General features: G+C 39.6%; 1 protein-coding gene across 1 annotated transcript; it reads right to left on the bottom strand.

The window, feature by feature from the left end:
• Positions 1-4,607: 4,607 nt before the first annotated feature.
• On the bottom strand, positions 4,608-83,351 carry plxnb1a (plexin b1a). Its single transcript, XM_085343974.1, has 39 exons — positions 83,071-83,351; positions 44,355-44,423; positions 42,835-43,699; positions 42,278-42,517; positions 40,857-41,039; positions 37,154-37,282; positions 35,174-35,274; positions 34,909-35,041; positions 34,580-34,736; positions 34,131-34,239; positions 33,495-33,603; positions 32,434-33,129; positions 31,013-31,111; positions 30,712-30,834; positions 30,262-30,355; positions 29,956-30,125; positions 27,625-27,776; positions 27,435-27,540; positions 22,024-22,160; positions 21,768-21,941; positions 20,871-21,105; positions 20,521-20,763; positions 19,472-19,648; positions 19,202-19,350; positions 19,001-19,101; positions 18,698-18,915; positions 18,237-18,415; positions 18,076-18,142; positions 16,912-17,058; positions 15,797-15,971; positions 14,291-14,394; positions 14,085-14,169; positions 13,552-13,724; positions 9,705-9,865; positions 8,510-8,657; positions 7,557-7,621; positions 6,961-7,036; positions 6,660-6,734; positions 4,608-4,712 (listed from the first exon to the last, which is right to left on the bottom strand). Exons 2-39 carry the CDS (start codon positions 44,378-44,380, stop codon positions 4,608-4,610), a joined length of 6,486 nt encoding a protein of 2,161 aa, XP_085200100.1. The 5' UTR covers positions 44,381-44,423; positions 83,071-83,351.
• Positions 83,352-143,701: the final 60,350 nt, after the last annotated feature.

The following is a 143,701-nucleotide window of genomic DNA, read 5'->3' on the forward strand; positions in this document are numbered from 1 at the left end:
ACACATGTTCGACCAGTTCTGGTCCAAAACAACAAACTCCATCTGCACTGCTTTCCAGCTCAGGCCACCAAACGCTCAGCAGACCATGGAGACCATGTAGAGATTCACAGGTTCAGAATGTAGGATTAAACACAGGCCTTAACCTACTGAGTACTTTTACAAATATAGGCTGTTATACTGATCTCTTGAAAAATATTCCAAGCCTGTTTGGACTGTAGAACAAACAAAGCTCAAGCCAGGGCTTCTTTAAAGTTCTCACTAGGCTGTTTTGTTGCACAGCGTCGGAGCGAGCAGGTGTCCATTCTTGTTTTCCAGCCCATCCTCTCATGTCCTGGTATTACTCTCTAATGTTGGTCCAATCTTAATCCTAAAAGCTTGTGCTGGCTGTTACCATTCTCCAGTTGCACTCAGCTGTAATAACACACTTCCCACAGGAGCAATCGGTGTGTGTGTGTGTGTGTGTGTGTGTGTGTGTGTGTGTGGAGAAATCAAAATAGCACCTGCACAAATTTAGATCATTGGGTTAGTAAGGGATAAATAAATAGATAATGCAACAAACTTCTTCCTTAAAGTATACATGCTAACTCATGCGTTTGATCCCCCCGCCCACTACAGACTGAACTGTGACCTGCACTGTTTTTTGCTATGACCACAGTCAGCCAGCCTGTCTTTGGTTTACAACTTGAAACATATACACAGAACGCACACATTAAATATCTTCAGGGGTGACTACGTTTCATCGCCCGCCTGCCTCAAGAAAACACATACAAACACCACACTGACTGGCAGCTTATATAGAAATACTTCATATTTTTACTGATAATCTGAGCAGTCATACTTATTGCTGTTATCTCTGTGTGGAGCATGGTGTGGCATTACCAGCTGCATGTGACAGGTGCTCATACTCTTACATTTACAGACGTCTAAATATGGAGTCTCTATCCTGGATTACTGATGACAGGAAGCAGTTAATATACGAGCTGACACTCAGCTACTGCACTAATCGCTATCAAGAACCAGGGACTTGTCACAGTGCTGATGGGATGCTGTTTAAAAACAAACAAAAAACAAAAAACGTGTCCTGCCAATAACACTGGAAATGAAATACATTCTGTATATTGTTGAGTCTATGATAATACTGTGTTTGATACACTCAGCTTCCCAACAAAGGCCTGTGGCTGCCACCTGTTTAACATTTAGACAGAAAAAGTGACCGATCGAACTAATAGCAGTGACAATAACTGGACTGGATCTGTGAGCTGGATCCATCCAGGTTTTAACGCTCTCGTTCTAGAAATAGATCATCTTGCAATGGAAATGGGACTGTGACATGTTGGCTGAGACCTGACTATTTTTTGCTACAATACTGCATGAGTACTAGGGACGGACCCAAGTGTTTACCACAAACTTGGTGAAGACAGTGTGTGGGACTAAAAGTGGAGCTTAACACTACTAAAACCTGCTGTTTCACCAACAGCCAGTCAGTCCCTGCAGCCTGCTCCATATTAAAATGCCTAACTGGAGTTTACACGTCATAATTGCCAATTAATGTCTTTGTAACAAGTGCATTTCTCTCTATATTTTTCTGTAGCTCATTTCTCTGTATGTTGAGGCTTAGAGGTGTTTGGGGTAGGCCGTTTCATGTAAAAATGCACCAACAGGCGTCTGCAGCATGTATTGCTGACGTTACTTTCACCAAATCAATCTGATAAACTGAACCTGTTGATTGTATTTGTGTTGTTAGTGCCTTTTTTGAGCATTTTATTGGAATTGTCTGATAAATGACAATCCAAGAAGTCAGTGAAATTCTAGTATTTTATTTGTCATGTTAACTAACACTAAACAGCAGATAAAAACTCGTTAACTTCAGCTGTTCTTCAGTAAATATGGCAACTTTTGGTTCCAGAAAAATCAGCATACCTAATGAAGAGTATGTGTTTTAGTGTGATAACCATCTTTTGTCATAGTAAAAAATAAAGAAAAAGAAAAGTGTACCTAGTTAGTTGCCCGAGTTACATTTTCCCATTTTTTACCAGTGGCTATATATATATATATATTGTGCTGGCTCACTAGCGTCTGGATAGACGGAGGTGTTCAGTTACAGTGTTTTAATGAGGAGAGAATCACATATATTAAAAAATTTTGAAATGTTTTAGGATCCTTACCTCAAATTATATAAAGGCACTTTGAAGTGAAAATGAACTAGACATGAATTAAACTGAACTGTACAAGTGAACCATATTTGCTCCTGAAAACACATCAAGATCCTCCTTCTTTCAAAAGAAGTCAAAATTAACTCATGTTCCAAAAAATATTTACACACAAATTTAATAATGCAAAAAATGAAACTTCTGTTAACATCTGGACCTGTTTATTGCATCACATTAAACTGTTGTTAGGTTCATCCTATCAGTTGGTTAGAGAACGCTAAAGTCATGATTACTTAGGAAAAGTATGTACAGAACAAACATCAGAACTGAGCTTTGCTTACACAAGCAACACCAATGCGCATGGTAAAAAAAAAAATCCTGTTTGTTTGCTTTTTTAAATTTACAAGATAACTGCCTTGAAACATTTAAAATGGGTCCAAAATGTTCAAAAATAATCAGCATCTGAGAACAACTGGATTTGAGTTTGAAGTTTGAAACTCCTCAAATCCAACTCGATGTACAAAAAAAAAAAACCCAAAACAAAAAACATCTGAAATTGATGGGAATAAATGTTTCATAGATCTGTAAGGAAAAATCCAACAACATATGCAATAAAATAAATAAACAATAAATTAAACTGGGAAAATAAAAGGATTCTCGCATGAGGCGTGGCAGAGCAACAGGCACCTTTGTTAGGCAATTACAATGTGTGATTATAAGTCTCAGAGATGAGCTTTTCCCCCCTTTTTGTAAAGGAAAAAAAAATTACACATACACTGACACTGCTTCATCAGCGTAACAAGATTCAGCGAAAACATATTTTTCCTGAAACAATGAATTTAAGCAGTGGTCATGTGACCACAGAGAAGAGAAAACAGGTCTTTCTGAAAATATATATAAAGTAGAGCCCGACCAATTTATCAACGGGCTGATGTCATTAGCCAATATTAGCTATTCACAGATCTGTTGGTGTCAGGATTTATAATGGCCAATATATGGAAATTAAAAAGTAAGTAAAACAGAGACGGGAGAAACACCTTTCTACTATTTTATGTGGTGACAGTGTATCGATTGGTGACACGAGGGCACTCTGTAAGGGTTGGCAACGTGTTTGGAACGGCAGACGCAACAATCAGCTGATCTATGCAGGATGGGCCAGAGTGAGAAAGAATACATAAATAATTTTATTTAATTGTGTACTTTAGACAGTGACCCTAGAAAACTTGTGTTAGATTCAACCTGACTTTAAAGGGAAAATGATTTCATCATAGTTTAGTGTACAAATCAAGTATTCATTGAGTTTATTCCACATTTTATTTGTTTTGCTTCTCTAGAACAACCTATGAGACACCTTTAAAATCAAAAGTAAATGTCCCCAGTATTTGACATTTCTAAAAGTGTTCCTCGGTTCTTTTGTGCATTTTATTTTTAATATTTTTGCTAGTTAAGTTCGGGTTTGATCTCGTATGAATTTTGTCTGCATGTAGTTTAACTTGTGTAGAAGATTTGACTTTCGGACGGATTGTTCTTAAGTCAGCTACAAATGTCTTTGTCAAACTGCTTTGCGTCTGCAAATAAAAGCAAAGATTGCAAAATGCAACAAAATTTGTGAAACTTTACTTAAAAAAGAAAATTCCCCAAGCTGTAGGTTATCTTTAAAAAAAAAAGCAGATTGAGAGCTTTTATAAAACATTAGTCTTGGCTTTAAACTAAATTAGGCAGCAGCTACAAATTATAGTAAAAGAACTGGTAATGACGAGTTTAAAAAATGAAATATACCCAGGGAAACCATCCAATAACAGCTAACTGAACATGACAACAGAGTAAGACTTGGAAGCAGATTCAATACGTGATAACTTAGACCACTGACAGTGTCATTATCAATTTGTAAGACTTTGAGAAAACATGGTAGAAAACTCCAAAGCTGTTGGTGTTTAAGGTCAAATCCTCCTTTTCCCTTTTGTCACTTTATTTTGTCCTCCAGCACACTTAGATTTTCTTTTTTTCTCCAACAAATCTACATTTAAACTCGGGGCAGGAATGTTCTGTGCAGTAACTCTGAAAAATGTCCATCAAGAAAGAGAACCCCCCCCAAAATGATCTCTTTTGTTTTGTTATTAATTTCCCTTTAGGTGACTTAAACATCAGAAATCCAAGGTTCAGAAGAAATTCTTTTGTTTTGATGTGCATTTTCTCAGTTTTTTTCCCCCTCCTCAGCGATGTGGCGCTCTTTTTGCTCCCAAAATGAGACAAAAGAGGAGTGTAATTGTGCACACCGATTCAGCACAGGAAACACACCTCACTAACAATTAGTCTGTCAAAATGACAGCAGAATCACAGTATGGGACCAAATAGTCCCTTTTCTCAGGGAAAAAAACGTTTTCTTTTTTTTTTGTTTTTTCCAAGGAGATGTCAAAGAAAGTTTCTTTCCACAAATGTCTATCCCAGCCGTGGAAATCATAGGTCTGTAACCTTGTTTTCAACGGCAGCTGCTATCTGTTGGAGCCTGTATCCAAGCTGCATCTTCTGAGCCGTGCAGTCCTCTTCCAGAGCTGTGATAATCTGATAGAAGGCAAAAAGAGTTCAATTAAAATTCTTACTTAACATATTAAAGTTAGAGCAATGAGCTATCTTCCTTGAAATGATTTCACTCCTATAGAAGCTTCTCACGCTTTGGTTGCTAGTAGATTGCTGCAGTCAAGTGTAGTTGAAGACCCCAACTTAAGGATATTCCTGGGTGCACATTTGCAGACAAGATGGCATCTTCCATGCAAACTACAGGCAACTTTGGAAATCTACTAGAATCAAAACAGTTCCAAGAAAGTTTGAATCAACTGGTTGGGAATACACGTTTTCCTTTCAGTGGTTGCCAGATCATTGTGGACTTGTCCCTAAAGCTGTGCGATTTTTGGCCCATTTTGAGCCGATTTTTCAGTCGTGCGACCGTTTTGGTGATCGACCTGATTTTGGCCTTCATCGTGCATCGTGTAGTATATGTGGGGTAACGAGAAGCGATTAACACCTCACGACCAGCTCCTGATCATCAATCGCTTGGTCGGGAGGATTTCAAACCTCCCGTCACCGCAGCTGCTCACACTGCGCACGCGCAAACACATAAACGTCGGTGAAAAAGACGGAGTAGCACGGCAGTGCAGTGTGTGATCTGGACACAAGCGATGGAGGCACTTGTAGAACTTTGGAAAGCTCATCCGAGCCTTTTCGATGTGGCATCACAAAATCATCACGACCACAACAACCGTGAAAATAGTTGGATTTACATTGCTGCTCAATCACAGCTGCCTGATCAATGTTTTTCATTAGCAATTTAGCAAAGTTGATGGTGGTGTGCGTGTCTGTGTGAGTGAAAGACAGAGAGGGAGAGCGAGCGACAGATTTTCTGTTATAACCTTCATTTTTATGGACGCACAGTTTGAGCACTCGGGTTGCATCAGAGCATCGGGCCGTATAGTGTGAGACCCTGCATCGTGACCTACGAACTTCTAACCCCTGCAAGTCAATCGTACAGTTTGAGCAGAAGCTGAATAACGCGACTGAAAAAAATCGTACAGTGTCTGCCCAGCTTAAGCCTCTATGACTGGAGCCTTGAGCGTACAGTGTGACACATCTAAAATGGCAGACAAGTTAACAGCACATTGCTGCAAAATCTCAGTGAAAGTCTGAGGAAACAGCCATCTGCGCTGACCTTAGTAAACACTTTTCCTGGTGAGTTTATGGGCTCAGTTACTAATTTTGAGCAATGCCATATGAAACCTTAAGTCTGCGTTGTGCACTGTGATCATCCTATGTGTCAGGAAAGGAGGACTACATATATATATCAATCTATCCATTCACTTCCGCTTATCCTTCTCAGGGTCGCAGGGGGCGCTGGAGCCTATCCCAGCTGTCATAGGGCGAGAGGCGGGGTACACCCTGGACAGGTTGCCAGTCTGTCGCAGGGCTAACACACAGGGACAGACAATCATTTGCGCTCACATTCACTCCCACATTCACACCTATGGGTAATTTGGATTAATTAATTAACCTATCCCCACAAACTCCACTTTGTGGGGACTATATATATATAAAAAACAAAAACCAGATGACATGACAGATCCTAGTGGTGAACCTGAAATATTGATTTCTGTCTGGAAATAGATTGCAATACAGAGCGTAAACCCTGCCCACTTCATATTGGCGAATGGGATGTGAGATTCAAATTATAACAAGAACTACAAAAAGCAAATACTGTTTCTGTTGAGTATTTAATGCTGTTTTGTATGAGACAACTGTGGACTTCAGAGATCGGACATCCAAATATTTCAGGGAATTCAATCAGTTTGTCAATCAATAACTTGAGCTACACTCCTGACAGTTCATACATATGCACATAGCCAGCTCTTTAAATAATGATTACATGAAATCCCTGTCAGCTCACAACTAGTAAATCTCTCCCCTGACAGCATACTATGCAATGCAAGCATCATGTTTGCGTAATTTTGTGATACTCACCTGATCGTAGTATTTGTTGATGTACTTGTAAAGTTCATGTAAAGCCACGAGGCAGTTGACCTCAGCAGCGTAATTCTGTTCAGGGAGAGTAAAAAATAGAGAGGCGAAGAAACGTCAGCGGTGGAAAGCTGTTAAAAACTGCATCGGTTGCTATTCATATTTTATTTCAAACTCCACATCCAGCTTGTCATTCTCCCAGCTAAATGGAATCTTCCAGGTCCTAAAAGTATTTATGTGTTCAGCCATTGTGTAAAAAAAAGGTTACTTTGACTAAATGGGAAAACAAGAGTAGGTAACGTACACGGGAGAGTTCTGCTAGGGCCGAGTTCATCTCCTGGTCACTGGCAGAGATGGTCTGACGGATGTCTGCGTAGTACCTGGAGGTACAGGGAATCACAGATTTTTACATTAAATCCACAGAAATTTGAACCCAAATGCAAGAGAGATGTTTACCCCTAAGAGCTCGCCACTCTCTCCACTGATTACTGTCAGTTCATTTTTGACTTGTTTAATTTTAAATAAGAAAATATGACAAATTATGAGTCTCTGGTGTATCAGTGGGGAAAACATGTAGAGAAAGATGAAGTGATCATTTTTAAATGCAGATCAGGCTAATAAGGCTTCGAAAACAAGCACATGTGTTACCTAAAATCTTGTCTAGCAACACTTATTTCAGCAGGGCGACATGCCGAGCTTAATGTGCAGAAGGTAGTAGTAAGTGTAGCAGTCTGCTCTCAGACCATCCATGCATGGAGCCTCGCGGGCTTAGTCTACCCTCTGTCTGGCACTGACAGATCGTCCTGTGCCTCACTCTCTCCTTCCACCCCTCCCTCCTCTCTCTTCCAGAGTGTTTTTTATGCCTGGGGTCAGTGGGACGACCGGCTGCCATATTCTTACCTCTCCACCATCTGCTTGTAGCGGGGGATGTCTCTGGCATACAGCAACTTGTTGATAGGAGAGTCCTGAGTAAGGAAGACAGATGTCACATAAGAGTAACGAGGCATGTAAAACAAGGAGTAATAATGTGCACAAATAATTTTGTTGATGTCAACATGCACTGAGTACAAAACAAGGCTGCAGGGCTCATTAGACTCACATTCCTATTACGCACGAGATGATGTGTAATATCTGATCCTTGCTACATATTATGTGTTAAGTCTTAAGTAGACAAAACCCAGCCCAGACTATTAGATTTGGTTATGTACTGAGGAAAACTATACGATGCTCTTTTATGTTTAATTAGAGTCGGCTGTGAATTAATCAGGTGTGAAACCCTCTGACCTTCACAGTTTGAAAGTGTGGGATTGTATATTGCAGGATTAAGACACAGGATCTTTGGATCTTAGAAAAAAGTATTTTTTACATCTCTAAAGATTTTGAAATGTCCACATTGAGACAGTCTAAGAAAATGCTCCACAGAAAAAGGCGCCCAACAAACAGCACACTAATAACAAGGTGTGTTATCGTCTCTGAGGTAAAAAGAGACCCTGGTTAACTTCTAAGTAATGAAAGGCCTCTCTCACATCTACTATGGGTAGACACTGAAGTGCTATGAAGACAAAAAGTGTGCACAGCAATGCTGCAAGGAGGGTCACAGCAGATGCAATTGCTTCATTCTCTGGAATCTAATTTTGGGACCATCTTAAAATGAAACGTACATAATTAACACAGGGCTCACAAACACAGAAGGACATAAGTTAAAATCTAATTCAAATTCTTTTTTCTTTTTAAAAAAAAGGGACAGTGCATATTAATCTACAAATCAATGTTAATGTGTCAGAATTAGCCAAAAGGCTATTTTTCTTCCCTCTGTAAGTGTCTCATATTTGTCCTTTACAAATGAAGCTCACCCGTCCCAGTTTATGGTCAGCTATGGTGCAAGAATCCATAAAGGTCTGAGCTATGACAGACAGCACAGCATCCACGTGGTCTGATGTCTGCACATCAAAGATGAACTGCGGGTTCTTCAGGATATTGATCCAGAACCGCAGTGGCAAGCTGTTTGGTAAAGCAAGAAAACATTTACACATTTAAGCAGTGATTGTAATGTAAAAGTACAGTTATACATCAGATTTTAAAAAATGCTTCTAATCCCCTCTTATGCAGAAAAAAAGTGCAGGTTCTTTACTGGTGCTTCCATCCCTTTTGTTTGATTCTAACACACTCTGGTGTCCTGGGCCTTTTGGTTTCGTGTATCTGGAATGTGGTGAAAACGCAAAGCTCACGTGATGTCTAAACGAACTGCTCTGAGGAGGTTTGGTTACGACATGAATCAATGAAGAGCGCCATAACATTTATATGACTGACTAGATAAGCTTTAAAGAAAGAGCACATATAAATAATCACCTCATCCTTGAGTAATCGCATTAACAAGCTTGCACAAAAATACACTTAAAGCCTTTTCAGAGAGTTTAAAATATGAGAAACATGGTAAACACACAGGAATGGTTGTTATCACCAATAAGACAAACATACAAGACACTTCTTTTTGTGTCCTTTGTATATTTATTTGTCATTATTCACAATATGTAAGGTCCACGGTCTGTGAAATCATCACCACTTTTCTGGTGAGCTCTTTACAAGTACATAGAAAACAAATAAGATGCAGCCAAGTGCAGGTGGACCCACTGTCAGTAGCCTAAGTGACAATGGGTTTCCCCGGAAGACCCACATAGCAGTGATGTATACAAAGGTGACAAAATCTAATCTAAGATGTCATATGTTCCTCGTGTATCAACCAAATGCTTCAAAGTAACAAGCAGTTTAATAAGTCTCTGGCAAGGTTCATGAGCCCTGGCAAACCCTGGCAAATCTCTGCTGTTTCCACAAGATCTGCAAGTAAAGTCCTAGTACAGTAACACCATAAAACCAGCTGTTGTCCATATGTTCTGTGTGGGGTGCTTCTTCAATCTCTCGATGGATGAAATTCCCCTCGAAGCATATCTATGCTGTGTTTCATATGTCTCACGGCCCATGACCCATTCCTGGCTTCCAACTCTGCCTCTCAACATCCAAACCCAATATAAGCGTCTTTCACCCAGTTACCTGTTGGTTTTCCAGATGTGGATGGTCTCCGGGTCCATGATGTTGTGCTGCTGAGCCTGCTCATCCAACAGGTCGAAAAAGTATTTGACAGCTAGAGGTACAGGACGGCTGGTGCTGAGGATGGCGGTGAATAAATCATCCACAAACTTCTGCAGAGTGCCCTGAGACAGAGCAGAGAAAGTGACAGAGATAAATAAACCATGAAACAAAGAGGGGATGCTCTCTTTGAAGGGGCACTCCACAGATTATGCACATGAAGCTAAGTTAAGGTACATGTGTCATCTAACACAGCGGTCCCCAACCCCCGGGCCTCGGACCGGTACCGGTCCGTGAGTCGTTTGGTACCGGGCCGCGAGAGTTGAGGCTCAGGTGTGAAATGTATGGTTTTCAGGGTTTTTATCGGTTTTCAGCGTTATTTTGTTAGCGTTTTTAGCGTTAACTCGGTTTTCCTGGGTCCTTTCACATGTGTTATGAATAAATCTTCTTTTTTTCGGTACCGGTACTAGTTTTATACTGTTGTATTTATCCGCGACACCTTAAAGGTCGGTCCGTGAAAATATTGTCGGGCATATACCGGTCCATGGCGCATAAAAGGTTGGGGACCGCTGATCTAACAGTTACAGTGGGGCAAAAAAGTATTTAGTCAGCCACCGATTGTGCAAGTTCCCCCACCTAAAATGATGACAGAGGTCAGTAATTTGCACCAGAGGTACACTTCAACTGTGAGAGACAGAATGTGAAAAAAAAATCCATGAATTCACATGGTAGGATTTGTAAAGAATTTATTCGTAAATCAGGGTGGAAAATAAGTATTTGGTCACCTCAAACAAGGAAAATCTCTGGCTCTCACAGACCTGTAACGTCTTCTGTAAGAAGCTTTTCTGTCCCCCACTCGTTACCTGTATGAATGGCACCTGTTTGAACTCATCATCTGTATAAAAGACACCTGTCCACAGCCTCAAACAGTCAGACTCCAAACTCCGCCATGGCCAAGACCAAAGAGCTTTCAAAGGACACCAGGAAAAGTATTGTAGACCTGCACCAGACTGGGAAGAGTGAATCTACAATAGGCAAGCAGCTTGGTGTGAAGAAATCAACTGTGGGAGCAATCATCAGAAAATGGAAGACATACAAGACCACTGATAATCTCCCTCGATCTGGGGCTCCACGCAAGATCTCATCCCGTGGGGTCAAAATGATCATGAGAACGGTGAGCAAAGATCCCAGAACCACACGGGGGGACCTGGTGAATGACCTGCAGAGAGCTGGGACCAAAGTAACAAAGGTCACCATCAGTAACACACTACAACGGCAGGGAATCAAATCCCGCAGTGCCAGACGTGTTCCGCTGCTGAAGCCAGTGCATGTCCAGGCCCGTCTGAAGTTTGCCAGAGAGCACATGGATGATACAGCAGAGGATTGGGAGAATGTCATGTGGTCAGATGAAACCAAAGTAGAACTTTTTGGTATAAACTCAACTCGTCGTGTTTGGAGGAAGAAGAATACTGAGTTGCATCCCAAGAACACCATACCTACTGTGAAGCATGGGGGTGGAAACATCATGCTATGGGGCTGTTTTTCTGCCAAGGGGACAGGACGACTGATCCGTGTTAACGACAGAATGAATGGGGCCATGTATCGTGAGATTTTGAGCCAAAACCTCCTTCCATCAGTGAGAACTTTGAAGATGAAACGAGGCTGGGTCTTCCAACATGACAATGATCCAAAACACACCGCCCGGGCAACAAAGGAGTGGCTCCGTAAGAAGCATTTGAAAGTCCTGGAGTGGCCTAGCCAGTCTCCAGACCTCAACCCCATAGAAAATCTGTGGCGGGAGTTGAAAGTCCGTGTTGCTCGGCGACAGCCCCAAAACATCACTGCTCTCGAGAAGATCTGCATGGAGGAATGGGCCAAAATACCAGCTACTGTGTGTGCAAACCTGGTAAAGACCTATAGTAAACGTTTGACCTCTGTTATTGCCAACAAAGGTTATGTTACAAAGTATTGAGTTGTATTTTTGTTATTGACCAAATACTTATTTTCCACCCTGATTTACGAATAAATTCTTTACAAATCCTACCATGTGGATTCATGGATTTTTTTTTCCACATTCTGTCTCTCACAGTTGAAGTGTACCTCTGGTGCAAATTACTGACCTCTGTCATCATTTTAGGTGGGGGAACTTGCACAATCGGTGGCTGACTAAATACTTTTTTGCCCCACTGTATGTAGCATTTCCTGAGGCTCTGAACAAGCCCGCGTCTATTTTTTCCCATCCCAATGTCACAGGAGGTTTTCTCAATTTGGATTTAACTCTTTACCCCTTGAAAGCCCAGAGGACTGACCCTTAAGGCACCTGTCTGAACTGAGCGGTTTCTGTCATATTTAATGAATAAGATTCTATATTAATGGTCCATGGGATAATGAACCATGGTGTTTGGTGCAAAAATAAGAAATATGCAAGGCGTTCAATTGATGGAAGTTTCTATTTAATGAAATATGGGGGTTTTTTCACAAAAAAAAAAAAAAAAAAGCTACATGCTGTAAACCAGTGAGTTTGATGATGTCACAGGGGCTCTGACCATATTCAGGTTATATTTAATAGTGAAACAGTGAATTGTAGGAAATACAGGATCCCAAGTTTCTTGAGCCTTAAATCTAAAACTGAAAGTGCATCATTTTGACCTCTAATGTACAGAATTTGACAAATAGATTTTTATTTTTGTTTGTTTGGGGACTTTTTAAAGTCTCCCATCATGGATGGGCCAATTTAAATTCTTGAAACAATTCTGCAAGTAAGCAGCACAGGCATACATTGCAACTTATGAAATATACAGTTCGTTTATTTTGTCTGGTCATCTTATCCTCACTTAATCATCTATTTTCTTAAACCTTTAATTAGCTCAGGGTCACCAGGAGATCACATGGAGTGAGAGGCGTCAGTCATAAACCCGCGGTGACAGTATCACAGTGATAAGGAAAAAAGAAATCCTTTCTTCTTCCTCTTGTTTTTTGATGCATCAGTGTAGCAGCTCCTCACATGCACATTCAAGGTGTGCAGAGGTCCAAAGCTGGATGCTATTTGTGTAAAAGGGGTGGTTATATGCCAGAGCCGCTGACATGAAACTATGGAAACATGTTCAATTAAATATTAATGTAATAGTAACGGCAAAAACAAGCCAAATATTTATTTGACATTTGTGCATCTTAAATCCACTGTGTTCCCAGTTTATTCATTGTTCATCATTACTACATAACGTCTTGGGTCAACATACATTATAAAGATAAATATTTCATGAGCTCTAAATAATTTAGACTCACGCTGGTTCCTAACTGACAAAGGTTTCTTTGTGAAAACGTGAGCTCAAAATAGCACCACGTCATAGTCACAAAGGCCACCGTGTTCACATACTCAGTGTTGGCTGGCTCATAAGGAAAATATGGAACATGAGCAAATATGTTTTTCAATTATGTAATCTCTAAATGAAAAAACTTGGATTTGTTGGATTGGACCGAGTGTAGCAGGGTTTTGTGGCATCTCTGTTGTGAACATGTATGTCATGTCTCTGCACATCACACCTTCTTGCTGCTGACTCATTTCATATTTGTATATCAACTGTGGAGAATCCACAACAAAACCACTACATTTGGTGTTCCCAGCTGTTTACTCTGCTGCCTGGAGGCAACACAAACCTGAATAACACTCAGTAACACGTTTTGTTTATGAAAAATAAAAAAGAGGTATAAGTACCATCTGATGTCTGTTCAATTTAAATATACAAAACCTATTAAGATATTAGTGAGTGACCACCACCTTGTTTGTCCCCATTCAGACCATGTGTTTTACCTTCATGGAGAGCAGGCGTGTGAGGTAGATCTCGGGGATCGCTTTGGCTCGCTCCCCACCCTTCTCTCTCACACTACCTCTCCTGTGCTTGGGCAGCTCAGACTCCTCGCTGGCTTTTACCAGATGCCACAGTCTCACGCCTCCTTCTTCCCCATCATCCAGCATAGGGGTCTCTGGTAGGAGGGGACAAACAGTTGGATGGGTAGGTGAGAAACAGGTCACTACATTTGAGCTGTTTGTCTTTGTTTCAAGTGTTTGTACGCAGTGAACAACTGATGTTTTTGTTCATTATTACAGCTTTTATTCCCCCCACAAACTCATCTTCACACCTAAGTCACGGCCACTGTAAAATAGGATATGCATAAACAGTCAAACAGCGCCCTCCTCTGGTTATTTAGACTGAGTTCATCTGCTCAGATAAAACGTCTGAATGAAGGTCGCCAACCATTGCCATTAGATGCAGTTGTCTACATACAGACAGCAACGTATAACCATAATACCAACACAGGGGTAACAGATAATAATGAACTTACTCTCTCCTGGCATGTAATCGTGGCTGTCGTGAAGGTGATGTTTGTTGTTTCTGGGAACAAGGGCCACCGTCGCTCCGTCGGGGACCTGATTACACAGTCACATGACAACATTCACAATGTGATTAAAACTGCTTCCAAAACTTTAATGAGTTGAGGTGTGTGTGTGTGTGTGTGTGTATCAGTGTTTGTGTGATGTCAGCACTCACCTTGTAGTGCTGCAGTGTATTAAGGCGCTTCCATGAACCTTGCACTACTGATGTCAGGTCTTCATCTGATAGGATTAGGTGACCTGCAACACCTGCACGCCACTCTGAAGGGAGAAATGTTCAGGTAACCTTGAGCTTGTGCTAATAGCTGCAGAATTAAGACAGTAAACTTTGAGGATTGATAAAAACGAAAACCCTCAGGGACCACAGATGTTATTTCCTGGGTTGAATCTGGTAGACCAGCTGGCAGCTTTGCTTGTTTAAAGGTGCACTGTGTAAAATGTCACAACTACACACCAGTGGACTGCAGAATGCAGTCAGCTGAATTTGGCTTTCTTACCCCTCACCAATTCAAATGCATGATCCTACCTACAGTGACTGTAATCTGTCACTGACTGCAGGCAGTGACAGATTACAGATGAACAGCAGACAAACATCTCTGGCCGCCAGTCTCCTGTTTCCCTCAACTGTCAATGTGTCCATGTCTATTTACTCTGGCGCAGGCTGTAAAATTTAAACAGATACGAGTTGATGAGCGAGTGACATTCACCTCTCACTGATGACAGAGATACTGAGAAGTTGCTGAGGGTACCCTGAACGTGTCTGTCAAATGGATCTAACACTGCTGACTTGAGTGTGTGAGAATGACTCAAACTGTTTATCAGATGGAAAGTGTGATTTTCGGGCCACTCGAGCTTAACATTAGCTGGTATAATATTATCCTATAACCAGCTATTGATGCTATTTAGTCGGGTGTCGCAGCTGTTCGGAGACGGGAGGGTCAAATGTCTAATCTGCTGACAATATCAGGAATAAATTAGCATGTTGTTGCACATTTCTGTGTGTTAGAGCCCTGACGTCTGCTCAGGTGATGACATTTTATTAAGATGCCTGTGGCGTTGTCTCTTTCCTTCGGCTTTTCACTCATTTCTCTGATGATAAAACAGGTACGATCCTTCATAGCTTGAGTCCAAAGGTACAAACATTAATGAAAGTGTTTTGACTTCTATGGCACATTAATACCTGCAAGTTCTCTTTTCCTCCACCTTTGATGTACTACGTATGTGGCTGGTCACACGCATGAAATGTGCTCGTTGCAGTGGCGATTTCCATCTCGGCCATTGTATTCAAGATGGAAGAGCAATACGGCAGCTTCCACTCCTATTCATTTTTATGGATTAATTCTAGGTTCATCACAATGTATGAATTTGTTGGAAGATGTAATTATACACTAGTTTCTATTCTATTTCAGATTTAGAAGTGATATCTTTTCAGCAGATGCGTTTTCACCTTTTACTTTTTCAAACCAGAACCGAGTGTTGTTTAGATGACTGGTGAGGTTGTTTAATGTTTAAATACTGACTCAATGACAGTTGTTTTGTTTTCTCTTATGCACTTCACACAAAAAAAAACAAAACGTCTGCATCTCTATAATTAAAATCCTCACATAAGAGAAGACTGAAACACAAGAAAGAGTTATGCTGTTGTGAAATGAATCTGACTCACCAAGATGTAACGAGTCGATGTGCGGCCGCTGAGAAAAAGATGTTCCCTTCCAGGTTTGTTCCAGAAGTTTCTCTTTTACTTGTGTGATGGTGTCGCAGTCCAGCACCTTAGCGGGAACCGTCTGCGCTGTGGTGCCGCCGCTGGCAGCTGCAGCTGGCATCACCACATTTAGAGTCTGGACACATGTACACAAATGCTGGTTATGGATAAAACACACTGTAACACTGTAGGACACTGTAGGACACACGGCACTTTGGAGGAGTGTTTGAGTGTTCACTTGTGTGCAACCATCCACACTGGTTTGACTTTAAATTGTTTAAGCTTAAATCTTAACAGTTTGACGTTTACATTAATTTTAGTCATGTTTTATTTTAAAGATGTCAAAGTTATGTGAAAAGCACACCCCATTACTCAGTAGCTTGTATAACCACCTTTAGCAACAATAACATAAAATGTCATCAGTTTAAGCATTAAGACACTTTGTCCCACTCTCACATCAGGTCTTTGAGGTTAGTGAACATTTTTCCATGCACCGCTCTCTCTTAAGGCCCCATCACAACTTCAATCAGGTTGATGTCTGGACTTCAACTAGGCTACTGCAACATCTTGATTCTTGTCTTTTTCATCCAATCTGTAGCTGATTTGCTGCTGCGTTTGGGAGCATTGTCCTGTCACATGACCCAATTTGATGTTCTTCTGGCAGGAATTCCAAATAAGCCACACTTATTCATCCTTTTTCTAACTGTACTGTCATCAACTTTAAACTGAGGAGCTCTTGAATTTTGTTCAAGCTTGTCTGACCATTCTTTCCTGATACACCCACTCCTGGTAAGACTGTTGTATTGTTTTTATGCAACCCTGAATGCTCCAGACCAAAGTGACAAAAATCTGCTTTTATAAAGGTTCTCACGTCTTGATGACAAATTAATCATCAACACGTTGATGTGTAGGCATTTGATTAAATCTCTTAATTCCTGTGGAAACAGTAAGGACGTACTTAGCTTATTAGCTTATTCAGTTAAATATCAGCATATGATAATAAACCAAACAGGAAAACATGGGTTTCTCCTTCCAACATTAACAATGCTGCAATCAAAGGATGTGTGAGTTCTAACCAGTGTGCGGTACTCCACGTCCTCTCGCAGGAGTCGGTTGTCGTTAAGTGTGTACTTGGCTTTTCCAGTCACAGCGTCCACAGGTCCCTTATCCACCTGGTGCTTTATTGCTCTGAACAGCATGTAGAAAGATTCCCCTGCTGATTCCTGGCCAGGCATGAAGAATTCATTCATTAAAGTGGTATTCCACTTCTGATCAGTCACACTGTCTTACTGGTGAGCGACATTTGATCTCCACTGACTTTCTGTGAAATGTGCTTTAAATACAGCGCATCTGTTCCTCCTATAATGAAGTGTTTCAATGTTATAATTCAACAACTGACAGCAAATTCATGCAGCGCTGCAGTTAGCACTCCTTCCTGCTTATTTGTAACATTTATTGGAGTATCTAATCATATGAAGATGAGAGTTTTTAGCATCAAGCACTTGTGTGTTCCCATGGTATTATTGGTACTATTTAACGACACTGCTTGTTGAGGAACTGTCAGGCCTCAAACTAGAGATTTAGATGGACTTGTCTTCTTGCTTAGTTTAACACCGGAGCCTCCCATTGCTCTTTAAAAAAGAAATTAAAGCCAGTTTTAATACTTTAATACTGTGAAGAAAATAGTACACACCATCGTGTGATTTTTTTTTTATTAGTTTATTTTAATCAAATTTTTTGCTTTATTTCTTAGAACAAGAATTATCTTGTCTTTTTTCAGAATCATTTGAACATAAAAGGTTTTCTGATAAAACCCTAACACTGTCTTTTAGAGGAAGAGGAAGGGTAAACTCTACCAACTATACCCCTTAAAGGGTTAAAAAAATTAAGTAAATCAAATTGAATTAATTTTTTTTTTTTTTTACAAAAAATATAAACTAATGAATGTTTCTGATCATCTTATTGCTAAGACTGTGCTGTGCGTTTCAAAGGGAAGAAATTTTAGCAGTTCTGTACCAAAGTTGTTAAAAATGACCTTGAAAGCACAATTTTAGCAGATTTCCCCCCTTTTCAGGCTCTTAAAACATTTTCCTGACATAAAAACTTCACAGTAAAGAGACAGTAAAAATATTCTTTTTTATAACTTCAAATAACACTATAGTAGTAACTGATGTTCGTCATGTTTCACTGACCGCCAGTGTCTAACCAGCTAATGTCTGGTCAACCTTAAAACAACTTACCCTCAGAAACGTGAAGAGACAAATGGACATCCAGTTTGTCAGCAGCTTCTCAACAACTGATTCAGTTCTGGGGAGGAAAAAAATGAGACACATGTAAATGATCCGTGGATGAAAAACATCTCCTACTCGCCAACTAGGACAGGTTAAAAAAACGGCATCACCTCCTCAGCATCAGTTTGGGGTTCTTGGCCACATACTGTTCCACTAGGTCATTGAGCAACGTCTTCAGGATGTCTGTGAAGTACTCGAGTTTACCGTGCAGAGCTACAGTCAGCAGAGAGGCCACGTAGGCCCGGTCCCTGGGGGAGAAGGTCCGCTGCACCTCAAGAGTGTGAATAAACTAGAAAAACAAAAAAGGTGAGAATATGGAGTTAATTAATCTGTGTGTGAAAAATCCCCCTCGTTTCTGTCGAGACCAGGTAAACCTTGGCAGAATAGCTCTGTATCTCTAGTATGGGAACTCCCCATCCTTCTATTGCATGCACATAAGGCTGACATTGGAGAGTAGTAGCAGCAAAATAGAACCAACAATTCTGTGGGTTGCAAAGGGGCTTGCTTTGCAAATGTAGGCAGCATAAATAAATAAACACAGATTTAATAAAAAGCAGCTGTGGAGGCTTACCTTAGTGAGAAAAAGTTTACTGTTCAGCAGATTGGACAACTGAATCAGCCCTTGCTCAACCGTCTGCCTTCGACTCTCTGGGACATCCAGATCTCGTCTCAGTGGGGACTCCTGGTGCCCCGGGAAGAAAATACGCTCAGCATACGTTCGGTAATCCAGGAAGGGAATCCCAGAGCCCACCAAATCACTGGACATGTCCATCATCTCTGTCATCAAGTCTAAAAAAAAGAATAAAGGTCTTGGTTTAGTCTAACTTTAAGGACATGTATTCTCTAAAAGTCCCGAAGAAAAAGAGGAAGTTACCTGTGAACTCCTTCTTACAGCGGTCTCTGACACTGGTCTCCAGGTTCTCCAGCTGGATCTGGACTTTCTTATAGTCCCTCATGGCCTGTTTGCTCTTTCTCCTGACCCACAAGCCATGATGAAAAGGCAATATTACAGCCAAAACCAACCAATATGTTGATCAAAGGAGAAACTGATGCTCAGTGAATTGAACATGTTTACCTGTATATGAGCACTATGATGAGCACAATGAGAGCCACTATGGATGCTCCAACACCGACTCCCACCTGAGCCTCTAGAGGAAATGTAGACTGTGTCTGGCTGTCGTACTCTACTCTGCCCAGAGAAAAGTTCAGATTTCCCATTTTCACCTGAAAAGCAGGTGAAAAAGAACAAGTTTAACACTACAGCAAGAAATCCTAAGTATTTACTATATGAACTAGAGAGGGTTCACTGAACTCAAATTCACAGTTCTTTGCATCATGTACTCACCGTAAACTCAGGCAGACTGTCCACGCCATCCTGCTTCTTCCTACCTTTCACCGAGGGCTGCTGAGCCGGTGGCTCGCAGTACAAGTGGCTGTGTGTCAGGGTCTTCACCGAACACAGGCCGTCACCTATCCAAGCCTCCACCTCGCGCTTGGACATGGCTCGATCTAGATGTTCTCCCTTGATTAAAAAAAAACAGAGTACGGCTTTTCTAAAGCAGCTCTGACAAAACACAACAGCATTTCATGTGTTTAGTCAGAAGAAACCCAGCCTCTGCAGAAAGAATGTAATTTTGCTCTTCTTCCACTCAGCTGCAGCATTCAATAAAATGTTATTATCATTTATATTTTATAGAAGGACATTCATATGATTTATTTCTCAATATGTTCTTTGAAACCTGAACCAGTAAGTGGGAAGACTTACTGAGGATAGGAGGTGGTCCTATGCAGACTTCTTAAAGCCTTTTATGTTATTTAAAGATGTAGTTGCATATTGTGCCCACAAGGAGGCAATGTATGCATACAGCATTTGGTCTGAGTGTGCCTTGAGAATGACTCCACATGAAATAGGAAACACATTATCTGCATTACTTTGTCAATCACGATGATCGTTTTTATGACTATTTTGATAGTGTGCAATTATTAAATGTGGGATTTATATGGGTTTTATCCAATTTCCTTTCCATATTAGGAGCATTCATACAGCTCTTATCATGCCTGCAGCGCAGTGTACTTTACTGCAGTGCAGAGAGGTTGCTTCTCTCAGGTAGGGACCTTACTAAAGAAACTGACTGTTAAAACTTACCACACTGCTGAAAGTAGTACAGAAACAGGAAATGACAGACCTGTCACCAGAGAGTTTTGTCCATCTAACCACAACAACTACTTCTTCCATAAAGTGGCATGTTGTTGCGTTTTCTATTCATTGTTAGCGTTTTATTTTATTTTTTCAGACTGACTTCAACAACACTGTGAGACTGTTTGTTTAACACAGTCTTGAGCAGAAACAAAGTGGTGCCAGTTTATTTCGAGCTCGAGGTTCCCATAACTCACCTCGACAGAGATGATGCTGCCGGGTTTGTGATGGTACGGCTTGCTGGGATCATTCCGGTTCAGCTTGTAGAGCGTGGGGTTGAGCTCATACCTAAAGGCTTCCTTACCCACGGTGTTGAAGTCAAAATGAAGGCTGTCCAACAGGAAGTGAACTTTGACCCTTGCATTAATGGCCTCCGGGCCCACGGCTGGGGTCGGGCACAAGATGAGGGAGGAGCTGTTCACCGTGCAGCGAGACTCGTACTGGAAGAGAGCACGGGGGAAGTGAAAAAGAAGATAATCCTTGGATGCGTATTTTAAACAAAATCAGTGCAGTAAATAATCATTTCTGTACAATCCCATGAAGACACCTGTTTGACATGGCAGAGCGTCCCCTCAGGGCAGTCCGCCTCTGGAACAATCCTCCTCCATCTCTTCAGCGGACCCTGGTGATCCTGTCCTCGGTTCAGGCTTCCTTCTTTCTTCTTAACCACACTTCTCCGCCTCCTGGGAGGGAGAGTATCACGAGGACTGAGGGTAACCCTCATTTTTGGCTCCTGGACCACATCCAGGTTCTGACCAGAAACTGTGATGATTCTGCCTCCACTGTGGGGGAAAGCAGTAGGAAAGAAAATGAGTTCAGTGGATTTGTGTTAATTTAATATGTCTGTCGTCACTTTTACAATACTGCAATATTTAATACCGAATTGCTTAATACCTTACACATGCACTGATACAAGTGTAATTTGGGGGGCTAACCCAGCCTGTGTTGAGCCCATTCCAGCTGTCATTGGGTGAGAGGAGAGCACACGCCGGCCACACTGACCGTCCATTACAGGGTTAACACAGAGTTACAGTCCTCTACTCACAATCATATTCACCTAAAGCCAGTTTAGAATCACCAAAATCCCTAAGATGTGGGAGGAGAGCCCATGCAGGCAAAGGGAGCACATGCAAACTCCACACAGAAAGGCCCCGGCCGGCCAGCAGATTGCTGTGAGGTGACTGTATTAATCTTGGATTGGGGTTTGTTTTATAAACCGTGTGTGTCCCTTTTCTATAGCTTTCTATAGGTTTGTTTCAATATGGAAAAACTTATGTTTCTCTTTAGACTCTGAAACTAAAGTTTTTAAGCTCATCAAATAGATAATATGGGTGATGATCCATTTTATTGGTGATTTAATAAAAATGGATTTTATAATATTAAAAGCATTTTACTTGACTTCATTAATGGACTAGATGTATACAGTTATATTCCACTAAAGCACCTGAGAAAGCTTTTGGACGGAGCAGCCTTGGTGATGTTTGGGTTGGGGGTGTAATGATACACCGAGCCCTTCAGGTGGCGCTCTGCACCACCAAACCGCACAGTGATGCCGTGTTCTCCCGTCCTGTTGCTGCCTCGGGTCAGACAGCTGATGTGATCCTTCTGGATGTCGCGCCTGAGAAGAGGAACGTCTTTTAGATTTTAACCCACAAATCAAATCCTGCAGCATGAACAGGATTTATTCTGGAAGTGCTTACACATCACACGGTATTCCTCCAATTAAGACGCTGACTTCGTTCAGGTGTCCTGTCCTCAGTGCTTGGCCTGTGATGGTGAGAGAGGAGCCACCTGCTTTGGGCCCTCTGTGGGGGAAGATGCTGCTTAGCACGGGATTCTGGAGAGAGAAGAGAGATCAAGCATGAGACGCAAAGAATAAAAGTGTAATCGATAACTCAATACTAAGATGAAGATTTATAGGGAAGATAAAAAGAAAGGCCAGGGCATTCTGGGAAACACTGGTAGTGTGCCTGATGGCCGTTGAAGGTAGCAATTCATTTGCTTGTCATTTGCAAAGATGGTAGACTTAATTAAGTCTACCATCAGGGCTTCAGTCCTTCTTCTGCTATGTAAATAAGTAGATGCGCTCCTACTGTATTGTATTGCAGTGCCTTTCTTGCATTTCAAACACACTTTGAGGCCTTATTAAGAAAATCCATGTGGGAGCTGAGGTTTCCGTAATTGGCCAGATTTCTGTTGTGAGAAAGCTTCTCTCACAAACAGCAGCAGTTGTGGACGACTCTTCCTAATGCCACACTCGAGTGCTGACACATTGCAGCCTCATCACTTTCTCCAGAGGCGTTTTAAAAAATACCAGGGGACCCCCCCCGCTCCCGCCCATCTCGGTCAGGTCTGGGTCCATCTGCTTTGGTCCACACCCCAGGGCGATTAGCGTGTTCTTGCATGTGCAACTGGAGCAAACTCAGGGGGAATCACAGCAGAGTTCAAACTAAATAACTGCTGCCTGTGATCTGGGTGTGAAAATGCCCCTGAGATGGCCTGGTTTTGTTTGGTTTTTTGAAATGCTTGTTTAATTTCTTGTAAATTGCTGCACTGTGCTGCAGCAGTTTCTGCAGATAAGAAGGGTGTTTATGGACACATAAACATTTAACATCACGTATGAATATAACCCAGTTTTCCTCATAAGTGATCTTGGCAGCTAGATTTCACAACAAAGAAAAGCAATGTCTTATCTGATTCTCACATATGCAGACCGTGTGTGTGTGTGTGTGTGTGTGTGTGTGTGTGTGTGTGTGTGTGTGTGTGTGTGTGTGTGTGTGTGTGCGCGCGCGCGCATGAGTGCGTGTATCTGTGCGTGTCTGATAAGAGAGACAGAAAATGAACTAGTCTGCTTAGCATTTCACCGTGCGTAACGCCTGAGTAACCCGACTTGTTTGAATTGAAGAACGTGCTGAACTGCTATACCGTTACATCATTACATCAGTACAGGGAGTGCAGAATTATTAGGCAAGTTGTATTTTTGAGGAATAATTTTATTATTGAACAACAACCATGTTCTCAATGAACCCAAAAAACTCATTAATATCAAAGCTGAATGTTTTTGGAAGTAGTTTTTAGTTTGTTTTTAGTTTTAGCTATTTTAGGGGGATATCTGTGTGTGCAGGTGACTATTACTGTGCATAATTATTAGGCAACTTAACAAAAAACAAATATATACCCATTTCAATTATTTATTTTTACCAGTGAAACCAATATAACATCTCCACATTCACAAATATACATTTCTGACATTCAAAAACAAAACAAAAACAAATCAACGACCAATATAGCCACCTTTCTTTGCAAGGACACTCAAAAGCCTGCCATCCATGGATTCTGTCAGTGTTTTGATCTGTTCACCATCAACATTGCGTGCAGCAGCAACCACAGCCTCCCAGACACTGTTCAGAGAGGTGTACTGTTTTCCCTCCTGGTAAATCTCACATTTGATGATGGACCACAGGTTCTCAATGGGGTTCAGATCAGGTGAACAAGGTGGCCATGTCATTAGTTTTTCTTCTTTTATACCCTTTCTTGCCAGCCACGCTGTGGAGTACTTGGACGCATGTGATGGAGCATTGTCCTGCATGAAAATCATGTTTTTCTTGAAGGATGCAGACTTCTTCCTGTACCACTGCTTGAAGAAGGTGTCTTCCAGAAACTGGCAGTAGGACTGGGAGTTGAGCTTGACTCCATCCTCAACCCGAAAAGGCCCCGCAAGCTCATCTTTGATGATACCAGCCCAAACCAGTACTCCACCTCCACCTTGCTGGCGTCTGAGTCGGACTGGAGCTCTCTGCCCTTTACCAATCCAGCCACGGGCCCATCCATCTGGCCCATCAAGACTCACTCTCATTTCATCAGTCCATAAAACCGTAGAAAAATCAGTCTTGAGATATTTCTTGGCCCAGTCTTGACGTTTCAGCTTGTGTGTCTTGTTCAGTGGTGGTCGTCTTTCAGCCTTTCTTACCTTGGCCATGTCTCTGAGTATTGCACACCTTGTGCTTTTGGGCACTCCAGTGATGTTGCAGCTCTGAAATATGGCCAAACTGGTGGCAAGTGGCATCTTGGCAGCTGCACGCTTGACTTTTCTCAGTTCACGGGCAGTTATTTTGCGCCTTGGTTTTTCCACACGCTTCTTGCGACCCTGTTGACTATTTTGAATGAAACGCTTGATTGTTCGATGATCACGCTTCAGAAGCTTTGCAATTTTGAGACTGCTGCATCCCTCTGCAAGATATCTCACTATTTTTGACTTTTCTGTGCCCGTCAAGTCCTTCTTTTGACCCATTTTGCCAAAGGAAAGGAAGTTGCCTAATAATTATGCACACCTGATATAGGGTGTTGATGTCATTAGACCACACCCCTTCTCATTACAGAGATGCACATCACCTAATATGCTTAATTGGTAGTAGGCTTTCGAGCCTATACAGCTTGGAGTAAGACAACATGCATGAAGAGGATGATGTGGACAAAATACTCATTTGCCTAATAATTCTGCACTCCCTGTATGTAGTTACAGCTCTACTGCTATGAATAGAACTGTTACTGCTGTAAACTTCATTTTGATTATAACAGTTCAGCCAGAAAGCTCACATTTAACTGACAGATTAATGGTGCTTATGTTGGCCTAGGACACGCACAGGAAAAAGATTTTTGATCTCAAGATGTTAAAATAGAAAAGAACAGAATTTAGGTGTCTAGCTTCTGAGCCAATCAGAGGACCATGCAAAAGAAAGACATTAGTGAGCGATGCATAAATATTCCCCCTTCCACTGAGGCTGAGGTGGATGCTGAAGGTGATGAAGGGGTTGAAAGAGCAGGTACTGCAGGCATGTCAGAGAGAAAATCTGTAGATAGAAACAGACTGCAAGTGTGTGAGGAAGTGCAGCTGGAAGTGCCTGCCTGAGCTATCTATAAGGGCTTCACACTGTTGTTCATATACATTGACATCATGAGAATATGTAGATGTAACAGTGTTTATGTGGTATTATTCCACTTGCCACAAATGTCAGTGTAATGGGGAAACAGCGCCCCCCCTCTCGGGGTGGCTGGTTAGGTGAGGCTGGCTGCAGTAATCGCTGCCAGTCTGCCGTAGCCATACGAGAGGTGAGTTGTATTGTTCCGCACACGATATAGCTAAGTAGTACAGACACATAAAACATGTTTGATTAGCTGATGGGCACCGAGTGTAATAAGTGCTTAGTGGACACATGTCCAACACCAATTTTATGTACTTTTCATTTGTTTATTAATGTGTGAAACTATATGCTAAAGCGGAATGCTAATGAGATGTTCTGCCGTAGTGTGCTGTGCAGAGTGGTGTGTGGCGAGCCAGTGCACTGATAATACACCGTTGTTTCCATTCAGGTACATCACTTGTTGTTGCTGTTATTTTATTGTATATTAGAAATTGTAATATGGCTGCAGTAATCGCTGCCAGTCTGCCGTAGCCATACGAGAGTGTGCTGTGCGGAGTGGTGTGTGGCGAGCCTGTGCACTGATAATACACCGTTGTTTCCATTCAGGAAATAAAGTGGCAACGATCGATCAGAGACTCCTTGTCTTCTTAAAAACACAACACAACGCAGAATCAAGGAGTCTGTTTGGGCCGAACTGTTGCAGCGGTATGAAGCAGAAACCGGTTACACAGACACATAAGTACAATATGTCAGGAAGGTGTACCTGCTGACTGATACAGTGCTTGAGCCACTATAAACCCAACAGTGGTTCTCAGGAAACAACTCCTTTTACTTTGAATCTTTAGGTCCTTTGTTACGTTTGTTACTTTGTTATGTTCCCATTTGAAGTTTAAACTTTTGAAATGTTTCATTTTATTTACATTTTTAGTGCATTATTTCTTTCTTTTTGACCCATTCGTGGTAGCTGGGTAATATGAATTTGGAGCTCTCTGAAGAGTGAACAGGCTTCTTTCTGAACAGTTTGGGGTTGACTCAACACTGTACGAGTAAGTCTAAATAACCGAAATGGACACAAATCAAGATAAATGATAAGAGAAAAAATGTTCAATTCATTAAATACAGAACAAACAGGCTGCTGACTGAGCCAACCTCAGCCTCTTAATTGTGGACCTCATCCTTTGTCATTCTCGACACATATCTTGCAAGGCCTTTCTCCTAAAATCTCTCTTTAGCATTGCTGTTTCTTGAACATGTGTGCATACACACAACCTAATGTATTATTATATTTTGTTTTGCTTTGTTCTCCTTTCGTCCCTCTTTTGCAAATGCTGGATTTTGGACTAAACAATTCAATTACCGTAGTTTTCGGGTCATATGCCGCTACTTTTTTCCCACGCTGTGAACACTGCGGCTTATACTGATGTGCGGCTAATGCATATTTTGTTTCTTGCGGCCAAAAACATTTTGCCTGGTAACAGTAGACCAATAAAATTTCTAAGTAGTATATATACGGTATATATTTTTACTGGTTGTTAAGAGACGTTGTAATGTTGTTTGTGCACTGTTCCGTAAAAAAAACATAAGCAACGTAATTTGTGTGTTACTGATACGTACGTATACTTAAAGGTAGCCGTGTAACAGGCGCTGTTCGAAGAAAAAAAAAGCATTTGCAGTATGTGTTTTTGTATGTTACCTTAACATTTATGTTACCATGTTTATGTTACCTTACGGATTCAATTAAACGTTAAAAATCCTCACGTGTAATACCTCTGTGTAAATATCTTATATTACAATTGAAACGCATACGGCTTAAAATCCGGTGCGGCCTGTTCAAGTACAAAATTGATTTTCTTTCTAAAATTAGAGCATGCGGCTTTTAATCAGGTGCGCTCTGTAGTCCGGGATTTACGGTAAATGTTATTTATACAGCACCTAATCACACCAACAGTCGCCTCAAGGTGCTTTACGTTGTAAGGTAGAACCTACAATAATACATACAGAGAAAAAAAACAACTATAATATGACCCCCTATGAGCAAGCACAGCGGGAAGGAAAAACTCCCTTTCAAAAGGAAGAAACCTGCCGCGTCCGGTTGGGATGAAAGAAGGAAGACAGGAAAAACAGATTTGTACACACACATACTTCATTTTACAGTTTAATGTAAACACACTGATGGCTGCTTAATTTACCTGGAAATGGAAACACTGAGCTGACAGCCCGACTCCTCCTCCCATCACTTTGACTGAGGCCTGCTCACTCTTCTCCCCTCCACTGCTTGTAGTTTCACATACTATCCTACACAACAGAGTCACAGAACTGTCACAAAGGGAGTATGGTACATAAAAGAACGGTGTACACACAGGTGTGCCCCTGACTTGCCTTGAGGAGACTTCATATCTGCTGTGGATCACATTGCAAGGAACACCTGCCACTGTGACTGAGCCCTGGATGTCTTCGGCTCTCTGACCAAGGTTGGAGCCTGAAATGGTCACCACTGTCCCTCCCTCGACGGGACCGGATACTGGGTCCAGCTGTAACACAAGAGCAAACTGAATATTGTGCATGATCAAAACTGATATGTCTCAGTGGCCAAGTTAGGAGGATAGAAATGAGGGACCAGCGGGGACATAAGGATGTACTCATGGTATGATTGACCCATATGTACTGGTTCCTCAGCTGGAGTTACTATCATTTACTTCTACATCTGATTAGCTCACAGTGAATCCCTGAGCATAGAAAAAGAACTAATGTCACCATAAAGCAAAACAGAGTGACATTGTAATGAATTAAAACTTCTTCCTTTTTTTATCTCCTTGTAGTCTTTTGTTATTTCCTGAAGCAAGAATTGTTGCTGGGGGTGGCAGGGCAAAGATAGGGGAAACACGCTCTAAACTTTACCAGTATGCCAGCATGAACTGTGTGAACAGCAGAAGGTGAGCATGCACATATTCGCATGAGCAACATAACAACAACAATAAAAGTGGGGCTCATCAGACTGTTGGATATATGTGGGGGGTTTTAACGTCAGTTGTTATCTTGTATATTATTTTGAATGTAAATGGAAGAAATGAAATGATGAGGGTTTGGAGTCCGCTTTAATGCACAGGTGTTGTGAGCAAGCACCTCTCAACATACTGTGAGGAACGTAGATATTTGCCTTTAATGGCATAAAATGATAAGATTATGACACAGTAAATTTGTTTCTCTAGGCATCTGCTGAAGGTGGACATTATCTGTGTGCTCACCTTAAATCTGATTTCAACTTTGATTGTATGATAAAAAATCAAAACATATGAGACACATGTTATTATTCCCCCTCAGCAAATCACAATTTTTCAGTAGTGGAGAGGTCTGCATTTCCGTGTGATCCTGGGAGCCATTGTTTCTGGGGCATTAGCCACTCTTATGGTCTCCCACTGGCAAAACGAGCGATTCGGAAAACACAAATGAAGAGGAAGATTTGCAGCTCAACCACCTTGCCCGGAAGCAAGAAAATGGGAACCTTTCCTGGAACCCAGCTTGGGAAGGGGAACTTGAAGGCAAGTGTCTGCTGATCAGGCCTGTGTCCATAGGGCTTAATCAGGCATGCTTGAAAATATAACATAGATCATGCACCTTCCACATCAGGTGGAGGTTCATATATAAGTCATATTTCATGGTGATGAAATATAGGTAATGACTGAAAGAGTGCGGTCATGAATACAAGCAGATAAAATGAGATCAAATGGGCTAAGCCTCAGAGGTAGGGTGAGGAGTTGGAGTAGAGCCATTGCTCCTCCATATCGAAAGCAGCCAGTTTGGGTGGTTTCAGCATCTGGTTTGCATGCCAATGGTCTGGTTCTTCTACAGCGCTTTTCTACTCTACCCGAGCACTCAAAGCTCTTTATATAACTAATTCATTCATCCAATCACTTTTTCTAAGCTGTTAAGTGCTTATTCAGTGGTTACTCTTTTGTGATACACAGTCATATTTACATTATTTGTAAAGTACGAATGATTTGCTTTGGTACCTGGTCAAATTTAAGCTCTCCTCTGTCTGCAGCAAACTCGCAGGCAGCAGCTTCTCCCCCCTCGCTCACATGCATGCGCAAGTGCTGTGCTCAGTCACCTAGTGCCTGAGCTCAGATCATACCAAAATTAGGGGGAATTTATGACTGTGCACTATTTGTTTTGAATATTGTGTGTAGTTTTTGTTTTATACAGTTGTCAATAAGGCATCTAACTATGAAACAAATTACACTCCAAAAGACTCCGGGCTTCTGAAAAAATGACCCAGGCTTAAGCCCAGTAAGCCACCCCCCCGCGCTCCGCCGATGGTTGACTCCAAATCTCCGAACACTATGTCGATCTGAGAAAGCAAGACCAAGACAGCGAGACAAAGACAAGACCAAGACCAAAGTCCGTCGAGACCAAGACAAGACCAAGACCACGTAAAAGTGGTCTCGAGACATCCAACTCCATAGAACAGTTCATTCTAAGATCCCCCAGGAAGAACTGGAAAGTGTGGCTGGAAGCCTGGTTAGCCTGCTGCCATCACAATCCAGCTTCAGATAAGTAGAAAACAATGAATTTACATTGTCAGTTATGTTAGTTTTATGTTAAATGAGAGTTAACAATGCCCCATGTGTGACGAAAAACTTTTTGGTTTTCCTTTCAGCCCTACTTAATGAAAGTGAGTAAAGTGTTGGAAAGAAGGTAGAAATATCTTACAAAGTGGATGACTGGTGCTGGGCAGGTGTGCTTGATCTCATCGGTGCAGGAGTCTTGGTACACACAGTGAGAACTGCTGGCCCCACCACACCAAACGCAGCCATACTTGGGGTCAGCTGTGCGACACCGGCTGCAGTCTGACCGCCCCACCGAACAATTGAACAGAGTCACTGAAGCAAGAGAGGGTATAAAGTAAACAGAGAGCACTATAGTAGTAAATATGAAATGAATGCACTATACACAAAACTATTGTACTCTAAACAACAGTTGTCTATAGTGCAACTATGCACAGCTATGCAAACCCACCATACAGATCCTCAGCGCTGTCAATGAGGAAGTTGTTTTTTCTCCTCACATTGATTGTGGTTGGGTACTCCTCCAGCGAGACCGAGTACACATACTGAAACAAGACGAGCAGTCAAAAAGAATAATGTGTACAAGGTCGTGTGATGCAAACCATGTGTACAGCTGTTACAGCGTACGTCCAGTTATCTGGTTGAGAGCTAATGAAGCTCACTGATGCAAAAACAGGCTTCGTTCAGCACATGTCCCTCGTTTATTGGTGTAACATAGGACTAGTTGTAATGTTGGCTGTGCTAAACAGGTTATCATTAATAAATAAGTATTTATAAATCATCATTTAAAGGCAGCTTTTTATTGAAACTGGTGTACAAACACACACAGGACGTTTACTCAGTTACACTGAGACAGACAATCAGAGTAGTTATCAGTCTTTCAGACTTGCAGTAATCTGACCTGATGCGGTTGGCAGGTGATAAAGAAGACTGATGGCTTTGCAGTATCCGGCTGCACTGAGGCATCCACTACCACTGACTTATTCTCAATGTCCAGTACACACTCGTAGTTTAAATCTTCATCCTGAATGTACAGAGTGGACCCACAAATACATTCCAAAATAAACACATTATTAACTTATGTGTCCTGGTATCAACACAAAAGAGTTTCTAAAAGTGTTTTTGACTGACAAAGTGAAACAAATCTCAATTTTAAAATATGTAACAGAGAATATATGTTGAGATTTAAGGATGAGACAAACCTGAAACAGGTTTAGGTATTGTCCCACCAGAGTGATCTTCCGCTCAACATTGACAGGGAGAAGAGGAGAATCCTGAACTTTCTCGACACACGGGCATTCCTGAGGACACGGCAAAATCATTTACACATACAGACAATACAGCCATTTATAGACCTGCACATGCATCCTGCCCTCAACGTTTAATGTTACGCAGGCACCTGCTCATTTCTTTTTTCTTTCACTGAACATCTATAAGAACTACAATCTTCAGGGTTAATAAAATCCTAATTAATTCTCCAGCTCTGGACATTTTTGTTTGTTTGTTTATTTTTTAAAGTTCATATTTTTACTCTGATTTGGACAAATTTGATATAGGCAATGGGTGAAAGGTAGTTTGGGACAAGCCACATTCTACTTCCATCCACCAAACTAAGAACAACCCCACTAAACTGTCCATTTAAAAAATAAGATGGTGCCCTTACTATAGATAATGATGTATATTATGGATAAGAATTCTTCTGTTCATCTTTGAAATACAAGCTGTCAAAGAAAAGTAAATCCCATAAAAAACGTTGCTGTCCTAGAAAAAATGCAAACAAAATATAAAACTAAGAGAAACAAAAAGACGATAACCAACACAAAGACATGTCCCACAATGTAGCATAAGATGTATGAGTAAAGCACAGGGACGGACGCTTAGCTTGTAGCACTGTAATATCATGCTAGTGCTCAACAAGTTAACAGCTATGATATGATGATAGACAATCCACTGAACCTCAAAAAAATTCCAGTAATGTCAGTCATTGCTGGTTTGGCACCTTTTGCAAACCACCTAGAGTAAAGCTTTAAACCTAAACTTGGGGTGGCTGTAGCTCAGGCGGTAGAGCAGGTCACCTACTAACTGGAAGGTTGGTAGTTCGATCCTAGTCTGTTAGGAAGAACTTAGAAAAAAGTGCTTGTGCGAATGGGTGAATGCACAAGTTGCGTACTCAAGATAGAGTAGAAAAGCACTATATAAGAACTATTTGCTTACCTAGCCTTATTAAAGGGTATTTTTTGTAGATGCAATTTGAGTTTTTTGTTTTTTGTATTTATTTATTTACACACACACACACACACACACACACACACACACACACACCTTTCTAACCAAGCTAGCTACAGTTGGCTGACAGCTCTTTCTTCAAAATCTCCTTTTGGTAGTAAAAATGCTAATATTGAGGCTTTAATAGACAGAAATCAGTGAGTACGAGCAACTTAAGCTGTCTGTTCAGCTAAGCAAACTGCCAGATACATGTAGCTTCACAGTGCATGGCACTGATTTTTTTTACCTGTCAACAGGAGACAAATAAGCCTATTCCCCTAAATGTATATTTAGGGGATTTAAGTGGTTCCTCTTGGTGACTTGTGACAGTAGTTCTTTTTCTGGCTTTGGCACTCACCAGAAAATAAGAGTCAATTGTAGAATCAGATTGGGAGTTCTCTCCAGAATCAAAGCTGAGGTCAATATCTGTTTCAGGTGATTGTGTCAATACAAATGTCGGAATGACAGATGAACTTGTTGAGACCACCTCACTCTCTGGGTTCGTCGACCTGTTCAGCCACAGTGGTGAGTCATTCTCTTGAGTTTTGGAATCTCTTGGGTCTGATAAAAGGGTTACTTCGCTGGAAGCGCTCATGCTCATTTCAGAGGAAGATCCACCAGATGGTTCAAAAGAATGAGAGTCTGTTTGGTGACTAGTGCTGCTGGGTAATGGAGTGACTGTGTGTCTTTGTGTGATATTTAAGCTATCAGTGAGCTGATCCTTTGAAAAACCTCTGGTAGGTTCATCAGTACCCTTTGTTGTTCTTCCCACATCGAAGAAGCCAATGGTGGTGACCTCAGTGTGCTCCGTAGAGGTCCTGACAGAGGGAGAAGTTGTAGGGAGGCCAATAGGTGTGATGGATTCAGCATTGGGGGTTGTTGGTGGCATTACTTTGATTGTAGTGGTGGGGACAGCTGTAGTGGTGGGAGCAGATGTCTTTGTGGGTGGTGGCTGTGTTGTTGCAGTAGTTGTTGTTGTAGCAGTCGGGACAGTAGGAGGTGGAGGGGTCAGTTTTCTGCTGGGTGTTGGTGTGGTGGGGGTTGGAGGTTTGAACTTGACGATGAGGAAACACAAGTGAATAAGCAAAGGGGGGAGGGGGAGGGGAAGGGAAAAGAAGCATGGGGAAGACAAATTAGGATAAAACAGAAGGTGAAAGCAAAAAAACATTAAGGAGTAACTTATGAGTAACATAAAAACATTCATGGTAAACCAAAAAATAGAACAGGGACAGTAAATAAAAAAATAAACAGAACTACAACAAACAACAGAAAATGCATGCAAAAATTGGTATGTGTGGTGCGAAAAGCAGTATGATAAATGCTCATAAAACAAACAACACTCTTAGGCTATCCGTTTCCCCTTATAGAATCTATATGCACAGCACAGTTAAAAGCCCTCTCTGTGTCGTGCAGACTCACATTTTGGTTGTAGATAGTCACTCCTTCGGTGCAGACATGTTTATGTGTGCAGACATGCTGGTGGATACACCAGTTACACCCCCAACGACTGCTGATACACCCTTGGCATCTGGGAGAGAACACAGCAATGTTAAAAAAACATGATCGCAATCTCTGAAAGGGCTGTTATGACAACAATCAGACTCTTTCACACAACCCAACGCTACATTATACTTACTATACAAACAAAGAAAATAATCATTGTAACTGAAACATATAAAAATTATTATGAATTTTTCCAAGCAATTCCTATGGAAATATCGGGTTAGGGCTATTTCTGTGACCGTGCAGACTTCACTGAAAAATTTCTGTTACAATGCACCAACTAAACAAGTGGCCCAGGTGGTGGACTTCAAAGAAGTATACCAGGAATAGCTACTTAGCCATAGTGTGTCCAGTTGTCCATGTCCGTATCCACAACAGGGTTAATTAAGCCAAAGTGCTAACAATTGAGACTCAGACACCTAATGTGCAAACAGGCATTCTTACTGCAGTAACAAGCTGAAAACACCTTACTAGCATCTAATGCATTTCGCCAAATTAGATTTAATAATGTGAGTGTGTGTACGCATGTGTCTTGGTTAGAGAGGTACTCACGGCCTGCGTCCAGACAGCTGCTGCACCAAGCTGCAGTTGTAGAAGGTGAATTCTGTCTCTGCTACCGTGACATTTATGAAGCGCAGCGATAAGGTAACCATTACAAACTCTGCAACAAGTAAGCCAGGACACGTTAGCTTCAAGTTGACTGATCAATAAATCAAAAATGTGCACGGAGTAACTACATACAAATTCTTTGAAATTCTCAGTGAGCGACTGGAGGACACTATTTGAGGGCAGCCTCAACTTTGCTTTTACAAAGAGAATAGTAAGTAAAACCTGAATATATGTCATGTATCTTTGTCATCTGACACTAGCTATTGTTTGCACTTTAGAAGGAAGTAGCTTTCACATTGCCACTTAGAAACAAATACATGCAAGTTGTGAATCAGTCCAAAAACACTCCAGCCACTATTTACAACAGTTACATGAGTGGATGCAACACCCACCATCTCCATGGCTAATGGGGGGCAGACTGCTGGCATCAGGGGTGGAACATATCACACCAGCAGTAGTGAGCAAAGCCGGTGTTTCTGTATACTGGAAGAAGCAAGAATAGGCCTCGCCTTGTTTTAGACTGGGTAGGCCTTCTACTGACACTGTAATCTACATAGGAAAGGACAGTATGAAGAAAGAAAGGAGGAAAAGAGACAAAGAGGGCATTTCATTAAAGTAAATGGTTACTTTTTAACTCTACCCACTGAGGGTTTAATTCAAGAACTGGAAACAACAACGTAATCTTGTGCTTCGATCTGCTGCCCCTTTCCCCCTGTATTACATCAGTTTCCTCTCCACGGCTGATATTGTAGAGGCTGAGGTGTTGGATACTGAGACACTGCTGTGTCTGGTTGAAACTCCACAACCAGTGACCCTGCTCAGATCCTCGCTGGCACTCCCACCGCTGACCACAGCTGAATAATGTTACATGTAAGAAAATCGAATAAGATCAGAAAAGAGAATCATGGCCACAGTAAAGATGCATTTACATCTCCCTATATCGTAAAGGAAAATTAATATGATAATAATAATAATACATTTCTTACCGTCCCTCCAGGACACACCAGCCACAATAGGGGTCTCTGGCAGACAGACAGGACTGACAGTCTAAGTGATCCCCACATTCTGCCACTGGACGTTTCTCTACCTGAAATGAAGAAAGAAAGAAGAAGTAAGGCTAAACTAGTGAGGTGATTAAAGTAGATAACAATGGCACTAATGTCCTATGAATCCTATGAAGTCTTTAAAGTGAACCAATCTTTTTTTATATATAAAATCTTCAGCTTCAAATAAAGCAAAAATTGTTCATATGTGAACATGGATAATCATGAGTAAGTCAATAATCTTGTGGTAAAATGTGAATGCTTTTTATAGGCATATGGCTTTACAAAGATTTTAACTTGCATCAGAGTCCCTGGGAACTCATCAAACTGGCAACCACAATGTAATAACTTGGACTTGATAATTGGTTTATTGCATTACTGTGGCAAATACTGAAGAGGTTGTCTTTGGTTTTTAATGTGATAATTGCTTTGCTTTAGTGAAAATGGAAATAAAGACAAATTATGGCAAAATGACATAAAAACAATTCTTAAATATTTAGTTAGCTATACATGTAATCTTTAGCTAGCTAGTTTGAATGTTATACTCAATATTTGTTTCAGCTTGTAATGACAGTTTTATTGTGTTTATATTTCCTTTTTATTCACATCAGACTACTAAAGATGGCTAAGTTGCTCATTACAAAATAAATCTGCCATACTTACCGACACGTACGAAGCGAGATATTTAATCTCTAGCTCTCTAATCTTAGCTTCACATTTAACTATGTTTGTCTCAGTAACTATAATAACAGTGTTATGGCCCTTTGTGTGTCCTGTTTCTTCAAGCCAGACCAATATGAGTCAGTAGCTAGCTCGGCTGACTAGCTAACAAATATTTACACTGGCTGCTCGCCTACAAACATCTACTGGACATTTAATTGAGTTCAATCCACTTTCAGTTTTATTTATATAGCAACAAATCACAACAACAGCTGCCTCAAAGCACTTTATATTGTAAGTTAATGACCCTACAATAATACAGCTAAACTTAATCTAACTAGAAATTCAAGCACTAAAGATAGGTAACAAAAAGTAATACTATTTATTGACGCAAGGCTGATGCTGTACTGTGTGTTTTTATTTATGTACTTTTTTAACTTAATGCAGAAAAAGAAGCTTGGATTTAGGAATGCTAATGCTATCTTTGTCACACATTACTATGAAAAAGAAACTTTAGGAAGTAGGAGCTCTCCTATTTACATATTGTCTTTTATCCCTTTTATTGTTGGCATTGGTTAACCACATAATTTTTTTTCTAACTACCATAAACTGAACTTCACTTTTCGCATGCAAATATACCAGCAGTCTCTTGACAAATGCAATGTATATGAGGAAACTGGAACTGCCTCACATGTGTATGCTAAATGTAACTTCTGCTGCGCTACATTCAGGTGCTCCGTGGTGTCGGACTGACACAATCAATTTTGTGTATAGACTTGCAGTTTCCCCAAGTCCATTTATCAGCATCTATAGCTACCCACACACACTCTGTAGGGAGTGTGCCAACACAATGGAGGCCACTTTCTCTGATCAATACCATTGTTAAAAGCGACTTTACACCTCCTGCAGACTGTTGTACAACTCACAGTGGGGTTAGTGACTTTTGACCTCAACAGCCAGCTGGCCTCAGTGTTTTCTTTTACTCTTTGGCTTATATTCTGTTATCCTCTTTTATTAGTGAGAGAGAAACAGCTTGAGGAAGACGCAAAGCCTGAAAAACTCTGACAAACAATAAATAGTGTTGACGATGGATTACAATCCATGTTCAGTCTTGTGTATGGAGACATCTGGTTGAGTGGTTGAATGGGGATACTCAGTCAAAAAAAAACAAAAAAACAAACCCTGCAGCTGTTGAATATTTGGACTTAAAATATGGGAAACCTAAAACTATCCTAAAGTGTTTATAATTCATTGTAAACTTACCGTGGTTTTGGTCATGATGTAGATATGTCCTCCATTCTGATCCAACAAAAGGTCACTGTTAATGGGAGAGTTGGGGTGGATCGTTGTGTTCTCGTATACCTCCACAGTGCCATCTCGGCCAAGATAAACCTGGACGTTTATAGCAGAAAAGCACAAGACATAGAATTCGTGGTATACATGACGTAGCAAATATCAGTCCAACTCAATTTGAATTTCCAGGACAGAAAGGATGAGCGTGATCTATTCCCCTCACTGCAGGACTAAACTGAGACAGGCAAAAAAATAAAAGACAAACGAATACCTTCTTCAGCGTACAACTCAAACACAAATCAAATCAGACTTGCAAAGGAGCGCAGTAGAAGTGGGCATGAATGTGATTATCACACAGTCAAATCTAATATGAAGTACAGGAAGACACCTCTGGCTTAAGCAATTCCCAGGCATTCAAACTCTCATGTTACTTCATGTTAATGAGATCACTGTGGACAGAATGGAGAATCAGTTATCCCATTAAGAGGATGCACTCAACACATAATGGCATGGGAAGCTGCTTTGTAATGCTCTGTGACTTTGGAACATTAAAGAGATGTGTCCATCATAGAAACTTTTTTTAAGCTGAAAATGGCAGGCCATCTCCTGGAAACAGCTAGCTATGAGCAACAACCTGACTCTAGCCTACTGCTCCTTAACAGTAAATCAATGTTCCTCCATTATTTGTCATTTTACTATTGCTGGGATTAAAAAAACCCACTTCCAGGATAGCGACCAACACCATCCCGTTTTGACTTTTATTTTGAAACTTCTGACATAAACCAATTCAGGAACACCACTGCTCTTCCACTTGCTCATTCAAAACAAGGAAGTTAACCATCAAGACGTCCAGGTGACTTGTATCTCCACCACGCTAATGCTTCTTTAAGGTATTAAGTGGCAATCATCAGGCCTGAAAAACAAAGCCAATACTTAATTGCCCAGAGCAGCATCTAATGCGCACTGAAGGCTGTCTCTGAAAGCAAGTCAATCTCCAAAGAGCTCCATGTCAAAATATCCAACATCCATCTTTAAAGTGTCTATACCTAATTTTCCCCCTTCTGACACCAATAAGGGAGATGTTTTTTCGTAATCACTCACCCATTTGTTAATACTTAAAATTAGGGCTGTGTAGCCAACACCTGTCTGATGGGACTCACTTATCTCAGCTATTTCGTTCACTGAACTGGACCTTTTGACCGTGTTTGTGGTGGATCGTTATTAATGGAATTATCTGACAAATATCACGGCCCTCTGTGTGATGCAACCTTTCCAAGATGCTTTGGCTCCACTTTAGTGAAATTCTAGTCTTTTAGCACCAATTAATAGGTGTCTGTGTCTGTCTATTGCAGTAGACAGCTGTAGTCAGCCCTCAAAAATATGTTCACTTGTGGCTCTAAAAACCAAGCCAGCAAAGAAATCACAGACACTGTTTCTTAAAAATGTCATTATTCATTCAGAATTATACATCCACTAGCCCATCGTCTTCATAAGATAGTTTGTACAGTGAGTCCTTTCCTAATTCTGCGACAAGTTTTCATACCCTGAGACTGTTATTTACTCATTCAGCAACACAATCCTTATAAATTGTCTGAAAGGAGAGACTATAAGCCAAATTAAGCACCAACTGTCAGCAGAATTTAAAGAATTCTGAATCTACAGTCATGAAAAAAAATGTACCCACTCTTCACACACCTATAACTTAATAACAAATAATCTAGTCTTAAAATTAAATGAACAACCCCAAAGAAGCCTTAGGTGAGAGGTGAAATCTATTCAAGAAATTGATACAAGTCCATTGACCTTTTTTACACGCTCCTTAGACAATCTGTTTGGACAACAACACGTATTATTATTTTTAAAAAGTGTTGTTTGACAACCTAAGCACACCTTTACTCCTTCTGTAGGAAATAAGAGGGTAAGTAGCAGGCAGGTGCTCCTAATCAAATGCACATTAATGAATCATTAGCAAGTGTGAGCATCTCTATAAAAGCAGAGGTTTCAGCAGTTTGCCTGTCTGAAGAATTTATGTGTGTGGGTAACACACTGCTAAGGAGAAAAGACATTGACGATGATCTTAGAGAAGCAATTGTTGCTCCCATCAATGTGGGAAGGGTCATAAGGTCCTTTACAGACAAGGTCAGATTGTTCATTGCTCAGGCAAACTGCAAGGAGCCAGAGAGCTTCATCTCAGACTATACAGGTAAATGTTGAAGTTCTTAACAGCATAATTAAAAAACTGAACAAATATGGCTTATTTGGAAGAATTGCCGCAACAAAGCCTCTTCTCTCTAAAAAGAACACGATAGCACGGCGTAGATTAGATTTGCAAAGTTGCAAATTTTATAAACAGAATAAATATAATTACAACCTGCGTGGATGAAAAGTACTGTACTTCCTGCACTCGAGTTCCTACATGTTCAGTGTGGTTTTTGTACCAGTTAAACAAGGAAGCAGTAAGATGGTCGTTGTTATGTTTTCCATTTTATGCTTCCATCCATAATGCTCGCGTAAGCCAAACAACCTCCAGCTCTAGCTCCACAGTTAATGTACCAATGTAAGAGCAGTATCGATTGTTTTATTGAAACCTTGGTGTGAAAACAAATATGCGCAGTTAGGCAAATGCAGAAATGGTCTTTTAATTCCAACAAAGCAACGCAGGTAAAGCCTGCTGACTACAACCACAAAAATCAAGTCAGTTACACCAATTACAGACCATCAACATATTACTGCAGTATTACATTTAAAGTGGGTCACCAGTTGTCAACCTCTTTCCTCTGAAACACAAACACGCGCTCAAATGGAGTCCCATATCTGGATGCTGTGGAATTTGTCCTGCTGTGATACGCTAATCCTGTTACAATAGCTTTTTTCAGATGACTACGTTGAGTGCAGCTTTGATCTGCTACCTAAAAGTACTAAGTCTGGCTCTGTGTCTCACTCTCTCTAGTTGACACAAGAACACACACACACAAACAGAGCAAAACAGGTTGTGTCTACAATCCTCTTATCTTGATCCCTTCATGTAACTATCACATCTATGCAGATGTTGTTCAGAAGGTAGAAGCGTTCTCTTTTCTTGTTTTGTTTTGTACAGAAGAGCTGAAAACATCACTTAGACTTTGATAAAAAGTCTAAGTGATGTTAGAAATCTACTCTGGACGAAACTTTCCAACAAAAACCCCCCCAAAATAAGACCCTGTCTCCAACATGTTGCAGTGTGCAGAAGAAAAAGCAAACCCGTTAAGCGTGGGATCACAAAGGTATGCTAGCCTGTGTTTGTTGGAACACTGTGAATGCTGGAATGATAGGAATCTTCCAGGCCGGAGTCACACAGTGATGTAGAAGTATATGGGAACTGGCGTGGACTTGGATTAAATATCTTTGAAATTGGATTTGTGTGTTTCAGGGTGTTTTATGTGGTGTAAGGTGTGTTTTGCTGAGATGTGAATCATAGACAAGTTAGAGCACAAAGGCAGGCCTGCGTGGACACAGATCCAGTTAATCCCTGACACTTATGTGAGCGCGATGAATGAAAAATTAGACCACCGGGTTAATAAGAAACTGGTAGAAATATTTCCATGAGTCAGGGGTTTCTCCCTGCCTCCCACTCTGCGCACCAGGGGAGGCTCTCCAAGGTCACACAGAAACAAAAACTAAAAGTCTGAGCTACCTTATGAAGGGTCCCTTTGGAGTCTCCCAGGAATGCGATGCTATGTCCATCCCTGACACTGACTGCCACGGCGGTGAGACGGGCAGATGAGGTGTGCCATGCAGGTTTAGCTTTCAGCGGTTCCCTGTTTGCCATTGGACTTGGGGTGTGGTCGGAGCCGCAGGGATATGCCTTCAGGGTATTCTAAAACATGTGACGGGATAGAGAGTTTGTCTTGCTGGTTCATCTTCAAATAAACACAACAGAGACTTTTATTGCTACAATTTCAAGCTACATTTAAATTTTTATATCACATTTCAAATACAGCTATTATTTTTCCCTTGTTGTTTTAAGTCATGCCAAACATCTAAAGCTTTAGAGCAAATAAGTTTATATTCCCACTGTTGCCTCAGAGCCTCTGAATCCTCTTAATACATCGTAAGAGGATTGCACCATAGATTAAAGCAGACTCATTCAGAGACATGGTCTCTCCTTTCCTTTGGCTTTGCAAAGCAACCACTCCAAATTCCGCTTTTCCACTAAGTCTCCAAGCTCTGCTTCTAGATAATTGGCCCTGGAGGAGGAGGAGGAGGAGGAGTGGGTAGAATGAGAGATCTTTTTTTAGTTTGCTCAGTTTGTTTATTAAGAAAATAATGATAACGTTTCATCATTGCTAGGAGGGGAACTTCATGATTTAATACAACTTTATCTTCCCCATTCATCTATTTCCTTACTTTCATTTCCTCCTCTTTTGCACTATATTCCACAGGCTTTCTCTTCACGTCTCTGTTTCTTCCCCTCTCTCCCTCTCTATTTTCTTCTGCCCGTGGCTTTCAAAAGAAGACTCGTCCTTCCTTGTCAGAGCTCATTAAGCAGTTTCACATATGATTCAGGGGTAGTTTGGTTTATTGATCCCTAACGATCCCATTAAATGCTTCTGTGGGCTGGCAGGACCTGAGCAGTTTGCAGGGCAGTGGAGAGGGTCTCTGAATGGCTGCAGCTGGGCAGAGCTACTCCTGGGGCTTTAGAGACCTTAGGGTTTTTTTTAACAAGGACCTCATTACTTCACTTTCATCCATCCATTATATGTAGTCACTACTTCTTCTTGTTACTACACTTAATCTTACCAGTCCTGTCATTCTTCGTTACATGGTTGTATCTGTTTTGGCTTCCGCTGAACACTTACATCAAATTAGTCGATATAGCTGAGGTATGGGTCGACATCAGGGAATAAGTCCTTATGATAGAGAGTTTTAATGTATCTACTGTGAGGCTTTCCTGCTATAACTAGCACAAAGCATTAAGGATGTTCTCTCTCAGCAATCTGAAAGGTTCACATGAGCATGCAAAGGCTCAAAAAAAATATTTGTTTTCACGGGAAAGATCGACATCAAAAGCAGGTCAGCGCTTAATCCCCAAAACATTTACTCCTGTATTCTTACCACGGGCAGGTTGGCACAGCTGGACTTGACCTCATATTCTATGTAGGCCTCTCCTGTTCCCTCCCCCCGCCCATCTTTGGTGTAGCAGAGGTCACGGGTTGAGTTGATGTATCTGTCCAGCTCGTGTAGAGAGAAAATGCACAGAGCTGACTCATGTGAGGGATTGTCGTTTGTGGGGCTGGTGCTGGTGGAAAAGACTCCTAGCAGATCCTCACCCTGCAGACCCGGCCCGTGTCCCACCTGTTCCAACAAAGGCACAGAAAAAGGGTCAGCGTAACCCTGATGAACACTTATTCTTCAGCATACTTGTCACACTTACATGTTTCAGATCATCAAAATAATTGTAATATTAGACAAAGTTAACTGAAGGAAATACAAAGCACAATTTTAAATGTTGATTCTAGTTATTTAAGGGAAATAAATGGGGGCCACCAAAAATATTGGGGTGGCAATTCTATCACTAATAAATAAAATGGTTAAAATAAAATGGTTGTGATGCAATGTGAAGAACCAACAAGATATCAGGCAAAAGTGTTCATAATGTTTTGACTCAATACCTGGGCTGCCTGGAGCAGATTGTAACTCCTAGGTGAATGGGACTGTGATAGGCAGACAAGAGGAATTTCCACATACGAATAGTAGGAAGTGTCTTCCATGCACACTCTGGCGACATATGTCCGGTAGTCCCTTGATGGTGACTTGATGTCACGGCGGTAAAATAAGAAGTACACGTACGTGCCCCGTGTGAACGCTGTCACAAAATGATGATCATACTCCGAAAGACGCCCAGCCACAGCTAGTTTAGCTGTCTCTTCATAGGAAAAGATGGGTTTTAATGAAAGGTGGCGTGTGGAGATGGGTGGGTGGCTGGCGGTATAGCCCCGACCAACATACATCACAGTTCTATCTCCACCACTTGGCCGCACTACCAAACCAACTGTTGACACTGATGGATCATTGGCTGCAACATACTGGGTATCCACAGGCCTCTCGGTAGAGAACAAAACCTCTCTGACTGACCTCAGGCTACGTTTCTGGCAGGTGCCCTGGTGCACACTGCCACATGTGATCAACTCCAATGCTTTAGGATCCACCAGCAGTAATTTGTTGTGATTACTGGTTCTTCTGGCTTGGGGACAATTTGTGTCAGTGACTGGGGGCAGGCATTCTTTGCTGTCGATTACAGGTCCAGTGCTCTCTTCTTGCTCCAACCGCAGTCCATCTAAGCCATCCAGTTGGAAAAGGTGGTCCCTGGCCCCCACGTACACAGTCCCCGCAGAGGGGTCGGGGTGGAGCACCAGGTGCTGGAACTCAGTGTCATTACGGGAAAAACGGGGGTAGGAATGACCATAGACAGTGGCAAAAATGGTGAGGATGAACAGTAAGACCAGGGTGGAGTTCCCATGTAGCATGGCAAACACTCTGAGGATGGGAAAAAAGGGTTAAAGGCTTGCACTAGCGTATATTTAAGATTGAACATCAGCATTTAATAAGGCTAAAAGCTGCTTCCATATAGCTAAGGAAAGTGCAACTTAAGAGTTTTATAGAGCTTAGGTTTAACATCAGAAATATTACGTGTTGAAAACCTCTTAAGAATTTAAGCTAGCAAGAAAATGCTCTTTTTTCTAACTAATGCTGATTATTCCAAGCATGCACACAGTTTAACTAAATGCCTTCAAGTAATATCCTGTACCTTTCTTATGACAGTTGCCGAACATGACCAAAGCCAACACCAAACGGACCCACTAGCAGGTATTATGTCTGAAACAGGATATTCCTCTTTGCCACACTAACAGAAATGGGCTCTGTATTATTATGTGTCATTCCCCCTATTTATACCATTACCTGTATACATTAATATAAAGCTAGAACAGCAAATGAACTATTTATTTATCTTTGAGTGATATCTGCCCAACTGAAATTTGTATGAACAAATTGATTTGGGTCCACTGGGTGCAGACAGGTTATTAACATCTGACAGCACATTTTTGGTTTTAGCCTTTTTAAAATGGTGCTTTGTTCAGAAAAATGGGATCTCACCATTTATGTTCTCTGTTCAGCTGAAGAAATTCTTCACCTTATCATCCAGAATTGTATCCCCATCCTTTCATCTGTCTGGACAGCAGCAACACATGGGATATCCAATCTGCACACAAAGCAGGAAAAGAATGGCAAATTCATGACATACAGAAGCAAGATTTAAGGTGACTCTTATTCCCCCTCTTGAAAATGTCATAGCACCAGCGTGTAAGATTACTTGCATAGCGTTTAACTCTGTCGCTGTGCAGAGTGCATTTAATGGAATCGAAACGCCAGCAGCCACAGTATCCCTTACCATTGGAAACATTCAAAACAACTCCTATCATTTCCCATTTCCACAGCCATCACTCAACACCTCTGAGGAAAGTGGTGTATGGACACTGAGAGCTTTCACATTACAGATAAAACTCCTTCAATTATTGAACAGGTTCCCCAGACCTTTCACTGACCCTGGAAAGGGTCATATAGAATTAAACAACTCCTCTGTACAATAGTGCCTCTTTCCACCTTTTTTTTTTTTTATCCTAAAGGGAGAGTTTATGTTCATGATAGCTACTATAAACACATCTAGTCTTAACAAAACATCAATCATTTGAAGCCTCGTAACAAAAAAAAAAATTTAAACACTAAAAATGTATAGATTCTAATACACAAGTATAAGCCCTAAACCAGGGATATGAAGAATACTGAAACTGAGCACTGGCAAGTATTACTTCTGGCCAAACACACAGCATAATGACAGACTCTGAAAAATACGAGTATGATATTAAAAAAAATGCAATTTTGTGCAGCATTACCTTGAAGTGCAAATAGATTTCTAAGAGACTAGACATGCAGTGCCATCTCACCTAACTGTCTACCCCCTGGGGCTGCAATCAGGACAAAGACAAGGGAGGTGGGAGGGGAGGGGAATCTCTGGGAATGGGTGTGGATCTGTGCGCATCTCTGCATAACCAGAGGCCATCCAGGAGCAGGTGCGTGTGTGTGGTAAGTGAGTGAGTGTGTCTCAAGGCCTCCTCTTTACTTATTCATGAGCAGAATAAGAAGTATTATAAGGAATAACCTCCACGCCCACTGTCAAAGGATTTGCGTCCGGTTTATGATGCACTATACACTAATACTATACACTGTGTGTGTGAAGCCAACGAGTACACTCTATTAAACAGGGCTCAAAATCGTACAGACATGGGAGGAATAGTCTTCATGAAATATGCATATAAAACAAACAAATTCTCATGTTTTATTGATTCACACTGCCTACAGCCCTCACATCCATGTTGTTTTCAATCAGGTAAGCAGCAATCCTAAAAGTAAAAGGCAATGTGACCAATGGGCGACGTCAGGAGTCCAACAGTTTTTGGCTACTGAATGAATGGTTCTCAAATAGAACTGTCCAGTATGACCAGTGTCACTGTTTGGTGTTCATGCATGTGATGGATTTTCTCAAACATCTGAAACAGAAACTACAAGAAACTGTGGATCATTTTCCCAAATCATCTGTGTTGTCATAACCTCACACACATCTTGCAAAATGAAATACCGCACTTGAAACTATGATCGCGTCCACTGAAACAACACGCATTGCTATCATATGCTTACATAAACACTGACGTGATGCATTCAAAACACTTCCATCAAAAGTGTTCATGTATGTTTTGGCTTCGTGAGACCATGTTACAAATGGAAGCGCATTTCCTTTTTTAATTTAATGGTGAAGTGTAATGTTTTTTTTTGTCCTGAAATAACATTAACAACACTACATGTATACTACTCAAGAAAAAGAAAATTGAAAGGAACACTTTTAAATCAGAATATACAGGGTGGGCCATTTATATGGATACACCGTAATAAAATGGGAATGGTTGGTGATATTGAAGTCCTGTTTGTGGCACATTAGTATATGTGAGGGGCCAAACTCCTCAAGATGGGTGGTGACCATGGTGGCCATTTAGAAGTCAGCCGTTTTTTGTTTTTTTGGGGTTTTTTTTTTCTTTCTTCTTCTCTGTTTGGTTGTGTTGTTTTATGCTATTTTTGATAAACGAATAAAAATTGTATATCAAAAAAAAAAAAAAAAAAAAAAAAAAAAGAAGTCAGCCATCTTGGATACAACTTTTTCAATAGGAAGAGGGCCATGTGACACATCAAACTTATTGGTAATGTCACAAGAAAAACAATGGTGGGCTTGGTTTCAACTTAACTTTATTCTTTCATGAGTTATTTACAAGTTTCTCTTTGTTCACAGCCATTGACATGTCGAAGAGGTTAACACGTAAGGAGCGGATCGAAATTGTGTTGATATCTGGTGATACCGGGTCATTGCAGCAGATTTCAATGCAAAACACCCTACGGGACCACCCATCTCCCATGCTACAGTTAACAAACTGCTTGCTAAGTTTCGTGAAACTGGTTCAGTGTTGGATTTGCCAAAATGTGGACGCAAGAAAACTGTCACTAATGAAGAAACATCAGTGGGTGTCCTAGCTTCATTCAGCAAGAGCCCACAGCGTAGCACTCACCGCATGTCACTGGAGAGTGGCATTAGTCGAACATCTCTTCGGTAAATATATTAGCTACTCACAAATGGCACCCTTACAAACTCCAGCTACTGCAGCACAGAATTTGCAGAATGGGCAAAACAAAAATTGGAACAGGACCCTCAGTTCACGCAGAATATTTTGTTCAGTGATGAGGCAAACTTTTATGTGAATGGTGAAGAAAAACAAACAAAACCACCGCTATTGGTCTGACATTAACCCACATTGGATGGATCCCTCCAAGACTGTTGGAACAACAAAAGTGATGGTTTGGTGTGGTATATGGGGTACAACGATAGTGGGTCCATTCTTCATGGAAACCTCAAGGTCATTGGACATTTGAAATTGCTACACGATGATGTGTTTCCCTCTTTATGCACTGAAGCTGGCACATTCCAGCAAGATGGTGCACCACCACATTATGGGTGCCAGGTCCGAGCATTCCTAGATGAACAGTTACCTGGAAAGTGGATTGGTCGTCGTGGGTCCATTGAATGGCCCCCAAGGTCTCCCAATCTGACACCCTTAGACTTTTATCTTTGTGGTCATCTGAAGGCAATTGTCTATGGTTTGAAGATACGAGATGTGCAGCACCTGAAACTACGGATACTGGATGCCTGTGCTGGCATTTCTCCTGCAGTGTTATCAGTGTGTGAAGAGTGGGAGAAGAGGGTTGCATTGACAATCCAACACAATGGGCAGCACATTGAACACATTTTATAAGTGGTCAGAAACTTGTAAATAACTCATGAAAGAATAAAGTTATGTTGAAACCAAGCACACCATTGTTTTTCTTGTGACATTACCAATAAGTCTGATGTGTCACATGGCCCTCTTCCTATTGAAAAAATAAAAGTTGTATCCAAGATGGCCGACTTCTAAATGGCCACCATGGTCACCACCCATCTTGAGGAGTTTACCCCCTCACATATACTAATGTGCCACAAACAGGACTTCAATATCACCAACCATTCCCATTTTATTACGGTGTATCCATATAAATGGCCCACCCTGTAGATTTAAGTCAGCTAAACTTGTGAGATACTGATCTGGTCAGGTAAGTAGCAGAGGGGGTTGTTTCAGCTGCTTTGGTGTTATTGAAATTAACAAGAAATGCACTAGAGGGGCAACAATGAGACAATCCCCAAAACAGAAATGCTTTTACACATGGATGCCTCTGATATTTTATTGACTGTTTTCTCACTACCAGCAGCATGAGGCAATACCTGGACCCTACAGAGGTTGCACAGGTAGTCCAACTCCTCCAGGATGGCACATCAATAAACATGTCATTGCCATAAGGTTTGCTATGTCTCAGTGTCAAAAGCATGGAGGAGATTCCAGGAGACATGCAGTTACTCTAGGAGAGCTGGACAGGGTTGTAGAAGATCTTTAACGCATCAACAAGAATGGTATCTGGTCCTTTGTGCAAGGAGGAACAGGATGAGCACTGCCAAGGATGTAAAAATGACCTCCAGCAGGACACTGAGGGTGGCCTGAGACCCCGACCTCCTCTAGTGGGTGCTGTGCTCAGTGTGAACGGCTATGCCTGGCTTCATGAGCATGAACTTAATACATGCTCAATGGTCGCATAAAGCATAAGTCATAAAGAGTCATAGCACAGTAATAAAGTTGACTTTAAGACTTCTCCTTATAACTTCATAGGTAAGGTTTGCCAACATTGGCTAACACTAGCTGTCTTTTGCTATTGCCTGTACTAAATCAGCTATAACATAAAAAATTACTTTGAGGAAGCTTCGAAATTTAGTTTTTTGGGGGGGTTTATATTTGTTTACGTATGAATGGGATTTCATCTGTAAGAGAACGGTTGTTGTCACTGAAAGTCTCGCATTAGGATCATAGAAACACTGCGGTGCTCAGACTAAAAGGGGTTTGTTTTTATTTTACAGGTTAACGTAATAATGAAGCTAGCTACTATAATTCAGTGGATCCAGTAAAGTACAGTGTACCATACTGTGAAATATATTCTGGTCTAGTTGTGATACAGCATGCTGCATTTGATTGCACTTGGATGGAACTATGCCAGCCGTTTCCCAGAACAATTTTTTTTCTTAAGAGGGACAATAAAGACTAATTTAATCTACTCCAATCTAAAACTAACTTAAAACAATTACTGTGTCAGGGCTAATAACTTGTTAAGCTGGATATTTTAGGCCTATCCAGCCTCTGTAATGGAGAGCCTGGGAACTATTCTACACAAATTCTCACTGCCACTCTTAACAGGCGTCCTCACCTGCTCTTTGACCGGACAACATGACGAGGTCAACATATTTATAGCCAACTGTGACCCCATTGCCATGGGAACTTCCTCTTGCTAGTCATCAGTGATGTCTTCCTACAAGCTACCATGAGATCAGACTGAATGACTGTGGTGTGGGGCAGAGTAGAGAGGGATGGGAAGGAACAGAGACGTGAGAAATAGAGTCGTAGTCAATGTAAAAGTCAAAGAGGGGAAGTCCGATCTGGGATATTTCTGTCAGTGTATAAGACCTTTTAAAGATAAGCAACATTTTCGCTTCATCCATCAATGAAATGAGCAATCATTAAATTTGGATTGCTTCTTCTAAAAAAATCATTTAACTCCATGTCTTTTACTTCATCCAACAACTTTCATTTCATAACTTTTAAACGTTTCCTGTCCTTGAGCTCTGCTTTATTCACGACATCTGGTCTGTAGAAGTGCTTGGTAGTCAAACAAATACCAGTGACACCCTTTAGAGCTGCAAAGGGGCGGCCTCTCTCATGCCTTTCATCAACAATCTCCAGTGTTCATCAGTTGTGTCTGGTATGCAGCATATTCAGCCATGGGACGCAGTCCAGCAACCTATAAATAACCTCTTGTTGGCCCATTTCAGCTGAAAAGGGGAGGGGAAAGGGTCGTCATATAGAAACTATGAAGTAAACTGTGACATGTAAACAAAGCAAAAGCAAAAGTTTATCTGGGATTTTCTCACAAATGTTGTATTTTCATGTTTCTTTTTGGATGATTGGCTACTAAAGAGATGATAATTAGTTTAACCCAATAAACTGTAAGAGAAATGGTGATTTACTGTACTGTGTTTGTGCTACCCAGCATATTTAATGACCTCTATAAATGTCTCAGAATGCGGTCTCATCTGTGAACTTTCACCCTACCCATTCCTGTCGCTCTCTCTCTGTCCATGTTTATTAATCACTGCGAGAGTCTGCTGTGCAAGATCATTTCTAAAGCTCCTAATGAGCCGCGACAGCCCACTGACCACCAAAGACCCCATAAAATATGTGAGTTCAACAGCGCAGAGACAGTGGGGGGACACTGGGCCCGGAGCCATGGAGCACTGCCTTGCATTGTTATGTAGTGGTGGGTTGGCTGGCGTCTCGCCCCAGGCCCCGGGCTCTGCAACAGTAGCATCTGTGGATCCCTTCCAGAGAATACAGTAGAGGAAGTGGCAAAGGATCTGTTAGAGATCAGCAGGGCTTTCAGTGGCCACACGCAAATAGGATGCAAGTGAGAATATACAGAACAGGAACATGTATTTATCAGGAAATGCTTGAAATCGATTTATGACAAAAAAACTGCAGAGAGCTTTGTGAGACTGACTCACTACAAACAAAGTCTATGAGAACACTTGCAGTGTTTGTGAGGTTTCTAATGATGGTGGAGAAGAACTGAATTTTTTCAGTTGCAGACATCCAGATAAAGATAAACAACAAACAGCAAATTCAGCAGCATCCTGATCAGAAGCAGAGAGTAGCTGGAAGTAGCTTCAGTTCTTTGACAATGTGTGTGGTAGCGTACACTAGTTTCCCTGACCCAGGGGTGGCCAACTCCAGGCCTTGAGAGCCGGTGTCCTGCAGGTTTTAAATATCACCCTTATTAGTTCATTACCAGGCCTCTGGTGAACTTCAAGAAATGTTGAGGAGGTAATTTAGCCATTTAAATCAGCTGTGATGGATCAAGGACACATCTAAAACCTGCAGGACACTGGCTCTCGAGGTCTAGAGTAGGACACCCCTGCCCTGATATAAAGGTAGAAGCAACAACAAGAAGAAGAAAAGAACAAGGGTAAATTAATAATTTTAAAAAATCTGCATCAACAGAGGTGTTCAAGTGTGAAATATCTGTAATGAGAATTAGCACTCACTGACTTTCTCAGTCTAAAAAGAGTGGGTTCCTATTACCAGGTGGATGACTTGAAGTATCTCAGGATCACGTTCACCAGTAGGGGAAGAGTTGAGCAGAAAGTCTCCACACAGTTGTGGTCAAGTGCAATCTGAGAATGAATGTATGACTGTGGACATAATGTTCTACAGTCCTACGCTCACCAATGACCATGAACAGGGGGTAGATCACAGATACAATCAGGGGACATTAGTTATCTTACGAGGGTATCTGCGCTCAGACTTAGAGACAGGTTCTCCGGACAGGAGCTCAGCTATTCAGTCGAGATGGTTGAAGGATCTCATTGAAATGCTTTCTGGACCCAGGACGGAAGAAGGGAGGTCTGGTCATTTTTGCTTAGATTCCTGCCCCCACAACATGGATGCAGATGTGAAAATACCCATGAGTCAACATTAAACTATTCATTTGCAGCAAGTTCTGGATCGTGTTTTGGTTGTGTGAGTGCTTGGAAGCATGATGCTCATATTTTCATACAAATGATGATTAGATTGTCAAAGAAGAGAACAAAGATTTGACAGCTGGAGTCTTCCAATCAACCATCAACATGAACAACAGCGGAGCATATCCCTGATAGACAAGATGCCATTGTCTAGTGTTGTGTGTCCTGCAAGCATAGCATACTAGAACTACTGGAACAACAGTGTGGTTGCTGGTTGTGTCTCTCCACTTAGATAGTTAGATCAGTATGTTTAGATCACTAATATTATGAGATGCAGATGCACACATGCTTGGCCTTTTTCCATATCCGTTGCCCTCTTTAGGGTCAATGGCCATTTCTCCCCCCGCAGTTCACATGCAGACACAGAGGGTCTCTCTCTCTGTCCCTCCGGTGTGCTGAAGGAGCTCTCTGTCTGCTGCAGCAGGGAATAGTGTCCCTTTCACAGCTCTCTGACCAAGTGGCTACAGTTAACGGACACGGGATAAAAGCCACTTCCCTTAAAAAGAGAGTCTACCCACACATGCACTTACTTAGCCCGTTTTATGACAGGATCCTTTCACCCTGGAGGCAGTAGTGCTCTGCCCGGAAGAAGCAGGTGTTGAGCCTAGCTGCTTGGTCCAGCGTGTCCCCCTCAACCTGAGATGCATTGTAAGCGCCACTGGCTTTCATCTGCCAAATCTAATACTAATTATCTCCTGCTACCTCTGCACCAGTGTGCTAACAAAACTGGTCTATGAGTAAAAAAGACTATTCATGTCAATATAGCAGGTTGATGCCACTATGAAAGAAAGAAAATCAAATTTTATCTTTATTTTATCAGATCACCAAAGTGTTAAAAAAAACAATTAAACTTGCATTAACAGAAGATATAACAACACATCACAGTAAAAAATAAAGCAATGCAGGCTGAATTCTATTTACTGGTTCACACTGTGTAAGATTAAAACAGCAAAATATAAGAGCCATTAACACTACAGCAGCTTTTCCTGCTACAAAATGTTAACATGTCTTTTGTGCATGAGGCAATACTGAAATAAAAATACCTTTAAATAGTATACATCATTAAAAAAACAATTACTTGGTGCAGTAAATTAAAGTATAAAAGCACAACTCAGCATTAGAAGTTTAAAAGTTCAACAACCTGCATTTGCTGCTGAACTGGTAGCAGATATTTAGGAAAGGAAAAATGTTGTTTAATATAATCCAACATGGATTTTGTTTTCTTTTAACATGAGACACAAAAAGATAAAGGCTCATTTAAAGATGTGTCATTAGTTAATTGAGATGAATTATATTGTATTGACATCAGCACCTACGATTCAGTGGCAGTCAAGCTCTGATATTTTAGCCAGCTAAGCCTTCATTAGAGATTCATATGCATCAGGTAGCTGCTATTTATCTTAACGGTCTTTACTTGCCAATTTGCTGTGCTACCTAGTGTTAAACTGAGAGCCACAGCTTAAGCAGCATCCAGCTATTTAATTCACTCACTCATGAGAGACAGGATGCTTTAAAAAAAAAAACATGCATGACGTAGCAAAAAAATATATTCCTGTTTTGGTTTGTACAGCCAACATAAGCTAGATTGTTAGCTGGATATTTTTGTTGCTAAGAGTAGTCCTAGCAGAAAAAATGAATGTGTTAAGGACAATCCAATGCCTTTAAATATGACATTAATTAAATGCATTAAAAAAGCCAACTCATTCACCTAATGACACAGTCACACACACAGAAAAAAAAAAAAAAGCATGGCAATCACTTTTTCCTGTCAACGATTGATTGAGAATAGTTGTGGCGACCACTTTTGATTGGTGGGAGGCAACCTGCCTCCAAACTATCCCTCTCAGACTGACTACAATCACTCTTAGACTGTTGGAGGTTTGTAAACACCTGTCTTCTAATACATAAGGTTCAAGGTTCAAGGTTCTTTATTTGTCACATGCATAGTTATACAAGTATAACACACAGTGAAATGTAGCCTGACACGCTCCTCGACATGTGCAAAAATGGGGGGGGGGGGGGGGGGGGGGGGGGGTGTAGAGGAAGAACATTATATATATATATACACACATATAGTATATACACTGGGTGAATGTGCAGTAGTAGCAGCAAGCAGGTGAATTCTGTGCATTAATATGAATAGACATCTGACTATTTTACAGGATAGACAATATAAACATATTTAAAATTAAAGGAATTGAAATGTACATTGTGCCTTGGTTTAGAGTGTCTGGAAGAGTCCTGTCTCAGTCAATTATAGATGATGTGAGCGGGCGGGTGTGTGTGTTTAGGGCACGGATGGCTTGGGGATAGAAGCTCCTCTTGAGTCTCTCTGTCCTTGCCCGGAAGATGCGGAACCTTCTACCAGATTGCAGAAGTTGGAACAGTTTGTTGCCTGGATGGGACGGGTCCTTCAGTATCTGCGCTGCTCTAGTCTGGCGTCTCCTGGTGTAGGTGTCCTGAAGCGGGGGGAGAGCAATCCTGCAGCAGCGTTCTGCTGTACGGATCACTCTCTGGAGAGCTTTTTGGTCCTTCACACAGCTGTTCCCAAACCACGATGTCATGTTCTGTGTGAGGATGCTCTCCACAGCGCCTGTATAGAAAATCCTGAGGATCTTTGGAGAGACCCTGAACTTCCTCAGTTGTCGTAGGTGATACAGGCGCTGCCTAGCCTTTTTGGTCTGGACCTGAATGTGGGCAGCCCATGTCAGGTCTGAGGAGATGTGGACACCATAATACTTGAAGGACTGCACCCTCTCCACTGGAGCTCCATTGATGATGATGGGCTTGTAGTCTCTGTGCTGACCCCTTCTGAAGTCCACCACCAGCTCCTTGGTCTTGCTGACGTTCAGCTGGAGGTGGTTGTCCTGGCACCACGATGCCAGATTCTTCACTTGATGAATGTGGGCCGCCTCATCGTTGTTGGAGATGGCACCCAACACCACTGTGTCGTCAGCAAACTTCACAATGGTGTTGGAGCCATGGGTGGCCACACAGTCTGAAGTGTAGAGGGAGTAGAGCAGTGGCGAGAGGACACATCCCTGAGGTGCTCCTGTGTTGATGGTGATGCTGTTGGAGAAGCACCTGCCCACCCTCACCACCTGAGTTCTGCCAGTGAGGAAGTCCAACACCCATGCACACAGACGGCTGTTAAGTCCCAGATCCCTCAGCTTTGTGAACAGTCTGCAGGGCACTATTGTGTTAAACGCTGAACTGTAATCAACAAACAGCATTCGCACATAGTTACCCTGTTTCTTGTCCACGTGGCTGAGAGTGGTGTGTAGGACGTGGGCGATGGCATCCTCTGTGGATCTGTTGGATCTGTAGGCGAACTGCAGCGGATCTGTGGTGTCTGGGATGGAGGAGGAGATGATGTTCTTCAGCAGCCTCTCAAACACCTTCATTACTACCGAGGTCAGTGCAACTGGCCGGTAATCGTTCAGGGATGAGGGTTTGCTGTTCTTGGGCACAGGGATGATGGTGGATCTTTTGAAGCATGTGGGGACCACAGACTTCGCCAGGGACTCGTTGAAGATGTAAGTGAACACACCTGCTAGCTGGTCAGCACAGCAGCGCAGCAGACGGCCGGTGATGCCGTCTGGCCCCGCCGCTTTCCTTGTGTTCACTCTCCTCAGTGCCGCTCGGACGTCATGCTCCGCGATGCTGGTCACCGGTCTCTCGCTGATGACGTCACTGTCCTCGGTAGTCAGGCGGTAGATAGCATTAGCCGCCTGGCTAACCTCGAAACAGGCGTAGAACCGATTCAGCTCGTTGGTGAATGCAGAGTCGGCGTTGATCGGCGCAGTGTCCCTGGCTTTGTAGTCCGTAATGGTGCGTAGTCCGTGCCACATACTCCGTGTGTCGCCCTGGTGGAAGCGGGACTCCACACGTTCCCGGTACCGGCGTTTGGCATCTCTCACTGCGCGCCGCACGCCGTATGAGGCCGCTTTGTAGGCGCTCATATCGCCAGTGGCGAGACCCGCGTTGTAGGAGGCGGTCCTGGCGTTTACTGCAGTGCGGATCGATCTGTCCATCCACGGTTTCTGGTTTGGGAATGTGGTGACTCTCGCAGTGGGGATAATCTCCTCCGCTAGCATATTGACGAAGCATACTGCTACTTCCGTAAACTCGTTGATGTCGACTGCGCATGCTCTGAACATGTCCCAGTCTACGTCGTTGAGTGCGTCCTGTAGCGTAGCTTCTGATTGGGCAGTCCACCGTTTTACCTCCCTCTTGGTCACGTCTTCCCTCCGTATGCTTTGTTTATACTGGGGAATGAGGAAGATGGCGTTGTGGTCAGACTTCCCAAAAGCCGGGTGTGAGACAGCTTTGTAGCCCTGCTTGTATGGCGTGTAGCAGTGGTCCAAAATTCGATCCCCTCTCGTTGGACATGAGACATGCTGGTAAAAGTTTGGCATGACTTGTCTGAGGTTCGCTTTGTTAAAGTCTCCTGCTACAATGAGGGCTGCGCCCGGGTCCTTGTTTTGAAGCGAGCTCAGCACATCATGTAATTCGGACAAAGCCATACCTGTGTCCGCTTGGGGTGGGATGTAGACCGCCGTGGCGATGACTGAGGTGAACTCACGGGGCAGATAGAAAGGGCGGCACTTAATGCTCAGGAACTCCAGATGTGGCGAGCAGCCGCTGGAGAGAGTAGAAATGCTCCTGGCATCACACCACTTTCTGTTTATCATGAAACACACTCCCCCACCTTTGGTTTTGTTCGACTCTGCCGTTCTGTCCGCGCGGAGCACAAAGAATGAATCCGACGGAGTTACGGCCTGGTCCGGCACGGTGGGGGTCAGCCATGTCTCCGTGAAGCACAGAATGTTGCAGTCCCTCATGTCACGTTGGAAGGTGACCCTTGCTCTTAGGTCATCGAGCTTGTTCTCCATGGATTGTACATTGGCCAGTAGGATACTGGGCAGTGGTGCGCGATGCGCCTGCTGTCTCAGTCTGTTCCTAATACCAGCGCGTTTTCCCCGGCGCTTCTTTGTTCTGTGCCTTTGTTGTTCTCCGCGCCGCATAGAATCTCAATAAATAAATACAGAATAAATACAGATGATTGTCGACAGGTTGCAATCAATCTCAGTCACTCTGTGCCAGTGAGTCCATGTCATCTGCAATGGAGAACCAATGTTGTCAAGCACCTTTATCATTTTACAGTTAAATTGTAACAATGCAAAGCAGCTATGTTTTTGTGCAAAATTCTGGACTCTGAGGGCAATTAGATTTTTTACGATTTATCACAACTATTCACCACATTTTAGTTTTAATTTAAATGCCAACTTGACCCCATTCAGTCACAAACTCATGGCACAGTGATGCCGTCTTCTTGTCTTTTGGAAGTCATTTTAAAGATGCCAAGCATAGATGTAATGCAGCAATTACAAATGTTTGGGTTGCTTTTATTAGCATACATTTTGTTAGTAATGACATGTAAAAGGTCTTTTGACTGACAGTTGTGGTGGTGGTAGCAATCATGATGATAATATTTGTTTAAATATTGATTTCACCATGCCCATGATGAAATAAATTTGACTTTTCTCATGAGGAAAATATAAGAGAGGAAACTGACAGCGCCTCAAATATCTCCTGAATCGCAAGAAAGAGAAAATGAGTCTATCAGTTATTTTTAACACTTTGATGTATCATTGATCTTCATCTATTTTTTATACCCTGCTCATTGGAAATTCTTATAAATAGTTCTAGTGTCACACACTGTGCAAAAGGTTTACATGTCAGCTTCTGACGAGAGAGAGTGACATTTCCATTGTACGGTGCAACTGGTTCCTCTGTGCATAACACAAAGTCTTTGACCTTTTGACGTAGACTAGGTGGGAGAGAGGGGCAACTTATGCTGTCAGAGACATATGACAGACTGGAACCGATGGTGCTGCAATTCTTCAATTCAACATTCAACAGGCAGAAGGATCAAAGAACAGTCAAAAGGAAGCAGGGGGTGGACGGGCTCAGCGAGAGGGAGGGAGAGAAAGAGAGACAGGACAGAGAGTGATTGACAATTGCAGCTGAGACTCAATTTTAACTTTAATCGGGGAGGAGCAAACGGCTGTGGGACCTAACTGGCTCTGGAGGGCAGTAAAATATGGCTTCTTAATAACTATGTCTGCTATAAATCTCAAAGTGGATATTTGATTATAGTTTTTGATGAAATACACAGCCTCCACAATCCCGTCTATCTCAAGAGGTACACTTTGAACTAAAACTGAAACTGGACCATATAGTTAAATGAAGATAATAATAGTGAGAAGTGTGTGCTTTCATTGTCCCGTGTGTGAGAGAGAGTGTGTTAAGTGGCCCGTGGTCAGATCCTTAGAAGGAGCTTCTGCTGAAAGGGCTGTACCACAACAGCATGGAAAGCAGCCAACAAATGCTGCCACAATTACAGACCTCAAGTCTCTGGCCTCCATAGGAGAGTAAGTCAGTCAGCCTTACCGGGAATGACAACATGAGAAAAAAAATCAGGAAAGGATGATAAAACAAAAACTGCCCTAAAGCCCATCTTCAGTTAGACCTGTCATCTGCAGCTTATATATAACGAAGGACAGATATTATTAAGTGGTATTACATTTTTGTTTAGCTTTCCAAGTACTGAACTAGTCCTTAAAACTCAAGACAATCTAAAGTGAATACCAGAACTCAAGCAGTGTATGAAACTGCTGAAACGGGCTAACGAAATGACGTTGCGTTCCAGATTGAGTCAGAAGCTGGAATTTTCAACTGTAAGGCCACCTAAACTCGGATTTCCAACTAACAATAACAATCCAAGACTACTTCTTAGAGTAGGATGTAAACGTAAACAGTAGTCTAAGGAGCTTGGAAAGAAAAGCGTCTGAACTTCTTTAAGTTGCTTGAAGTCGTTTCACCTCTCATCCCAGAAGCTTCTTCAGTTCAGTTCTCATCCTTCTCAGATGAGAGGTGAAACGTCTTCAAGCAACTTAAAGAAGTCCAGATGCTTTTCTTTCCAAGCTCCTTAGACTACGATGACCTGGATGACTGAGAATCTTCACAGACATATAACATAAACAGTAGTTAAACTTTAAGGATTTAAATCTGTCTAACAATGTTATGTATCTGTGACTCTGACCAGGCTCTACCAATCAATGTGCCACAGCTTTTAAGTGACAAATGCATGAATGGCTCTACCTTGCTCAGAAGCAAAACAAGTCCTGTGTTTTTCATGCTTTTCCAACTTTCCAACTAGAACACACTGACTGACATCATGGCTGACGTCACTCCCGAGTTCCAAGGTATGAATTTTGAGTCAGCTGGAACATTGCACTATTATTGTAGGATGTTTTGTATTATTGGGACTTGCCCCTTGCAAGGAGGAAGTGTTTCTGTACGGGCCACTTCAGGCTGGCTCTGAAAGTACATTAAAGCCCATACACTCCATTGTTAAAATGCATAACCTGATAGCTTTAAAAAGCATTTCTACAGTATGGTACAAAGCACAGTTTGAGCCTCTATTAATATTTTTCTCATTCATAACAACTGCAAAGTGTATGCAAATTTTCATAACGCATCTTTTTGAACACTGTTCAGGCTGAAAAGTTAGTAAAAAGTTTTTGGTGGACAGATGTGCTGAGAGGAGCAGCTGTAGACAGTCACAGTCAACTAGGCCTGTTTTAATACATTTTAATACAATTATCTAACAAATAATATGACATGTGAGGTACAGCCAAGTCAAGAAGTTACTAGAAATTTGCTCATCGTAATGTATTTTTTGTGAAGTGTGCCATTTATTGTTATTAGAAAGTACACCATATGGACAAAGTACCAGACTAACCACAAATATGAAGCTCCCAGCACATAGGTTTTGAGCTGATGTTAACCCCAGAAAAAGTTTGGAACTCCAGTTACAGAGTGTAACTTTGATGTATTGTGTGCATACTGCTGCAATGGTTCATTGAACACTTTGGAATTCTTTGAGGAAAGGGCAGAATTTTCAGAGACTGGCTTATTGGAACGGTAAAGTACCATTAAAGTACCACACTGGAATTCAGTGAGCTTTTTAGAACAACCCATCCTTTCACCAATGTTTGTCTAAGTAGCATGATTTTTAATGCCTGTAGTAATGGCAACACCTGAATTCAAAGATGCGTATGGCCCAATATGGTTGTCTAAAAAGTGTATGTATGTAACGCAGTTTATGCCCTGCTAACTTTTTCACCCATGTGTGGTCATTCTTAAAAATGTAATTAAATGAAAAATCTAAAAAAAATTAAATATGAAAAAATAAACACACAAACACCCAAAACCTAACACTGAGGCTTCAAAATTCAAAATCCAGAACTGAGTAGATCTGTTATACAGTCTCAGGGTACAGTAGATGTCTCTAAAGCTTAAAGAGTAACAAGACCTTTGCTAGGCTGAGCTGCTACTCCTTAATGACGAGAGAAAGAAGAATTGATTCTATAGCAGAGTTGCATTAATATTTTATAATAAACACACAGGCTCTATTCCATTTGTTTCATAAGGTTTTATCATACTAAAGACTGAAAATTATGGCAAAAACTGACCCAAAAGGCCATTTGCATTCTGTCAACAAACAGACAAAGGAAGTTTAAATAGCATCCCTGTGCCAGCTGAGGGTCTCATTTCAGACCGGCCATATGCTCGGATGAAGCATCACGTCATCAAGGACACACTAGTACGCTCATTGTGTGGCAGAATTCTAAGGAGGCAGCAATGGGACGTGCATGTGTATTCATTTGTTTGCGGATGGCCTGCATACATTACCACCTACAACTTGTACAACCACATCGCTACTCAAAGTTGCGCGCACACACACACACACACACACACACACACACACACAACTGCCTCTTCTTTCATGGCACTCAATAGCCTGAGAAAAAGTCCTTTGTCGTCCTTCGTTGTCGTGACGACGTGCCTGGATCCAGTGAATAGAGAGTGGAGGTCCAGCTCTCCCAGTCTGTGGGCATTTTAATCAGCTTGTCACACTGTCTGTGGACTAAGAACACTTGAGCTCTCCTCTGCCCTTCTTTAAGCCAGAGTTGCTTCTTATTAGTTTTTTTTTTTTTCTACCATTATTTTATGATTCAGAGGCTCTGGTCAACATCAGCCCTGATTTTCAGCTGGATTATTGAATTACAGAGCTGACAATGACAGAAGAAAGTGCCACATGTAACCACGAGACCAATAACCGTTAATATGCCTGGCCTGAAACCAGAAAATCTGCTCTGCTTTGTGCCAAACCTTCAGTTTAATAAGCTTTATGGTTATGAAACACGCAGTGTGTCTTCTCAGATGCGACCCAGAAGAAGCTGAAAGTAACCCTCTCCTATTCCCAGAGGAACTTATTGCTGGATGTTTGAGTTTGAAAGAAAGACCCATGAACATGATCTGTTTTATTCATGCAGCTCATGACCCCTAGCCAACCCTTGACTCATAACATGCTAAGTGGAGCCAGTCCTGCATCCCCTCCTGTCTCACCCATCTCAATATATACTCACGCCTGTGTCTTTCCCTCTCTCTCTCCCTCTCTCTCTCACCATAGCCCCCCCGCCACCAATGCTGGTATCTCAGGCGCCTATCTGAATGCCGCACATTTTCTGAATGCTTGGTGAGGGATTCTTTGCTGCTGTTGTCCTGCACCATTAAATCATTATATCAGTTCTTAAAAACAACAGAAATCATTTCCAGAGGTTAGACAGGCCCATTTTAAACTTTACTTGAAAACATGGTCAAACCAGTTGGAAATATGAAACTACTGGCAGACTGATAAATGAGCTGGGTCACTTCTGCTTTCACACTGACTCTTCTGTATGTTTGCACAAATCAAATATCAGCAAGAGAATAGGCTACTTTAAGCTACTTGTGTTAGCCCTCACGCAAAGGATTCTGATGAAGGATGTCAAATTATGGTGACTATAAACATTCCTCCATTAATTTCTCCCAGCCTTGGGAAGACGAGGAAAAACTTGTTTGGATTGGTTGCTGCTACTTGGTTGTTAGGAACCACCTGACATGTCATTGCCTGTCCCTAATAAGTCACTAGAAAGTCAGTAACCTTGCATGCATGCAAAGGCAGTCTACTTTCATGTAAGATGTGTTTCATCTGCAGCCAGGGCACCCATGCTGACATAATCCCCCTGAAGCCTCTAAAAGGGACTAGTGACAGGCGTTCCTAATTCACATTTCATTCTGGATCATGCTCTACAGTCCAGCAGGGGTTTTTTTGTCCATTACTGGTGGGCACTTCCTGGTCCTGGTGAGGTCTTTACAGAAGGTAGAAATGGTTGGTTAAACAGCTTTAATATCAAAACGTTGTCATGAACACTAACAAAAGATAGTTGGGCAATTATCCAAGTAGAAACAAAATCTATGTAATTGATTGAGCAATGTTGACCAAGTAAGGCGTAACTAGGTATTGGTGGTTACGAGTGGAGTAAAGGTCTTACTCAGCAAACCCTGACGTCATGCCACATTGAAGGTCATTATTGACATTGATGAAAAAGAACATTCAATTCAATTCAATTCAATTTTATTTATATAGCGCCAAATCACAACATAAGTCACCTCAAGGCGCTTCATAGATACAGAGAAAAACCCAACAATCATATGACCCCCTATGAGCAAGCACTTTGGCAACAGTGGGAAGGAAAAACTCCCTTTTAACAGGAAGAAACCTCCGGCAGAACCAGGCTCAGGGAGGGGCGGCCATCTGCTGCGACCGGTTGGGGTGAGAGAAGGAAGACAAGATAAAAGACATGCTGTGGAAGAGAGACAGAGGTTAATAACAGATATGATTCAATGCAGAGAGGTCTGTTAATACATAGTGAGCGAGAAAGGTGACTGGAAAGGAAAAACTCAATGCATCATGGGAATCCCCCGGCAGCCTATGTCTATTGCAGCATAACTAAGGGAGGATTCAGGGTCACCTGGTCCAGCCCTAACTATATGCTTTAGCAAAAAGGAAAGTTTTAAGCCTAATCTTGAAAGTAGAGATAGTGTCTGTCTCCTGAATCCAAACTGGAAGCTGGTTCCACAGAAGAGGGGCCTGAAAACTGAAGGCTCTCCCTCCCATTCTACTTTTAAATACTCTAGGAACAACAAGTAGGCCTGCATGATAAAGCAAATATTTTTTTTAAATGGAGCATTAAAAAAAACAGATGCACATTATAAAATATTACACCAGTATGCTTTGTCAGAACAACTGGTCTAATATTCTCATTTAAGCTCTATTTTTTTCTTTGCACTTGAAACACCTATTCTTTCAAAGAAATACCTATTAAATATGTATGTGTATGTATGTATGCTATGTAAAAACCATCAGATTACCAGATTACTGTGGAGTTAACTGACTTTGCAAAGCTTGTAGCAGGATTTAGCAACTGCTGTAGAAAATGCCCACTGGTGAGGAACAATTGAAAGAGTACATTTAATGAGGGAGCTAAATACTGAAGACTTCAGTCATAATATTTTGACAGTTTACCATTTCCTGTTGGTTCCTTTATGTTCAAAAACGTCTTCGGCTCATTTAGCTTCAAAAGTGGTATTGGAGTGTAGACAGGTGGAAGGAACATCCTTGCCTTCTGTCAACAAGCCGTGTGAAGGACAGCTTCATTAGAAAGAAAATGGACGCCCCACACCCCCGCACCACCAATTCGTGGACACGCCTATGCCACCCCCACCCCCACCCCCCAGCTTCCTGGGATAGGGCGAGGGAACAATCTGAGCAGGTCTTTTAGAGTGGGAGGTCTTCAATTGTCAAATGCTTAATAGACTGTGCTCTCTCCATCTTCCTCAGGAATATGCAAATACACACACACACACACACACACACACACACACACACACACACACACACACACACACACACTGAGAGTGTCCATACTTGCAGACATTACCCTGCTATCTAAATAGGTGGCAGAAAATCAAAGATGATTGATGAGTGGAGTCTGGTTGTGTTGAAGCTCTAAGGTGTGTGATTGTGATCTGGGGACAAAGGAATTATTGCCAAAGGTTAAGCATATGACGAAACTCTCAGGAAGGCAAGAGGAGGCTCCTAGATATCATTAATCACACAAGAACTGCTGTTTATATTCAAATGTCATCTATTTCAGTCAATAACCAACAGTGTCACTGACATTTTGTGGTAATCAGCTGCAGTAACATCGACTGTGGTAAAGTCCAGCCCTCGAGCCCTGGTTTAGAGTGTGATCCAATCAATGCTTTCTTTAACATGTGTTAAAGCATAATTGAATATGTAGGGAGCCACAAAGACAATGTGCTCCATAATGAGATGGCCAAACCACAACCACCTCCGACTGGGTCGTCAAGAGGGTACGTGGCTGCAAATCAGTGAATCCAAACAAATGCCAACCAACCTACTCCAGGAAGCATTCAGAGGTCTTTGTTCAAGAAGGGGCGCGGGCAAGGACCCAACACTAATATGGCTAATGGCTTAAGGAACCCCACTGCTTCTTTAATTGAAGCTGGCTCTCTGACATCGAGTGGGGTACAGAGAGGAGAGGGTGAGATAAGAAAGAGCAAAGGCGAGACCCAGAGAGAGACTGGAGAAGGTTAGGATAAGATTTAACTCAAATCTTGAAACAGCAAGGAGGGTGTGTGTGTTTGTGTGTGTGAGTGTGCGCACACGCATATTTGGGCCTTGCAGGTCTGTGTGTGTGGTGGGGAGTCTGCATAGGGACTGTGTAGCCAATCAGGATTTCCCCAGAGGTCTTAGGACACCTGGGATCATCAATGATTGATCAAACTAGATGCTTTAACCAAGGGAGAGATGGGTTTGGAAAGGGGGGGGGGGGGAGTGAAGAGGCAAGAAATACAAAGAAAGCTGTTTTATGTGTGAGTGCCTATATGTGTGATAATAAAAGAGAAAGAGAGAGAGCAAATTCTAACAAGACAAAAGACAGAAAAGACCAGAAAAAAACAACCAAAGTGGGCAAAAAGAAAAAAAAAAAACCCCCAGAACAAAAGAGGATAAAGGAAAGCCAGATTCAGTTCATTGTATGTGAATCTAAGAGAGGCCGCTGTGGAAGCAAACATCCCCATCAAAGCCAAACCGCTGCAGCCCCAAAGAGATCCCGCTGCCTGCCCACATGGTTTTGGCTGGGCTCAGACCAGTGAAAGGAAAACAGAATCTTAGACTGATCTGTATGGGCTAGAAGATAATGCTAGGTACACACACACACACACACACACACACACACACACACACACACACACACACACACAGAGAGAGAGAGGGAGTAACTTATATAGATATAAACTACATCATTGGACAGGTCAGACTAGACCAACAACAAAAACTGAATGTCTTTTACTTTCACCAGCTTTAAAAAAGGCCCCAGCGGTAGAAAGTAGGTTAAGTCCATTTACACAAATAGAGTACTACGTTTCGATTTCAAAGGCTACCATGCAAAATCTGCTATAATAAGGCTAAAGTTGTTTTCCTTTGTGCCCATTGTCATGTTCAGATGTCTATGGGTAATGAGCAACTCCCAACAACTACTCTAAAACTGCAAAACAAGAGGGTTCTTTCTATAATAAAGTTGGCATTGTTTTTATATATTTCAAGTTGATTAATACATTTGTTCAAAATAAAACTAAATTAAGTAACATTATTTGACCTTTCTTAGCTTTTAATGAGTGAAACTAGATATTTATTTCTAATATTTTACATTTTGAATGTAAAGTACATATAAAATGTATTTAAATTTTTTATTTTGCACTAGTTCAACATAAACACTACCAGTCACACGTTTTAGAACACCCCAGTTTTTCCATTTTTTATTGCCAATTATGCAGTTTAATGTCTCATTGCACTCTGAAATGAAAGCATAGTACAAAGAAGCATTTGGAGTTTAAAAAGAAATCATCAAATCAATTTATAGATCAAAATTTATCCTAAAACCTTTGATACAGCCAACTTTGACAGATATAACAGATATTGTAGGTTGCTTAGCTTTCACTCTTCTGTCCAGTTCATCCCAAACCAGCATGGTGGGGTTTAAGTCTGGAGACTGTGCTGCCACTCCATGTTTTCAAGCTTACAGTCTTGTTCTTTTTTCCTCACGTAGTTCTGACATAGTTTGGACTTGTGTTTTTGGTCATTATCTTGCTGTAGAGGATAAACTCCTGACCAACTACGCGCATACCAGAGGGTATTGCATAGTGCTGCAGAATGCTGTGGTAGCAGTTTTGGTTCAGGGCGCCTCTCACTCTGTGCAAGTCACTGACCCTGGATGTAGTAAAACAGCCCCACACTTCCTCCTCCACGTTTGACAGTTGATGCCACACACTGTGGAACCATCCTTTCGCCTACTCAGCGACCTACAAAGATCCTATATGATGGACCAAAGATTTCAAATTTTGATTCATCAATCCATAAAACCTTCTTCCAGTCTTCTGTAGTCCAGTGATGGTGTTTCATGGCCCAGGCAAGCCTCTTTGTCTTATTCTGATGTCTTAGCGATGGCTTTCTTGCTGCAACTCGTCCTGTCAAACCTGCAGCTTGAAGACTTCTCTTCTCTTCACAGTTGAAATGGAGACTTGCTTACTGTGACCACTACAAAGCTGGGAGAGCAAAGGAAATGTCTACCAATGCTACACTTGGTCAATTGTAGTCAGCATTAGTGTTTATTTGTTATTTCGGCATATGTATATGCCAGTTTTCACTGACATATACATATACTGGCTGGCACAGTGATGCATCAGTATCAAGAATCCAGTGATGTGTACTCGAGTCAAAGGCTCCCCTTCATGTAGATGGAGCATTTTTAAATATGCTTTATTTGATGAAGCCGTTTAAAGGATCTTGAGTACCTCAAACCACTGCTAAAGACCCCTGCATAGCAGCTTACATTGGCTACTTGGCTGCTCTGCTTGGTACTATGTTCAAACTAGACATGTGACTCAAATATCTATTAAAATCCAAATGCAGATAGTCTTGTACTCTTGAGTTCAGTGAAATGTATATAGTATTTGAGTCTGATTACACAAAACTAAGAGTAAAACTGGGGCTGAATGTATTATTGGATAAAGTCCTGCAAACTGAACCTTTAACACATTAGGTGGTTTAAGTACAGAAAAGGGAAGTAGAAAAAAGTGCACACATTTTTTTTTAATACATTGAATCTAGAAGGGTGGTGTGTTTTTATTTAGAAGACAGATTATGGGACTGTTGTTGTTGAGCTCCATGTGTATTGTAATCGTCATTGTTTGGAAACGTAGGGCACGGCTGAGCAGTGAAACCTGCTTCTCTCGGCGGCTGGCTTTCGAGTAAAGCAGATTGGCTCCGAGGGTTGCCTGGCATTGTTGCTGAATGTCTGAATAAAGACTCAAATCCACTCCCTGTGTCAGCACTGCTGCTAAGAAATGCATTATTAATGAGAATAGTCTGACTGATGCTTGGGATTAATTACAGTAGCTAGGAAAGGACCCCCCCCCCCCCCCCCTTTTCCCTTTTTTTGTCAGAACAATGAACCCAGCAATATTTTTTGTCTTTTCATTCAAGATGAAAATTAAACAGTGCAAGTGGTTTACAAGAGTCTTGATAGTGAAAACATTACCGTGTGGTTAGATAATTTGCACTCCACACTCTAAAGCATGCCATACGCCTCGTATTTTTCTACACTTTGCAGAGCAACAGTTGCACTGGCTGCGTTTTTGTCACCTGCTTGGTCACATGGTCAAGAGCTAAAAAGCTGAGAGCCTTTTCCCTTTAGACCACTTGTAACCTCTTCTGTTAATAGGCTCCCTGATAATGCAGCTGGGTGAGACATCACAATAGCACAGCCAACATGTGTTTAAGCTCTTTTAGTGAGACTTTGCTTTTATAAGTGCTTTATGAATCATTTCATTTAAGGCAATAAATGCTCCAAATGAACGACATGAGGCAATAAATCATTCTCATATCAGTCCGAGTTCCTCTTTGGAATTTTTACAGTTATTTGAGGTAGGTTAGATCACTACCTTTATATCCTGCACTTTTATTTGGCTCCCTATGTCCAGATTATTTCTCCCTCTGAAATGAAAATAACAACAACAAAAAAAAAGAAAAGAAAAAGAAACAACAACACAAAAATAGGACTATACTTATATAACTAAAATAAAATAATATATATAAGTTTATAACTAAAGGTAATTGCAGCTGTCACACTTTATAATCATTTATTGTAATCAAATAAAACGCCTTTTTCTTTTTTACTCTTAGCTCTGTGTGATCTCACAGAGAGCAGATATTAACATTGTTATCTCGAGCCCGCAGCTGTTGGTGTGAGCACAAAGGCACCACCTACCTGCTGGTCAAATCTTTCGGTTGAGAGCAGCAGTCAATCAGAAGAAGCCTAGTTTAAAGGGAGAGGGAAGGAAGGTAAAATTCCTTGTTTGAGCCAAAGCAATTCTCATCCATCAATCCATTTTCTACCACTTATCCAGGTTCAGGTCGTAGTATATCTAAACAGACAAGCAAACTTCCCTATTCCTGTCCACCTCTTGCAGCTCATCCGGGGTAACGCTGAGATTTTTCCAAGCCGGCCAAGAAATATAAAGCCTGCCCCGGGCCCCAAAACACCTCGACTAGGAGGCGTTTCAGCAGCCATCCTAGTAAGACGGTCGAACCACCTCAACCGGCTCTACTCTGAGTCCCTCTCAAATGACCAAGCTCCTCACCCTACCTCTAAGGGAGAACCCAGCCAGCCTTCAAAGGAAACTCATTTCTGACGCTTGTATCGGTGACCTCATTCTTTGGGTCACTACCCAGATCTTGTGACCATAGGTGATAGGGAAGTATAACACTGGTAAATTGATAGCTTTGCTTTTACACTGTGTACAATTGAATGTCATTACATTCCAAGAAAAATCAAAAACTACCAATAAGCGTGATGCACGTCTGTCGTGTCACGCCAAAAAGTTCCACTGTTTGCTGAAAAACTAGTAAAATTAGTAAAAACAACTAAAAATGCACTGTTCATGATGGCAAACAATAACACAGCTGATTATTTAAAATTATCAATACCAAAATCACTTTCATGGCATTCTACACTATAAGCAGTGTGTATCAAAGCACAGCTCCAAGCTGGCATCAACAATTCCTCCACTTTCTCTTTAAGCTTTTCATTTTGTGCCCAGCTGTTATACAGAGGTGTAAAGCAGTGGTGTTTTTAAGGTATTTTTGAAAACAAGAAGAATACAGAATAGTGCCAGCCTCAGCCTGCAAGTGAGAGTGCTGCTGCTACCTTAAAACCACAATTCTCGAGCCACATTTGTCTGGCTGTCATACAGCTGACATGACTGGGGTACAATTTTTCTCACTAATCTTGCAAAAATGAAGGTCCTGACAATAGCTGATGACTGGGTGATCACCATGTGAATGTGGCAGCTCCTCCATCCTCCTCATTCATCATCTCAACACACAGGCAAAAATGCTCATTCGTGCTCACTACGGGTTGTTGTTGGTTTCAATTAGCGGAGCCAACATCTGACACCGGGACACTGGAGTCTCTATTGATTGGCTGAAGCTTTAGAAGTGCATGTGTCAAGGGCAACTGGGGTCAAACTGTGGACCCCCAGGATAAGAAAAGATTCAAAGAATGACAGAAGGGAGGGACAGAGGGAGGAGAGAGAGGCAGGCAGACATGGCCTGTATAGATATGGCTCTGTAAGAAGAGGGGGTAGAGGAAGATCCATTTAAATGGAACACAAAGCCAGAAGGCCAAGGTGTGTATGCGTATGTGTGTGTGTGTGTGTGTGTGGTCGTGATGCTGATGGGATAAGGATAATCTGGTCTGTAAAAAGCAGTTCAATATTCAAGGCAAAAAGATTTTTATAAATGCATACTAAATGTTAAAAAAAAAAATCAGCTTTGGTTAGTCAAGGGTTAAAGTTAGTTTAGGATTGGGAATGACTGTAGCCAGTGCAAACGTGTGCAAGTGTGTGCGTGTGTGTGGATGTGGATGTGTGAGTGTATGAGTTAGAGTCTGGTGGGGTGGGGGGGGACCTTCAGCAGCTGGACAAACAGACTTGGTCTGACTACTGTTCAACTAATGGAGACCACATACACACACAGGCTCAATAACAACAACTTGTGGGCCGTTTCTCATAATGCCAGCACCCTCTTTTATGTGAAAGCTTGATCTTAGAATAATAAGCAGGTTGCATAGCCTGTGGGCTGAGCCTGTTGGGAGGTATCATTGGTGTAAACTCAGAACAATAAAAGGGGGCAAGGACCCCACCTGGAGATAGATGCCGTGTAGCAGCTACCTTCTGTCTACAACCATGTAGTCAAGCTCCATATATTAAATATCGCTGTGTCAATGAACTTGGGAAAAACAGCTAGCCTGATGTCATCCAAAGGGAAGGTGCAAAGGTAGGTGAGGTGCAAAAATAAGGGTGCTGGTATGTTTCTGTCAACTCCAGTATGTACATCTACTGTTACACCGACATGTAACTTTGCTGCAGTATTTTCTTTTATGTATTATATTATGTCTGTTATGTTGTATTTGTTATGTTATGTTTCTGCCTGTAATAAATTCAAATTGTTTTATGTCAATACTTTGGTACATTGTTGTGTTGCTGTGTACTTAAACCTCCAACACACAGACATGAGATTCAAAAGCAGCTTCCTTTTTCCAAGACTCATACTGTACACGATGGACACAGTCACCCGCTGGTATTCTGAACCCTCAACATTAATGTTTTACCACCATGTTAGTTTTTTGGAACTACAAGTTACTATATTTGGGAAAGAGGCTGGAGTTATCAGGTAATGCTAGCGACCTTGGTTAGCAGGCAACATTTAAGTTGCAAATTCATTCACGTTAAATAACTTGGCCAAGAAAAAGAAAAGAAAAAAACCCACTATGTGCAGGTGAAGCTCTTTTTTTTTTTTTTTTAAATCTCTAAGGTTAGCCTATCCTCTTATCTTTCAAATAATAACTTTTTGCTTTAGTGACTCCCTTGTTTAGAGTTACTAAGTTATGTGAATCCTCAGATATCACAAACACACCTATTAATTGTTAAATTAATTGACTATTTTTATATAAAAAGAAGTCTTCTTAAACTATTACCTATTCTCATTCTATATTTTCCGGTGTGGTAAGAATCTTTATATAAAAATGCGTCACTACTTCAATCTACTGCTGAACATGAAATTCATTTTTCTGAAGTGAAAACAGTCCCACAATAGAGACACTTGCTTTCGGTTGAATTGCTGTGCAAAAATCTTTATATCAGTTTCACTTCCTTCGCACCAACAGCCTGTGAATCGTACAACAAAACAGATTTACTCGTTCATGTTGGGAAAATAAGTCATTTTCTTACACTGTGCTATTTTCCAAATACCTAGTTTGCTGTGACCAACAGAGCAGGTGAGCCCGGAGTGTGACAGAACTACAGAGGTGCACATCAAGCTGTCAAACATTCAGGTGTCTATAAAGATCCAGTTACTGTGTTTGGATCATTTCCTCCTGTTCACTTACTGTGTGGTCGACTATGCTGTAACCACTATGAAAATCTATACTCCCCGACTACACCCAGACACACTGTGCTCACTTTGGTTAGCCTCCCCACTGCCACATCACTTGTTCTGTTACATACATATTAAGTAAACATAGCCGAGAGCATCCATATACTTGTTTCCTGCAACAGGAAATTACACTTCCACACTCCATGCCAATAAATAAATAAATAACCCAATGTATATTTTATCCATTATACATACAAGAGTTATTGTTGATCACCATCTATTAATGAACCATGACTCAAGAACCCACTGAGATCTTAACCGTGCAGAAGTGACTGATAGGAAAATAACACTGATACTGTTTTATCCTGCTACAAATAATTTATTTTTTGGTACTTAAATTGTGTATGACTGCTATATGATTAATGCACTTATCATCCTCTTTTCTTCTGTGCAAGAAGAGAAGAAAACATAATTCTGACAAACATCAAAACAATTCACAAACTTCCCAAACAAAGTCTGCGGCTAGGCTATGGTTACGGTTAGAGTTGGCTTAGACCTCAAAGGGTTTACTATCACAAGACAAGAAAAAAAATAATCATGCAAAATCAGCCAATGCAAGTTGGAAAGTTTGGGGCTTTTGATCACGTAAATGAAGCAAATTATAAAGTTTGCTTTGGCAGGCATTATTCACTATGCTGTGACGTGTCGTGGAGCAAATTATGACTCAACTAAAGCTTAATCACAAGTGCTTGCCACAGCAGGTAGCTCCATGTATTTGATTTGGCGGTTTTTAATGCCAGATGCCCTTCCTGACACAACCCCAAAGAGATCTGTGTTTCCTTCTGATATCAAACCAGGGTTCTTTTACTTTTTAGGTGAATGTGTAAACCACTACACCTTGCAGCCACTGTTAACCAGAAATGTATAACAGCAGCCACATGTCAAATTTAATTCAGTTTTATTTATATAGTGCTAAATAACCTACATGCGATTTATATAGTAAAGACCCTACAATCAGCTGACCCCCTTTGAATCCTTGCTTATAGGAGGACATCTGATTATTAGGGTTTTCTCAGACAGTGGAAAGGAAGAACTCCCTTTTAACAGGAAGAAACCTCGGGCAGAAACAGGCACAGCGAGGGGCAGCCATCTGCTGCGGCCGGTTGGGGGTGAGGAGAGGGACAAATGTTAACTAAGTGAAGCAGTATAGCAGTAGGAGCTTTACTCCCTAAGCAGACCATTTCTCACTTTACTTTATAGTCCTTGCGTGACATATGGGCCCTTCCTTTTAGGGCCTATATTTTCTAAAACCTGCACAAAGGGGTTCAGGAGTTTAGTTTCTTTAGTTCTTTTTCAAACATAAAATAAAATTGGTAAAAAAAAATGTATTATGACTTTTTTAATTCAGTGATTCTAAAAACCAGCTGCGTTTTTAAAGTGAAACGTAGCATCTACCATAGCAGGGGGGAAAGGAGACAAAAATCTCAGCCAATTCAAAATGGATTTGACTATAGGATTATTACAGTGCATAACTTCAGCACTGACCTAGACATGAACATACACAAATCAAGGAAAAAATACAATTTCCACTAGGGTTCTAGCTTCCTTATATCAACAGCCTTGGCTTTATGTTAATAAGAAGGCATGTTTTGATTATGGCTGACTGCCAACTGGATCATAGAAATGCGGCAGACTAGTGGACTGCCACGGTCGAACCGGTCAAACAAACCATCTAAATGATTTCCTCCTCTTTCTGCTGCAGCTGCTGCATTTGGAGTAAGCACACACCAAATCCCAGTTTTTCTCTGCTACACTCCGCCCACAAGGCCAAGATCCTTTACTAAATTATACCATTCTGCTCGTCTCCTCATCTAATATAACATTGAGTGAGCAGCCACTCAAACGCTCGGAACAGTCTGGCAGAAAAGCATCTATCTGTCAGTTCCCATGAGCTAGAGAACAGGGTAATTTAAAGCCACTTTTCAGGTTCAATACCAGCCTTCCAGAGAAATCTCACATAGAATGAGATCAGCATTTCCTGCTGAGTTACTGTTTAAGCATAATTGGAAGGCCAGCATTTATTGCACAACTAAATAAAACATACAACCAACGCAAAGAAACTAAGTTAATTGATTGTAGAACATAGCTTTCTGAATTTACTCGTCAGACAGATTAAAAAATTCTAGCCAGAATTTGCAGATTAGCTGTCAGGTCAGTTGTGCATGTAACTGTTGAATCCGTGCTGCACAGGAAATCAAGTAACTTCTGTACAAAAAAGCAATGGCAATCACAGAAGTAGGCTACCCAGATGTTTGCATTCATTAGAAAAGCAGAAGTAAAGCCAATTACTTCCAACAGACTATTGAGAAAAAAATATAACTTGGAAAACAATATATTCAACAGGGTTCAAGTCCTGCATTGTTTGGTTTATGAAGGATGGGACTGTGAGGTACATCAACACGATAATACCAAGACAACTAGCTATGGTTGCTAACCTAATGTTTGCAGGAACATTATTGCAAGTTTTAAGTTATTTCAAACCACAGACCGCAGCCCTTCCATATCCTTGACTTTTCTGACATCCTGTTAGCATACATGTAATCTGGAAGGCTCATTGTCACATGCGACTGTCCAAACATCAATCAAAACTTTCATGTGGTTTGTGATTTGTTTTTAAATTAGCAAAGGCCAGCTTTATCTTCCCTACGCTCCGTTTGAAGTGGACTTCATGCTGATCGTTCCTTGAGGTTTTATGGTTTACTCTTCAACTTTTTATAACTTTCCCCCAGTTTCTCATTAATCAGGAGGAAGCATAAGAGGATTTTAGTTTTATCCACCATGAAAAGTGCCAAGTGAGCTGATTTGAAAGCGAAAGAATAATCGAGAGCAGCAAATGTAAATATTATCCAATTAAGGAAGCAGTTAAGTAGCGAGTTGCATTTTCAGTAGGGTCTAAACTAAATTCAACTTTTTCAAATCCAAAGAGCTATTGCTCAAATAACCTCATTAATACCAGTGACTGTTTAACACGGACAAAGTAAATGGCAGCAGTATGGTTTACTGATGATCAATAGCCTTGGACAGTTACAGCTCTGCCCTCATCCCCTCTCTTGAGTAGCCTAAGGGGATTGAATCCATCTACTGTCTGTTGACATCTAGACTGACACTCTAAAAATCCCTTTCACTGCTGATAAACCTGAGGATTAGACAAACAGCCGAGTAACAGCGGACCCCTGCAGACAATGAAGAAAGCAAAGCTGACTAAGCCTCTGGACCTTACTTTTCAAATATACAAACAAGTAATCCATTAGCTCAACTGACAGCAGAGTGAAGCAGCTGAGTTGGGTGTGTTTGATCAGCCAATTCTCACAATGTTATCTTGACATTTGTGCAAATTATATTGATCATTCATTGACCACTGGTGATTTTCAATTGTTACTAGCAGTCATTAATTCAAGCCTGATCTTGAGAACTAACTGTGAAACACTGATAACACCCATGGCATTAAATGGCAGTTGCCAGTATACCAAAGAGCTCAAGCAGCTTAGGCATGTCTTATAAAAAAGGAATGCTCCACCTGTGAGTCAGCCACATCACTAGCATAACTCTACTGGGTCCAAAGGCAACTGCCCAGATGCCTAGGGCTGGATTTCAGGGACAACAGTTTAGTGGGAAGAGGGTTTATGTTTCCAGCTTTGCAGCAACTGGACATACATGTAACTGTCTAAAAGTTTAGGCAGCATGGACTCAAATATGTACACAACTCTCTTTAGTGCCACCAAGGACTAGGCTCAGCAATCAGTCAGACCCCTGATTACCATCAGCAGATCCAACGTCATCAGTGATGTCTCAGACACAAGCCTCTACAAAGAACTGGAAAAGAGCGGAAAGTCAAATCTGAAATCCAATAAAAATGGTTGCATTATGTACAGCAAACAGATGCTGTTTGAACAGTCCCTAAAATGGCATTTGAGGGGGATGCAGATCGAGTTCTTACAGCAGAGTCATTTCAACCTTCAACGCAGAATATAAATTATGCTTATTAGTGACATTTCTTCTGAAGGCTTCTGGGTTTTGACATGAACAAGATCAAGATGTCATTTCCTTTTAGCTGTTGTAATTAATTAACCCAATTCAGCAAGAGTGCCTTATATGTATTGTAACTCTGTAGTGAAGAGGGAGAGTTAGGGGCCTAAAGCAGTAATACAGAATGGGGCAGCTGGGGGTTTAGGGTTTTGTCTAGAGCATGAGCTGCAGCCAGAGCTGAGGCTCTCCAGGGAGCTTGGTAAAGGGACCAGGGATGTGGCTGAGGCAGGGCACTGGTGGATAGTGGCACATGCACAACTGTCCTACGGCTGAGGGCTGCTTCAGAACAATAAAAGCCACACCCTCTGGGTTTAATAAGGCATGCCTTCTTCGGACCTATTGTAAGAAGATTACCTTTTCAAAAAGGATTACATGAATGAGGATTAATGTTGACCTTATTGTTGTATTAGCTAGGGATTCTATGCTATTCCGGATATTGAATTTTTTTTAATCCAAATTTTGATACTTCATTCTGAACATCGTCTTCTCAGACGAAGCTGCCCGGCAGAAAGGGAGAGCAATATTAAAGTTACAATTCAGCCACGGTACACAAACACCTACAGGCCAAAATTACGGAAATATCAACCCCCCCAAGAAAACATCAGTATAATATTCAAGCTTTCCAGCTTCATGTGCAAGTGTGATAAGCAATCCAAAGAACAAAGGGAGAAGATGAATAATTTAGTTATGGAAAATAAAAAACCCAATTAAAAGTTGATAAGAAAAAAGAAAAAAAGGGCGGACAGCAAGATAAAAACTACTAATGTGTTCATAAAATATCAGCTAGGAAAGAGCTGCTAACACAACAAAGAGAACAAGAGGCACTCCTTTATCCGCCAGCATTATTCTGCGATGAGGTAAGTAGCTTGCTCAATGGAAAGTTTTGTAAAATAAACATTATTAGTAATAGAAGTTACTGTCACATCTACACTCATTGTGAGATTATTTTATTTGTATAAAAAATGCCGTTTCCTGTCCATGAACAAAAAGGTAAGTGTGGTAAATATTCTTAACACCTGGGCAGTAACACATCTTCAATCAAATTAAGGGGCAACCACATAGGACGCATTATGCTTTCTTCTAAACTCAAATGGAATACCAGGTATTGTACACCACACTGCAGAAACATTTTTAGGACACTGTCAGTCAAGCACTACAAAACAAGAAGTCTGCCTTTGAAATTTCTCTAAATTATTCTAGAATATTACTACTTTTCTTTGTGGAGTTCCTCAGAACAAAAGTACAATGAAATTGTACTTTTTGAGTCAATCTAATTCAAATTTCTACAAACCTGTCAGATTTCCCACTAAAAAAAATATCTTTCCTACAATTTCCAAGGGGCATGTTCTAAATCATAGGAGATAAATTGTTAGATAAGGTGTTGTAGACAATGAGTAACGAGCTTTCCACTTCCTAACACCGCCAAGAAAAGAAACCTTATCTGTGGATTGGTGGTTATCTGGGCACCCCCATCCATCTGCTTAGTTAACTGATTCTACCAAGAAGAGTTCAGGCTGAATTATATTGCACCCTTCCAGCGGAACCAAAGATATGAATCAAGATTCAGTATGTGACACGTGTGTGTGTGTGTGTGTGCGTGCGTGCGTGCGTGCGTGCGTGCGTGCGTGCGTGTGTTCGCGCGCTTTTCTTGACAAACGCCCTGCGCCTCTATTGTAAATCCTGTATGGTCAATAGGATGGGGGAATTGAAAGGGGGTTTCCATTTAAGTACAGTGAATGAAAGCTTGCTCCTAATGAAAAGGAGTATTTATTAGGCTGCCAATCTGACTGTCAGCCAACTCCCGCGAGGGCTTACTGAGGCCTAAGATCCAATCTAGCCAGGAGATAGCAAGCGTATCTGAAGCAGGGTCAACCAAATGTGAGTTGTCTTAACTAAGCTTGGAAAACCGATAAAAGAAGCAGCTTGGAGTTAGAGAAGAGAAGAAAATACAGGCCGAGAGCTTGAACAATGCCTTTTAGTTTCCTTTATCTTCCTAGGGATGCCTGTGGCCACAGTGGTGCCCCAGCAAGTGTTCTCTGCAGATTCTCCACTCCCACACCCTACTACCACAAACACACACACACACTCAGAAGAATGTACCATAAGGGACCACCAGCTGTTGCAGTGACCGATATGGGGAACGCCCTAATACTTCTATCATCAGAATCTGGTGTGCACATTGTCCCCCTCTCAAACACTGATGCACCTACTTGGATAGGCTGTTTGCCCTCTCATTTCTTTCCATGCCAGTTCATGTTTCTGATTATGATTAAGCAAACAAGTGCCTTGAAATCACCTAACAACTTAACAACACAGTTACTCATTAACAAGCGCTCATCAAAACTCAGCAAGGGATCACATCCTTTCCTGTTTTTATGATTAGCAACCGATGCCTGTGTTACTAAAAATGCTGCTAAAAATATATCTCACATCCTACTACGGTATGTGACACCCGAGAAGGTTATGGATGAGACGGCCTGCTGGGGAGGCTTCTGATTTCAAAAGGAAAAAGCACTCCGTTTACTGTTCCCACTCATTTCCACTTTTCTCACTGTTTAAAGGCAAACTACTTAACCTACAGTGCAGTCAACACTTGATACCTATAAATCAAAAAGCCCTGTCCTTGCTGCATGCGTGCTGAGCAGTCCTGCTTCTGTGACTCACAGAAAGGGCTAGAAAGCGGTGGTTTGAGCAGCATCACTTTTTCAATGACCAGCTGCAGCTGAAGTGGCCTTCGACCCATTCCTCTCCGTGTGTCTGAGAGGTTTGGGCTCCGGAAGAAACCTAAATGCTAGCTGTATGCCACATATAATGAGCATAATGAGCCACAGTTTGATTTCAAAAGCTCTCCATGTAGAAATGGCAGCCGCCCTGCGATACTGTTTTGGGTGTGACCCAGAAGATTTCTTGCTGTATGGAGTCTGAAGCCTAACAAAATTTAACAAAAGGTTGTAAGTGATAAACAGAACTAAATTAATGTGTGTTAGTTGAAAGCATATAAATCCTTACATGTTATTTTAACCATTCTGGCTTTCTATTATCATTCACTTTTTACTATAATTTTTAAACTCCCATATTTTTGAATGTCCACTGTATGTATTTCTTTTTTTTTACTTTTGGATCTCTCTGTGTGTGTAATAGATAGACAATAGATTCACTATCTATAGATTCAGCCTTCCAGATAGATTCACTATCTATTGTCAGTCATACATCAGAAACACTTGAAACAGTAAAGTAAAATAGACTAATATTTAAAGCTAACAAAAAACATGAGCTAATGTTGATTCCAACTTTTAAGTTAGTTCAGAAAATTACAATACATTAAACAGACTGAATACACAACTTATTACTACTGTGGACCTTGATAAAGACAAGAAAGATGTCGCTAAAAATGAAGACAATATATGAATATATGCAAGTTCTCATTAGCTAATTCAAGCTAAAATGTTTGCTAGGTTATACTAGCTACAGCTCAAGGCAGTACAGCAGTATACGGATCATGGATGCACTGACTGTTAAAGTTTGGCTACCAGTATTTAGAAAAACCTATGAACAACAACGCCATTTTCTTTTGGTTGTTTTTATTCCACTTTTAGTGTTAGGTAAAACCAAAATCCATCCATCCATCCATCTTCATCCGCTTTATCCGAGGCCGGGTCGCGGGGGCAGCAGCCTAAGCAGAGAAGCCCAGACCTCCCTCTCCCCAGCCACCTCCTCCAGCTTATCCGGGGGAACACCAAGGCGTTCCCAGGCCAGCCGAGAGATATAATCTCTCCAGTGTGTCCTGGGTCTGCCCCGGGGCCTCCTCCCAGTGGGACATGCCCGGAACACCTCACCCAGGAGGCGCCCAGGAGGCATCCTTGTCAGATGCCCGAACCACCTCAGCTGGCTCCTTTCCATGCGGAGGAGCAGCAGCTCTACTCTGAGCCCCTCCCGGATGGCCGAACTTCTCACCCTATCTCTAAGGGAGAGGCCAGCCACCGTTCAGAGGAAGCTTATTTCTGCCGCTTGTATCTGCGATCTCGTTCTTTCGGTCTCTACCCACAGCTCGTGGCCATAGGTGAGGGTAGGGACGTAGATTGACCGGTAAATTGAGAGCTTCGCTTTTACACTCAGCTCCCTCTTCACCACGACGGACCGGTGCAGCGTCCGCATCACTGCAGCCGCAGCCCCAATCCGTCTGTCAATCTCCGGCTCCCTTCTCCCATCACTCGCGAACAAGACCCCGAGATACTTGAACTCCTCCACTTGGGGCAGGAACTCATCCCCGACCCGGAGTGGGCACTCCACCCTTTTCCGGCTGAGAACCATGGCCTCAAATTTGGAGGTGCTGATCCTCATTCCCGCTGCTTCACACTCGGCTGCGAACCGTTCCAGTGCGAGCTGGAGGCCTTCACCCGATGAAGCCAACAGAACATCATCCGCAAAAAGCAGAGATGAGATTCTGAGGCCACCAAAGCGAAAGCCCTCCGCCACTTGGCTGCGACCAGGACGAAAACCGCATTGTTCCTCCTGTATCCGAGGTTCGACTAGCGGACGAACTCTCCTTTCCAGCACCCTGGCATAGACTTTCCCAGGGAGGCTGAGGAGTGTGATCCCCTTGTAGTTGGAACACACCCTCCGGTCTCCCTTCTTAAAGATGGGGACCACCACCCCAGTCTGCCAGTCCAGGGGTACTGCCCCTGATCTCCACGCAACATTGTAGAGGCGTGTCAACCAGGACAGCCCTACAACATCCAGAGCTTTCAGGAACTCGGGGCGGACCTCATGAACACCAGGGGCTCTGCCACCAAGGGGTTGTTTAACTGCCTCAGTGACCTCGCCCCCGGAAATTGGTGGGTCATTCCCCTCATCCCCAGACTCTGCTTCCTCCTCGGAAGACATGTCAGTGGGATTCAGGAGGTCCTCGAAGTATTCCTTCCACCGCCTGACAATTTTCTCAGTCAACGTCAGCAGCGCTCCGCCAGCACTATACACAGTGCAGGTAAAGCACCGCTTTCCCCTCCTGAGACGCCTGACGGTTTGCCAGAATCTCTTCGAGGCAGTCCGAAAGTCTTTTTCCATAGCCTCTCCGAACTCCTCCCACACCGAGTTTTAGCTTCAGCCACTGCCCGAGCCGCATTCCGCTTGGCCTGTCGATACCTGTCGGCTGACTCCAGAGTCCCACAGGCTAACCAAGCCCGATAGGACTCCTTCTTCAGCCTGGTGGCTCCCTTCACCTCTGGTGTCCACCATTTGGTTTGGGGATTACCAACCACCTTGCGGCCGCAGCTCAATGCAGCAGCTTCGGCAATGGAGATGCTGAACATGGTCCATTCGGACTCAATGTCCCCAGTCTCCCTCGGAATGCTGTTGAAGCTCTGCTGGAGGTGTGCGCTGAAGATCTCGCGGACTGGGGCCTCTGCTAGACGTTCCCAGCACACCCTCACTACGCGTTTAGGTGTACCGGGTCTGTCCAGCGTCCTCCCCCGCCACCTGACCCAACTCACCACCAGGTGGTGATCAGTTGACAGCTCAGCCCCTCTCTTTACCCGAGTGTCCAGAACATATGGTCGCAGGTCTGGTGATACAATTACAAAATCGATCTTGATCATCGACCTGCGGCCTAGAGCGTCCTGGTGCCACGTGCACTTATGGACACTCTTATGTTCAAACAAGGTGTTCGCTATGGCCAAACTGTGATTTGCACAGAAGTCCAATAACAAAACACCGCTTGGGTTCAGATCAGGGAGGCCATTCCTCCCAAGCACGCTCCTCCAGGTCTCGCTGTCGTTACCCACGTGAGCATTGAAGTCTCCCAGCAGGACAACAGAGTCTCCAGGTGGAGCACCTTCCAGCACCCCCCCCCCCCCCCGGGACTCTAAGAAGGCTGGGTACTCTGAACTGCCAATCGGCGCATAAGCACAGATGACAGTCAGGAACCGTTCCCCGACCCTAAGGCGCAGGGAACAAACCTTGTCATCCACTGGGAAAAACCCCAACATACCGGCAGCAAGCCGAGGGGATATTAAAATACCCACCCCAGCTCGCCGCCTCTCACCAGGGGCAAGTCCAGACTGAGACTGAGACAGAGTCCAGCCCCTCTCCAGGAGACTGGTTCCAAACCAAAATGATTCATTAAAACTCTACCAATTTACTTACAGACTAATGTTATCAGGTGATATTAGGTATATGATGATTTACCAATATCATCATTTTTAATAGCCAATAAATAAAGATTTTAAAAGCAAAGAAGAGACAGGGAAAATCATCATTCAGCCATGATATGAGTATTGATGCTGCATAGTTTGTCCACCAGAAGTTACTCTGCAACTCCCTAATAAGGACAACAGTTAGTTGGAATGCCACACATGCATAAACAAGTGAATAAATAACACATTTTAGATTTTAAAACAAAATGCTAAGGAAATTAGCTTAAAAATAAACTATCGGTTGATATATTGATAAGTGTCCAAATATCGATATTGTCCTCAAATGTCTATAGCAGTTTGGCTCTAATATTCATTACAAAAAGAAACAGATTTACAATCTTTCAGGTCTTCAACACCTTATTTTGTGACACTGTGACAAAAACCTTAGCCACCATAATTGGTAATATATTGTTTGCCAATAGGCAATCCAATCAGTGTGTCTGATATCACGCAAAAATGTTGATACCAACAAATACTGGCAACCATAAGCTATATTGGTATATTTCTTCAAAGAACATTTACATTTGTTTTATTCTATTTATATGGTCCCAATTCACAACAGTAATCACATCAAGGCACTTTATATTGTAAGATAAAAACCCTCAAAGAAACAAAGTTTTATATTCCCTTTTACAAACTTTTCATTCAAGCATCTCTACAGTCAGCTTACATCGCACAACTGACAAACTGGCTTTAAATCTATGAACAGTGTTAAAGCAATAAAAAGCACTTTCTTTCATCCCCCACAGTCCATCGTGGGTAATGCGATATCGTGCTTTGGAACAGACCATCAGCAAGCAGATGGCCAGCTATTCCAAAAGTGTCTGGATGACAGGACCTACATAAGCAAGGTTCAAGACCGGGCTATGCAGCCATTAAAAATGCATATGAATTGTCCTATCAAAACATTTGACCCCTTTAAAAAAATGGGAAGAAAACCTGCTTTCCATCACTGACCTCTCACGATACTTAGAGGAGAGTTTTTCTGGAGGCTCTGATTTGATTTAATCAATCTCTAAGCTGTTTCTCATGTTGCTGGATTAAATCTGACAGCTGTTTTAAAACAGGAGAACCAGCTGTTGAGCTAAAGTCAAGCTTCCCTTTTTTAGCCATTTCAACCAAACCATGCATTCACCCCGCACTCAAGAACATCAATCTATGAGAGAAACGTCTTTGTCTTAGGGTGAGCTTCCTCATTGTCTAAAGGCTGGTGAGATGTTTCTCGTCACCACACGCGACATAAACAACATCCACAATCATTACCCAACAGTGAGAGCGAGCCCATGTTCACGCCTCTAAACGCCAGTGAACTCCGTCCAAGTTCAGTGAACACAAAGTGCATGATTTCTGTTTTCTAAACGAGGCAGTAAAGAGGCAGCCGCGTATGTCCAGGAGAATGTTAGCAGGTGAGCAAGGCGTTTGACATGGGCTCGCACAGCTCATGGACATTCCTACATCAGCTGACAAAGAGAGTGCGCACGGTGGCCCCGCTCTATGTCCATTGTAAAGCAGTCTGGTCTGAGTGTGCTGGGTAAGCTGGCACGGAGACTGTGCGTTACGCTGACAAATTCTGTTATATCCAAACAAACTGTGAGCACAATATTGCAAAATTACAAAGCAGGCCCACCTTCCATGTCAAACAAGTATCTAATATGAATTAAACTTACATTACATTATGCGCATTATGCCACCAAGCAGGTTTCTGTCTTTAACAAAGAAAAACTGAATGAGAATAACAGGCTATTATTCTTAATTTTACAAGAGGTTCTTTTGCCACAACTCCTGCTTGTTTTTTGTTGTTGTTTTTTTAATCAATTTTAATCAAGGACGGCCTTGAACTTACCTGTTAGGTGTAAAGCTGGTGAATCAGCCGTCCATAGTGCTGACTGCAGTGAAACGGAGACTCACATCCACGCTAACAAGCAGAAAGTATCTGATGGGGTTAACCTCTACTTCGCGATTCAGACGGGGAGGAAAAAAGAGAAAGAAAGGATTTCTCAGCGCAGTTTAGAAAAAAACAACTGAACGTAGAAAGAAAGTCCCAGTCCTGTCCGGTGGGTTTTGTGGGTGTGGGTGGGTGTTCCCCTCAGAACCAGGAGCGGTCTGTTGTTTGGCCGCAGGACGGGGACCTCTACTCAGCTGAGCGGGTTCAACAGCTTTGCGTGAGGCTGAGTGAGCGTCAATCTCCGAGTCTGTACCCCGAGACCGGATGATAGTCTAGCCTACAAAATAAAAGCCTCGACTGTAGTATTAGTAGAAAATATCTCTACTTCTGTCGAAATTTAACAAATCCCTCAATTAGTTGTCAGAAGAGTCCATCAAGTCAATTCATTTGAATTCAGTTTTATTTATACAGCACCAAATCACAACAACTGTCGCCTCAAGGCGTTTTATATTCTAAGGTAGAAACTACAATGATACATACAGAGAAAAACCCCATCATATGACCCTCTTAAGGCCTGGAGCCTAACTAATAATAATTGCTGTTATTATAAGAAGTAATAGTTGTCAGTAAAAGGTGTGTAAGTCTTGAGGATCACAGATATTTGTATTTACATTCACCATGGTGAATGCTTTCTGCAGTCGGCTGTGAATAACATAATGTTATTCGTTCGTGGAATATGGAAATGGAATATGGAAATGATTCAAAAGTGCCCTAGTAAGTTCAATTAACATTATCCAAAACTCTTGCTCTCTCTCACGCGCGCGCGCGCGCGCGCGCGCACACACACACACACACACACACACACACACACACACACACACACTTTATCTTGCTTATTTTCTCTGTCTCCATCTTAACTTCATCCATACTTCCGTGTTCTATATCAAGGCTCTATAACATGAGAGGATTATTTTGAAAATCCACATCAGACGTATTGCTCTTCTCCTGCGGCTTGACAGCAGGGTGTAAGTTCATGGAGCGTGGTGACAGATTTCACGCAGAAGCACGGATGTAATTCAAACCTGCTCAGACCACATACAGAGAGAAAAGTTTATATTCTCTGACAGTTCCACATTATCTGGATTCCCTGTGCTTATTAGTTTAGATAACAGTATGTGACCATACAAGGGTTCACTAAGGTGCAGCTGATCATGATGAAGAAAGCTGTCGTCACGGATCTTTGAGGAAGTTTTGTGGTTGTTTTTGTTTGTTTAAATCTCCAGTGAAGTCTAGTTTGGAAGTCCTTCAGAATGAAAATGAAGTGACGTCAAAAGCCGGGACTCTCCTCCTTGTCTGCACCAACCACAACGATGCGTGACTGCCCTCTGCTGGCAGAGGGTCAGCTTTACTTCCCAAGTGTGACGTGTGCCTGAATGTTTCTGGTGCTGAGATATTTTCATAAAAGAACAAATTCCATTCTGAACATTTTTTTTATTGACACGTCTTAAAAAAAAGCAGTAAAAGTGTGAGGTCAAATCTGGAGCTGTCCTACGGAAGCGTAGAGCTGCCACCCAGGCAAAAGAAAAATACAAGTGTATCACGTTATAACGTGAAAGGTTTATTGTTCTAACAAGATACTTTTCCTGTTTGTACAATATACTATCATGTTTGTACAATATACTTTTCACGTTTGAACAACATAATATCACGTTATTACAATATACATAATTATCACGTTCGTACAATATAGGATCACGTTCGTACAATATAATATTTATATTGTACGAACACTGCTGGAGGGGGTGATTTTTGGACATTTCATTGCATTTTGCATCAGGAGGCATTATGCTGCAAGTCCTTAAAAATGGATCACGTCATGGAGGTGGTTGTCCGAACTGTTAATTTCATCCGAGCCAGAGGTCTCAATCATCGTCAGTTTGACAGCCTTCTCAGTGACTGTAACATTACCCATGGTCTGCCAGACCACACTGAGGTAAGGTGGTTAAGCAGAGGTGCTGTGCGCTTCTTTGATCTACGTGGGGAAATCGGACAATTTATGGAGAAAAAAGGAAAACCTGTTAAGGAATTACAGTTCCCACTTTGGCTGCAGGACCTTGCATTTATGGTTGATATTACAGAGCACTTGAATAATCTGAACAGAATGTTGCAGGGACGCAAAAAAATTGTAACACAGTATTATGACAGCATACATGCATTCAAGTTAAAGCTCACGTTATGGGAGACGCAGATAGCAAGCGGAGACCCTGCTCCGAGATGTGTGCGCAGCAAGTGTTAATCCTGACGTGAAACAGTACAAAGACAAGATTTCAGGGTTGCTGAGTGAATTTGAGAAACGATTTCAGGTCTTTAGCGAACTCGAGACAGAATTCGCAGTTTTTCGCTCACCATTCACAGTCAGAGCTTCTGATGTGCCTGTTGACATGCAACTTGAAATCATTGATTTGCAGTGTGATGTAGAATTGAAGGACAAATTTGCCTCTGTGGGCTTGGACACATTTTACAAGTATCTCCTACCACGCTATCCTAAATTGACAGCACTGGCTGCAAAAATGTTGTCCATGTTTGGGACTACCTACCTTTGTGAGCAAGTTTTCTCACTCATGACCATTAATAAAATAAAGCTACGCTCAAAGCTCACACATAAGCACTTAAATGAGATTCTGAAACTGGCTGCTACTCAGGATACGATGCCTGATATTGATGCACTAGTGCAGGCTAAAAGATGCCAAGTTTCAGGGGCAAATGCTGAGCAAGACTAAATTCTATGGAATGCTGTTTTGAACGTTGCACTATAAAATAAACAAATGTGAATATTTGCTCTAGTAATTGCTGTGAAAGTCAGTGGTAGTCAGAAACAGATTTACAAGAGAAGACTATTGTTAAGTAAAATATTATGTCTTATGCATGCCACATATGTTATCTATGTGAGTTTTTTATTTTTTTTTTACATTTTATGCATTAAAAAGGAAGGGGCCAAATTTACTTCATCAAATGTCTGTTTAAAACAGCTACCACTTAAGATTTCAAGTGTGTGGCCTCAATTTATGTGTTCAGAATTGCTTCCTAGATGTGGAAAATGTATTTTAAATTCATTCATTTCTAAATTTAGATGTGTTTGATGTATTTTAACATGCAGGGCAGTGTTTTTAAGTTCCACAAAACTGTTTGTTGACTAAATGTTTTAAAACCTTGTACAATCACTGTGATCAGATTTTTATGTATAATGCACTTAAATAAATGTTAAACTAAAAAACTCACTCACTCACTCACCCCTCCCTCCTGGCTCACAGCTTCTTCTTCTTCTTGGTTGGCAACCAATGTTAAGGCGCATTACCGCCCCCTGGCGCACAGCTCAGTGGACATTTAGATGAGAAAATATACATTTAACACATTTAAGGAAAATACTAATAAAATAAAAATAAACAAAATAAATGTTTATTAACCAATTTTTATAGGAAATTGCTTAATTTTAGAAATGTTTTTGCTCTATAAAATAGTTGGATTTTTTTTTTTAGAATCATTCATCTTAGCAGTAGGATTTACATGAAAAGAGAAACAAATTAAGTTTGAGTGAAAATGTACATTTTTTTTGCACTCTCTGGTCAACTGACTCAGTGAATCAAATGACTCAAAAAACCTGATTCACTTTGGTGAGTGACTCATTAAAACTCGATTCAGTAAAAAGAATCAAATTTACCATCACTAATTTTCACTGCAGACTGGCCCACCAGGTATTAAAGCCATAAAGCCTTTGAATGAAAACAAACGCTGTTGTGACAGTGATGTACACTGTCTTTTTGGTATATGTATGATTTCTATAAATTTTACGTCAGATAAAAACTTTGTTCGCAAGATTCAGATAATTATTTAATAAAAGCTAGATATTTTAAATGAGAATAAGAAAGAAAAGTATTTCTTTGTGCCCCCCTTTCCCTGTTAATACCCTACCTGGCCCCCCTGGCAAAACTTTGCTAGATCCGCCCCTGCACAGTTACCAGCTGTCAGCTACATAGAAAAGGATCCTGGTGTTATTTGTCTCTCAGAAACAGTTCATAACTTCCCTTCAACTCATTCATGTCACCTAAAAGGTAAACCTGTTTCTCCATCACCTGTTCAGCTCTGATGATTCAGTAAGGACATCTCCTGGTTTCATCTTCATGTTTCCCTCTCACCAGATATACAAACCATCATGAGCAGCAGCTTTTACAGCTGTGGCTCCAGCAAACATCAGCTGATACTAGAAATTAATATTAAATAAATTCTAACAACAGCTGATCAAGCTTAAAGGTGCTGCTGTTGTTTACCGCGACATCCGCTGGTTTCCTCTTTCTGGCGCGAAGTGGGCGATAAACAAACAAGAGAGAAAAGCCGATCAGCTGATCATTGATCAGTTTCATGATTGAAGTAGAAACAGGAGAGGGAGGGGGAGCGGATGAGAGAAGAAGAGGCAGCTGTGCAGCAAAGACAGAATAACTCCAGCTTTGTGTCTTTTTCATTGTAGCTGAAGTCCAGGACAAACTGCGTCTCTTCTCAGCTCAATACAAAACGCATAATATTTTCTCTGAATACGAGACCATTCCATTTTTTAAGGAGCCATTGGCAACTCTACTAACTAACCTTATGAATAAAATAAAGTTCACTATCAGTAACATAGCACCCACCCAGCTGTATAGAAACTCTGTCATGCTAGCTAGCACGCAGTACGAGTTATTGTAACTGACTGTAAAAAGTCAGCACAACAAAAATAAACGACACCTAAACTTGGTTTATATTTGACCCAGATAGACTGCAGGTCATAACTTCTTACCTGAAGTTCAGTTCACCTGACACTCAGACTGGCGGCTGCCTCGTGTCTCTCCTCCTCCTGCCTCCCCTTCCCTCATCCACCTGCTGGCCTCTGTGGAAGCTCCGCCATAGCCACCACCAAACAACTGACTTATTTTTACACATCGGCCAGCATCTGGCCAATCCACCACCTCTCATTGTTTATACTGTTACAAAAAATAAGTCATCAGCCCACCGGGCAAATGCCCGGTATACCCGATGGCCAGTCCAGCTATGTTAAACTGTTAATCTTTCCCCGAAAAACTGTTTTCTGCGGTGCCGTCTTTCGTGCTTGGCTCTCCTACCTTTGCTAACATGATGCTCATAGTGCAGAAGCCGATGCTGTATTCACTTACACTCGGATATCTGAGCTTCACTGTGAAAACATAATTGTACATTTGATATTTCATTGAATTTTATTGTTTTAGCTTTGGGGTGGCACCTGGGGTGGCCAGTCTGGTTGGGGGGGTGGCCTGTGCCCCCCCCCCCCAGGCCACCCCGCTGGACACGCCACTGTCTGTTCATCTGGACGTAGCGTTTTCAGTGGGAGAAACGTTTCATCACTCATCCAAGTGACTGCTTCAGTCTCAGCTGACTGCAGGTTTCCCCAGCTTCATAAACAGTACAGTTCAGTAATGACTGAAACTAGCACCACTGAAGGGCTGGGAGGTCAGTTCCTCGATCATTAATATGCAAATTCTCATGACCATTGATCAACAACCACTGATCAAAGCCCCTGAGTACCATTCACAGAGAGTTGGGTAATGGTTGCAATCACAGCACTGTAAGGCTACATCCACACATCGTTTTTTCTCCATTTCGGCCTCCCGTGCACACTGGGACGGCCTTTTCGCTGAAGGAAAACGCTCTCAAAAAAAATACATTTGAAATCGCAGGGCAGTGTGGACAGCAAAAACTTTTTGAAAATGACGACACATTTTAGTCATGTGTTGCAGTCATGTGACCAATTAAACTAAGATAGCGGAGGGCATTATACAGCAGTTAATTTGTTTGCTCTCAATTTTGACAGTCCTATTTAAGATTAATATCAGTCTGTAGATGCTCCAGATAGCTTTTCTTCAAATTCTTTAATTCTCACTCGCTTTTGCAACTTTTTCCTTTTGTGTTACTCGCAGCAGCAACTCCACCTCATTGTTAGTCCATTTCAAAAACTCGGTGCTTTTCCTCGACATTTTGCCGCGACGTTTCAAAGAGCCGGAAAGTAAATAAACCGCAGGCAGAAATGAGGCAGGTGGAATTGTCTTGCGTTTCAGGCATGCGCAGTACTGGAACGTAAGGGTTTTCGGTCGTTTCAATGTGGGCGAACAACTCTGTGAAAACGAATGAAAACGATAGTGTGGACGCGGAGCATTTTCAGATGAAAACGCAGTTTTCAAATCTATCTATTTGAAGCAGCTGCTCTTTCACTAGCGAGGCGCTTGAGAACGATGTAGAGGGAGTAAGGAGTACGAGGAGCAACGGAGAGCCCGAGGTCCAACTAGAGGGCGGTGTTCGCGAAACCAGCCATTCGCACACCTAAGCGTACGCTCGCGAAGAGCATAAACGGAGGGCCATGTTCACATAATGGGCAGGCCAAACGGCTGCTCTTTCACTAGCGAGGCACTTGAGAACGATGTAGCGGGAGCAAGGAAGATGAGGAGCAACGGAGAGCCCGAGGTCCAACTGGAGGGCGGTGTTCGTGTAATAGGCAGGCCAAACAGCTTCTCTTTCACTAGCGAGGCACTTGAGAACGATGTAGAGGGAGCAAGGAGGATGAGGAGCAACGGAGAGCCCGAGGTCCAACTGGAGGGTGGTGTTTGCGTAATAGGTAGGCCAAACAGCTTCTCTTTCACTAGCGAGGAGCATGAGAGCGATGAAGAGGGAGCAAGGAGGACAAGGAGGCATGGAGAGCCCCAGGTCCAACTGGAGGGTGGTGTTCGCATAATAGGCAGGCCACACAGCTGTTTTTTCACTAGCGAGGCGCATGAAAACGAAGGAGAAGGAGCAAGGAGGACGAGGAGCAACGGAGAGCCCGAGGTCCTCACCAAAGGGGGTGTTCACGAAACCGGCCCTCTGCAGACCTAAGCGTACGCTAGCGAGGAGCATAAACGGAGGGCGGTGTTCACGTAATAGGAAGGCCAAACAGCTTCTCTTTCACTAGCGAGGGGCATGACAACGGTAGAGAAGGAGCAACGAGGACAAGGAGCAATGGAGAGCCCGAGGTCCTCACCGAAGGGGGTGTTCGTGAAACCGGCCCTCCGCAGACCTAAGCGTACGCAAGCGAGGAGCATGAGAACGATGTAGAGGGAGCAAGGATGAGGAGGAGGCAAGGAGTTTCTGAAGTCTAAACGGAGGGCGGTGTTCGCGTAATAGACAGGCCAAGCAGCTGCTCTTTCACTAGCGAGGCACTTGAGATCAATGTAGAGGGGGCAAGGAAGACAGGGAGCAACGGAGATCCCAAGGTCCTCACCGAAGGGGGTGTTCGCGAAACCCGCCCTCCGCAGACCTATGTGTACGCTAGCGAGGAGCATCAGAACGATGTAAAGGGAGCATAGATGAGGAGGAGGCAAGGAGTGTCTGAAGTCCAAACAGAGAGTGGTGTTCGTGTAATAGGCAGGCCAAGCAGCTGCTCTTTCACTAGCGAGGCCCAGGAGAACGATGGAGAAGGAGCAAGGAGGACGAGGAGCAACGGAGAGCTCGATGTCCTCACCGACGGCGGTTTTCGCAAAACCCACCCTCTGCAAACCTAAGCGAGGAGCGTGACAAGGATGTAGAGGGAGCAAGGAGGACGAGGAGGCTCAGAGAGCCTGAGGTCCAACTGGAGGGCGGTGTTTGCGTAATAGGCAGGCCAAGCAGCTGCTCTTTCACTAGCGAGGCGCAGGAGAACGATGGAGAAGGAGCAAGGAAGACGAGGAGCAACGGAGAACCCGTGGTCCTCACTTAGGCCCATTTACGCGTTACCTAAGGCCCATCCGTCAAAGCGCTCACCTGCGAGGAGCAGGAGAACGTAGCAGAAGGAGGTCGCGGGACGAGGAGGCAGGGAGAGTCTGAAGTCCTCACTTAGGCCAGTTTATGTGAACACTGCCGAGAAGGAGACATTGATGATGATGATGATGTGAAGTTGAGAGTTGTTTGCTCCGGCGGTTTAGGGTCCCTCCAGACCCCAGTGTTTGCCATCGTAACTTACGAATGTGCATTGGGGTTGCGAAATACCCCATCGCGATTACAAAAGGGTCACAGTGTACCCACGGAGCAGAGAGCACCCCCGATCTTCATGAAGGCCGGTTTACGTGTAACTTGGGGCCCATTCGGCTAAGCGCTCGCATGCGAGGAGCAGGAGAACGGAGCAGAAGGAGGAAGGGGACTCAGGGAGAGTCCGAGGTCCTCACTTAGGCTGGTTTACGCGAACACTCTCGAGAAGGAGACGATGATGATGATGATGATGTGAAGTTAAGAGTTGTTTCCTCCGGCGGTTCGGGGTCCCTCCAGACCCCAGTGTTTGCAATCGTAACTTACGAATGTGCATTGGGGTTGCGAAATACCCCATCGTGGGTACACTTTGACCCCATAGTAATCATGGAGTAGAGAGCATCCCCGGTCCTCACGAAGGCCGGTTTACGCATAACCCGAGGCCCATAAGGCTAAGCACTCACCTGCGAGGAGCAGGAGAACGGAGCAGAAGGAGGAAGGAGGACTAGGAGGCAGGGAGAGTCCGAGGTCCTGACTTAGACCCGTTTACGCGAACACTGCCGAGAAGGAGACGACGACGATGATGATGATGATGATGTGAAGTTGAGAGTTGATTGCTCCGGCGGTTCAGGGTCCCTCCAGACCCCAGTGTTTGCCATCGTAACTTACGAATGTGCATTGGGTTGCGAAATACCCCATCGTGGGTACAATTTGACCCCATAGTAATCGTGGAGTAGAGAGCATCCCCGGTCGTCGCGAATGCCAGTTTACGCGTAACCCGAGGCCCATAAGGCTAAGCGCTCACCTGCGAGGAGCAGGAGAACGGAGCAGAAGGAGGACGAACTTCCATTGTTTTCATTCCATTGTTTTCATTCAAATTCTGTTGTTTTCATTCAAATTCCATTGTTTTCATTCAAATTCTGTTCTGTACATTCTAATTCCGTTGTTTTCATTCAAACTCTGTTCTGTACATTCTAATTCCATTGTTTTCATTCAAATTCCGTTGTTTTCATTCAAATTCCGTTGTTTTCATTCTAATTCCGTTGTTTTTATTGAAATTCTGTTGTTTTCATTCAAATGCTTTTGTTTTCATTCTAATTCTACTCTTTTTATTCAAATTCTGTTGTTTTCATTAAAATTCCGTCGTTTTCATGTTAATTCCGTTGTTTTCATTCAGACTCTGTTCTGTACATTCTAATTCCGTTGTTTTCATTCAAACCCTGTTCTGTACATTCTAATTCCGTTGTTTTCATTCAAACTCTGTTCTTTACATTCTAATTCCGTTGTTTTCATTCAAATTCCATTGTTTTGATTCAAATTCTATTCATTTCATTCTAATTCCGTTCTTTTTATTGAAATTCGGTTGTTTTCATTCAAATGCTTTGGTTTTCATTCTATTTCTACTCTTTTTATTCAAATTCTGTTGTTTTCATTAAAATTCCGTTCTGTACATTCTAATTCCGTTGTTTTGATTCAAACTCTGTTCTGTACATTCTAATTCTGTTGTTTTCATTCAAATTCCATTGTTTTGATTCAAATTCTGTTCTGTACATTCTAATTCCGTTGTTTTCATTCAAACTCTGTTCTGTACATTCTAATTCTGTTGTTTTCATTCAAATTCCATTGTTTTGATTCAAATTCTGTTCTGTTCATTCTAATTCCGTTGTTTTGATTCAAACTCTGTTCTGTACATTCTAATTCTGTTGTTTTCATTCAAATTCCATTGTTTTTATTCAAATTCTGTTCTGTTCATTCTAATTCCGTTGTTTTCATTCAAACTCTGTTCTTTACATTCTAATTCCGTTGTTTTGATTCAAACTCTGTTCTGTACATTCTAATTCCGTTGTTTTGATTCAAACTCTGTTCTGTACATTCTAATTCCGTTGTTTTGATTCAAACTCTGTTCTGTACATTCTAATTCCGTTGTTTTGATTCAAACTCTGTTCTGTACATTCTAATTCTGTTGTTTTCATTCAAATTCCATTGTTTTTATTCAAATTCTGTTCTGTTCATTCTAATTCCGTTGTTTTCATTCAAACTCTGTTCTTTACATTCTAATTCCGTTGTTTTGATTCAAACTCTGTTCTGTACATTCTAATTCCGTTGTTTTGATTCAAACTCTGTTCTGTACATTCTAATTCCGTTGTTTTGATTCAAACTCTGTTCTGTACATTCTAATTCCGTTGTTTTGATTCAAACTCTGTTCTGTACATTCTAATTCCATTGTTTTCATTCAAACTCTGTTCTGTACATTTAAATTCTGTTGTTTTCATTCAAATTCCATTGTTTTCATTCAAATTCTGTTCTGTTCATTCTAATTCCGTTGTTTTCATTCAAATTCTATTCATTTCATTCTAATTCCGTTCTTTTTATTGAAATTCGGTTGTTTTCGTTCAAATGCTTTTGTTTTCATTCTAATTCTACTCTTTTTATTCAAATTCTGTTGTTTTCATTCAAAATTCCGTCGTTTTCATGTTAATTCCGTTGTTTTGATTCAAATTCTGTTGTTTTCATTCAAATTCCATTGTTTTGATTCAAATTCGCTTCTTTACATTCTAATTCCATTGTTTTCATTCAAAGTCTGTTCTGCACATTCTAATTCCTTTGTTTTCATTCAAATTCTGTTCTGTACATTGTAATTCCGTTGTTTTCATTCACACTCTGTTCTGTACATTCTAATTCCGTTGTTTTCATTCAAACTCTGTTCTGTACATTCTAATTCCGTTGTTTTCATTCAAATACTGTTGTTTTCATTCTAATTCTGTTATTTGCTTTAAAATTCCATTGTTTTGATTCAAATTCTGTTGTTTTCATTCAACTTCCATTGTTTTGATTCAAATTCTGTTCTGTTCATTCTAATTCCGTTGTTTTCATTCAAATTCTATTCATTTCATTCTAATTCCATTCTTTTTATTGAAATTCGGTTGTTTTCATTCAAATGCTTTTGTTTTCATTCTAATTCTACTCTTTTTATTCAAATTCTGTTGTTTTCATTAAAATTCCGTCATTTTCATGTTAATTCCGTTGTTTTGATTCAAATTCTGTTGTTTTCATTCAAATTCCATTATTTTGATTCAAATTCTGTTCTTTACATTCTAATTCCGTTGTTTTCATTCAAACTCTGTTCTGTACATTCTAATTCCGTTGTTTTCATTCAAATTCCATTGTTTTGATTCAAATTCTGTTCTGTTCATTCTAATTCCGTTGTTTTCATTCAAACTCTGTTCTGTACATTCTAATTCCATTGTTTTGATTCAAATTCTGTTCTGTTCATTCTAATTCCGTTGTTTTCATTCAAACTCTGTTCTGTACATTCTAATTCCATTGTTTTCATTCAAACTCTGTTCTGTACATTCTAATTCTGTTGTTTTCATTCAAATTCCATTGTTTTGATTCAAACTCTGTTCTGTTCATTCTAATTCCGTTGTTTTCATTCAAACTCTGTTCTGTACATTCTAATTCCATTGTTTTAATTCAAACTCTGTTCTGTACATTCTAATTCCGTTGTTTTCATTCAAACTCTGTTCTGTTCATTCTAATTCCGTTGTTTTCATTCAAACTCTGTTCTGTACATTCTAATTCCATTGTTTTGATTCAAACTCTGTTCTGTTCATTCTAATTCCGTTGTTTTCATTCAAATTCCATTGTTTTGATTCAAATTCTGTTCTGTTCATTTTAATTCCGTTGTTTTGATTCAAACTCTGTTCTGTACATTCTAATTCTGTTGTTTTCATTCAAATACTGTTGTTTTCATTCTAATTCTGTTATTTGCTTTAAAATTCCATTGTTTTGATTCAAATTCTGTTCTGTTCATTCTAATTCCGTTGTTTTCATTCAAATTCTATTCATTTCATTCTAATTCCATTCTTTTTATTGAAATTCGGTTGTTTTCATTCAAATGCTTTTATTTTCATTCTAATTCTACTCTTTTTATTCAAATTCTGTTGTTTTCATTAAAATTCCGTCATTTTCATGTTAATTCCGTTGTTTTGATTCAAATTCTGTTGTTTTCATTCAAATTCCATTATTTTGATTCAAATTCTGTTCTTTACATTCTAATTCCGTTGTTTTCATTCAAACTCTGTTCTGTACATTCTAATTCCGTTGTTTTCATTCAAATTCCATTGTTTTGATTCAAATTCTGTTCTGTTCATTCTAATTCCGTTGTTTTCATTCAAATACTGTTGTTTTCATTCTAATTCTGTTATTTGCTTTAAAATTCCATTGTTTTGATTCAAATTCTGTTCTGTTCATTCTAATTCCGTTGTTTTCATTCAAATTCTATTCATTTCATTCTAATTCCATTCTTTTTATTGAAATTCGGTTGTTTTCATTCAAATGCTTTTATTTTCATTCTAATTCTACTCTTTTTATTCAAATTCTGTTGTTTTCATTAAAATTCCGTCATTTTCATGTTAATTCCGTTGTTTTGATTCAAATTCTGTTGTTTTCATTCAAATTCCATTATTTTGATTCAAATTCTGTTCTTTACATTCTAATTCCGTTGTTTTCATTCAAACTCTGTTCTGTACATTCTAATTCCGTTGTTTTCATTCAAATTCCATTGTTTTGATTCAAATTCTGTTCTGTTCATTCTAATTCCGTTGTTTTCATTCAAATTCTGTTCTGTACATTCTAATTCCGTTGTTTTCATTCAAACTCTGTTCTGTACATTCTAATTCCGTTGTTTTCATTCAAATTCCATTGTTTTGATTCAAATTCTGTTCTGTTCATTTTAATTCCGTTGTTTTGATTCAAACTCTGTTCTGTACATTCTAATTCTGTTGTTTTCATTCAAATTCCATTGTTTTGATTCAAATTCTGTTCTGTTCATTCTAATTCCGTTGTTTTGATTCAAACTCTGTTCTGTACATTCTAATTCTGTTGTTTTCATTCAAACTCTGTTCTGTACATTCTAATTCCGTTGTTTTCATTCAAATTCCATTGTTTTCATTCAAATTCTGTTCTGTTCATTCTAATTCCGTTGTTTTCATTCAAACTCTGTTCTGTACATTCTAATTCCATTGTTTTGATTCAAATTCTGTTCTGTTCATTCTAATTCCGTTGTTTTCATTCAAACTCTGTTCTGTACATTCTAATTCCATTGTTTTAATTCAAACTCTGTTCTGTACATTCTAATTCCATTGTTTTGATTCAAATTCTGTTCTGTTCATTCTAAATCCGTTGTTTTCATTCAAACTCTGTTCTGTACATTCTAATTCCATTGTTTTATTTCAAACTCTGTTCTGTACATTCTAATTCTGTTGTTTTCATTCAAATTCCATTGTTTTGATTCAAACTCTGTTCTGTTCATTCTAATTCCGTTGTTTTCATTCAAACTCTGTTCTGTACATTCTAATTCCGTTGTTTTCATTCAAACTCTGTTGTTTTCATTCTAATTCTTTTGTTTGTTTTAAACTTCCATTGTTTTCATTCTAATTCTGTTGTTTTCATTCAAATTCCATTGTTTTGATTCAAACTCTGTTCTGTTCATTCTAATTCCGTTGTTTTCATTCAAACTCTGTTCTGTACATTCTAATTCCGTTGTTTTCATTCAAACTCTGTTGTTTTCATTCTAATTCTTTTGTTTGTTTTAAACTTCCATTGTTTTCATTCTAATTCTGTTGTTTTCATTCAAATTCCATTGTTTTCATTCAAATTCTGTTCTGTTCATTCTAATTCCGTTGTTTTCATTCAAACTCTGTTCTGTACATTCTAATTCCATTGTTTTGATTCAAATTCTGTTCTGTTCATTCTAATTCCGTTGTTTTCATTCAAACTCTGTTCTGTACATTCTCATTCCATTGTTTTAATTCAAACTCTGTTCTGTACATTCTAATTCTGTTGTTTTCATTCAAATTCCATTGTTTTCATTCAAATTCTGTTCTGTTCATTCTAATTCCGTTGTTTTCATTCAAATTCTATTCATTTCATTCTAATTCCATTCTTTTTATTGAAATTCGGTTGTTTTCATTCAAATGCTTTTGTTTTCATTCTAATTCTACTCTTTTTATTCAAATTCTGTTGTTTTCATTAAAATTCCGTCATTTTCATGTTAATTCCGTTGTTTTGATTCAAATTCTGTTGTTTTCATTCAAATTCCATTATTTTGATTCAAATTCTGTTCTTTACATTCTAATTCCGTTGTTTTCATTCAAACTCTGTTCTGTACATTCTAATTCCGTTGTTTTCATTCAAATTCCATTGTTTTGATTCAAATTCTGTTCTGTTCATTCTAATTCCGTTGTTTTCATTCAAACTCTGTTCTGTACATTCTAATTCCATTGTTTTGATTCAAATTCTGTTCTGTTCATTCTAATTCCGTTGTTTTCATTCAAACTCTGTTCTGTACATTCTAATTCCATTGTTTTCATTCAAACTCTGTTCTGTACATTCTAATTCTGTTGTTTTCATTCAAATTCCATTGTTTTGATTCAAACTCTGTTCTGTTCATTCTAATTCCGTTGTTTTCATTCAAACTCTGTTCTGTACATTCTAATTCCATTGTTTTAATTCAAACTCTGTTCTGTACATTCTAATTCCGTTGTTTTCATTCAAACTCTGTTCTGTTCATTCTAATTCCGTTGTTTTCATTCAAACTCTGTTCTGTACATTCTAATTCCATTGTTTTGATTCAAACTCTGTTCTGTTCATTCTAATTCCGTTGTTTTCATTCAAATTCCATTGTTTTGATTCAAATTCTGTTCTGTTCATTTTAATTCCGTTGTTTTGATTCAAACTCTGTTCTGTACATTCTAATTCTGTTGTTTTCATTCAAATACTGTTGTTTTCATTCTAATTCTGTTATTTGCTTTAAAATTCCATTGTTTTGATTCAAATTCTGTTCTGTTCATTCTAATTCCGTTGTTTTCATTCAAATTCTATTCATTTCATTCTAATTCCATTCTTTTTATTGAAATTCGGTTGTTTTCATTCAAATGCTTTTATTTTCATTCTAATTCTACTCTTTTTATTCAAATTCTGTTGTTTTCATTAAAATTCCGTCATTTTCATGTTAATTCCGTTGTTTTGATTCAAATTCTGTTGTTTTCATTCAAATTCCATTATTTTGATTCAAATTCTGTTCTTTACATTCTAATTCCGTTGTTTTCATTCAAACTCTGTTCTGTACATTCTAATTCCGTTGTTTTCATTCAAATTCCATTGTTTTGATTCAAATTCTGTTCTGTTCATTCTAATTCCGTTGTTTTCATTCAAATACTGTTGTTTTCATTCTAATTCTGTTATTTGCTTTAAAATTCCATTGTTTTGATTCAAATTCTGTTCTGTTCATTCTAATTCCGTTGTTTTCATTCAAATTCTATTCATTTCATTCTAATTCCATTCTTTTTATTGAAATTCGGTTGTTTTCATTCAAATGCTTTTATTTTCATTCTAATTCTACTCTTTTTATTCAAATTCTGTTGTTTTCATTAAAATTCCGTCATTTTCATGTTAATTCCGTTGTTTTGATTCAAATTCTGTTGTTTTCATTCAAATTCCATTATTTTGATTCAAATTCTGTTCTTTACATTCTAATTCCGTTGTTTTCATTCAAACTCTGTTCTGTACATTCTAATTCCGTTGTTTTCATTCAAATTCCATTGTTTTGATTCAAATTCTGTTCTGTTCATTCTAATTCCGTTGTTTTCATTCAAATTCTGTTCTGTACATTCTAATTCCGTTGTTTTCATTCAAACTCTGTTCTGTACATTCTAATTCCGTTGTTTTCATTCAAATTCCATTGTTTTGATTCAAATTCTGTTCTGTTCATTTTAATTCCGTTGTTTTGATTCAAACTCTGTTCTGTACATTCTAATTCTGTTGTTTTCATTCAAATTCCATTGTTTTGATTCAAATTCTGTTCTGTTCATTCTAATTCCGTTGTTTTGATTCAAACTCTGTTCTGTACATTCTAATTCTGTTGTTTTCATTCAAACTCTGTTCTGTACATTCTAATTCCGTTGTTTTCATTCAAATTCCATTGTTTTCATTCAAATTCTGTTCTGTTCATTCTAATTCCGTTGTTTTCATTCAAACTCTGTTCTGTACATTCTAATTCCATTGTTTTGATTCAAATTCTGTTCTCTTCATTCTAATTCCGTTGTTTTCATTCAAACTCTGTTCTGTACATTCTAATTCCATTGTTTTAATTCAAACTCTGTTCTGTACATTCTAATTCCATTGTTTTGATTCAAATTCTGTTCTGTTCATTCTAAATCCGTTGTTTTCATTCAAACTCTGTTCTGTACATTCTAATTCCATTGTTTTATTTCAAACTCTGTTCTGTACATTCTAATTCTGTTGTTTTCATTCAAATTCCATTGTTTTGATTCAAACTCTGTTCTGTTCATTCTAATTCCGTTGTTTTCATTCAAACTCTGTTCTGTACATTCTAATTCCGTTGTTTTCATTCAAACTCTGTTGTTTTCATTCTAATTCTTTTGTTTGTTTTAAACTTCCATTGTTTTCATTCTAATTCTGTTGTTTTCATTCAAATTCCATTGTTTTGATTCAAACTCTGTTCTGTTCATTCTAATTCCGTTGTTTTCATTCAAACTCTGTTCTGTACATTCTAATTCCGTTGTTTTCATTCAAACTCTGTTGTTTTCATTCTAATTCTTTTGTTTGTTTTAAACTTCCATTGTTTTCATTCTAATTCTGTTGTTTTCATTCAAATTCCATTGTTTTCATTCAAATTCTGTTCTGTTCATTCTAATTCCGTTGTTTTCATTCAAACTCTGTTCTGTACATTCTAATTCCATTGTTTTGATTCAAATTCTGTTCTGTTCATTCTAATTCCGTTGTTTTCATTCAAACTCTGTTCTGTACATTCTCATTCCATTGTTTTAATTCAAACTCTGTTCTGTACATTCTAATTCTGTTGTTTTCATTCAAATTCCATTGTTTTGATTCAAACTCTGTTCTGTTCATTCTAATTCCGTTGTTTTCATTCAAACTCTGTTCTGTACATTTTAATTCCGTTGTTTTCATTCAAACTCTGTTGTTTTCATTCTAATTCTTTTGTTTGTTTTAAACTTCCATTGTTTTCATTCAAATTCTGTTGTTTTCATTCAAATTCCATTGTTTTCATTCAAATTCTGTTCTGTTCATTCTAATTCCGTTGTTTTCATTCAAACTCTGTTCTGTTCATTCTAATTCCGTTGTTTTCATTCAAACTCTGTTCTGTACATTCTAATTCCGTTGTTTTCATTCAAACTCTGTTCTGTACATTCTAATTCCGTTGTTTTGATTCAAACTCTGTTCTGTAAATTCTAATTCCGTTGTTTTGATTCAAACTCTGTTCTGTACATTCTAATTCCATTGTTTTCATTCAAACTCTGTTCTGTACATTTAAATTCTGTTGTTTTCATTCAAATTCCATTGTTTTCATTCAAATTCTGTTCTGTTCATTCTAATTCCGTTGTTTTCATTCAAATTCTATTCATTTCATTCTAATTCCGTTCTTTTTATTGAAATTCGGTTGTTTTCGTTCAAATTCCATTGTTTTGATTCAAATTCTGTTGTTTTCATTCAAATTCCATTGTTTTCATTCAAATTCTGTTCTGTTCATTCTAATTCCTGTCACAACGGGACTGAACGGACTCACGCGCAGGCTCTGAGTAGGGAACAATAAAGGTTTTTATTTACAGAAGCACCAGGTGATCTATTTACACAGTGGGGAAAAGACGGGTTCCGGGAATCCACACACGAACAGGAAGGGGGAAAGACACTTGCAGTCCACACACGCTCCAAAGTCCTCACTCCATCCACGCTCCACGCTCCTCTTCACACTCCACAAGAAACACAAAAGCTCGCTCCAATCCTCACACACTTGATCGCTCAGGTAACACAGGGGCAGGTCCAGGGAAATCTATTCACAGAGATGCAAAAGGTTACTGTAAGAAGATCGCTAGGGAAACACGAGAACGAACTGAGCTGGGGTTAACACTAACGAGAGTCGGCAACGGTCCAGCGACGAGAAACACAGGGCTGCCGTCTTATGAAGGAGCTGGATCACTCGTAATGAGCCACAGGTGCGTGGGCCAAGGGCAGGAGCCCGCAGGTAAGCTCCGCCCAGGCAGAGGGAGGAGGGAAAGAGGGGAGAGGAGAGAGCAGGGAAAAAATAAAGGAATACAAAACATATGTAGCCGTACTGAGCCGACCGGGTAGGCACAGGGACCCTGACAGTACCCCCCCCTCAACGGGAGCCACCCGGCGACCCACCGGGCTTACCAGGGTGCCGGCGATGGAAGTCACGGAGCAGGCGCTGACACAAAACAGCCGAGCGAGGTACCCAGGAGCGCTCCTCCGGCCCGTAGCCACCCTCAGTTCAGTTAGCTCCCTCGCAGCCACCCTCAGTTCAGTTAGCTCCCTCGCAGCCACCCTCAGTTCAGTTAGCTCCCTCGCAGCCACCCTCAGTTCAGTTAGCTCCCTCGCAGCCACCCTCAGTTCAGTTAGCTCCCTCGCAGCCACCCTCAGTTCAGTTAGCTCCCTCGCAGCCACCCTCAGTTCAGTCTCCTGTGTCCCCGCTAGCTCCATTTTCACCTCTACCATCGCTTCAGTCATCAGTTCGGTCTGCCACTCAGTCGCCCTTAGCTCCATCATCCACACTACCACCTGTTTCTCTTCCACCACAACCGTCACTACACCCAGCCACTCAGGCTGCTACTCAGTCAGTCATTCAACCCATAGCCCTGCCGTTACTATACCCTGTAGCTGAGCCACTAGCCGCCCGACCCACAGCCACTTCAGCCACTCCTTCACCCGTTACACCTCCACTACAACCATCACTGCAGTCTCCAGTGTCCCCAGTGCAGTCTCCAGTGTCCCCAGTGCAGTCTCCAGTGTCCCCAGTGCAGTCTCCAGTGTCCCCAGTGCAGCATCCCTTAGCACAGTCATCCACTCAATCACCAGCTCCACTTTCCCCTCAACTACCACTACCACCTCTAGCTCAATCTCCTGTGCACTCACCTCTGGTTCATTCTCCTGTGAAGTCATCTACTCCACTGCCTACTCCACTCTCACCACCTCCGTTACAACAGACATCAGTTCAGTCCCCCGTGCAGTTATCTACTTCACCACCATCAGTAGCTCAGCTCCCGCTCTCACCCGTGTCTCCAGTAACTCAGTTAGCTGCCCAGCAGCCACTCTCCGCTCAGTCTCCTGTGTCGCCAGTTTTGCTCATTCACTCCATGCAGAGAGGTAACTGGATTTCTACTCAGGGTACTTTCCATGGTTTAGCCGCCGTTGGCACCGTTTGCCACTCCAGGGCTTCCCCAGAGGCTAGGTCTCAGTCACCAGCTGATTCTGGACCCCTGAAGTTTAAGCAGCCCCCTAAGTACTGCACCATGTTCGCATTGCCTGGGCAGAGTCAGTGCTCAGTGCAGCGCCAGTTGTCCTCATGTCGGCCGAAGGACTTCATGCCTGTTGGCGTTGTTTTGGCCTCCGCTGGAGGGTCCGAGGGGCCCGTTCAGCCTCCTGTCTCCGCTGGAGGGTCCGAGGGGCCCGTTCAGCCTCCTGTCTCCGCTGGAGGGTCCGAGGGGCCCGTTCAGCCTCCTGTCTCCGCTGGAGGGTCCGAGGGGCCCGTTCAGCCTCACGCCGCATCGGCTGGAGGGCCCGAGGAGCCTGTCCAGCCGCCATCTGCAACCGCCTCGTCGTCGCCTGGTCCAGCAGCATCCGCGACCGCCTCGTCGTCGCCTGGCCCAGCCGCATCCGAGTCTTCGTCATCGCCTGGGCCAGCCTCTGCCTGTGCTTCTGCTACGCCTGGGCCAGCCTCTGCCTGTGCTTCTGCTACGCCTGGGCCAGCCTCTGCCTGTGCTTCTGCTACGCCTGGTCCAGTCTCAGCCTGTGCTTCTGCTACGCCTGGTCCAGTCTCAGCCGGTGCTTCTGGTCCAGCTTTGGCTTCCGCCTCTGCAGCTCCGTCTGGACCTGCCTCCGAGTCTTCGTCCTCGTCTGGACCTGCCTCCGAGTCTTCGTCCTCGTCTGGTCCTGCCTCCGAGTCTTCGTCCTCGTCTGGTCCTGCCTCCTCAGAGCCTTCGTCCGCTGCAGCCTCCTCAGAGCCTTCGTCCGCTGCAGCCTCAGCCTGTGCTTCGCCTGGTCCCGTCTCGACTGGTCCTGTGCCCACCGGGCCTCGGCCAGTACGCCTGACACTGGAGAGCCGCCGCCGCTGCCTTCCGCGCGGCCGGGCCCCTGAACTGCACCGTCATCGCCTGAGTGGCCGCCGTCGCCTTCCGCACGGCCGGCCCCCGGACCCTCTTCTCCTGGGTGGCCGCCGTCGCCTTCCGCACGGTCGGCCCCCGGACCAGCGCTGTCATCGTCGCCGCCGCCTCCCGCGCGGTCGGCCTCCTGAACTGCTCCGTCGTCTCCTTCACCGCCGCCGTTGCCTCGCGCACGGCCAGCCTCCTGAACTGTTTCCACGTCGCCGCCGTTGCCTCGCGCACGGCCGGCCTCCTGAACTGTTTCCACGTCTCCGCCGTTGCCTTCCGCATGGTCGGCCCCCTGAACTGCTCTGTGTTTGGGTTATTTTCTTGGGCTCCGGTGTTTGCTGTGCTCTTTTGTTTTCTGTTCCGGGCCCTCCGTCCTGGGCCCCCGCCGCCCGCCCTGGGTTGTTTTCTGTCTGGTTTTGTTTTTCGGTGTTTGGGCTGTCTGGAGCCAGCCCTTGAGGGGGGGGTACTGTCATGGTCCTGGGCCATGTTGGCCCAGTGTTCTTAGTTTCCTTGTATGTTTGTATTTTATTCCATGCTTCCCCTGCCCATTATGTCTAAGTTCTCCCCGTGCTCTCTCTTCCCCCTGTGTGCCCTCTATGTATTTATGAGCCCTCGTCCCCTTTCGTGTTTATTCCATGTCTCCCCTGCCTGTTACGTTGGTGTTCTACTCGTGCTCTCTCTCCTCCTGTACTTCCTGTTTCACCTCTCCCGTCAGTGTTCAGTTCACCCCGCCCTGTCTCGTTATGATTATCAGTGTCACCTGTGTTCCCCGTGTGTTCCCACTTCCCTCGTTAACCCTCTGTGTATTTCTGTCTGCGTCTCCCTCTGTTCAGTGTGACGTCGTCCCTCATGTTGTGTGGATCTCCCTGTGTCTCTCTGCGTATGTTAGTTTACTTTTCCCAGTTTAGTTTTGTATTTCCTATGTTCTGCCATTCCAGCATTAAAGCTGTGATTTTGAGTTCATCCCCGTGTCTGTGAGTTTTGCGTTTGGGTCCTCCTCCTGCCTGCCACACAGCCGAGCCTTGACAATTCCGTTGTTTTCATTCAAACTCTGTTCTGTACATTCTAATTCCATTGTTTTGATTCAAATTCTGTTCTGTTCATTCTAATTCCGTTGTTTTCATTCAAACTCTGTTCTGTACATTCTAATTCCATTGTTTTGATTCAAATTCTGTTCTGTTCATTCTAATTCCGTTGTTTTCATTCAAACTCTGTTCTGTACATTCTAATTCCATTGTTTTAATTCAAACTCTGTTCTGTACATTCTAATTCTGTTGTTTTCATTCAAACTCTGTTCTGTACATTCTAATTCCGTTGTTTTCATTCAAATTCCATTGTTTTCATTCAAATTCTGTTCTGTTCATTCTAATTCCGTTGTTTTCATTCAAACTCTGTTCTGTACATTCTAATTCCATTGTTTTGATTCAAATTCTGTTCTGTTCATTCTAATTCCGTTGTTTTCATTCAAACTCTGTTCTGTACATTCTAATTCCATTGTTTTAATTCAAACTCTGTTCTGTACATTCTAATTCTGTTGTTTTCATTCAAATTCCATTGTTTTGATTCAAACTCTGTTCTGTTCATTCTAATTCCGTTGTTTTCATTCAAACTCTGTTCTGTACATTCTAATTCCATTGTTTTGATTCAAATTCTGTTCTGTTCATTCTAATTCCGTTGTTTTCATTCAAACTCTGTTCTGTACATTCTAATTCCATTGTTTTAATTCAAACTCTGTTCTGTACATTCTAATTCTGTTGTTTTCATTCAAATTCCATTGTTTTGATTCAAACTCTTTTCTGTTCATTCTAATTCCGTTGTTTTCATTCAAACTCTGTTCTGTACATTCTAATTCCATTGTTTTGATTCAAATTCTGTTCTGTTCATTCTAATTCCGTTGTTTTCATTCAAACTCTGTTCTGTACATTCTAATTCCATTGTTTTAATTCAAACTCTGTTCTGTTCATTCTAATTCCGTTGTTTTCATTCAAACTCTGTTCTGTACATTCTAATTCCATTGTTTTAATTCAAACTCTGTTCTGTACATTCTAATTCTGTTGTTTTCATTCAAATTCCATTGTTTTGATTCAAACTCTGTTCTGTTCATTCTAATTCCGTTGTTTTCATTCAAACTCTGTTCTGTACATTCTAATTCCGTTGTTTTCATTCAAACTCTGTTGTTTTCATTCTAATTCTTTTGTTTGTTTTAAACTTCCATTGTTTTCATTCAAATTCTGTTGTTTTCATTCAAATTCCATTGTTTTCATTCAAATTCTGTTCTGTTCATTCTAATTCCGTTGTTTTCATTCAAACTCTGTTCTGTACATTCTAATTCCATTGTTTTGATTCAAATTCTGTTCTGTACATTCTAATTCTGTTGTTTTCATTCAAATTCCATTGTTTTGATTCAAACTCTGTTCTGTACATTCTAATTCTGTTGTTTTCATTCAAATTCCATTGTTTTGATTCAAACTCTGTTCTGTTCATTCTAATTCCGTTGTTTTCATTCAAACTCTGTTCTGTACATTCTAATTCCGTTGTTTTCATTCAAACTCTGTTGTTTTCATTCTAATTCTTTTGTTTGTTTTAAACTTCCATTGTTTTCATTCAAATTCTGTTGTTTTCATTCAAATTCCATTGTTTTCATTCAAATTCTGTTCTGTTCATTCTAATTCCGTTGTTTTCATTCAAACTCTGTTCTGTTCATTCTAATTCCGTTGTTTTCATTGAAATTCGGTTGTTTTCATTCAAATGCTTTTGTTTTCATTCTAATTCTACTCTTTTTATTCAAATTCTGTTGTTTTCATTCAAAATTCCGTTGTTTTCATGTTAATTCCGTTGTTTTGATTCTAATTCTGTTGTTTTCATTCAAATTCCATTGTTTTGATTCAAATTCTGTTCTGTACATTCTAATTCCGTTGTTTTCATTCAAACTCTGTTCTGTACATTCTAATTCTGTTGTTTTCATTCAAATTCCATTGTTTTGATTCAAATTCTGTTCTGTTCATTCTAATTCCGTTGTTTTCATTCAAACTCTGTTCTGTACATTCTAATTCTGTTGTTTTCATTCAAATTCCATTGTTTTTATTCAAATTCTGTTCTGTTCATTCTAATTCCGTTGTTTTCATTTAAACTCTGTTCTTTACATTCTAATTCCGTTGTTTTGATTCAAACTCTGTTCTGTACATTCTAATTCCATTGTTTTCATTCAAACTCTGTTCTGTACATTTAAATTCTGTTGTTTTCATTCAAATTCCATTGTTTTCATTCAAACTCTGTTCTGTTCATTCTAATTCCGTTGTTTTCATTCAAATTCTATTCATTTCATTCTAATTCCGTTCTTTTTATTGAAATTCGGTTGTTTTCATTCAAATGCTTTGGTTTTCATTCTATTTCTACTCTTTTTATTCAAATTCTGTTGTTTTCATTAAAATTCCGTCGTTTTCATGTTAATTCCGTTGTTTTGATTCAAACTCTGTTGTTTTCATTCAAATTCCATTGTTTTGATTCAAATTCTGTTGTTTTCATTAAAATTCCGTCGTTTTCATGTTAATTCCGTTGTTTTCATTCAGACTCTGTTCTGTACATTCTAATTCCGTTGTTTTCATTCAAACCCTGTTCTGTACATTCTAATTCCGTTGTTTTCATTCAAACTCTGTTCTTTACATTCTAATTCCGTTGTTTTCATTCAAATTCCATTGTTTTGATTCAAATTCTATTCATTTCATTCTAATTCCGTTCTTTTTATTGAAATTCGGTTGTTTTCATTCAAATGCTTTGGTTTTCATTCTATTTCTACTCTTTTTATTCAAATTCTGTTGTTTTCATTAAAATTCCGTCGTTTTCATGTTAATTCCGTTGTTTTGATTCAAACTCTGTTGTTTTCATTCAAATTCCATTGTTTTGATTCAAATTCTGTACTGTACATTCTAATTCCGTTGTTTTCATTCAAACTCTGTTCTGTACATTCTAATTCCGTTGTTTTCATTCAAACTCTGTTCTGTACATTCTAATTCCGTTGTTTTCATTCAAAGTCTGTTCTGCACATTCTAATTCCTTTGTTTTCATTCAAATTTTGTTCTGTACATTGTAATTCCGTTGTTTTCATTTACACTCTGTTCTGTACATTCTAATTCCGTTGTTTTCATTCAAACTCTGTTCTGTACATTATAATTCCGTTGTTTTCATTCAAATACTGTTGTTTTCATTCTAATTCTGTTATTTGCTTTAAAATTCCATTGTTTTGATTCAAATTCTGTTCTGTTCATTCTAATTCCGTTGTTTTCATTCAAATTCTATTCATTTCATTCTAATTCCATTCTTTTTATTGAAATTCGGTTGTTTTCATTCAAATGCTTTTATTTTCATTCTAATTCTACTCTTTTTATTCAAATTCTGTTGTTTTCATTAAAATTCCGTCATTTTCATGTTAATTCCGTTGTTTTGATTCAAATTCTGTTGTTTTCATTCAAATTCCATTATTTTGATTCAAATTCTGTTCTTTACATTCTAATTCCGTTGTTTTCATTCAAACTCTGTTCTGTACATTCTAATTCCGTTGTTTTCATTCAAATTCCATTGTTTTGATTCAAATTCTGTTCTGTTCATTCTAATTCCGTTGTTTTCATTCAAATTCTGTTCTGTACATTCTAATTCCGTTGTTTTCATTCAAACTCTGTTCTGTACATTCTAATTCCGTTGTTTTCATTCAAATTCCATTGTTTTGATTCAAATTCTGTTCTGTTCATTTTAATTCCGTTGTTTTGATTCAAACTCTGTTCTGTACATTCTAATTCTGTTGTTTTCATTCAAATTCCATTGTTTTGATTCAAATTCTGTTCTGTTCATTCTAATTCCGTTGTTTTGATTCAAACTCTGTTCTGTACATTCTAATTCTGTTGTTTTCATTCAAATTCCATTGTTTTTATTCAAACTCTGTTCTGTACATTCTAATTCCGTTGTTTTCATTCAAACTCTGTTCTGTACATTCTAATTCCGTTGTTTTGATTCAAACTCTGTTCTGTAAATTCTAATTCCGTTGTTTTGATTCAAACTCTGTTCTGTACATTCTAATTCCATTGTTTTCATTCAAACTCTGTTCTGTACATTTAAATTCTGTTGTTTTCATTCAAATTCCATTGTTTTCATTCAAATTCTGTTCTGTTCATTCTAATTCCGTTGTTTTCATTCAAATTCTATTCATTTCATTCTAATTCCGTTCTTTTTATTGAAATTCGGTTGTTTTCGTTCAAATTCCATTGTTTTGATTCAAATTCTGTTCTGTTCATTCTAATTCCGTTGTTTTCATTCAAATTCTGTTCTGTACATTCTAATTCCGTTGTTTTCATTCAAACTCTGTTCTGTACATTCTAATTCCGTTGTTTTCATTCAAATTCCATTGTTTTGATTCAAATTCTGTTCTGTTCATTTTAATTCCGTTGTTTTGATTCAAACTCTGTTCTGTACATTCTAATTCTGTTGTTTTCATTCAAATTCCATTGTTTTGATTCAAATTCTGTTCTGTTCATTCTAATTCCGTTGTTTTGATTCAAACTCTGTTCTGTACATTCTAATTCTGTTGTTTTCATTCAAATTCCATTGTTTTTATTCAAACTCTGTTCTGTACATTCTAATTCCGTTGTTTTCATTCAAACTCTGTTCTGTACATTCTAATTCCGTTGTTTTGATTCAAACTCTGTTCTGTAAATTCTAATTCCGTTGTTTTGATTCAAACTCTGTTCTGTACATTCTAATTCCATTGTTTTCATTCAAACTCTGTTCTGTACATTTAAATTCTGTTGTTTTCATTCAAATTCCATTGTTTTCATTCAAATTCTGTTCTGTTCATTCTAATTCCGTTGTTTTCATTCAAATTCTATTCATTTCATTCAAATTCCATTGTTTTGATTCAAACTCTGTTCTGTTCATTCTAATTCCGTTGTTTTCATTCAAACTCTGTTCTGTACATTCTAATTCCATTGTTTTGATTCAAATTCTGTTCTGTTCATTCTAATTCCGTTGTTTTCATTCAAACTCTGTTCTGTACATTCTAATTCCATTGTTTTAATTCAAACTCTGTTCTGTACATTCTAATTCTGTTGTTTTCATTCAAATTCCATTGTTTTAATTCAAACTCTGTTCTGTTCATTCTAATTCCGTTGTTTTCATTCAAACTCTGTTCTGTACATTCTAATTCCATTGTTTTAATTCAAACTCTGTTCTGTTCATTCTAATTCCGTTGTTTTCATTCAAACTCTGTTCTGTACATTCTAATTCCATTGTTTTAATTCAAACTCTGTTCTGTACATTCTAATTCTGTTGTTTTCATTCAAATTCCATTGTTTTGATTCAAACTCTGTTCTGTTCATTCTAATTCCGTTGTTTTCATTCAAACTCTGTTCTGTACATTCTAATTCCGTTGTTTTCATTCAAACTCTGTTGTTTTCATTCTAATTCTTTTGTTTGTTTTAAACTTCCATTGTTTTCATTCAAATTCTGTTGTTTTCATTCAAATTCCATTGTTTTCATTCAAATTCTGTTCTGTTCATTCTAATTCCGTTGTTTTCATTCAAACTCTGTTCTGTACATTCTAATTCCATTGTTTTGATTCAAATTCTGTTCTGTTCATTCTAATTCCGTTGTTTTCATTCAAACTCTGTTCTGTACATTCTAATTCCATTGTTTTAATTCAAACTCTGTTCTGTACATTCTAATTCTGTTGTTTTCATTCAAATTCCATTGTTTTGATTCAAACTCTGTTCTGTTCATTCTAATTCCGTTGTTTTCATTCAAACTCTGTTCTGTACATTCTAATTCCGTTGTTTTCATTCAAACTCTGTTGTTTTCATTCTAATTCTTTTGTTTGTTTTAAACTTCCATTGTTTTCATTCAAATTCTGTTGTTTTCATTCAAATTCCATTGTTTTCATTCAAATTCTGTTCTGTTCATTCTAATTCCGTTGTTTTCATTCAAACTCTGTTCTGTTCATTCTAATTCCGTTGTTTTCATTGAAATTCGGTTGTTTTCATTCAAATGCTTTTGTTTTCATTCTAATTCTACTCTTTTTATTCAAATTCTGTTGTTTTCATTCAAAATTCCGTTGTTTTCATGTTAATTCCGTTGTTTTGATTCTAATTCTGTTGTTTTCATTCAAATTCCATTGTTTTGATTCAAATTCTGTTCTGTACATTCTAATTCCGTTGTTTTCATTCAAACTCTGTTCTGTACATTCTAATTCTGTTGTTTTCATTCAAATTCCATTGTTTTGATTCAAATTCTGTTCTGTTCATTCTAATTCCGTTGTTTTGATTCAAACTCTGTTCTGTACATTCTAATTCTGTTGTTTTCATTCAAATTCCATTGTTTTTATTCAAATTCTGTTCTGTTCATTCTAATTCCGTTGTTTTCATTTAAACTCTGTTCTTTACATTCTAATTCCGTTGTTTTGATTCAAACTCTGTTCTGTACATTCTAATTCCGTTGTTTTGATCAAACTCTGTTCTGTACATTCTAATTCCATTGTTTTGATTCAAACTCTGTTCTGTACATTCTAATTCCATTGTTTTCATTCAAACTCTGTTCTGTACATTTAAATTCTGTTGTTTTCATTCAAATTCCATTGTTTTCATTCAAACTCTGTTCTGTTCATTCTAATTCCGTTGTTTTCATTCAAATTCTATTCATTTCATTCTAATTCCGTTCTTTTTATTGAAATTCGGTTGTTTTCATTCAAATGCTTTTGTTTTCATTCTAATTCTACTCTTTTTATTCAAATTCTGTTGTTTTCATTCAAAATTCCGTCGTTTTCATGTTAATTCCGTTGTTTTGATTCAAATTCTGTTGTTTTCATTAAAATTCCGTCGTTTTCATGTTAATTCCGTTGTTTTCATTCAGACTCTGTTCTGTACATTCTAATTCCGTTGTTTTCATTCAAACCCTGTTCTGTACATTCTAATTCCATTGTTTTAATTCAAACTCTGTTCTGTACATTCTAATTCTGTTGTTTTCATTCAAACTCTGTTCTGTACATTCTAATTCCGTTGTTTTTATTCAAATTCCATTGTTTTGATTCAAATTCTGTTCTGGGGCCCGTTCTTCGTACCTCGCTAAGTAGGTTAGCCGGATTAGATTGTTGACGATTTCGCGTGATCCTGGATCAGTCGGTTCCCCGAAGCTCATCCGGGACTTGCTGTCATAGCAACAGAGCCGTAAGCGTAAACCTGCTCGGGAGCAGGTTTACTTTATGTAAACAGGATTAGATCGCGGCCACGCAGGTATGTCCGCTTCATTTATACGAAAGCAACAGCGATATTTTTCCACTGTTTCACCATAAATAAATATTATCAATGTAACTAAAGATAATGCAGCACTTGATCCTTTTATTGATGTCACACAGATACATACAGGTCATTTCCTAAAAAAGGGAAATGTACTATTAACATTCTATTACATGTATGTGAGTATTACAGATGTAATTCATATTTCAGAGTAGTAATTGTAAATTACTTCGTGTAATCAAGATGAGAGACCACGGCTATAAAAGCGAAGGTGGATTTGGGAAGCCTGTCGCAGCCATGTCCTGTCCGTATACGCGACCAACCCATTGCGGAAGGTGCAAGATTGATAAGGAGAGTCCTCAGAATTCAGCGTATATTGCGGGACAGACAGGATCCTTTAGCTCAGCGCGACAGTGTGCTCATAGAGAGATATCGATATTCCCGTGAGGGTATTATTTACTTAACCAACTTGTTGACGAGGGGGTGCAGGACCACCACCTGTCTTTTTTTCCTCTGCCCTTTTCTTGGTTGCTGTTATGAACAAACTAACAGAGTATTACAGGCCAGTATTACCTTGCCAAGAGACGCAAAGCAATCTAAGAGATAAATATTACCATTCTGTAGAATACTCCTGTATTCCACTTTTACTTGTTCCCATGTTCTTGTGGGTCCTGTTGTGGCTCTAATGTGAAAGGGGATATAATATAACATATTATAATATAATATAATGCCATATGATATTGGACAATATAGTGTCATATGATAGATCTACCCTACCGCCTACTGGTGTTGGCCAGAGGGGCCGATGGCGCGATATGGCAGCCTGGCTACAACCGTAGCTGCCTCCACCAGTGTGTGAATGTGGGAGTGAATGAATAGTGGTATCGTAAAGCGCTTTGGGTGCCTTGGAAAGCGCTATATAAACCCAATCCATTATTATTATTATTATTAAATTACCTACGAGTTTGATTTGTCAGCAACTTTCTGCCAGCCCTCTCTCCTTGCTTTTGCAGCCTTTGCAGTGTTCTCTTGCGTTTTAATTAAACTCTGAAACTCCTGAAATCCCTCACTCATGAGTTCTTGCTCTGCTGCCGGAAAATACCGAGCACGCCCCTTGGACATTTTCGCCGACCAATCAGCGGGTTGCCGATCAATGTTTCTACTATCGATGCGTAGCCCCTTTTACGACACCCAGTGATGTCACATTCCTGCGTCCAGCTGTAGTAATCGTCAACAGCAGGTGTGTTCGGGGAACCGGATTAGCGAGCTCACGGTTAGCGCGATGATTTGATCTTGGATGTGTCATTTGATCTTGGATGTAGTAAGCGACGTACGAAGAACGGGCCCCTGTTCATTCTAATTCCGTTGTTTTCATTCAAACTCTGTTCTGTACATTCTAATTCCATTGTTTTGATTCAAATTCTGTTCTGTTCATTCTAATTCCGTTGTTTTCATTCAAACTCTGTTCTGTACATTCTAATTCCATTGTTTTAATTCAAACTCTGTTCTGTACATTCTAATTCTGTTGTTTTCATTCAAATTCCATTGTTTTGATTCAAACTCTGTTCTGTTCATTCTAATTCCGTTGTTTTCATTCAAACTCTGTTCTGTACATTCTAATTCCATTGTTTTGATTCAAATTCTGTTCTGTTCATTCTAATTCCGTTGTTTTCATTCAAACTCTGTTCTGTACATTCTAATTCCATTGTTTTAATTCAAACTCTGTTCTGTACATTCTAATTCCGTTGTTTTCATTCAAACTCTGTTCTGTACATTCTAATTCCATTGTTTTGATTCAAATTCTGTTCTGTTCATTCTAATTCCGTTGTTTTCATTCAAACTCTGTTCTGTACATTCTAATTCCATTGTTTTAATTCAAACTCTGTTCTGTACATTCTAATTCTGTTGTTTTCATTCAAATTCCATTGTTTTGATTCAAACTCTGTTCTGTTCATTCTAATTCCGTTGTTTTCATTCAAACTCTGTTCTGTACATTCTAATTCCGTTGTTTTCATTCAAACTCTGTTGTTTTCATTCTAATTCTTTTGTTTGTTTTAAACTTCCATTGTTTTCATTCAAATTCTGTTGTTTTCATTCAAATTCCATTGTTTTCATTCAAATTCTGTTCTGTTCATTCTAATTCCGTTGTTTTCATTCAAACTCTGTTCTGTACATTCTAATTCCATTGTTTTGATTCAAATTCTGTTCTGTTCATTCTAATTCCGTTGTTTTCATTCAAACTCTGTTCTGTACATTCTAATTCCATTGTTTTAATTCAAACTCTGTTCTGTACATTCTAATTCTGTTGTTTTCATTCAAATTCCATTGTTTTGATTCAAACTCTGTTCTGTTCATTCTAATTCCGTTGTTTTCATTCAAACTCTGTTCTGTACATTCTAATTCCATTGTTTTGATTCAAATTCTGTTCTGTTCATTCTAATTCCGTTGTTTTCATTCAAACTCTGTTCTGTACATTCTAATTCCATTGTTTTAATTCAAACTCTGTTCTGTACATTCTAATTCTGTTGTTTTCATTCAAATTCCATTGTTTTAATTCAAACTCTGTTCTGTTCATTCTAATTCCGTTGTTTTCATTCAAACTCTGTTCTGTACATTCTAATTCCATTGTTTTAATTCAAACTCTGTTCTGTTCATTCTAATTCCGTTGTTTTCATTCAAACTCTGTTCTGTACATTCTAATTCCGTTGTTTTCATTCAAACTCTGTTGTTTTCATTCTAATTCTTTTGTTTGTTTTAAACTTCCATTGTTTTCATTCAAATTCTGTTGTTTTCATTCAAATTCCATTGTTTTCATTCAAATTCTGTTCTGTTCATTCTAATTCCGTTGTTTTCATTCAAACTCTGTTCTGTACATTCTAATTCCATTGTTTTGATTCAAATTCTGTTCTGTTCATTCTAATTCCGTTGTTTTCATTCAAACTCTGTTCTGTACATTCTAATTCCATTGTTTTAATTCAAACTCTGTTCTGTACATTCTAATTCTGTTGTTTTCATTCAAATTCCATTGTTTTGATTCAAACTCTGTTCTGTTCATTCTAATTCCGTTGTTTTCATTCAAACTCTGTTCTGTACATTCTAATTCCGTTGTTTTCATTCAAACTCTGTTCTGTTCATTCTAATTCCGTTGTTTTCATTGAAATTGGGTTGTTTTCATTCAAATGCTTTTGTTTTCATTCTAATTCTACTCTTTTTATTCAAATTCTGTTGTTTTCATTCAAAATTCCGTTGTTTTCATGTTAATTCCGTTGTTTTGATTCTAATTCTGTTGTTTTCATTCAAATTCCATTGTTTTGATTCAAATTCTGTTCTGTACATTCTAATTCCGTTGTTTTCATTCAAACTCTGTTCTGTACATTCTAATTCTGTTGTTTTCATTCAAATTCCATTGTTTTGATTCAAATTCTGTTCTGTTCATTCTAATTCCGTTGTTTTGATTCAAACTCTGTTCTGTACATTCTAATTCTGTTGTTTTCATTCAAATTCCATTGTTTTTATTCAAATTCTGTTCTGTTCATTCTAATTCCGTTGTTTTCATTTAAACTCTGTTCTTTACATTCTAATTCCGTTGTTTTGATTCAAACTCTGTTCTGTACATTCTAATTCCGTTGTTTTGATTCAAACTCTGTTCTGTACATTCTAATTCCATTGTTTTCATTCAAACTCTGTTCTGTACATTTAAATTCTGTTGTTTTCATTCTAATTCCGTTGTTTTCATTTAAACTCTGTTCTTTACATTCTAATTCCGTTGTTTTGATTCAAACTCTGTTCTGTTCATTCTAATTCCGTTGTTTTCATTCAAACTCTGTTCTGTACATTCTAATTCCATTGTTTTGATTCAAATTCTGTTCTGTTCATTCTAATTCCGTTGTTTTCATTCAAACTCTGTTCTGTACATTCTAATTCCATTGTTTTAATTCAAACTCTGTTCTGTACATTCTAATTCTGTTGTTTTCATTCAAATTCCATTGTTTTGATTCAAACTCTGTTCTGTTCATTCTAATTCCGTTGTTTTCATTCAAACTCTGTTCTGTACATTCTAATTCCATTGTTTTGATTCAAATTCTGTTCTGTTCATTCTAATTCCGTTGTTTTCATTCAAACTCTGTTCTGTACATTCTAATTCCATTGTTTTAATTCAAACTCTGTTCTGTACATTCTAATTCTGTTGTTTTCATTCAAATTCCATTGTTTTGATTCAAACTCTGTTCTGTTCATTCTAATTCCGTTGTTTTCATTCAAACTCTGTTCTGTACATTCTAATTCCGTTGTTTTCATTCAAACTCTGTTGTTTTCATTCTAATTCTTTTGTTTGTTTTAAACTTCCATTGTTTTCATTCAAATTCTGTTGTTTTCATTCAAATTCCATTGTTTTCATTCAAATTCTGTTCTGTTCATTCTAATTCCGTTGTTTTCATTCAAACTCTGTTCTGTACATTCTAATTCCATTGTTTTGATTCAAATTCTGTTCTGTTCATTCTAATTCCGTTGTTTTCATTCAAACTCTGTTCTGTACATTCTAATTCCATTGTTTTAATTCAAACTCTGTTCTGTACATTCTAATTCTGTTGTTTTCATTCAAATTCCATTGTTTTGATTCAAACTCTGTTCTGTTCATTCTAATTCCGTTGTTTTCATTCAAACTCTGTTCTGTACATTCTAATTCCGTTGTTTTCATTCAAACTCTGTTGTTTTCATTCTAATTCTTTTGTTTGTTTTAAACTTCCATTGTTTTCATTCAAATTCTGTTGTTTTCATTCAAATTCCATTGTTTTCATTCAAATTCTGTTCTGTTCATTCTAATTCCGTTGTTTTCATTCAAACTCTGTTCTGTACATTCTAATTCCATTGTTTTGATTCAAATTCTGTTCTGTTCATTCTAATTCCGTTGTTTTCATTCAAACTCTGTTCTGTACATTCTAATTCCATTGTTTTAATTCAAACTCTGTTCTGTACATTCTAATTCTGTTGTTTTCATTCAAATTCCATTGTTTTGATTCAAACTGTTCTGTTCATTCTAATTCCGTTGTTTTCATTCAAACTCTGTTCTGTACATTCTAATTCCGTTGTTTTCATTCAAACTCTGTTGTTTTCATTCTAATTCTTTTGTTTGTTTTAAACTTCCATTGTTTTCATTCAAATTCTGTTGTTTTCATTCAAATTCCATTGTTTTCATTCAAAGTCTGTTCTGCACATTCTAATTCCGTTGTTTTCATTCAAACTCTGTTCTGTACATTCTAATTCCATTGTTTTGATTCAAATTCTGTTCTGTTCATTCTAATTCCGTTGTTTTCATTCAAACTCTGTTCTGTACATTCTAATTCCATTGTTTTAATTCAAACTCTGTTCTGTACATTCTAATTCCGTTGTTTTCATTCAAATTCCATTGTTTTGATTCAAATTCTGTTCTGTTCATTCTAATTCCGTTGTTTTCATTCAAACTCTGTTCTGTACATTCTAATTCCATTGTTTTGATTCAAATTCTGTTCTGTTCATTCTAATTCCGTTGTTTTCATTCAAACTCTGTTCTGTACATTCTAATTCCATTGTTTTAATTCAAACTCTGTTCTGTACATTCTAATTCTGTTGTTTTCATTCAAATTCCATTGTTTTGATTCAAACTCTGTTCTGTTCATTCTAATTCCGTTGTTTTCATTGAAATTCGGTTGTTTTCGTTCAAATGCTTTTGTTTTCATTCTAATTCTACTCTTTTTATTCAAATTCTGTTGTTTTCATTCAAAATTCCGTTGTTTTCATGTTAATTCCGTTGTTTTGATTCAAATTCTGTTGTTTTCATTCAAATTCCATTGTTTTGATTCAAATTCGCTTCTTTACATTCTAATTCCATTGTTTTCATTCAAAGTCTGTTCTGCACATTCTAATTCCTTTGTTTTCATTCAAATTCTGTTCTGTACATTCTAATTCCGTTGTTTTCATTCACACTCTGTTCTGTACATTCTAATTCCGTTGTTTTCATTCAACCTCTGTTCTGTACATTCTAATTCCGTTGTTTTCATTCTAATTCTTTTGTTTGTTTTAAACTTCCATTGTTTTCATTCAAATTCTGTTGTTTTCATTCAAATTCCATTGTTTTCATTCAAATTCTGTTCTGTTCATTCTAATTCCGTTGTTTTCATTGAAACTCTGTTCTGTACATTCTAATTCTGTTGTTTTCATTCAAACTCTGTTCTGTACATTCTAATTCCGTTGTTTTCATTGAAATTCGGTTCTGTTCATTCTAATTCCGTTGTTTTCATTCAAACTCTGTTCTGTTCATTCCAATTCCGTTGTTTTCATTGAAATTCGGTTGTTTTTGTTCAAATGCTTTTGTTTTCATTCTAATTCTACTCTTTTTATTCAAATTCTGTTGTTTTCATTCAAAATTCCGTTGTTTTCATGTTAATTCCGTTGTTTTGATTCAAATTCTGTTGTTTTCATTCAAATTCCATTGTTTTGATTCAAATTCGCTTCTTTACATTCTAATTCCATTGTTTTCATTCAAAGTCTGTTCTGCACATTCTAATTCCGTTGTTTTCATTCAAACTCTGTTCTGTACATTCTAATTCCGTTGTTTTCATTCAAATTCCATTGTTTTGATTCAAATTCTGTTCTGTTCATTCTAATTCCGTTGTTTTCATTCAAACTCTGTTCTGTACATTCTAATTCCATTGTTTTGATTCAAATTCTGTTCTGTTCATTCTAATTCCGTTGTTTTCATTCAAACTCTGTTCTGTACATTCTAATTCCATTGTTTTAATTCAAACTCTGTTCTGTACATTCTAATTCTGTTGTTTTCATTCAAATTCCATTGTTTTGATTCAAACTCTGTTCTGTTCATTCTAATTCCGTTGTTTTCATTGAAATTCGGTTGTTTTCGTTCAAATGCTTTTGTTTTCATTCTAATTCTACTCTTTTTATTCAAATTCTGTTGTTTTCATTCAAAATTCCGTTGTTTTCATGTTAATTCCGTTGTTTTGATTCAAATTCTGTTGTTTTCATTCAAATTCCATTGTTTTGATTCAAATTCGCTTCTTTACATTCTAATTCCATTGTTTTCATTCAAAGTCTGTTCTGCACATTCTAATTCCTTTGTTTTCATTCAAATTCTGTTCTGTACATTCTAATTCCGTTGTTTTCATTCACACTCTGTTCTGTACATTCTAATTCCGTTGTTTTCATTCAAACTCTGTTCTGTACATTCTAATTCCGTTGTTTTCATTCAAACTCTGTTGTTTTCATTCTAATTCTTTTGTTTGTTTTAAACTTCCATTGTTTTCATTCAAATTCTGTTGTTTTCATTCAAATTCCATTGTTTTCATTCAAATTCTGTTCTGTTCATTCTAATTCCGTTGTTTTCATTCAAACTCTGTTCTTTACATTCTAATTCCGTTGTTTTGATTCAAACTCTGTTCTGTACATTCTAATTCCATTGTTTTGATTCAAATTCTGTTCTGTTCATTCTAATTCCGTTGTTTTCATTCAAACTCTGTTCTGTACATTCTAATTCCATTGTTTTAATTCAAACTCTGTTCTGTACATTCTAATTCTGTTGTTTTCATTCAAACTCTGTTCTGTACATTCTAATTCCGTTGTTTTCATTCAAATTCCATTGTTTTGATTCAAATTCTGTTCTGTTCATTCTAATTCCGTTGTTTTGATTCAAACTCTGTTCTGTACATTCTAATTCCATTGTTTTCATTCAAAGTCTGTTCTGCACATTCTAATTCCGTTGTTTTCATTCAAACTCTGTTCTGTACATTCTAATTCCGTTGTTTTCATTCAAATTCCATTGTTTTGATTCAAATTCGCTTCTTTACATTCTAATTCCATTGTTTTCATTCAAAGTCTGTTCTGCACATTCTAATTCCTTTGTTTTCATTCAAATTCTGTTCTGTACATTCTAATTCCGTTGTTTTCATTCAAAGTCTGTTCTGCACATTCTAATTCCTTTGTTTTCATTCTAATTCCGTTCTTTTTATTGAAATTCGGTTGTTTTCGTTCAAATGCTTTTGTTTTCATTCTAATTCTACTCTTTTTATTCAAATTCTGTTGTTTTCATTCAAAATTCCGTTGTTTTCATGTTAATTCCGTTGTTTTGATTCAAATTCTGTTGTTTTCATTCAAATTCCATTGTTTTGATTCAAATTCGCTTCTTTACATTCTAATTCCATTGTTTTCATTCAAAGTCTGTTCTGCACATTCTAATTCCTTTGTTTTCATTCAAATTCTGTTCTGTACATTGTAATTCCGTTGTTTTCATTCACACTCTGTTCTGTACATTCTAATTCCGTTGTTTTCATTCAAACTCTGTTCTGTACATTCTAATTCCGTTGTTTTCATTCAAATTCCATTGTTTTGATTCAAATTCTGTTCTGTTCATTCTAATTCCGTTGTTTTCATTCAAACTCTGTTCTGTACATTCTAATTCCATTGTTTTGATTCAAATTCTGTTCTGTTCATTCTAATTCCGTTGTTTTCATTCAAACTCTGTTCTGTACATTCTAATTCCATTGTTTTAATTCAAACTCTGTTCTGTACATTCTAATTCTGTTGTTTTCATTCAAATTCCATTGTTTTGATTCAAACTCTGTTCTGTTCATTCTAATTCCGTTGTTTTCATTCAAACTCTGTTCTGTTCATTCTAATTCCGTTGTTTTCATTCAAACTCTGTTCTGTACATTCTAATTCCATTGTTTTGATTCAAACTCTGTTCTGTACATTCTAATTCCATTGTTTTGATTCAAATTCTGTTCTGTTCATTCTAATTCCGTTGTTTTCATTCAAACTCTGTTCTGTACATTCTAATTCCGTTGTTTTGATTCAAACTCTGTTCTGTACATTCTAATTCCATTGTTTTGATTCAAACTCTGTTCTGTACATTCAAATTCCATTGTTTTGATTCAAATTCGCTTCTTTACATTCTAATTCCATTGTTTTCATTCAAAGTCTGTTCTGCACATTCTAATTCCTTTGTTTTCATTCAAATTCTGTTCTGTACATTCTAATTCCGTTGTTTTCATTCACACTCTGTTCTGTACATTCTAATTCCGTTGTTTTCATTCAAACTCTGTTCTGTACATTCTAATTCCGTTGTTTTCATTCAAACTCTGTTGTTTTCATTCTAATTCTTTTGTTTGTTTTAAACTTCCATTGTTTTCATTCAAATTCTGTTGTTTTCATTCAAATTCCATTGTTTTCATTCAAATTCTGTTCTGGGCCCTGTTTCAGGAAGCCGGTTTAGTGGAAAAACTGAGTAAGTATACCCTGAGTTAACGAAAACTCTGGGTTTTCGGTTTCACAAAGCGAGTTCAGCTGCAGCCTGAGTGAGTCACTATGACGACACACTCCGTGAAGCTAACCTGCCCCCTAGCAGGTTTACTACAACTAACCCTGACTGTCTCCGCCCCTTTGTCGGAAACCTGACAGTAGGAAGTGTCGGACATGGCGTGCCCCTTCCTTGAAGAGCCAGTAGATCGTGAAGCCCAAATTCTCCGCAGAGCTCTCCGCCGGGAGAGAGTGATCAGAGCGCGTTTGGACATTTTATCATTTCCTGATGATTTTCTGTGCGAACGTTACCGTTTCTCAGCACAATCTATAATTTATTTGAATAACATCCTCAGGCCATATATTACGCATGTGACACATCGCGGACATGCTCTCAGTTCATTGCATATTATTTGTATTGCACTTCGGTTTCTTGCAAACGGGAGCTTTCTGTATAATATTGGTGACGCTGAGCACGTTTCCAAGGCTACCGTCTGTCGGGCAGTCAGGAATGTTACAGTTGCACTGAAACGTCTCCTGTACTCGTTTGTGGTGTTCCCCGGTCACAGACCCACAAGATTTATCAAAGAGGGATGCCACAAAATTGCAGGTATCAGGATGAACAAAACTTAATTTATGATGTGGTGATACTTGAACTACTACTTAAATTGCACATTTATTTTCAGGGTTCCCAGGCGTGATTGGCTGTACAGATGGCACTCACATTCCAATCATTGCTCCTTCAGTAAATGAAGGAGACTATGTGAACAGGAAGTCTTTCCACAGCATTAATGTACAGGTACATAGTTCCCTGTAGCATTTCAAACTAACAAATTATTTCATTATAGTAATGGATGCTAATTTGTGTTCTCTGCACTGTGAAGATCATATGTGATGCTGCCAACATTATCACAAATGTGGAAGCCAAGTGGCCAGGCTCTGTCCATGACTCACAAATATTCCGTGAATGTACACTGAGCACAAAATTTGGACATGGTGAGTTGAGAATACTTTAAAATATATAAAGACCAATTGCTTCAGGGACATTTGAACTGAAGTGTATCCTTCTGTCTTAGGAGAGTTCACTGGCTACTTGCTTGGTGATAGGGGGTATCCATGTTTACCCTATTTGCTTACCCCTTACCCTGACCCTGAACCGGGCCCACAGCAGCGATATAATCTGGCTAATTGCAGGACAAGAGCCAGAATTGAAATGACTATCGGAATGCTTAAGGCCCGGTTCCAGTGCCTGCAAAGACTCAGGGTCACCCCAGAAAGGGCATGTGACATTATTGTGGCATGTGTGATTCTTCACAACATTGCCACAATTAGAGGAGAACACTGTCCTTCTGAACCAAACATCAGCAGTGATCCAAACCATGAACATCCTGACCCTCCCACGGACATACAAGATGGAAGAGCAGTCAGAGACACCATATGTCACAATCATTTCTTTTGACCCATCACCTCAACATGTTGAAAGAAGAATAAACAGATTTTTTGTTCAACTGGCTTTATTGGTCGCCTGTATTTCCTGTACACAAAGTATTAAAAGATGTAAACCTCATAAAGTGTCTCTGTTGCTTCCTCCTCTGTAACAGCTGTCAATGTTTCTTCATTATTTTCCTGTAGTAAAGAAATAAACAACATTGCTGTTCTACTGTAAACTCATATAATCTGTGGAGTATTACTCACAACTGCATGTTGGTCTGGCTCAACAGGAGGCTGCACCAGATGCAGTACACCATCACCATCAACTGATAGAATATGAGGTTTATACAGGTCACTTATAACTTACAAGGGACCAAATGGCAATTAACAAACATACCAATCACCTTACACTTCATTGTCATTATGCTCTCAAAGACAACCAAGACTGAGGGAAGGCAAAATCAGTAGGAAAATAACTTCACTACAAAATAATCCATTATGGTAAAGAGTTTATCAGATGAATGAGCAGCACTGCAAAGGTGACTGTGAAGAAAGGATGTATGCACATCATGTATTATTTTGAATTTACCCCTTATGTAGGCACTTGTGTCTTGCGGGGTTATTGACTCAGAGGATGTCCCCGCAGAGATGCCTTCGGCCACAGGGCGCCCACTGTTTTGGCTGAGGGCCAACTGCTCAGCCTCTGTGAGTGGTGGTGGTGGAGGACCCCCACCTGTTTTTCGGGCCTCCGCTTTTTTTCTGTTGGCTATAACGGGCCACATTTGAGCATACAGAGTAAGCAAATATGTACTTGTAATGTGCTCAGATAATTTCAATAAGTGCTTACAGACAGAAAATTAATGTAGCCTCTAACTGCAATTGATTTACATGGGACAAACAGACCAAGCACTATGGCTCATAATACAATTACACCTTACCTGTTTGGACTATATTTTTATATTTCATTTTTACTTGCTGCCAGGCACGTTTGGGGCCTGTTGGGTTGCACCTGCGCTCACATCACATCACAAAATAAAATGTATAAAATAACAAATAAAATAACATATGATAAAATAACGTGTTAAATGGGTGGAAATCCCTCGATCAATGTTTAAATTAACACTCACGCATTGACTCTGTCGGCTATGTTTTGCCATGCATGCTTTTGCAGCTGTGGCTGTGTTACTTTTTTCCGCGGAATTTGCATGTTATCGGCATATGCTGCCATCAGAATTTCGGCCTCAAGCGCTGTGAAATACATTGACCGCGCCTTCTTTCCCTCCGTCTCCATGGTGACTCGCTTAATCTGTGCTCCGCTTATCAGGGCTTTATGTATCCTCGTCCGCGCGCTTCACTTGGGGTTAAAGCAACTCCGCGTTGATTGAACTAATTGTTATCAGCCTTTCTGAAACCGAATATTCCGAGTTGGACAGTTCGGGGTTACTCAACCGTGAGTGTCGTTTTTCACTCTGAGTTTTCCAAACCGGCTTCCTGAAACAGGGCCCAGTTCATTCTAATTCTGTTGTTTTCATTCAAACTCTGTTCTGTACATTCTAATTCCGTTGTTTTCATTCAAACTCTGTTGTTTTCATTCTAATTCTTTTGTTTGTTTTAAACTTCCATTGTTTTCATTCAAATTCTGTTGTTTTCATTCAAATTCCATTGTTTTCATTCAAATTCTGTTCTGTTCATTCTAATTCCGTTGTTTTCATTCAAACTCTGTTCTGTACATTCTAATTCCATTGTTTTAATTCAAACTCTGTTCTGTACATTCTAATTCTGTTGTTTTCATTCAAATTCCATTGTTTTGATTCAAACTCTGTTCTGTTCATTCTAATTCCGTTGTTTTCATTCAAACTCTGTTCTGTTCATTCTAATTCCGTTGTTTTCATTCAAACTCTGTTCTGTACATTCTAATTCCATTGTTTTGATTCAAACTCTGTTCTGTACATTCTAATTCCATTGTTTTGATTCAAATTCTGTTCTGTTCATTCTAATTCCGTTGTTTTCATTCAAACTCTGTTCTGTACATTCTAATTCCGTTGTTTTGATTCAAACTCTGTTCTGTACATTCTAATTCCATTGTTTTGATTCAAACTCTGTTCTGTACATTCAAATTCCATTGTTTTGATTCAAATTCGCTTCTTTACATTCTAATTCCATTGTTTTCATTCAAAGTCTGTTCTGCACATTCTAATTCCTTTGTTTTCATTCAAATTCTGTTCTGTACATTCTAATTCCGTTGTTTTCATTCACACTCTGTTCTGTACATTCTAATTCCGTTGTTTTCATTCAAACTCTGTTGTTTTCATTCTAATTCTTTTGTTTGTTTTAAACTTCCATTGTTTTCATTCAAATTCTGTTGTTTTCATTCAAATTCCATTGTTTTCATTCAAATTCTGTTCTGTTCATTCTAATTCCGTTGTTTTCATTCAAACTCTGTTCTGTACATTCTAATTCCATTGTTTTGATTCAAATTCTGTTCTGTTCATTCTAATTCCGTTGTTTTCATTCAAACTCTGTTCTGTACATTCTAATTCCATTGTTTTAATTCAAACTCTGTTCTGTACATTCTAATTCTGTTGTTTTCATTCAAATTCCATTGTTTTGATTCAAACTCTGTTCTGTTCATTCTAATTCCGTTGTTTTCATTCAAACTCTGTTCTGTACATTCTAATTCCGTTGTTTTCATTCAAACTCTGTTGTTTTCATTCTAATTCTTTTGTTTGTTTTAAACTTCCATTGTTTTCATTCAAATTCTGTTGTTTTCATTCAAATTCCATTGTTTTCATTCAAATTCTGTTCTGTTCATTCTAATTCCGTTGTTTTCATTCAAACTCTGTTCTGTTCATTCTAATTCCGTTGTTTTCATTGAAATTCGGTTGTTTTCGTTCAAATGCTTTTGTTTTCATTCTAATTCTACTCTTTTTATTCAAATTCTGTTGTTTTCATTCAAAATTCCGTTGTTTTCATGTTAATTCCGTTGTTTTGATTCAAATTCTGTTGTTTTCATTCAAATTCCATTGTTTTGATTCAAATTCGCTTCTTTACATTCTAATTCCATTGTTTTCATTCAAAGTCTGTTCTGCACATTCTAATTCCGTTGTTTTCATTCAAACTCTGTTCTGTACATTCTAATTCCGTTGTTTTCATTCAAATTCCATTGTTTTGATTCAAATTCTGTTCTGTTCATTCTAATTCCGTTGTTTTCATTCAAACTCTGTTCTGTACATTCTAATTCCATTGTTTTGATTCAAATTCTGTTCTGTTCATTCTAATTCCGTTGTTTTCATTCAAACTCTGTTCTGTACATTCTAATTCCATTGTTTTAATTCAAACTCTGTTCTGTACATTCTAATTCTGTTGTTTTCATTCAAATTCCATTGTTTTGATTCAAACTCTGTTCTGTTCATTCTAATTCCGTTGTTTTCATTCAAACTCTGTTCTGTTCATTCTAATTCCGTTGTTTTCATTCAAACTCTGTTCTGTACATTCTAATTCCATTGTTTTGATTCAAATTCTGTTCTGTTCATTCTAATTCCGTTGTTTTCATTCAAACTCTGTTCTGTACATTCTAATTCCATTGTTTTGATTCAAACTCTGTTCTGTACATTCAAATTCCATTGTTTTGATTCAAATTCGCTTCTTTACATTCTAATTCCATTGTTTTCATTCAAAGTCTGTTCTGCACATTCTAATTCCTTTGTTTTCATTCAAATTCTGTTCTGTACATTCTAATTCCGTTGTTTTCATTCACACTCTGTTCTGTACATTCTAATTCCGTTGTTTTCATTCAAACTCTGTTCTGTACATTCTAATTCCGTTGTTTTCATTCAAACTCTGTTGTTTTCATTCTAATTCTTTTGTTTGTTTTAAACTTCCATTGTTTTCATTCAAATTCTGTTGTTTTCATTCAAATTCCATTGTTTTCATTCAAATTCTGTTCTGGGCCCTGTTTCAGGAAGCCGGTTTGGAAAACTCAGAGTGAAAAACGACACTCACGGTTGAGTAACCCCGAACTGTCCAACTCGGAATATTCCGTTTCAGAAAGGCTGATAACAATTAGTTCAGTCAACGCGGAGTTGCTTTAACCCCAAGTGAAGCGCGCGGACGAGGATACATAAAGCCCTGATAAGCGGAGCACAGATTAAGCGAGTCACCATGGAGACGGAGGGAAAGAAGGCGCGGTCAATGTATCTTACAGCGCTTGAGGCCGAAATTCTGATGGCAGCATATGCTGATAACATGCAAATTCCGCGGAAAAAAGTAACACAGCCACAGCTGCAAAAGCATGCATGGCAAAACATAGCCGACAGAGTCAATGCGTGAGTGTTAATATAAACATTGATCGAGGGATTTCCACCCATTTAACACGTTATTTTATCATATGTTATTTTATTTGTTATTTTATACATTTTATTTTGTGATGTGATGTGAGCGCAGGTGCAACCCAACAGGCCCCAAACGTGCCTGGCAGCAAGTAAAAATGAAATATAAAAATATAGTCCAAACAGGTAAGGTGTAATTGTATTATGAGCCATAGTGCTTGGTCTGTTTGTCCCATGTAAATCAATTGCAGTTAGAGGCTACATTAATTTTCTTTCTGTAAGCACTTATTGAAATTATCTGAGCACATTACAAGTACATATTTGCTTACTCTGTATGCTCAAATGTGGCCCGTTATAGCCAACAGAAAAAAAGCGGAGGCCCGAAAAACAGGTGGGGGTCCTCCACCACCACCACTCACAGAGGCTGAGCAGTTGGCCCTCAGCCAAAACAGTGGGCGCCCTGTGGCCAAAGGCATCTCTGCGGGGACATCCTCTGAGGCAATAACCCCGCAAGACACAAGTGCCTACATAAGGGGTAAATTCAAAATAATACATGATGTGCATACATCCTTTCTTCACAGTCACCTTTGCAGTGCTACTCATTCATTTGATAAACTCTTTACCATAATGGATTATTTTGTAGTGAAGTTATTTTCCGACTGATCTTGCCTTCCCTCAGCCTTGGTTGTCTTTGAGAGCATAATGACAATGAAGTGTAAGGTGCTTGGTATGTTTGTTAATTGCCATTTGGTCCCTTGTAAGTTATAAGTGACCTGTATAAACCTCATATTCTATCAGTTGATGGTGATGGTGTACTGCATCTGGTGCAGCCTCCTGTTGAGCCAGACCAACATGCAGTTGTGAGTAATACTCCACAGATTATATGAGTTTACAGTAGAACAGCAATGTTGTTAATTTCTTTACTACAGGAAAATAATGAAGAAACATTGACAGCTGTTACAGAGGAGGAAGCAACAGAGACACTTTATGAGGTTTACATCTTTTAATACTTTGTGTACAGGAAATACAGGCGACCAATAAAGCCAGTTGAACAAAAAATCTGTTTATTCTTCTTTCAACATGTTGAGGTGATGGGTCAAAAGAAATGATTGTGACATATGGTGTCTCTGACTGCGCTTCCATCTTGTATGTCCGTGGGAGGGTCAGGATGTTCATGGTTTGGATCACTGCTGATGTTTGGTTCAGAAGGACAGTGTTCTCCTCTAATTGTGGCAATGTTGTGAAGAATCACACATGCCACAATAATGTCACATGCCCTTTCTGGGGTGACCCTGAGTCTTTGCAGGCACTGGAACCGGGCCTTAAGCATTCCGATAGTCATTTCAATTCTGGCTCTTGTCCTGCAATTAGCCAGATTATATCGCTGCTGTGGGCCCGGTTCAGGGTCAGGGTAAGGGGTAAGCAAATAGGGTAAACATGGATACCCCCTATCACCAAGCAAGTAGCCAGTGAACTCTCCTAAGACAGAAGGATACACTTCAGTTCAAATGTCCCTGAAGCAATTGGTCTTTATATATTTTAAAGTATTCTCAACTCACCATGTCCAAATTTTGTGCTCAGTGTACATTCACGGAATATTTGTGAGTCATGGACAGAGCCTGGCCACTTGGCTTCCACATTTGTGATAATGTTGGCAGCATCACATATGATCTTCACAGTGCAGAGAACACAAATTAGCATCCATTACTATAATGAAATGATTTGTTAGTTTGACATGCTACAGGGAACTATGTACCTGTACATTAATGCTGTGGAAAGACTTCCTGTTCACATAGTCTCCTTCATTTACTGAAGGAGCAATGATTGGAATGTGAGTGCCATCTGTACAGCCAATCACGCCTGGGAACCCTGAAAATAAATGTGCAATTTAAGTAGTAGTCCAAGTATCACCACATCATACATTAAGTTTTGGTCATCCTGATACCTGCAATTTTGTGGCATCCCTCTTTGATAAATCTTGTGGGTCTGTGACCGGGGAACACCACAGACGAGTACAGGAGACGTTTCAGTGCAACTGTAACATTCCTGACTGCCCGACAGACGGTAGCCTTGGAAACGTGCTCAGCGTCACCAATATTATACAGAAAGCTCCCGTTTGCAAGAAACCGAAGTGCAATACAAATAATATGCAATGAACTGAGAGCATGTCCGCGATGTGTCACATGCGTAATATATGGCCTGAGGATGTTATCCAAATAAATTATAGATTGTGCTGAGAAACGGTAACGTTCGCACAGAAAATCATCAGGAAATGATAAAATGTCCAAACGCGCTCTGATCACTCTCTCCCGGCGGAGAGCTCTGCGGAGAATTTGGGCTTCACGATCTACTGGCTCTTCAAGGAAGTGGCACGCCATGTCCGACACTTCCTACTGTCAGGTTTCCGACAAAGGGGCGGAGACAGTCAGGGTTAGTTGTAGTAAACCTGCTAGGGGGCAGGTTAGCTTCACGGAGTCTGTCGTCATAGTGACTCACTCAGGCTTCAGCTGAACTCGCTTTGTGAAACCGAAAACCCAGAGTTTTCGTTAACTCAGGGTATACTTACTCAGTTTTTCCACTAAACCGGCTTCCTGAAACAGGGCCCTGTTCTGTACATTCTAATTCCATTGTTTTAATTCAAACTCTGTTCTGTACATTCTAATTCTGTTGTTTTCATTCAAATTCCATTGTTTTGATTCAAACTCTGTTCTGTTCATTCTAATTCCGTTGTTTTCATTCAAACTCTGTTCTGTACATTCTAATTCCGTTGTTTTCATTCAAACTCTGTTGTTTTCATTCTAATTCTTTTGTTTGTTTTAAACTTCCATTGTTTTCATTCAAATTCTGTTGTTTTCATTCAAATTCCATTGTTTTGATTCAAATTCTGTTCTGTTCATTCTAATTCCGTTGTTTTCATTCAAACTCTGTTCTGTACATTCTAATTCCATTGTTTTGATTCAAATTCTGTTCTGTTCATTCTAATTCCGTTGTTTTCATTCAAACTCTGTTCTGTACATTCTAATTCCATTGTTTTAATTCAAACTCTGTTCTGTACATTCTAATTCTGTTGTTTTCATTCAAATTCCATTGTTTTGATTCAAACTCTGTTCTGTTCATTCTAATTCCGTTGTTTTCATTCAAACTCTGTTCTGTACATTCTAATTCCATTGTTTTGATTCAAATTCTGTTCTGTTCATTCTAATTCCGTTGTTTTCATTCAAACTCTGTTCTGTACATTCTAATTCCATTGTTTTAATTCAAACTCTGTTCTGTACATTCTAATTCTGTTGTTTTCATTCAAATTCCATTGTTTTGATTCAAACTCTGTTCTGTTCATTCTAATTCCGTTGTTTTCATTCAAACTCTGTTCTGTACATTCTAATTCCGTTGTTTTCATTCAAACTCTGTTGTTTTCATTCTAATTCTTTTGTTTGTTTTAAACTTCCATTGTTTTCATTCAAATTCTGTTGTTTTCATTCAAATTCCATTGTTTTCATTCAAATTCTGTTCTGTTCATTCTAATTCCATTGTTTTCATTCAAACTCTGTTCTGTACATTCTAATTCCATTGTTTTGATTCAAATTCTGTTCTGTTCATTCTAATTCCGTTGTTTTCATTCAAACTCTGTTCTGTACATTCTAATTCCATTGTTTTAATTCAAACTCTGTTCTGTACATTCTAATTCTGTTGTTTTCATTCAAATTCCATTGTTTTGATTCAAACTCTGTTCTGTTCATTCTAATTCCGTTGTTTTCATTCAAACTCTGTTCTGTTCATTCTAATTCCGTTGTTTTCATTCAAACTCTGTTCTGTTCATTCTAATTCCGTTGTTTTCATTCAAACTCTGTTCTGTACATTCTAATTCCATTGTTTTGATTCAAATTCTGTTCTGTTCATTCTAATTCCGTTGTTTTCATTCAAACTCTGTTCTGTACATTCTAATTCCGTTGTTTTGATTCAAACTCTGTTCTGTACATTCTAATTCCATTGTTTTGATTCAAACTCTGTTCTGTACATTCAAATTCCATTGTTTTGATTCAAATTCGCTTCTTTACATTCTAATTCCATTGTTTTCATTCAAAGTCTGTTCTGTACATTCTAATTCCGTTGTTTTCATTCAAACTCTGTTCTGCACATTCTAATTCCTTTGTTTTCATTCAAATTCTGTTCTGTACATTCTAATTCCGTTGTTTTCATTCAAACTCTGTTCTGTACATTCTAATTCTGTTGTTTTCATTCAAATTCCATTGTTTTGATTCAAATTCTGTTCTGTTCATTCTAATTCCATTGTTTTAATTCAAACTCTGTTCTGTACATTCTAATTCTGTCGTTTTCATTCAAACTCTGTTGTTTTCATTCTAATTCTTTTGTTTGTTTTAAACTTCCATTGTTTTCATTCAAATTCTGTTGTTTTCATTCAAATTCCATTGTTTTCATTCAAATTCTGTTCTGTTCATTCTAATTCCGTTGTTTTCATTCAAACTCTGTTCTGTACATTCTAATTCCATTGTTTTGATTCAAATTCTGTTCTGTTCATTCTAATTCCGTTGTTTTCATTCAAACTCTGTTCTGTACATTCTAATTCCATTGTTTTAATTCAAACTCTGTTCTGTACATTCTAATTCTGTTGTTTTCATTCAAATTCCATTGTTTTGATTCAAACTCTGTTCTGTTCATTCTAATTCCGTTGTTTTCATTCAAACTCTGTTCTGTACATTCTAATTCCGTTGTTTTCATTCAAACTCTGTTGTTTTCATTCTAATTCTTTTGTTTGTTTTAAACTTCCATTGTTTTCATTCAAATTCTGTTGTTTTCATTCAAATTCCATTGTTTTCATTCAAATTCTGTTCTGTTCATTCTAATTCCGTTGTTTTCATTCAAACTCTGTTCTGTTCATTCTAATTCCGTTGTTTTCATTGAAATTCGGTTGTTTTCGTTCAAATGCTTTTGTTTTCATTCTAATTCTACTCTTTTTATTCAAATTCTGTTGTTTTCATTCAAAATTCCGTTGTTTTCATGTTAATTCCGTTGTTTTGATTCAAATTCTGTTGTTTTCATTCAAATTCCATTGTTTTGATTCAAATTCGCTTCTTTACATTCTAATTCCATTGTTTTCATTCAAAGTCTGTTCTGCACATTCTAATTCCGTTGTTTTCATTCAAACTCTGTTCTGTACATTCTAATTCCGTTGTTTTCATTCAAATTCCATTGTTTTGATTCAAATTCTGTTCTGTTCATTCTAATTCCGTTGTTTTCATTCAAACTCTGTTCTGTACATTCTAATTCCATTGTTTTGATTCAAATTCTGTTCTGTTCATTCTAATTCCATTGTTTTCATTCAAACTCTGTTCTGTACATTCTAATTCCATTGTTTTGATTCAAACTCTGTTCTGTACATTCTAATTCCATTGTTTTAATTCAAACTCTGTTCTGTACATTCTAATTCTGTTGTTTTCATTCAAATTCCATTGTTTTGATTCAAACTCTGTTCAGGGCCCTGTTTCAGGAAGCCGGTTTAGTGGAAAAACTGAGTAAGTATACCCTGAGTTAACGAAAACTCTGGGTTTTCGGTTTCACAAAGCGAGTTCAGCTGCAGCCTGAGTGAGTCACTATGACGACACACTCCGTGAAGCTAACCTGCCCCCTAGCAGGTTTACTACAACTAACCCTGACTGTCTCCGCCCCTTTGTCGGAAACCTGACAGTAGGAAGTGTCAGACATGGCGTGCCACTTCCTTGAAGAGCCAGTAGATCGTGAAGCCCAAATTCTCCGCAGAGCTCTCCGCCGGGAGAGAGTGATCAGAGCGCGTTTGGACATTTTATCATTTCCTGATGATTTTCTGTGCGAACGTTACCGTTGTTCAGCACAATCTATAAGTTATTTGGATAACATCCTCAGGCCATATATTACGCATGTGACACATCGTGGACATCCTCTCAGTTCTGTACATATTATTTGTATTGCACTTCGGTTTCTTGCAAACGGGAGCTTTCTGTACAATATTGGTGACGCTGAGCACGTTTCCAAGGCTACCGTCTGTCGGGCAGTCAGGAATGTTACAGTTGCACTGAAACGTCTCCTGTACTCGTTTGTGATGTTCCCCGGTCACAGACCCACAAGATTTATCAAAGAGGGATTCCACAAAATTGCAGGTATCAGGATGAACGAAACTTAATTCATGATGTGGTGATACTTGAACTACTACTTAAATTTTACATTTATTTTCAGGGTTCCCGGGCGTGATTGGCTGTACAGATGGCACTCACATTCCAATCATTGCTCCTTCAGTAAATGAAGGAGACTATGTGAACAGGAAGTCTTTCCACAGCATTAATGTACAGGTACATAGCTCCCTGTAGCATGTCAAACTAACAAATCATTTCATTATAGTAATGGATCCTAATTTGTGTTCTCTGCACTGTGAAGATCATATGTGATGCTGCCAACATTATCACAAATGTGGAAGCCAAGTGGCCAGGCTCTGTCCATGACTCACAAATATTCCGTGAATGTACACTGAGCACAAAATTTGGACATGGTGAGTTGAGAATACTGTAAAATATATAAAGACCAATTGCTTCAGGGACATTTGAACTGAAGTGTACCCTTCTGTCTTAGGAGAGTTCACTGGCTACTTGCTTGGTGATAGGGGGTATCCATGTTTACCCTATTTGCTTACCCCTTACCCTGACCCTGAACCGGGCCCACAGCAGCGATATAATCTGGCTAATTGCAGGACAAGAGCCAGAATTGAAATGACTATCGGAATGCTTAAGGCCCGGTTCCAGTGCCTGCAAAGACTCAGGGTCACCCCAGAAAGGGCATGTGACATTATTGTGGCATGTGTGATTCTTCACAACATTGCCACAATTAGAGGAGAACACTGTCCTTCTGAACCAAACATCAGCAGTGATCCAAACCATGAACATCCTGACCCTCCCACGGACATACAAGATGGAAGAGCAGTCAGAGACACCATATGTCACAATCATTTCCTTTGACCCATCACCTCAACATGTTGAAAGAAGAATAAACAGATTTTTTGTTCAACTGGCTTTATTGGTCGCCTGTATTTCCTGTACACAAAGTATTAAAAGATGTAAACCTCATAAAGTGTCTCTGTTGCTTCCTCCTCTGTAACAGCTGTCAATGTTTCTTCATTATTTTCCTGTAGTAAAGAAATAAACAACATTGCTGTTCTACTGTAAACTCATATAATCTGTGGAGTATTACGCACAACTGCATGTTGGTCTGGCTCAACAGGAGGCTGCACCAGATGCAGTACACCATCACCATCAACTGATAGAATATGAGGTTTATACAGGTCACTTATAACTTACAAGGGACCAAATGGCAATTAACAAACATACCAATCACCTTACACTTCATTGTCATTATGCTCTCAAAGACAACCAAGACTGAGGGAAGGCAAAATCAGTAGGAAAATAACTTCACTACAAAATAATCCATTATGGTAAAGAGTTTATCAAATGAATGAGTAGCACTGCAAAGGTGACTGTGAAGAAAGGATGTATGCACATCATGTATTATTTTGAATTTACCCCTTATGTAGGCACTTGTGTCTTGCGGGGTTATTGACTCAGAGGATGTCCCCGCAGAGATGCCTTCGGCCACAGGGCGCCCACTGTTTTGGCTGAGGGCCAACTGCTCAGCCTCTGTGAGTGGTGGTGGTGGAGGACCCCCACCTGTTTTTCGGGCCTCCGCTTTTTTTCTGTTGGCTATAACGGGCCACATTTGAGCATACAGAGTAAGCAAATATGTACTTGTAATGTGCTCAGATAATTTCAATAAGTGCTTACAGAAAGAAAATTAATGTAGCCTCTAACTGCAATTGATTTACATCGGACAAACAGACCAAGCACTATGGCTCATAATACAATTACACCTTACCTGTTTGGACTATATTTTTATATTTCATTTTTACTTGCTGCCAGGCACGTTTGGGGCCTGTTGGGTTGCACCTGCGCTCACATCACATCACAAAATAAAATGTATAAAATAACAAATAAAATAACATATGATAAAATAACGTGTTAAATGGGTGGAAATCCCTAGATCAATGTTTATATTAACACTCTCGCATTGACTCTGTCGGCTATGTTTTGCCATGCATGCTCCCTTTCTTTTGCAGCTGTGGCTGTGTTACTTTTTTCCGCGGAATTTGCATGTTATCGGCATATGCTGCCATCAGAATTTCGGCCTCAAGCGCTGTGAAATACATTGACCGCGCCTTCTTTCCCTCCGTCTCCATGGTGACTCGCTTAATCTGTGCTCCGCTTATCAGGGCTTTATGTATCCTCGTCCGCGCGCTTCACTTGGGGTTAAAGCAACTCCGCGTTGATTGAACTAATTGTTATCAGCCTTTCTGAAACCGAATATTCCGAGTTGGACAGTTCGGGGTTACTCAACCGTGAGTGTCGTTTTTCACTCTGAGTTTTCCAAACCGGCTTCCTGAAACAGGGCCCAGTTCATTCTAATTCTGTTGTTTTCATTCAAACTCTGTTCTGTACATTCTAATTCCGTTGTTTTCATTCAAACTCTGTTGTTTTCATTCTAATTCTTTTGTTTGTTTTAAACTTCCATTGTTTTCATTCAAATTCTGTTGTTTTCATTCAAATTCCATTGTTTTCATTCAAATTCTGTTCTGTTCATTCTAATTCCGTTGTTTTGATTCAAACTCTGTTCTGTACATTCTAATTCCGTTGTTTTAATTCAAACTCTGTTCTGTACATTCTAATTCTGTCGTTTTCATTCAAATTCCATTGTTTTGATTCAAACTCTGTTCTGTTCATTCAAATTCCATTGTTTTCATTCAAATTCTGTTCTTTACATTCTAATTCCGTTGTTTTCATTCAAACTCTGTTCTGTACATTCTAATTCCGTTGTTTTCATTCAAATTCCATTGTTTTGATTCAAATTCTGTTCTGTTCATTCTAATTCCGTTGTTTTCATTCAAACTCTGTTCTGTACATTCTAATTCCATTGTTTTGATTCAAACTCTGTTCTGTACATTCTAATTCCATTGTTTTAATTCAAACTCTGTTCTGTACATTCTAATTCTGTTGTTTTCATTCAAATTCCATTGTTTTGATTCAAACTCTGTTCTGTTCATTCTAATTCCGTTGTTTTCATTCAAACTCTGTTCTGTACATTCTAATTCCGTTGTTTTCATTCAAACTCTGTTGTTTTCATTCTAATTCTTTTGTTTGTTTTAAACTTCCATTGTTTTCATTCAAATTCTGTTGTTTTCATTCAAATTCCATTGTTTTCATTCAAATTCTGTTCTGTTCATTCTAATTCCGTTGTTTTGATTCAAACTCTGTTCTGTACATTCTAATTCCGTTGTTTTCATTCAAACTCTGTTCTGTACATTCTAATTCCGTTGTTTTCATTCAAACTCTGTTCTGCACATTCTAATTCCTTTGTTTTCATTCAAATTCTGTTCTGTACATTCTAATTCCGTTGTTTTCATTCAAACTCTGTTCTGTACATTCTAATTCTGTTGTTTTCATTCAAATTCCATTGTTTTGATTCAAATTCTGTTCTGTTCATTCTAATTCCATTGTTTTAATTCAAACTCTGTTCTGTACATTCTAATTCTGTCGTTTTCATTCAAATTCCATTGTTTTGATTCAAACTCTGTTCTGTTCATTCAAATTCCATTGTTTTCATTCAAATTCTGTTCTTTACATTCTAATTCCGTTGTTTTCATTCAAACTCTGTTCTGTACATTCTAATTCCGTTGTTTTCATTCAAATTCCATTGTTTTGATTCAAATTCTGTTCTGTTCATTCTAATTCCGTTGTTTTCATTCAAACTCTGTTCTGTACATTCTAATTCCATTGTTTTGATTCAAACTCTGTTCTGTACATTCTAATTCCATTGTTTTAATCCAAACTCTGTTCTGTACATTCTAATTCTGTTGTTTTCATTCAAATTCCATTGTTTTGATTCAAACTCTGTTCTGTTCATTCTAATTCCGTTGTTTTCATTCAAACTCTGTTCTGTACATTCTAATTCCGTTGTTTTCATTCAAACTCTGTTGTTTTCATTCTAATTCTTTTGTTTGTTTTAAACTTCCATTGTTTTCATTCAAATTCTGTTGTTTTCATTCAAATTCCATTGTTTTCATTCAAATTCTGTTCTGTTCATTCTAATTCCGTTGTTTTGATTCAAACTCTGTTCTGTACATTCTAATTCCGTTGTTTTCATTCAAACTCTGTTCTGTACATTCTAATTCCGTTGTCTTCATTCAAACTCTGTTCTGCACATTCTAATTCCTTTGTTTTCATTCAAATTCTGTTCTGTACATTCTAATTCCGTTGTTTTCATTCAAACTCTGTTCTGTACATTCTAATTCTGTTGTTTTCATTCAAATTCCATTGTTTTGATTCAAATTCTGTTCTGTTCATTCTAATTCCGTTGTTTTGATTCAAACTCTGTTCTGTACATTCTAATTCTGTTGTTTTCATTCAAATTCCATTGTTTTGATTCAAATTCTGTTCTGTTCATTCTAATTCCGTTGTTTTGATTCAAACTCTGTTCTGTACATTCTAATTCTGTTGTTTTCATTCAAACTCTGTTCTGTACATTCTAATTCCATTGTTTTGATTCAAACTCTGTTCTGTACATTCTAATTCCATTGTTTTAATTCAAACTCTGTTCTGTACATTCTAATTCCGTTGTTTTCATTCAAACTCTGTTGTTTTCATTCTAATTCTTTTGTTTGTTTTAAACTTCCATTGTTTTCATTCAAATTCTGTTCTGTTCATTCTAATTCCGTTGTTTTCATTCAAACTCTGTTCTGTACATTCTAATTCCGTTGTTTTCATTCAAACTCTGTTCTGTACATTCTAATTCCATTGTTTTGATTCAAACTCTGTTCTGTACATTCTAATTCCATTGTTTTAATTCAAACTCTGTTCTGTACATTCTAATTCTGTTGTTTTCATTCAAATTCCATTGTTTTGATTCAAACTCTGTTCTGTTCATTCTAATTCTGTTGTTTTCATTCAAACTCTGTTCTGTACATTCTAATTCCGTTGTTTTCATTCAAACTCTGTTCTGTACATTCTAATTCCGTTGTTTTCATTCAAACTCTGTTGTTTTCATTCTAATTCTTTTGTTTGTTTTAAACTTCCATTGTTTTCATTCAAATTCTGTTGTTTTCATTCAAATTCCATTGTTTTCATTCAAATTCTGTTCTGTTCATTCTAATTCCGTTGTTTTGATTCAAACTCTGTTCTGTACATTCTAATTCCGTTGTTTTCATTCAAACTCTGTTCTGTACATTCTAATTCCGTTGTTTTCATTCAAACTCTGTTCTGCACATTCTAATTCCTTTGTTTTCATTCAAATTCTGTTCTGTACATTCTAATTCCGTTGTTTTCATTCAAATTCCATTGTTTTGATTCAAATTCTGTTCTGTTCATTCTAATTCCGTTGTTTTGATTCAAACTCTGTTCTGTACATTCTAATTCTGTTGTTTTCATTCAAATTCCATTGTTTTGATTCAAATTCTGTTCTGTTCATTCTAATTCCGTTGTTTTGATTCAAACTCTGTTCTGTACATTCTAATTCTGTTGTTTTCATTCAAACTCTGTTCTGTACATTCTAATTCCATTGTTTTGATTCAAACTCTGTTCTGTACATTCTAATTCCATTGTTTTAATTCAAACTCTGTTCTGTACATTCTAATTCCGTTGTTTTCATTCAAACTCTGTTGTTTTCATTCTAATTCTTTTGTTTGTTTTAAACTTCCATTGTTTTCATTCAAATTCTGTTGTTTTCATTCAAATTCCATTGTTTTCATTCAAATTCTGTTCTGTTCATTCTAATTCCGTTGTTTTGATTCAAACTCTGTTCTGTACATTCTAATTCCGTTGTTTTCATTCAAACTCTGTTCTGTACATTCTAATTCCGTTGTTTTCATTCAAACTCTGTTCTGCACATTCTAATTCCTTTGTTTTCATTCAAACTCTGTTCTGTACATTCTAATTCCGTTGTTTTCATTCAAACTCTGTTCTGTACATTCTAATTCTGTTGTTTTCATTCAAATTCCATTTTTTTGATTCAAATTCTGTTCTGTTCATTCTAATTCCATTGTTTTAATTCAAACTCTGTTCTGTACATTCTAATTCTGTCGTTTTCATTCAAATTCCATTGTTTTGATTCAAACTCTGTTCTGTTCATTCTAATTCCGTTGTTTTCATTCAAACTCTGTTCTGTACATTCTAATTCCGTTGTTTTCATTCAAACTCTATTGTTTTCATTCAAACTCTGTTGTTTTTATTCTAATTCTTTTGTTTGTTTTAAACTTCCATTGTTTTCATTCAAATTCTGTTCTGGGGCCTGTTGTTCGTACCTCGCTAAGTAAGTTAGCTGGATTAGATTGTTGACGATTTCGCGTGATCTTGGATCGTTCGGTTCCCCGAAGCCCATCCGGGACTTGCTGTCATAGCAACAGAGCCGTAAGCGTAAACCTGCTGGGGAGCAGGTTTACTTTATGTAAACAGGATTAGATCGCGGCCACGCAGGTATGCCCGCGTCATTCATACGAAAGCAACAGCGATATTCCACCACTGTTTCACCATAAATAAATAACATCAATGTAACTAAAGACAATGCAGCACCTGATCCATTTATTGATTTCACACAGGTCATTTCCTAAAAAAGGGAAATGTACTATTAACATGCTATTACATGTATGTGATTATTACAGATTTAATTCATATTTCAGAGTAGCAATTGTAAATTACTTCGTGTAATCAAGATGAGAGACCACAGCTATAAAAGCGAAGGTGGATTTGGGAAGTCTGTCGCAGCCATGTCCTGTCCGTATACGCGAGCCACCCATTGCGGAAGGTGCAAGATTGATAAGGAGAGTCCTCAGAATTCAGCGTATATTGCGGGACAGACAGGATCCTTTAGCTCAGCGCGACAGTGTGCTCATAGAGAGATATCGATTTTCCCGTGAGGGTATTATTTACTTAACCAACTTGTTGACGAGGGGGTGCAGGACCACCACCTGTCTTTTGTTGCTCTGCCCTTTTCTTGGTTGCTGTTATAAACAAACAGATTATTCCAGGGTCTCTTTCCAAGAGACTAAAAGCAATATAAGTGATAAATATTACCATTCTGTAGAATATTCTTATATTTCACTTTTACCTGTTCCCATGTTCTAGTGGGTCCTGTCGTGGCTCTAATGTGACAGAGGATAAAATATAACATATTATAATATAATGTAATATAATATTGGATAATATAGTGTAATATAATAAATCTACCCTACCGCCTACTGGTGTTGGCCAGAGGGGCCGATGGCGCGATATGGCAGCCTGGCTTCTGTCAGTCTGCCCCAGGGCAGCTGTGGCTACAACTGTAGCTGCCTCCACCAGTGTGTGAATGTGAGAGTGACTGAATAGTGGCATTGTACAGCGCTTTGGGTGCCTTGAAAAGCGCTATATCAATCCACTCCATTATTATTGTTATTATTAAATTACTTACGAGTTTAATTTGTCAGCAACTTCCTGCCAGCCCTCGCTCCTTGCTTTTGCAGCCTTTGCAGTGTTCCCTTGCGTTCTGATTAAACTCTGAAACTCCTGAAATCCCTCACTCAAGAGTTCTTGCTCTGCTGCCGAAAAATACCGAGCCGAGCGCGCTCCGTCGACATTTTCGCCGACCAATCAGAGGGTTGCCGATCAATGTTTCTACTATCGATGCGTAGCCCCTTTTACGACACCCAGTGATGTCACATTACTGCGTCCAGCTGTACTAATCGTCAACAGCAGGTGTGTTCGGGGAACCGGATTAGCGCGCTCACGGTTAGCGCGATGGTTTGGTCTTGGATGTTTCATTTGATCTTGGATGTAGTAAGTGACGTACGAAGCACAGGGCCCAGAACAGAGTTTGAATCAAAACAACGGAATTAGAACGAACAGGGCCCTGTGCTTCGTACGTCGCTTACTACATCCAAGATCAAATGAAACATCCAAGACCAAACCATCGCGCTAACCGTGAGCGCGCTAATCCGGTTCCCCGAACCGCGATACAGCATTTCAAGAGAACAAATATCTCATTTAGTATCTCTTGGAATGAACTGGCAAAGCATTGCAACATGCTTAGGGGTTAGCTCCCGTACTCTGTACAGGCACAGAGAGGACCTTGGCATTGAGCCACTGACTTATGCAACATTATCCGATGAAAACCTGAACAGGGTTGTTAGGGAAATTCTTCAGTATACCACAAATGCAGGTGAACGATATGTGCATGGCAGCTTGAGATCACGTGGGTTACGAATCCAAAGGTGGCGTGTAAGACAAAGTCTACAAGAAATTGACCCCTTTGGACGTTCCCTCAGAAGACGCAATGCAATACGTCGACGACTGTACAGTGTTCCTTTCCCCAATCAGTTATGGTGAGAAAATTCTAACAGAAAAACAGTCCTGATTCTAAGTCTATAGCAAAATGGATTATCTAAAGCAAAATAACTCATTGTTTTATTTACTCAAACGTGTGCATATCCTTGACCATGTCATAGTTTCCCCATACATAACTTATACTTATTTCATTTTTCTATAGGCATATAGATGGAAACCACAAACTTGTGAGATGGAGGATGGTGTTCCATGGCTGTGTGGATGGTTTCAGTAGAACCATCATCTACCTTGCGTGTTTAGATAACAACAGGGCATCAAGTGTTTTGTCACTGTTCATGGTTGGTGTTCAGAACTTTGGAATGCCATCCAGAGTGAGATGTGATCACGGGCTAGAAAACACTGGTGTTGCCCGTTTCATGCTTTACAGGCAAGGACTGAACAGGCATAGTGTTATCACTGGCAGGTCTGTGCATAATCAAAGAATTGAGCAATTATGGGCAGAATTAAATCGAGTGGTCTCATATCATTTTGTTAATCTTTTCAATTTTATGGAGGAGCATGGTGTATTAGATTCACTTAATGAGGTCCATTTATTTTGTCTTCATTATATATATTTGCCACGTATTCAAAGAGCTGCCACAGAATTTCAGAACCAGTGGAATAACCATGGACTTTCAACACAAGGAGGGCAAACCCCTCTTCAGCTGTGGCAAAGGGGCATTATCAACAATGCAGGAATACATAACCCAAATATGAATGGTATTTGTGAAAATGACTTTGGTATTGATGGATGCAGACCACTGCCAGAGCTGGAGACAAACAATAATGTCATTGTTCCATCAATTAACATTTCCATCAGTGACACCATGATGGTTACACTTCAACAGACCTTTGATCCATTTGAAGATGATGGCAATAACGGTATAGATTTATTTTGCAACCTTGTTCGTTTTCTTGAGAGACAATCCTAAAATATCAATAAGGCCTCTGGAGAAATTTCATTTACTGTAATTGTGGTTGTGCAGCTTAAAAAGAATACAGTGCCAAGACTGTTGTTAGTTCAGTATTATTAGAAGTTTAGTCACAGCTTTAAATTTCAAGAATGCTACTATCAACCTTTACATGCATGTTGACAGTTTGTATACAATTTTAAAGAATTTATGAGTTGTATTATGTGAGTCTGTTGAGATTTTACAACCATGTTTTGTTTTAAAACACCTTGTTAAAAGAAAAAATAAATTTGTTCAACCACATTTTATTGAGGTTTTTGGTCATCACAATCACCAGATGTATTGTCTTGGAACAAGATGACTCAAACTGATAACATTAACATTAATACAGTCAGTAAATACATCAAACATGGATCACTGATCAAATAGAATAGAAGTGTCAGATAAACAATATTGAAGAACACCAGAGAATAAAAGCAACAAACAAGTACAAAGCTAGAAAACAAAAATAATCACAATGCACATACATTAATGCAATGAAAAAATTATTATTGAATTATGTTAGTATATATAACTATTGTATACTTGTAGAATGGTACCCTGACAAGCAAATAGACTTGAAGCAAATGAACATTTGTTAAAAGGTCAATGCAAAAACAGAGCCTCCAATCACAAAATAGGTGGGTGAAATATGAAATATGGCAACATAAAGTAAATTCAGCTTGGTCTCAAGTGTGTTAATTGGTGTTTTAGGTGGAACATTTTGAACATTTTTGGTTTGATTTCTGAGAAAGAAAATGCATTGATATTCAAACCCCCCCCCCCCCCCCCTTTAGAATTAGTTAATGATTGACACTCATTAATTTAACTGAGTGCAAAACTCAGATTAGCATACTAACCTGACTAGGAATTAAGCTATTCCAAAACCATGTGTATTACCTAATGCAAAGTCCATATTCTCCTGAAAGTCTTTGTAAGAGGTATGAAGTGGTAACTTTAAACAATTGATGCACGTGTTTGCAATGGGTAGTTTAGACATGGCTTGTGCATCAGGCTCTTGGTGAAGAAATTCAATGGACGGTTGTGGAGAGAAGCCAATTGGTGGAACAGTGTTGGCTTCGTATATATATATATATATATATATATATATATATATATATATATATATATATATATATATATATTAGGGGTGCAACGATATTCGTATCGATATTGAACCGTTCGATACAGTGCTTTCGGTTCGGTACGCATATGTATCGAACAATACAACATTTGTAATTTATTTTATCAACTTTCCTTCTGACGATGCTGTCTGTGTTGAGCGCTCAGTGAATCTGCGTTCGACTACTCCGCCTAGGCTGCACTGTCGAGCGCAGATCCACTGAGCGCTCAACACAGACAGCATCGTCAGAAGGAAGAGCGCAGGGCAAGCTAGCAAGACAGAAGTTAAGCTCTCCTTGCAACATGGACCTCCCCCACTCTCATTCAGATCTGGCGTTTGGAATTATTTTGGTTTTCATGTGACGTATGACCCTGAAGGTAAGCGAGTCATGGACTAAAGTAAAACAGTATGTTGGATGTGCCATGCAATGCTCAATTACTAGTGGGAACTAGTGTGTTAGCGCAGTTAGCTCGTTAACGTGTTGGCCGTCTAGCCCCATGCACGGGGCGATCGGCGGTAGC

This window comes from Diplotaxodon limnothrissa, linkage group LG20 (assembly GCF_057381915.1).
Source record: "Diplotaxodon limnothrissa isolate DT_005_m linkage group LG20, D_limnothrissa_male_GT1.1, whole genome shotgun sequence".
Taxonomy (NCBI): domain Eukaryota; kingdom Metazoa; phylum Chordata; class Actinopteri; order Cichliformes; family Cichlidae; genus Diplotaxodon; species Diplotaxodon limnothrissa.

Coding starts and splice junctions, on each gene's coding strand:
- plxnb1a (XM_085343974.1), bottom strand. CDS start 44,380: ATGGGGATACAATTCTGGATGATAAG. Junction 31,112..32,433: donor CAATTGACTCTTATTTTCTG/GTGAGTGCCAAA, acceptor CCGTGTCCTCAG/GAATGCCCGTGTGTCGAGAA. Junction 4,713..6,659: donor TCAACAAATACTACGATCAG/GTGAGTATCACA, acceptor GCCTTCTATCAG/ATTATCACAGCTCTGGAAGA.